Below are 144,179 nucleotides of genomic sequence, written 5' to 3' on the forward strand. Positions count from 1 at the left end.
CATACCTTGCATGGGCAGCGCCACCTAGGGAGCAGCTTTATCTTTACGCCAGCGTATCTCTAACGTAAACGGCATAACTAATTGCGACGGACGCACGTACGTTCGTGAATCTACGTATCTTGCTCATTTGCATATTCGACTCTGCAAACAACGGAAGCGCCACCTAGCGGCCAGCGTAAATATACAACCTAAGATACGACGGCGTAGGAGACTTACGCCGCTCGTATCTTAGCCTAATTTAAGCGTCTCTGGTTTCCAAAATAAGCTTAAATTTACGACGGCGTAGATTCAGAGTTACGACGGCGTATCTACTGATACGCCGCCGAAACTCTCTGTGAATCTAGCTATTTTTGATTATAGGTAAAATAGCTGAAGTCGGAAATTCTTCTATTCAGGTCTCTGCGCCATATCAGTTAATTTGGGATTAGATTTACATTATTATTGGAATTTCCTTTCAAATTTGGCTAAAGTAACTGTTAGTGAACGTAACGAATACAAATGCATCCAAAGTAACGAATGCCGCATCTAAACGAATGGAACTTAATGAATACGAATGCATCTGAAGTTATGAATGATCCGAAGTAACGAATGCCGATCATAATGAGTGATCCGATAAGCAAAAAACAAACAAAGAAAACGAAAACGAAACTACACATTTTTCTGTAGTGCATGTCTCTAGACGGCTCCCAGCCTTTGGTCGCTGCATCTCCCAAGTTCACACTTATGCGATGTGAGAAGCGCAGCGAATCCTGTGCATTTTCTCGCACCGCTTTGCAATCATACAGCGCCCATGCGATCTTCTGCGGGAGTCAATGTTATCTTAACAACACTCCTAAACAGCTCCCAAAATGCAGTGCGATGAACACCCATGCAATATGATTCAGGCACGGGGGGTAAAAAAAGGGTCTTGCACCATTTTGGTGAGGATGCGATTTCAACCAAACCAAATTGTATGGCTGAAATCACACCTCACAGACATCGCATGTGATGTGCAGAGGAATTCAGTGCAATTCCTGTGCGAATTGCGATTTTAACGTCGTTTGCGTAAGTTCTCGAATACGGATGGACGTCGTTTACGTAAGCGTCGAAACCACTGACGTCCTAGCGACGTCAGTGGGAGCAATGCACGCCGGGAAATTCCGCAGACGGCGCATTCTCATTTAAATCGGCGTGGGAACGCGCCTGATTTAAATAGTACACTCCCCCTAGCTGCGGAATTTGAATTCCGCTGGGGGATTTACGATCCGCCGCCGCAAGTTTGGAGGTAAGTGGTTTGTGAATTACCCACTTGCCTCTCAAACTTGCCGGAGCGGATCTTAAATCAGGTAGATCGAGCGGATCTACGTGAATCTGGCCCTTATATATATATATATTTTTTATGAATGTTGATTTTTTTATTTTTGTATATATAATATATTTAGAGGCCCGGAGATCCCCAGGGCCCCGGATGACAACCCCCCTTTTTGTTATAGAAAAAAAAACATTTATATATATATATATATATATATATATATATACACACACACACACACAAATATACATATATATATATATATATATATATATATATATATATATATATATATATATATATATATATTTTTTTTTATATATTATTAAATGGCCCAGAGGTCCCCAGATGGCAACCCCCCTTTTTTTTATAAAAACATTTTTTTTTATATTATTTGATTTCTTTTACTTTATATATATATATATTGATTTTTTTATTTTTCATATATATTTATTTATATATATATATATATATATCACTTTTTTTAAAGGGCCCAGAGGTCCCCAGATGGCACCCCCCCCCTTTTTTTCTTATAAATGTTTATTTCATTTTTTTTATATATTTTTTTTTATTTATTTTTTTATTAAAGGGACCAGAGGTTTATTTTTTTTTATTTTTATTAAAGGGCCCCAGAGGTCCCGGATGGCAACCCCCCCTTTTTTTGTAATTTCTTTATATATATATATATATATATATATACACACATACATACATACATACATACATACATATATATTTATTTATTTTTTTATTAAAGGGCCCAGAGATCCCCAGGGCCGCAGATGGCAACCCCCTTTTTAAAAAAATAAACATATATTTTTTATATATATTTTTTATTTCTTTTTTTTTATTAAAGGGCCCAGAGGTCCCCAGGGCCCCGGATGGCTACCCCCCATTTTTCATATATATTTTTCTTTCTTTCTTTTTTTCTTTGTAAAGGGCCCCCCCTCCGCTTCTCAATTCGCGGCAGCCCCCCCGGTTCTCAATTTCAGGCGGCAGCACCCCCTGGTTCTCTGCTCCAAGGGGCCCGTGCCTGAAGCTGTGTAAGGGGCCCCATAATTCCTGATGGAGGCCCTGACGGGGCCCGCACACACAGGGGCCCGGACAGGGAGGCAGATCGGTGCGGTATAACAAATACAGAAACGATCCATCTAGCAGCTGAAAGCCGATTTCTCTCCCTCCTGTCGGTTTTCAGCTGCTGGATGCATCTGAAAGCAGTGCTGCCTGTCTTCCTCTGGTGGAACATAGAGAGAGATGTGTTACTGTTAGGACACTGAGAGCGGGGGAAGTGCCGGTGGATATGTCATTTACTGGCCCCTTCCTAATGGCCTGTACACACGATCCGAATATCGGACGAAAACGATCGTCCGAGGAAGAATCGTACGATTTTCGGATCGAGTGTACACTACTTTCAAGAGCCGATCACGACAGTCCATCCGATATTATTCGATCGGACAAGCACGAAAATTTTCTTCGTAGGATGTCAGATCGTATGATTTTCGTTTAGTCAGTATAGTTGTCGTCCGAAAATACATTACAACACAACACATGACATCACTTCCGATTATTTTTTTCTGCCGTACGAGAATTTGACTTTAACCACTTCCATACCAGCCACCGTCATATGACGTCCACAAAGTGTCTCTACCATCCAGAGTGGACATCATATGACCTCCTGGACTTTGAAGGGGGATATCTGAATGATGCCTGCAGCAAGAGGCATCATCCAGATATCTATCTCTTGTGCCAGCGATTCTGCACAACGTAAGAACGATCATAGCGGCGGTTCCGCCGCTAGATCGTTCTTACAGGCGGCGAGAGGGGACATCCCCCCTCCCGCCGCCATCCGGTGCTTCTCCGGGCTCTCCCGTGCCATCGGGGGCCCGGAGAAAGAATCGTCCGGCGCTGGCAGGAAGTATAGAGATGACTGGTGACCAGATGGTCACCAGTCATCTCTATGACCGTCGGAGGACCCGGGCGCGATGTGATGACGTCACGCCCAAGTCCTGTAAGCAAACAAAGCCGCGATTGCGCCTGTAAGCCACATTATTCATGAGATCAGTGAATTTTTTTCACCGATCTCATGATTTCCAGCCTGGAGGAGAGATGTGGGCTCTTATTGTCCCCGCATCTCTCCATAAAGAGTACCTGTCACACACATTCCTATTACAAGGGATGTTTACATTCCTTGTAATAGGAATAAAAGTAATAAAAAAATAAAAAAGAAATAAAAAAAGTGTAAAAAAATAAATAAATATGTAAAATAAATAAATAATAATAATAAAAATAAATTAAAATGCCCCTGTCCCCGGTAGCTCGCGCGCAGAAGCGAACACACACGCCAGTCCCGCCGACATATGTAAACGCCGTTTAAACCACATATGTGAGGTATCGCCGCGTGCGTTAGAGTGCCAGCAACAATTCTAGCACTAGATCTCCTCTGTAAATCTAAACTGGTAACCTGTAAAAAAAATTCAAAGCCTTGCCTATGGAGATTTTTAAGTACCGAAGTTTGGCGCCATTCCATGAGTGTGCGCAATTTTAAAGCGTGACATGTTAGGTATCTATTTACTCGGTGTAACCTAATCTTTCATATTTTACAAAAAAATTGGGCTAACTTTACTGTTTTGTTATTTTTTTTAATTCATGAAACAATTTTTTTCCCCAAAAAAGGCGTTTGAAAAATTATTGCGCAAATACCGTACAAGATAAAACGTTGCAATGACCGTCGTTTTATTCCCTAGGGTGTCTGCTAAAAAAACATATGTAATGTTTGGGGGTATTGCATAATTTTCTAGCAAAAAAATTATGATTTGTACATGTAGGAGAGAAGTGCCAGAATAGGCCCGGTATGGAGGTGTGTATAAAAGCCCTGTATTGAAGTGGTTAATAACGTATTTCATTTTACTTGCGACTATTACGCGAAAAAAGTCATACGATCCGTCGTACGATATTCGGATCGTGTGTATGAGGCATTAGGCTGTCTTAATACACAGGCACCTCTGAGAACTGCCCAGGGGTCCTTGGTGTTTGGGGGGGCCTAGAAGTTTCCTCACATTGCTCTGGTAACAAGTTCCCCTCACTTTGGTCGGCTCTTTCGTACAGGTCAGTTCTGTCATGTATCTTGTGTCCAGATTCCTAATGTCTGTCTCTCTCCCTCCCTGGCATCTTCCTTCCCACCTCAGCCACTATCTTATCCTGCACTTTCCTTTCATCCTCACACAGGTCACCCATCCATCTCTGCCTGTCACACTGCTCTTCTCCCACATGTTAACCCTCCCTGCTCGCAGACTCTTCTCCAGCCATTCTTTTCCTGACACTTTACAAACTTTTAGGTAGATTCAGGTACGGGCGCGCAATTTTAAGACGGCGTAGCCTAGCGTGTTTACACTACGCCGCCTTAAAGCGGTAGTTCCCCCTCAAATTTTTTTTTTACCCTTAGATTGATGCTCATTTTGTCTAGGGGAATCGGCTAGTTGTTTTAAAATCGACGCTGTACTTACCGTTGTAAAGAGCGATCTTCTCCGCCGCTTCCGGGTATGGTCTTCGGGTATGGGCGTTCCTTCTTAATTGACAGGCTTCCGACGGTCGCATCCATCGCGTCACGATTTTACGAAAGTAGCCGAACGTCGGTGCGCAGGAGCCGTATAGAGCCGCGCCGACGTTCGGCTACTCGTGACGCGATGGATGCGACCGTCGGAAGCCTGTCGGAAGACTGTCAATCAAGAAGGAACGCCCAGTCCCGCAGCCCATACCCGGAAGCGGCGGAGAAGATCGCTCTCTAAAACGGTAAGTACTGCTTCGATTTTAAAACAACTAGCCGATTCCCCTAGACAAAATGAGCATCAATCTCAGGCCCCATACACACAAGAGGATTTATCCGCGGATACGGTCCACCGGACCGTTTCCACGGATAAATCCTCTCGAGGATTTTGATCCGATGGAGTGTACTCACCATCGGATCGAAATCCGCGCCGAAATCCCATCGCGATGACGTGTCGCGCCGTCGCCGCGATGATGACGCGGCGACGTGCGCGACGCTGTCATATAAGGAATTCCACGCATGCGTCGAATCATTACGACGCATGCGGGGGATTGATTCGGACGGATTGATCCGGTGAGTCTGTACAGACCAGCGTTGGGATGGATTCAAGCGGATAGATTTGAAAGCATGTCTTCAAATTTTTATCCGCTGGAAATCCATCCCAGGGGATAAAAATCCGCGGAAACAGATCCGCTGGATTGTACACACCAGGGGATCTATCCGCTGGAGCCGGTCCGCGGATCAATTCCAGCGGATGGATCCTCTTGTGTGTACGGGGCCTAAGGGTAACATTTTTTTTGAGGGGGGAACTACCGTTTTAAGTAAGAGAGGCAAGTACATGATTCACAAAGTACTTGCCTCCTTACTTAGGGCGGCGTAGTGTAAACGCGGCGGGCGTAAGGGCGCCTAATTCAAATGTGTTGGAGGGGGGCGTGTTTAATGGTAATGAGGCTTGACCTCACGTTTTTTACGTTTTTTTGTCACTGCGCATGCGCCGGGCGACTACATTTCCCAGTGTGCATTGTGGTTACATACGCCGCACGGGCGATTTCGACGTGGACGTAAAAGACGTAAATCCCGATTTGCGGACGACTTACGCAAACGACGTAAAAATTTCGAATTTCGCGGCGGGAACGGCGGCCATACTTGACATTACTATTCCACTAGAGCCTAGCTCTAACTTTACGCGGCCTATCTCTTACGTAAACGGCGTAAAAGTACTGCGTCGGCCTGGCGTACGTTCGTGAATTGGAGTATCCCCTCATTTACATATTCTACGCCGACCGCAATGGAAGCGCCACCTAGCGGCCATCCAAAATATTGCAATCTAAGATAGGACGGCGCAAGCCGTCCTATCTTAGATGTGTTTAATCGTATCTCTGTTTAAGCATACGCTTAAATATAGGTCGGCGTAGATTCTGAGTTAGGTCGGCTTATCTACTGATGAGCCGGCCTAACTCTTTCTGAATCTACCTAAATAGTCCCTCCCCCCCCCTCCCAGTCTTCTTCTCGGCAGACACTTCACCTTCACACAGGTGTGTGCCCCCCCCATACACAAACACCATAACTGGCTGGAATCCCCCAACACTGAGGCCCAGATTCACAAAGCACTTACGCCGACGTATAACAGGTTACGCCGACTTAAGTACAAATGTGCGCCGGCATATTTGTGTGGCAGACCCACGAACCAACATGCGCCTAAAAACAGGCTGCACCCGGCCGACGTAGCTTGCACACGCTGGCGTAGGGTGGGCGCACATATGGGCTGGGCGCATGGTGCTGCTCCCATTGATTAGCCATTCAAACATGCAAATGAGGGAAATACGCCGATTCACGAACGTACGTGTGCCCGGCGCATGCTACGCGAGATGGCGTCCGGTGTAAAGTTATTCCCCATAAATGAGGTGCAACCCGGCAACAGACATGCACAGGTCTGCACCAGGGAACACAAGCCGGCGTATTGTGCGTTGGACGTGTGTCTGGCTGGGCGTACGTTATGTTCACGGCGTACCCGGTGATCCTGCGTAGCTTAGGCAGTTGTGCCGGTGTGGTTGTTAGCAGGCGCAGGGGGGTGCTGTGCATGCGTCTACGTCACATGCGCAGTTCGTGATACGTACCTGTCTGGCGCTCAGGCCATCATTTGCATGGGGTTACGCCTCATTTGCATGGGGTCACGCCCACTTCCACCTACGCCGGCGTGCGCCTTCGAAACCCACGCCACGTTGGCGCAGCGTTGGGAGCACTGGCTTGCTGAATGCAATGCTTGCCTCTCCGCGCTACGTTGGCGTGGCGTACGGTGTGTGCTCTACAGCGGCGTAACGTGCGCCTTGCTCTCTGTGAATCTGGGCCTGAATCTTTACTAGTTATTGGAATCTCCCCCTCCCTGACAGAAAGCCTATTTGCTTTTATTATACTGTGGCTATTCCTCACCAGCCAACAGTATTCCTCATGCCCATCACTGACCATCCCTCTCCAGTCCCCTCCACCCCATCTATATCCCCCTTCTCTCATTCTATCACAAATCCTTCTTTTTTTTTTATCCCTATACAGAAGAGAATTCCCCCAGTCCCACTCCAGTTCTTCTCTACCCATCCCCCATCTCCTACCCACCTCCACCCCCTCCTCCCTTACCCCATGGTTCCCATCTCCATCCCACCCCCCCCCCCCCCCCTCCTATTTTTTAGTTAAGCCCCAATTCACATCGGCACAATTTGACTTGTTAAATCGCAGCCTATTGCCAGCAATGGCACTGTCCCAATCAGTGCGACGCCTCACCAATTTCCAAAAGCAGTTCCTGCACTACATTTGGCGACTTCGGGGGGGCGATTTCAATCGGCTTCTCTGCATGAAGCCACACAGATGTCAAATCGTTCCCGAACTTGCACTGAACCCATGTTCAGTATGAGCGAGGGCTAAAGCCTCGTTCACATTGGAGAGACTTGTCATGTGACTTGACAGGTCAAATCGCATGACTAGTCTCACAATTCTGCTGGCAAGTGCACTGTTCAAAACATTTGCAGGGAGGAAAAGAAAAAAGACGCTTACGTAAATGACGTCCATCCATATTCGCGAACGACTTACGCAAACGACGTAAAAAATTCAAATTTCGTCGCGGGAACGACGGCCATACTTAACATTGGCTGCGCCTCATAGAAGCAGGGGTAACTATGCGCCGGGAAAACCCTTACGTAAATGTCGTAAAAACACTGCGTCGGGCCCGCATACGTTCGTGAATTGGCGTATCTCTTAGGCATATCTATGCGTAACTGATTCTATGAATCAGTCGCATAGATACGACCGGCCTAACTCAGAGATACGACGGTGTATCAGGAGATACACCGTCGTATCTCTTTGAGAATCTGGCCCAAAATCTCACTTTTTCCAGCAATGGTGGCTGAACGAGTTCCTTTCAGGCTGGGTTCACACTACTACACTACTTTCATCCTACTTTGCTCTGCTACATTGGTCCTACATTTATCCTACATTGGTCCTACATTTATCCTACATTGGTCCTACATCCATCCTACTTTCATGAACAGGATACTACTTTGGTCCGACTTCAATGATATTCAATGGGCCTGAAGTAGGATCAATGTAGGACCAAAGTAGTACAGGGAGCATTTTCAAAGTCGGACCGACTTGTGTAGGACGCTACAAGACGCTCTCATAGGGAAACATTGAACACAGAGCAAAGTAGGATGAAAGTAATGTAGTAGTGTGAACCCAGCCTAAATGTGAATAGTCATAGTAAGGAGAAGGTTTCCACCTGGTAGCCAAACTGTGCAAGAAAAAAATACAATTGAAATAAAAAACCTGTGAAATCACTGCGGATTGTATTGTTTGGAGTGCATATTTGTGTTATTTGGAACTTAAAGTTGTAAACTTTCCAATATTTTGCACAGCTGAACTCTGTAGTATTGGTGCTGTGCGCAAACTTCACTGTGAGAGTTGTATACATGTCCACTGTTCTGCAAGTATATGTGCACACTCCTGCTGCTGCAATTCGATCCAATATTCAGTGCGATTATTAACCACTTAAGGCCAGGTCCTTTAGGCAGCTAAAGGACCCGGTCAGTTTTTGCGATTCGGCACTGCGTCGCTTTAACTGACAATTGCGCGGTCGTGCGACGTGGCTCCCAAACAAAATTGGCGTGCTTTTTTTCCCACAAATAGAGCTTTCTTTTGGTGGTATTTGATCACCTCTGCGGTTTTTAGTTTTTGCGCTATAAACAAAAATAGAGCGACAATTTTGAAAAAAATGCAATATTTTTTGCTCTAATAAATATCCCCCAAGAATATATATATATAAAAAAAAAAATCCTCAGTTTAGGCCAATACGTATTCTTCTACCTATTTTTGGTAATCAAAAAATCACAATAAGCGTTTATCGGTTGGTTTGCGCAAAATTTATTGCATTAACAAAATAGGGGATAGTTTTATTGCATTTTTATTCATTTTTTTTTTTTTACTACTAATGGCGGCGATCATCGATTTTTTTCGTGACTGCGGCATTATGGCGGACACTTCGGACAATTTTGACACATTTTTGGGACCATTGTCATTTTCACAGCAAAAAATGCATTAAAAATGCATTGTTTACTGTGAAAATGACAATGGCAGTTTGGGAGTTAACCACAAGTGGGCGCTGAAGGGGTTATGTGTGACCTCATGTCTGTTTCTAACTGTAGGGGGCTGTGGCTGTAGGTGTGACGTCATCGATTGTGTTTCCCTATAAAAGAGAACAGACGCTCGATCATGGCGCCACAGTGAAGAACGGGGAAGCTGTGTTTACACACAGCTCTCCCCGTTCTTCAGCTCCGGGGACCAATCGGGGGACTCCAGCGGCGATCGGGTCCCACCGTCACGGAACTTCGGATCGGGTCGCGGGCGCGCGCCCGGGACCCACGGCTGGGCACTTAAAGCGGAGTTCCACCCTATTTTACAACTTTGAACCATCCCTTTTAATACTGCCCCCTTAAATAGATTTGGCATGTTTTTTTTTTTTATTTTAAAAACTCACTGTGCTCTGCCGATAAGTTTATTTCTCCCGCCGCGGCGGATTCAGCGCTGCTATGCCTCCTGGGGAGATGCTTGTTATCGAGCCCAGGAGGCAGAAGTATCGCGGGACTTCAGCCGCAGTAAAAAAAAAACTCGAGCGTGCGGGCGGGCGGAGGCTGAGACATGGTTTACAGCCCCGCCCACCGCACTAATTATGTATTCGGCGGGCGGGACGAGTGTTGGTGTCGGCAGATAGAGCAGAGCGGGGCGGGCGGAGGCGGAGACATCGTTAACAACCCCGCCCACCGCAGCACTAATTATGTACTCGGCGGGGGGGGGGGGCGGGGGACAGTGTCGGCAGATAGAGCAGAGCGGGGCGGGCGGAGGCGGAGACATCGTTAACATCCCCGCCCACCGCAGCACTAATTATGTACTCGGAGGGGGGGGGGGGGGGCGGGGGACAGTGTTGGGAGATAGAGCAGAGCGGGCGGGCGGAGACATGGTTAACAGCCCCGCCCACCGCAATAGTTATGTACTCGGCGGAGGGGGGGGGGGGAGAACGACGACGAGGGGTGTAGTGTGTGTGAGAAAGCACCCAGCTAACACAGCCACTGTGCTATGAAACGGCTGCCTCACTGTGCCATGAAACTCTGTCTCACTTGGGCCATCAAATGCAACCACTGTGCCAAACGCTGCCTAACTGCCAATCAAACGCATCCACTGTGCCAAACGCTGCCTAACTGTGCCCATCAAACGCATCCACTGTGCCAAACGCTGCCTAACTGTGCCCATCAAACGCATCCACTGTGCCAAACGCTACCTAACTGTGCCCATCAAACGCATCTACACTGCCTAACTGTGCCCATCAAACGCATCCACTGTGCCAAACGCTACCGAACTGTGCCCATCAAACGCATCCACTGTGCCAAACGCTACCTAACTGTGCCCATCAAACGCATCCACTGCCTAACTGTGCCCATCAAACGCATCCACTGTGCCAAACGCTACCTAACTGTGCCCATCAAACGCATCCACTGCCTAACTGTGCCCATCAAACGCATCCACTGTGCCAAACGCTGCCTAACTGTGCCCATCAAACGCATCCACTGTGCCAAACGCTACCTAACTGTGCCCATCAAACGCATCTACACTGCCTAACTGTGCCCATCAAACGCATCCACTGTGCCAAACGCTACCGAACTGTGCCCATCAAACGCATCCACTGTGCCAAACGCTACCTAACTGTGCCCATCAAACGCATCCACTGCCTAACTGTGCCCATCAAACGCATCCACTGTGCCAAACGCTACCTAACTGTGCCCATCAAACGCATCCACTGCCTAACTGTGCCCATCAAACGCATCCACTGTGCCAAACGCTACCTAACTGTGCCCATCAAACGCATCCACTGCCTAACTGTGCCCATCAAACGCATCCACTGTGCCAAACGCTGCCTAACTGTGCCCATCAAACGCATCCACTGTGCCCAACGCTGCTTCACTGTGCCTGTAAAGCGCATCCATGTGCTGGGGGCTATGCGATTTGGCGGGGGGCAATGCCCTGTGTTGGGTTGATGCAATGTGCTGGAGCGATGTAACTTGGCGAGGGGCGATGCAATGTGCTGGGGTGATGCGATTTGGTGGGGGGGTGATGCAATGTGCTGGGGCGATGTGATGGCAGGCGATGCTATGTTCTGGTGCGATGTTATGCAATTTGGTGGGGGGCGCGGTGATTTGGTGGGGGGGTATTGCAATGTGCTGGTGCGATGGGGGCTATGCGATTTGGCGGGGGGCAATGCCCTGTGTTGGGTTGATGCAATGTGCTGGGGCGGTGCGACTTGGCGAGGGGCGATGCAATGTGCTGGGGTGATGTGATTTGGTGGGGGGGCATTGCAATGTGCTGGTGCGATGCGGGCTATGCGATTTGGCGGGGGGCAATGCCCTGTGTTGGGTTGATGCAATGTGCTGGGGCGGTGCGACTTGGCGAGGGGCGATGCAATGTGCTGGGGTGATGCGATTTGGTGGGGGCAATGTGATTTGGTGGGGGGGCATTGCAATGTGCTGGTGCGATGGGGGCTATGCGATTTGGCGGGGGGCAATGCCCTGTGTTGGGTTGATGCAATGTGCTGGGGCGATGCGACTTGGCGAGGGGCGATGCGATTTGGTGGTGGGCGATGCTGTGTGCTGGTGCGATGTTATGCAATTTGTTGGGGGGCGATGCGATTTGGCGGGGGGCAATGCAATGTGCTGGTGCGATGTGATGCAATTTGGCAGGGGGCAATGAGATGTGCTGGGGCCGATGCGGTGTGCTGTGCTGGGGCCGATGCAGGGTGCCGGGGCCGATGCGGGTTGCTGTGTCGGGGGCCGATGCGGGTTGCTGTGTCGGAGGCCGATGCGGGGTGCCGGAGCCGATGCGGGGGGCTGATGTGTGGTGCTGTGTCGGGGGCCGATGCGGGGTGCCGGAGCCGATGTGGGGTGCCTGAGCCGATGCGGGGTGCCTGAGCCGATGCGGGGGGCCGATGCGGGGTGACGGGGGTCGATGCGGGGTGCCTGAGCCGATGCGGGGTGCCGGGGGTCGATGTGGGGTGCCGGGGGGGCGATGCGGGGTGCTGTGTCAGGGGCCGATGTGGGGTGCCGGGGCTGATGCAGCACAGCACAGGGATGGTGGGAACCCCTCATAATGAGAACAGCGGGTGTACAGACCCGGGAACTCAGCACAGGGATGGTGGGAACCCCTCATAATGAGCACAGCTGGTGTACAGACCCGGGAACTCAGTGCAGGGATGGTGGGAACCCCTCATGAAGGGTTCCCACCATCCCTGTTCTGTGCTGACTTCCTGTGCCTGTACTCCTGCTGTGCTCATTATGAGCGTACGAATCTGAATTGAGTTTCAGGCACAAAATACGAAATAACGGCTAATGCGAAACGGAACTAAACAAAATGAATTTATTGACAGTGCACTTGTCTGGTATATGTATACACACCACATATATAACAAGAGATATATATCATCTTGTTATGTAGATATATCTGCACAGGAACAAATTATTTCGTATATTTACTGGTTCCTGGAAGGAGGAGGGGAGGAGAGGTTTGCATAGATAAGGGGCGGTAACTTCCTCTGACACTCCCGTTGCTATTGAAACCTGATCTGAAACCATTACATTGCTTGTGTGAGAACTGCAAGGCTGAAATCCAGGAAGTCATACAGTCTGGCTTCATGATGCCCACACTTAAGATGGCCCCAGTCAATTTCTGTTTTATAAAGTGTCTAAATGCTGTAACAACCTAACAAAACGGACCTTAGTTTACAGACTAACTGTAGTAGAATACATTAAGCTTGTGTATTACAGGGGTTTTCATATTTAAAAAGTTTTTATTTTTAAAATTGTGGCCGGAACTCCGCTTTAACCACTTAAGCCCCGGACCAATATGCTGCTAAATGCCCAAAGGGGTTTTTACAATTCGGCACTGCGTCACTTTAACAGACAATTGCGCGGTCGTGCGACGTGGCTCCCAAACAAAATTTGCGTCCTTTTCTTCCCACAAATAGAGCTTTCTTTTGATAGTATTTGATCACCTCTGCGATTTTTATTTTTTGCGCTATAAACAAAAATAGAGCGACATTTTTGAAAAAAAATCAATATTTATTACTTTTTGTTATAAGAAAAATCTAATAAACTGAATTTTAGTCAAAAATGTAGGCCAAAATGTATTCAGCCACATGTCTTTAGTAAAAAAAAAATGAGCTACCTAGCGGCAACAGTGACACTAATACAGCGATCAGAAAACCGATCGCTTAGTCACACTGGCAATAGGGGGTGAAAGGGTTATCTAGGGCAGTGATCAAGGGGTTAAACCTTTATTAGGGGGGGTACGGGGGCTACCCTGGACCTAACACTAACTGCCTGTCACACTGACACTAAATGCAGTGATCAGTAAATATATGATCACTGCAATCAGTGACACTGTGACAGGGGGCTGGGGGGGGGGGTGATCGGAAGGGGTTAAGTGTGCCTATGTGTGTGGTGCCACTTACTGTGATGTCTTCTCTCCTCTCGTCGGATTGAAAATACCGCCGAGAGGAGAGCTGACATCACTTCCTTTTCCAGTGTTTACATTACACAGGCAGAGGAAGTCACACGGCGGGGGGTTGCCGGATTGGCTGGGAGCGATCACGAGGGGGCCAACAAAAACGAACAGCCGCCCCCTCATCACGGATCGCTCCCGGAGGTAAGACGCCCGCCGCATGTAGCGGGGGGGGTCCCGATCGGACCCCTGACCCGCAAGAAGGCAGGGACGTACATGTACGCCCATATGCCTGTACGGGCCATTCTGTGGACGTACATATACATGCGGCGGGCGTTAAGCGGTTAAAGAGGACGTACCTGTACTTGCTTGTGCCCAGCCGTGCCATTCTGCCAACGTAAATGTGCAGGAGGCGGTCCTTAAGTGGTTAAGTGCAACTTGGTTGTGTGGTGGTGTGGGTGTGTTTGTTTGGGGTTCACCCAAGAATTTTTTTTTTAACATTACATTCAGGTGAGTTATGATAATGACATTAGGCTGTTTTTTTTTAATCTCCTTGCCGTACATACCGTTTTATATACATATGTTCACCGCGGCTTCCGGGTATAATCTACGGGACTGGGCGTTCCTAATTGATTGACATGCTTCTGACCGGCGCATACAGCGCGTCACGAGTTACCAAAAGAAGCCGAACGTCAGTGCGCAGGCGCCGTATAGAGCCGACTCGCAGTCCGGCTTCTTTCGGCAACTCGTGACGCGCTGTATGCGCCGGTCGGAAGCATGTCAATCAATTAGGAACGCCCAGTCCCGCAGATTATACCCGGAAGCCGCGGTGAACATATATATATATAAAACGGTATGTACGGCAAGGATTTAAAAAAAAAAACAGCGTAATGTCATTATCATAACTCGCCTGAATGTAATGTTAAAAAATTTTTTTGGGTGAACCCCCGCTTTAAGGACCCGAAGGTTTTATCCCCTTAATAACCAGGCAATTGTTTTGCGATCTGGCACTGCTTAGTTTTAACTGACAATTGTGCAGTCCTGCGATGCTGTACCCCAAACAAAATTGATGTTTTTTTTACCATAAATAGAGCTTTCTTTTGGTGGTATTTGGTATTTGATTATCTGTGCGGTTTAGATTTTTTGCGTTATAAACAAAAAAAAAGCGACAATTTTCAATTTTGGGGGGGGAGCAATATTTTTGTAGCACTACCCCCGGAGGAGCTGCTGGTTATTTTTGGGTGACAGGTTACCTCTTTGTTCTCACTGTCCAGGGTGAAAGGAGAGTCCGAAGAATTTCAATGTCCACACACAATGCACTTCTTTTTCTTGGCTTTATTTTGCAGAACTTTAGAAAAGAAGTAAAAGGGGTGGAAGGGTAGGTAGGTTCAGGTGCACAGTCACAAATAGGAAACACTCCTGCTTCCAGCAAACAGTTATCGTTGCCACTCTAGCCAGAGTGGGTATTGCTCACCCGGATAGGTCCCCCTCACTGGCCTAGCAGCCGGGATGGCGCACAAAGTAAAGTACAGTCTCTGCCACAGACCTTCCTTTATAGATGAGACACTTTGGTCTGGAATCCTCTGTCACAGGATTCAGCACCCAGATCTCTTTAGCTTGGCTTTGGTAGAACTTTTAGACCCGACAGGTGACACTGTCCAGCATCTCGGTGTATGGTGCATCCTTCAATGAAGTTTCCAGGCCTTCTCCCAAGGCCAGCCTCTTGCATGGTCCTCTCCAGGATAGGCCCTCCCCTGGCTTCCTTCATCAAGTGGCTTCCTCCCGCAGGACAAACAGCATAGGATCACCTTTGGGCCCAGTAGTCGGGCTGGGGCCTGCCTTGCACAAACAAAGTCACAGCCCCGGGCCAACGTGGTCCTGGAACCAGGGTACGCACCGCAGGCCACGAGGCGCGTGGGACGACAGACCCCGCTCCAATCGTGTCTGTCCCTTAAGTGACCCTCCCCAGCATGCACAGAGAGCAACCACTGCCACGTTATATTACATGATTTTACGCAGCCAAGCCAACCTGCCGCCGTAAAAATACGGACTCTTCGGACTCTCCTTTCACCCTGGACAGTGAGAACCTGCCACCCAAAAATAACCAGCAGCTCCTCCGGGGGTAGTGCTACAAAAATATTGCTCCCCCCCCCAAAATTGAAAATTGTCGCTTTTTTTTTGTTTATAACGCAAAAAATCTAAACCGCACAGATAATCAAATACCAAATACCACCAAAAGAAAGCTCTATTTGTGATAAAAAAAACATCAATTTTGTTTGGGGTACAGCATCGCAGGACTGCACAATTGTCAGTTAAAACTAAGCAGTGCCAGATCGCAAAACAATTGCCTGGTTATTAAGGGGATAAAACCTTCGGGTCCTTAAAGCGGGGGTTCACCCAAAAAAATGTTTTAACATTACATTCAGGCGAGTTATGATAATGACATTACGCTGTTTTTTTTTTAAATCCTTGCCGTACATACCGTTTTATATATATATATGTTCACCGCGGCTTCCGGGTATAATCTGCGGGACTGGGCGTTCCTAATTGATTGACATGCTTCCGACCGGCGCATACAGCGCGTCACGAGTTGCCGAAAGAAGCCGGACTGCGAGTCGGCTCTATACGGCGCCTGCGCACTGACGTTCGGCTTCTTTTGGTAACTCGTGACGCGCTGTATGCGCCGGTCGGAAGCATGTCAATCAATTAGGAACGCCCAGTCCCGTAGATTATACCCGGAAGCCGCGGTGAACATATGTATATAAAACGGTATGTACGGCAAGGAGATAAAAAAAAAACAGCCTAATGTCATTATCATAACTCACCTGAATGTAATGTTAAAAAAAAAATTCTTGGGTGAACCCCAAACAAACACACCCACACCACCACACAACCAAGTTGCACTTAACCACTTAAGGACCGCCTCCTGCACATTTACGTTGGCAGAATGGCACGGCTGGGCACAAGCACGTACAGGTACGTCCTCTTTAACCGCTTAACGCCCGCCGCATGAAAAGCGGCGGGAGGGGGGGGGGGGCCCTCTCCCGCCACCGATAACGGCGATCTCGCGGCGAATCCGCCACGGAGACCGCCGTTATCGTTTAGATGGCAGCCGACTGTAAAGGTAGATATCCCGGTTCTGGCAGCAGCTGCTGCCGTTACCGAGATATTCAGCTTTAAAAATAGGACGTATATATACAGTGGGCTGCCGTTAAGTGGTTAAGCCTCATACACACGATCGGACTTCCAGCTGATTAAGGGCCCTTTCACATGTACGGACAAACGGTCCGTTTACGGACTTGTAATGTATCCCTATGGGATTGCAGACGTTAGCGGATGATGCGTCCGCTAACGTCCGCAACCATCCGCGTCCGCAAAGATCCGCTTTTGCGGACGGAAGAAAACCCTATTTTTCTTCCGTCCGGCGGAACGGATCGGATGAATATGGACACACGGTCCGTATTCATCCGATTCCCCATAGTGAAGAGCGGAGGAGAGACAGGGCGGTCACTGCACTGTGTGCGGGGACCGCCCTGTCTGCCGACAGCTCAGCGGGGATTTACGGAGGAATCCCCGCTGGGGCTAACGGAGCGGATCAATACGGATCCGCTCCGTGTGAAAGAGCCCTTATCCGTGGATTTGCTCCGAAGGGCGTTGTCCGTGAACTTGGTATGCATACACACCGTGGGACTTTTTCGGCCAACACACAAACGTAGTGACGTAATAGACGCACTACTTGGTTTTTCTGCTCTTTACCGCCACCCTTTGGGCTGAGCTTTAGCACTGGTTCTGAGCATGCGTGTTTGTACTTTGGACTTTAGTCCGATGGACTTGTGTACACACGATCTGATTAGCTGACGTAGGACCTTTGTTGCCAGGAAGTTTGTCTGTTCACACAGCGAACATTTGTCCGATTAAATATTTTGTCTGATGGAGCGTACACACGGTCGGATTGTCTGCAAAGAAACTGGTCTGTCGGAGGTTTGTTGTCTAAAAGTCTGATGGTGTGTACAGACCTTAAGGCTTGGTTCACACACATGCAAGAACCCGTGTGATTCCAGTACGGGTTCCCGCATCGCATGTCACCCTCCGGAGGTTCACACTGCCATATGCGAACCAAGGGCCAGATTCACAGTTGTAATACGCCGGCGTATCTACTGATACTCCGGCGTATTTTAAAATTTGCCGCGTCGTATCGTTGTTTTGAATCCTCAAAACAAGTTACGGCGGCATTTGGCTAAGATCCGACAGGCTTACGGCTTCGTACGCCTTCGGATCTTAGGATGCAATACTTCGGCCGCCGCTGGGTGGAGTTTGCGTCGTTTTCCAGCGTCGGGTATGCAAATTAGCTTTTACGGCGATCCACGAAGGTGGTTAAGTACCGAAGTTTGGCGCCATTCCACGAACGTGTGCAATTTTGAAGCGTGCAATTACAGCGATCCACGAAGGTACGCGCGTTCGTTACGTCGTCGCTAGTCGTTTTTTCCCGTCGCAAAGTTAGGCCTGCTTTTTCATGGCTTCATTTTAGACAGCCCGTGTTAAAGTATGGCCGTCGTTCCCGCGTCGAATTTCAATTATTATTTTTTTTGCGTAAGACGTCCGGGAATACGAAAGTACGTTACGCACGTCGCCATTCCAAAAAATTACGTCGGGGCGACGTCATTTCGCGCAATGCACGTCGGGAAATTTTCACACGGAGCATGCGCAGAACGTTCGGTGCGGGAACGCGCCTAATTTAAATGGTACACGCCCCATTTGAATTAGGCGGGCTTGCGCCGGACGGCTTTACGTTACACCGCCGTAAGTTTACACGCAAGTACTTGGTGAATCAGGCACTTGCGCTGAAAACTTGCGGCGGTGTAACGTAAAGACGATACGTTACGCCGCCGCATTTGTACCTGAATCTGGCCCCAGGTATCAATATAAAGTTATTGACACCCCCAGATCGGTTTGCATACCGCAGTGCGAACTTCAAATGGTGCAGGAATCGGATCGCACGGGGGTAAACACCCATGCGATTCAGTGCGGACCAAAAAAATCCTGCACCACTTTGGTGCGAATGCAATGCGAATTCAGCCGTACGTATATATGTATGGCTGAATTGGCATGGCACAGAAATTGCATGTGATCTGCACAGCAGTGCGGTCCAAGTCACATGTGATTTCTAATATCGCACAAGTGTGAACCCAGACTCAATAGCTGTGTGCTTCATTTAAAGTCCCAAATGTCCCTTCTCTTTTATCTGTACCAGGGATGGAGGCATATGACAGGAGCACTGTGCGTCTTTTTTGGTTCGTTTTAAGGTCCGAATTCAACCCCAAAATTTCGCTGAAATTGGTCCTGAAAATGTTTTCCCCCTGTGGGTGCTTCTTCTCACGATGCGATCGGTGAGTCGGAGAACGGATCCACCGGCCCCGGAAGATTTCCAGCGGGCCAAATGGTCGCCGGAGTCCCTATGATTGTCGGAGGCCGGGCGCTATGTTATGATGTCACGCCCGGCCTTTGCATTTAAACAGCGCCGCCTCAGCTGGGATGTGGGGTCTTATCTCACTGTAACGAGGACCGATCATGCCATATTCCTATTACAAGGAATGTTTACATTCCTTGTAATAGGAATAAAAGTGACTAAAAATTTGTATTTATTTTTTTAACCACTAGAGTACCGGGCCATCGTCAAATGACGGCTCCACGGTGACTCTGAATATTCAACAGGACGTCAATTGACGTCCTGTATTCCTGCGGCCACTGGGGGGCGCACGAGCGCGCCGGCGGAGGCGCGCGCCCGGCGCGTCCCCGAGATGCCGATGCGCGTGCCTGGCGGTCGCGATGTCCGCCAGGTACCCGCGATCGGTAACGACAGAGCAGGGACGTGGAGCTCTGTGTGTAAACACAGAGCTCCACGTCCTGTCAGGGGACAGAGGAGACCGATCTGTGTCCCTTGTACATAGGGACATAGATCGGTCACCTCCCCCAGTCACCCCCCTTCCCCCACAGTTAGAACACAATACAGGTATACATATTAACCCCTCCCTCACCCCCTAGTGTTAACCCCTTGAATGCCAGTCACATTTATACAGTAATTAGTGCATATTTATCGCATTAATCGCTGTATAAATGTGAATGGCGCCAAAAACGTGTCAAAAGTGTCCGATGTGTTCGCCGCAATGTCACGGTGACAGTAAAAAAATCGCAAATCGCCGCCAATACTAGTAAAAAAGTTAATAAAATAAAAATGCCATAAATCTATCAGCTATTTTGTAAACGCTATAACTTTTGCGCAAACCAATCAATATATGATCATTGCGATTTTTTTTACCAAAAATATGTAGAAGAATACGTATCGGCCTAAACTGAGGGAAAAATCAGTTTTTAAAAAAAAAAATTGTGATATTTATTAAATAAAAAAGTAAAAAATAGTGTTTTTTTTTTAAATTGTCACTCTTCTTTTGTTTATAGCGCAAAAAATAAAAACCGCAGAGGTGATCAAATACCACCAAAAGAAAGCTCTATTTGTGGGAACAAAATGATAAAAAAATTGTTTGGGTACAGTGTAGCACGACCGCGCAATTGTCATTCAAAGTGCGACAGTGCTGAAAGCTGAAAATTGGCTTGGGCAGGAAGGGGCGTAAGTGCCCGGTATGGAAGTGGTTAAGTGTCAAAATAAAAATGTTAAACATTTATTTATTTTAACAATATTTTTTTTTAAAGTGCCCCTGTCCTGTGTGCTCGCGTGCAGAAGCGAATGCACACGTAAGTCTCGCCCACATATGAAAATGGTGTTCAAACCACACATGTGAGGTGTCGCCACGAACTTTAGAGCAAGAGCAATAGTTCTAGCCCTGGACCTCCTCTGTAACTCAAAACATGTAACCAGTTAAAAAAATTAAGCGTCGCCTATGGGGCAATTTAAATGACAATTGCGTGGTCATGCACCACTGTACCAAAATGAAATCTTTTGGGTGGATTCAGTAAGATCGCCGTAACTTTCCGGCGGCGTAGCTTAAGGAATTTAAGCTACGCCGCCGTAAGTTAGCGAGGCAAGTACATGATTCACAATGTACTTGCCTGCTAAGTTACGTCGGCGTAGCCTGAATCGGCGGGCGTAAGGGCGCCTAATTCAAATGTGTGTTAGGGGGGCGTGTTGTATGCTAATTGTGTTTGACCTTACGTTTTTGAAGTTTTTTTTTTTTACTGCGCATGCGCCGGGCGACTACATTTCCCAGTGTGCATTGCGGCTTAGTACGCCGCACGGGCCTATTGATTTAGACGTGGACGTAAATCCCGATTCGCGGACGACTTACGCAAACGACGTAAAAAATTTGAATCTCGCGGCGGGAACGGCGGCCATACTTTAACATTGTTATTCCACCTAATAGATGGAATAACTTTAGGCCTGTAATGCGTTACGGAAACGGCGTAAAACTACTGCGGCGACCGGGCGTACGTTCGTGAATCGGCGTATAAACTCATTTACATATTCTACGCCGGCCGCAATGGAAGCGCCACCTAGCGGCCATCCAAAATATTGCAACCTAAGATAGGACGGCGCAAGCTCTGTTTGAGCATACACTTAAACATAGGTCGGCGTAGATTCTGAGTTAGGTCGGCTTATCTACTGATAAGCCGGCCTAACTCTTACTGAATCTACCTATTTGTTTTTTTCCCCACAAATGGAGCTTTCTTTTGGTGGTATTTGATCACTTCTGCGTTTTTATTTATTTATATATTTTTTTGCGCTATAAACAAAAGAAGAGCGACAAATTTTACTTTTTGATTTAATTTTCCTCAGTTTAGGCCAATATGTATTCTTCTTCTACATGTTTTTGGGAGAAAAAAAAATCGCAATAAGCGTATATTGATTGGTTTGAGCAAAAGTTGTAGCGTCAACAAAATAGGGGATAGATTTATTGCTTTTTTTTTTTCTAGTTTTTTTTATTGTGACATTGCGATGGACATATCGGACACTTTTGACACCTTTTTGGGACCATTCACATTTATACAGCGATTAGTGCTATAATACTGCACTTTTTACTGTGTAAATGTGACTGGCAGGGAAGGGGTTAACACTAGGGGGCGATCAAGGGGTTAAATGCTCCCTAGGGAGTGATTACAACTGTAGGGGGGGTGGGACTCGCATGGGAAGGAGACCGATCAGCGTTCCTCTGTACTGGGAACACACATTGGTCTCCTCACCTCAAACAGGACGTGGATCTGTGTGTTTTACACACACAGATCCATGGTACTGCCAGGATCACGCGCAATCGTGGGTGCCCGGCGGACATTGCGGCCGCCAGGCACGCACACCGGGTCCGGAGCAATGCCGCGGGCTCTGCCGGCAGCACATGTGCGCCCCCTAGACGGTTGGGAAGCCCAGGACGTCATATGACGTCCACCCAGGATGGGAGATGGGCGTGTATTGAAGTGGTTAAGTACCGAAGTTTGGCGCCATTCCACGAGCGTGTGCAATTTTGAAGCGTGACATGTTAGGTATCTATTTACCCGATGTAACTTCATCTTTCACATTCTGCAAAAAAAATGGACTAACTTTAACCACTTAGGACCCTTTCACGCCGATATACGTCGGCAGAATGGCATGGCTGGGCACATCAACGTATAGGTACGTTGTCCTTTAAGCTCAGCCGTGGGGTCGCGGGCGCCCTCCCGCGACCCGGTCCTCCGCGACCGTGGGACCCGCGGACCCGATCGCCGCTGGAGTCCCGCGATCGGTCCCCGGAGCTGAAGAACGGGGAGAGCCGTGTGTAAACACGGCTTCCCTGTGCCTCACTTTGGCGGCTGCATCGATCGTGTCATCCCTTTTATAGGGGGACACAATCGATGATGTCACACCTACAGCCACACCCCCTACAGTTGTAAACACACTTCAGGTCACACATAAACGTAACAGCGCCCCCTGTGGTTAACTCCAAAACTGCAACTGTCATTTTCACAATAAACAATGCATTTTAAATGCATTTTTTGCTGTGAAAATGACAATGGTCCCAAAAATGTGTCAAAATTGTCCAATGTGTCCGCCATAATGTCGCAGTCACGAAAAAAATCGCTGATCGCCGCCATTAGTAGTAAAAATTTTATTTTTTATAAAAATGCAATAAAACTATCTCCTATTTTGTAAACGCTATACATTTTGCATAAACCAACCGATAAACGCTTATTGCGTTTATCGGTTGAAAAATAGGTAGAAGAATACGTATCGGCCTAAACTGAGGAAAACATTTTTTTTTTATATATTTTTGGGGGATATTTATTTATACGCTCTATTTTTGTTTATAGCGCAAAAAATAAAAACCGCAGAGGTGATCAAATACCACCAAAAGAAAGCTCTATTTGTGGGAAAAAAAGGACGCCAATTTTGTTTGGGAGCCACGTCGCACGACCGCACAATTGTCAGTTAAAGCAACGCAGTGCCGAATTGCAAAAAGGGGCAAGGTCCTTTAGCTGCATTTTGGTCTGGGTCTTAAGTGGTTAATGTTTTTTTTGCATGAAAAAATACTGTGCGGGGGGGGGGGGGTGGGGGGGGGGGGGGGGTTGCAATGACCGCCATTGTATTCTGTAGGGCAGGGGTCTCAAACTGGCGGCCCTCCAGCTGTTGCAAAACGACTGTTGCAAAAAAGTCCCATGAGGCATTCCAAGGCATACAGTTACAAGCATGACAGGGAGAAGCATGGTGGAACTTGTAGTTTTACAACAGCTGGAGGGTCGCCAGTTTTGAGACCCCTGCTCTAGTGCAGTGGTCATCACTAACTGCATTCACACCTAGGCGTAGGCGATTTGTAGCGTTTTTAACCGCGATTTGCCGCGACAAATTGCGGCGTTTTTACCGAGATTTTCGCTGGAGGGGTGATTACACATTGTGTAATATGGCCGAACGCTGAAGACGCCTAAAAAAAAGGGTCAGGGACTTGTTTTGAGCTTCAGGCGTTTCGGCGTTCGACGTGGAGATGTGAACCATCTCCATAGCCGACAATGTTAAATCACCCCTCCAGCGTATTGCAGGCTGCAATAGCGGCGGGCGTCGGGCGTGAAAACGCCTAGGTGTGAATGGAGCCTAAGGCCCCATACACACGATAGAATCCATCCGCTGAAAAATCCCAGCGAATGGGTTTCAGCGGATAGATCCTATGGTGTGTACACTCCAGCGGATCTGTTTCCGCGGATATTTATCCCCTGGGATGGATTTCCAGCGGATAAATATTTGATGACATGCTAAACAAATCTATCCGCTGGAATCCATCCCAACGGATGGATCCGCTGGTCTGTACAGACTCACCGGATCCATCCGTCCGAAGGGATCCCCCGCATGCGTCGTAATGATTCGACGCATGCGTGGAATTCCTTATATGACAGCGTCGCGCACGTCACCGCGTGCGACGGCGCGACACGTCATCGCCAGAGGATTTCGGCGCGGATTTTGATTCGATGGTGAGTACACTCCATCGGATGGAAATCCGCGGAAATCCTCGAGAGGATTTATCCGTGGAAACGGTCCGCTGGACCGTATCCGCGGATAAATCCTCCCTTGTGTATGGGGCCTAGCAGGCCAGGTTTGCAAGATAACTGAAATACATCACAGGTGATATCATTTGCTGCTCAGTGATTGCAGAATTCTAGACGGCATCTCCTCATGGTAAGGCTAGGTTCACACCACGATTTTACCATCCGATAAACGGACCGTTAAATCGTATGTAATCGTATGTGACAAAATCGTATGTAATCGTATGTCAAAATTTTCACAAAAAAATCGGATCCTGATTTTAAATAATGTCTGGGAAAAAGAAGATTTTTGAAGTTATGGATATTCAGGGGAACCCCGCCGGCAATTTAAAACAAAAATGACGTGCGGTTCCCGGTAAATATCCATAACCAGACCCTTCAGGTCTGGTATGGATATTCAGGGGAACCCCGCCGTCAATTTAAAACAAAAATGACGTGCGGTTCCCCCTAAATATCCATAACCAGACCCATTATCCGAGCACGTTGACCTGGCCGGCCGCAGAAAAGAGGGGGGGACAGAGTGCGGCCCCCCCTCTCTCCTGAACCGCACCAGGCCACATGCCCTCAACATGGGGAGGATGTCCCCATGTTGATGGGGACAAGGGTCTCATCCCCACAACCCTTGCCCGGTGGTTGTGGGGGTATGCGGGCGGGAGGTTTATCAGAATCTGGAAGACCCCTTTAACAAAGGGGACCCCCAGATCCTGACCCCCCCCCTGTGTGAAATGGTAATGGGGTACACTGTACCTCTACCATTTCACGAAGGAAGTAAAAAGTATTGTAAAAAAACACACTGACACAAAAGAATAAAGTCCTTTATTAAAAAAAAAAAAAAAAAAAAATCCAGCGCTGAAAAATCCACTCGTTCCCGGCTTCCAGCGTTGTCCTGATCCTGCGACGGGTGCGGGTGATCTCCCGCGATGAGAAGATCCAGCGTCGGGTGATCTCCGCTCCGGCGATGTGAAGATCCATTCATCCGGCGCAGCAGCATCCCGGACCTCCTCTCACCGCTGGGCACAGCCCAGCGAATGAGCGGCTGAAGCGGTGACATTTCTTATATAGAGGAGGCAGAGCCACCCGTCACGTGACCCCGCCCCCTCTGACGTACCTCTGCTACATCACTGGGGAAGACCAAGAAGAGGAAAGACCTTTCCTCTTCTTGGTCTTCCCCAGTGATGTAGCAGAGGTACGTCAGAGGGGGCGGGGTCACGTGACGGGTGGCTCTGCCTCCTCTATATAAGAAATGTCACCGCTTCAGCCGCTCATTCGCTGGGCTGTGCCCAGCGGTGAGAGGAGGTCCGGGATGCTGCTGCGCCGGATGAATGGATCTTCACATCGCCGGAGCGGAGATCACCCGACGCTGGATCTTCTCATCGCGGGAGATCACCCGCACCCGTCGCAGGATCAGGACAACGCTGGAAGCCGGGAACGAGTGGATTTTTCAGCGCTGGATTTTTTTTTTTTTTTTTTTTTAATAAAGGACTTTATTCTTTTGTGTCAGTGTGTTTTTTTACAATACTTTTTACTTCCTGTGTGAAATGGTAATGGGGTACACTGTACCTCTACCATTTCACCCAGGGGGGGGGTCAGGATCTGGGGGTCCCCTTTGTTAAAGGGGTCTTCCAGATTCTGATAAACCTCCCGCCCGCATACCCCCACAACCACCGGGCAAGGGTTGTGGGGATGAGACCCTTGTCCCCATCAACATGGGGACATCCTCCCCATGTTGAGGGCATGTGGCCTGGTGCGGTTCAGGAGAGAGGGGGGGCCGCACTCTGTCCCCCCCTCTTTTCTGCGGCCGGCCAGGTCAACATGCTCGGATAATGGGTCTGGTTATGGATATTTACCGGGAACCGCACGTCATTTTTGTTTTAAATTGACGGCGGGGTTCCCCTGAATATCCATACCAGACCTAAAGGGTCTGGTTATTGAATTTGCGGGGACCTCCGTTCGGGTTCCCTCAACCCTAGTAATAAAAAATCGGGTACATTTATCGCACAGTCATCCGATTCAGTACGATTTACATTGACCACAATATAAAAAAAAAACGGACACGATTGTAATACGATTTCAAATCAGGACCAAAAATCGTGGGCAGACACGTTTTTTGATACGATTTTAAATCGTATTAAATCGTATGCGGATCAAATCGGATGCACTTGGGGACCTAAATTAATGAATGGCAGTGAATGGATCCGTTTTGCCATACAGATTTGTACGATTTTAAAGCTAAAATCGTGAGTAAAAAACGGATGACAAAATCGTGGTGTGAATGCACCCTAATACATAAAACCTGGCCTGTTAGTGGGCCCCAGGCCCGGACTGGCCATAGGGCACATGCCCGGTCGGCCGCAGCTGTCAGGGCCACATGTCAATTTCGGGCCTGACTGACTTCATGTGCAGCTGCTAGAGCCGGCCCTGATCACCCGCTGCCGGAGTCTCTGCGGCCGGCTCCGCGGGGAGAGCCACATCTATGTTCTTCTGGCCGGGGTCCCCAGTCCCCCCCGCCAGAAGCCAAAGCATCTAGGCTGCTCCGTGGGTGCCGCTCAGCCGGCATCAACACGGCCAGCTCCGCGGCCGTCCGACTGACTATTCAGCTCAGGGGGGCGGAAATGAAGGGGTCAGGTGACCATGAAGGGGGAAGAGCTGCCTGGAGGAATCCCCTTCTGCCTGTCGCAAAGGTGTATCTGCAGCCACAGACACCGGGGCCTAGAGAAGACTGCTAAAAAGTAAGTAACGCCAGCCTGTTTTTACACAGCATGATAAGAGCATGCTTTGGTCTGGTCAGTGGTCTCTTTTACACAGTAAAAAAGAGTGATGCTGAACTCAGGTAGTTTAGCATCACTCTTTACTGTGTAAAAGAGACCACTGACCAGACCAAAGCATGCTCTTATCATGCTGTGTAAATGCAGGTGTAAAACATTGTGTGAGAGGGACATTTCTTGGGCCCAAAAGGTGCATTTAAAGTGTATATATGATATTATTATTATTATTATTATTATTATTATTATTATTATTTTTTTTGTGTGTGTTTGTAATTGTGGTATGTTTAGTACTGGTTGACTGGGTAAGTGCAGTGTTAACAAAAAATCATATATACACTTTAAATGCATGACACTAAGGATGAGCTCCGGCGTGTTCGCATAGAACACGTGCGGAGCCCGCCAGGAAGTCGGCACCCGCGCTGCGCTAATCACAGCCAGGCAGATATTTCCCGATGCTCGGCTGCAGAGATCGGGAAATGTCTGCCTGGCTGTGATTAGCGCAGCGCGGGTGCCGACTTCCTGGCGGGCTCCGCACGTGTTCTATGCGAACAGGCCGGAGCTCATCCTTACATGACACCTTTTGGATTGTTTTAGACCCCTTTCACACTGAGGCGCTATAACTAGGGTTGCCACCTCATCCCTTTAAAACAGAACACATATGAATTACACAGGTTCTGTGGCTGATTAAGGTGGTAATTGAACTCAAGTGGAGCCTTATCTAAATTAAATTAGCCTCAGAACCTGTGTAATTCATATGTGTTCTGTTTTAAAGGGATGAGGTGGTAACCATAGCTATAACACTAAAAATAGTGCCTGTAAAGCGCCCTGATAGAGCCGCTTTATTTACTCCAGTGTGAAAGCCCCGAGGGCTTTCACACTGGAGTGGTACACTGGCAGGACGTTAAAAAATGTCCTGCAAGCAGCATCTTTGGAGCGAAATGAATGGACAGTGGGGCCATACCGCGGCACTTTGCAGATGGTTTTAACCCTTTTACGGCTGCTAGCGGGGGGTTAAAAGCGCCCCACTATCGGCCGAATACCTCCGCAAAAATGACGGTAAAGCGCCGCTAAAAATAGCGGCGCTTTACCGTCTCCGCCCCTATGTGAAAGGGGCCTTCTATATAATTTTGGGTAATATATTTTGAATGTGCCCTAAAATGAACTATTAACAGTTAACGACACTCCACAATCGGTTTACAAAACGCAGCACAGTTTGCCGAATCGGATCGCATGGGTGTGAACACCCATGCAATCTGATTCTGGTGTGGACAATAAAGGGTCCTGCACCAGTGTGGTTTGAATGCAGTATGATTTGAGCCATACAAATCCATGGCTCAAATCGCAACCCAGAGACACAACTTGTAATTCGCACAGGAATGTTGAGCGATTCCTGTGCGAATTACATGTGGTGTCTCACACCACAGTAGTGTGAACCCGGGCTGAGGCCTTAACCACTTCCTTACTGGGCACTTAAACCCCTTTCTGACCAGAGGACTTTTTGCGATTCGGCACTGCGTCGCTTTAACTGACAATTGCGCGGTCGTGCGACGTGGCTCCCAAACAAAATTAACGTCCTTTTTTCCCCACAAATAGAGCTTTCTTTTGGTGGTATTTGATCACCTCTGCGGTTTTTTATTTTTTGCGCTATAAACAAAAATAGAGCGACAATTTTGAAAAAAAAAAAACATTTTTTTACTTGTTGCTATAATAGCTCAATTTTTTTTTGACGTTTTTTTTTATCCTCAGTCTAGGCCGATACGTATTCTACATATTTTTAGTAAAAAAAAAAAAAAAATCGCAATAAGCGACTGGTTTGCGCAAAAGTTATAGCGCCTACAAAATAAGGGACAGAATTATTATTATTTTTTTTTTTTTTTTACTAGTAATGGCGGCGATCTGCGATTTTTATTGGGACTGCGACGTTATGGCAGACACATCGGACACTTTTGACACATTTTTGGCGCCATTCACATTTATCCTGCGATCAGTGCTATAAATATGCACTAATTACTGTATAAATGTGACTGGCAGGGAAGGGGTTAACACTAGGGGGTGAGGAAGGGGTTAAATGTGTACCCTAATTAGTGTTCTAACAGTGGGGGAAGGGGGGTGACTGGGGGAGGTGACCGATCTGTGTCTCTATGTACAAGAGACACAGATCGGTCTCCTCTCTCCCCTGACAGCACCGCTGTCTGCGAGAGCCGGGAATGAGAGATGATCTCATATGTAAACATATGAGATCATCTCTCATTGGCCGCACAGATCGCCTAGGAAACGGCCGCTCCGATTGGCCGTTCACGGCGATCTGTGACTGGCTGTGTCCAAGGGACACGGCCAGCACAGCAGTTCCCCGCTGCGCGGTCGGGAGCGCGCGTGGGGAACATGCAAAGGGGCGGCCGTAAAAAGACGGCCTGTTAGAGATTGGGAGCCGCGCTGAGGCCGTACAAAGTCGTACGGCCGTCAGCAAGTGGCTAGAGCCAGCTGCAGCATTCCTCTTGGCAGGAGTGAGCTCAGGTGTGTTTGGATCCTAGTCTGAACTATCCTGAGCTTTTCAGCCAGGATAGTCCAGCAGCCGCACATATACACTCCTCTTGTATATGTACAACTGCAGACCATGAAATGTCCTCGCTGCTTACAATTGGAAGCACACTGTAATGGGAGGGGGCCGGGGGGGGGGGTTGATTTAATAACAAACATGTCATGCTTCCCTGATCTGTATATATAAAAAAAAAATGGGCTGCTCAGCCTAAAATGCCCGGGCCTATTATTTGTCCCAGTCCGGGCCTGGTGGGCCCTGTAGGGCAGGGTTGATGACCACTGCTCTAGTGTCTCTGCTAAAAAAACATATATTATAATACACGTTCTGTGTAATTTTCTAGCAAGAAAATGATGGTTTTTAGATGTAGGAGAGAAATGTCAGCATTGGCCTGGGAAGCAAGTGGTTAAGGTCCCACCTGCCCCCCCTCAGTCATAATATACTGGTGCCAGTAGAAGCTGGAGATGGGGAGCAGGTGTGGCCAGTTTGTAATTAGAAGTCCAAGACACACCCAAGAGTTTTGGAGGGATTAGAGAAGCATCACCATTACTCTGCAGCAACTCCATACTTTGCCTCACAAGGAGAGCTATAGTAAGTACTGTATGAATGTATTTGATGTGGGGATGGAATTATTTTATAGGCCTTTAGAGCCCTAGTTTAGGGGGGTGTATTTTTTTCCATTATCTGTGCCCCTTTCTGATGATCATGTGCTGGTCAGAGCGGAGGGAATATTTCTTCAGTTTCCGGGGCGTGCCCATTCATCTCCGCTCGCATGTTCTTCTACTTTGGCTCAAGTCCCGGCCAGCCACCTGCCTATCTCCTTGCCTTCCCTGGCAAAGTAATCTTCCTCCGCTCCCCACCCAGTAGTAGCTGAGGCCCGGAGAGTAAAGCCCCTTTCACACTGGGTGCGGGAGGTGTGCTGGCGGTATAGTGGCGCTATTTTTAGCGCCGCTATACCGTCGTTTTTGCTGTGATATTCGGCTGCTAGCGGTGCGGTTTTAGCCCCGGAGAAAGGCTATAGCCGTGCTGTCCCATTGATTTCAGTGGGCAGCAGTGGTAAACGCACCGCTCCAAAGATGCGGCTAGCAGAACTTTTGGAGCGGTCCTGCTAGCGCAAGCTTCAGTGTGCAAGACTTCAGGCTTTCACACTGGAGACTGCAGGCCAGAATTTTTTCAGGTGTTATTTAGCCGCTATTTTTAGCGCTAAAACGCCTGAAAAACTCCTTGGTGTGAAAGGGGCCTAAGACTGTGAGGCGGGCAGAGAGTCACTGTTTGCCACCATTACTAGTATAAAAAAAAATGTCCCTGGATTTCATTTAAAAAATCTGGTCACTAGCGGTGTGTCCTTTAAATCCCCCCCCCCCCCCCCGCTAGGACTTTTTCTGATGCCCCTCCAGCGCACTGCACCAGTGTGAAAGCCCTTGGGCTTTCACACTGGAGTGTGAGGAGCAGCTGTTTAAGGGTGGATTGCAGGCGCTTTTTTTTTTTTTAACGCTATAGCGCCTGTAAAACGCCCTCTTTGTGAAAGGGGTCTTAACAAAGGAATGTCCAAAGTATTTAAAATGATTTGCAAAAGCTTGTTGCACCCTTCTGTAGCCTGAAGCACATGTGAACAAGGCCTCAGCATTTCAGGCAGTATATTGAGCTGATCAGTGGGATCCAAAATTGTATTATTGCAGGAGGTTGTATTATAGATCACTCTGGGTGAAATGCGCTTTATTTTGTCGCTCTTCACATGCTGAGGCAAGAAGTGCCATTGAAACCTCAGTTGCATTGATCACTTTGGCACGATGCAGATCCTGCAATTGTCAGTGATGAGTGCTGATATTTGCCAGGTTGTGAGGTGATCTGTCGCCTCCTCATTGTATGTTCTAACCCTGTAGTTGCCATACTGATGTTTGCATTGTAACGGATCACAGCCGAACATGGCGGTGGTGATTGTTTTTGCTGTGCCTGCGACTGGTTAGTGTTGCTCACGAATATTCGTATTGCGAATATTCGGCTCGAATATGGCATATTCGAGTATTCGCGAATATCTCGAATTTCGCGGTCAATATTCGCTATTCCGAATATTCTGATTTTTTCAATTTTATTTTTAGAACAGATCACATCCTAGTGATCTCCATCGACGTCTAAAAGCATTGCTGGTATGATTAGAGACCTTGGGCCGAGTAGCTGAAGCGATCATTTTATATTGCCGAATATTCGCAATGCGAATATTCGGCAATAGGAATATTGCGCGATTATTTTCTCCGCCCTTCTTTTGCATCAGAGCCAATCAGAGTGCTCCTACCGCAGTTGTCGAAATTCCGCAATAAATATCGCATTCGCATTTTGCGAAATTTCGATAAAATATCAGGAATATTCGATTTCATAATGAGCCAAACAGAGTGCTCCTACCACAGTTGTCGAAATTCCGCAATCAATTTCGCATTCGCATTTTGCGAAATTTCGATAAAATATCTCGAATATTCTGAGCTAATCAGAGGGCTCCTTCCGCAGTTGTCGAAATTCCGCAATAAATTTTGCATTTTGCGAAATTTTGATAAAATATCACGAATATTCTGAGCCAATCGGAGTGCTCCTACCGCAGTTGTCGAAATTTCGCAATTATTTTCGCATTCGCAATAGCGAAATTTTGCATAAAATATCACGAATATTCGAATTTAGCGAATATTTCTTGAATATTCGGCTATATATTCGTGATATATCGCGAAATCGAATATGGCGTATTCTGCTCAACACTACGACTGGTGTACACTCCCCATCTAAATGGCTTTTGAAGTGCAATGCGATTATTAAACCCAAAAGCAAACCTCTATTATACTTCAGCTTATTCATTCTTGGGGCCCTTTAACATGGGGGGGGGGTCTGTTTTGATGGAATCTGCATGCTCGGCGGGGATTGATCCGCTGAGCAGGTGGATGATGGGTCACTCTGCTCACTGTACAGAGACAGACATGTCAGAGTCCCGTTGTCCTCTGAGGTGATCGGATGATAACGGACCACCTGTTCGTGTGGGTTTTTTTTTTGTTTTTTTTTATTTGATCCGCCAGACGGATGGAAAATAGGACCCCCATCCGCCTGGATTTGGCGGACATGATCAGATAGCAGTGGGTGTCGTGGACATACTGTATCACTGTTGACATCTGACGCTCCATAAGGGAGACTGGAGGGTCTGATCTGGTCCACCTGAAACGGACAGGCAGACTTGATCGGACAGCCGTGTGAAAGCATTCATTTTAGTGCTAGTTCACACAGATGCAGTTATGTGCGCTCTTCCCTTTTTATTAATTAATGCACAAAATGCATGCATAGTGTTTTCCATGTATTCCAATGGCTCTAGTTGACACTGTGCAGAAACTGACTGCATAGTGTGAACTAGAGCCATTGGAATACATGGAAAACACTGTGCATGCATTTTGTGCAGAAAAAAAAAGCGCACGTAACTGAAAGGAACTGCGTCTAGCGTGAACTAGCACTAGGGCCTAATTCGCACCTATGCAGGTTGCAGTTTACATATGGGATAGCAGTCGGTAGATATGACACAATTAAAACACGAACACACACACACACACACACAAATTACATTTGCGGTTTCCAAGTATAAATAACCTCTTTTTATAGTAGTGATCATCTGCTGTTTTTGTACTATTAAAGGTTTGTGTGTGTGTGTGTGTGTGTGTGTGTGTGTGTGTGTGTGTGTGTGTGTGTGTGTGTGTGTGTGTGTGTGTGTGTTTTATAAATAACAAATATATCATACTTGCCTCCACTGTGCAGTTCGCTTTGCACAGAGTGGACGCCGAGGGTATGACTCGGCCCGGCGGCCGCATCATTGGATTTGATTGACAGCAGCGAGAGCCAATGGCTGTGCTGCTATCAATCTATGCAATGTAGACCAGAGAAGCCATAGGGAAAGCGATGCGGGATCGTGCCCACGAAAATTCGGGGCTCAGATAAGTAAAAAGGGGGGGGGGGGCCGAGTGCTTTCACACTGGAGCGATGCACTGGCAGGACGTTAAAACATTTCCTGTAAGCAGTATCTTTGGAGCGATATGTATATTCCGCTCTTTCCCATTGAAATGATTGGGCAGCGCTGCCATACCGCCGGTAAAGCGCTGCTTCGGCTGTCGGCGGGTGTTAAAAGCTCCCCGCTATCGGCCAAATGCCTCGACAAAAAATTACGGTAGAGTGCCGGTAAAAATAGCGGCGATTGACGCCGTGTGAAAGGGGCCTTAAAGGGAGTGCTCCTAGTCTCATATTGTTGCCTGTATAAAAGACACCTGTCCACAGAAGCAATGAATCAGATTCCAATCTCTCCACCATGGCCAAGACCAAAGAAATGTCCAAGGATGTCGGGGACAAGATTGTAGACCTACACAAGGCTGGAATGGGCTACAAGACCAATCAACAAGAAGCTTGGTGAGAGGGTGACAACATTTGGTGTGATTATACGCAAATGGAAGAAACACAAAATAACTGTCATTCTCCCTCAGTCTGGGACTCCATGTAAGATCTCACCTCATGGAGTTTCAATGATCATGAGAACGGTGAGGAATCAGCTCGAGAACTACACAGGAGGATCTTGTCAATGATTTCAAGGCAGCTGGGACCATCGTCACCAAGAAAACAATTGGTAACACACTACTAAAATCCTGCAGAGCCCACAAGGTTCCCCTGCTGATGAAAGCACATGTACAGGTCCGTCTGAAGTTTGCTAATGAACATCTGAATGATTCAGAGGAGAACTGGGTGGAAGTGTTGCGGTCAGAGGAGACCAAAATCCAGCTCTTTGGGATCAGGAGGAGGAGGCGGAATGCTGCTTATGACCCCAAGAACACCATCCCGTTTTTCTGCTAAGGGGACAGGACAACTTCACCACATCAAAGGGATGATGGATGGGGCCATGTACCATCAAATCTTGGTTGAGAACCTCCTTCCATCAGCCAGGGCATTGGAAATGGGTCATGGATGGGTATTCCAGCCTAATGACCCAAAACACATGGCCAAGACAACAAAGGCGTGGCTCAAGAAGCACATTAATTTCCCGTAGGGGCCTAGCCAGTCTCCAGACTTTAATCCCATAGAAAAAAATGTGTGGCGGTAGCTAAAGGTTCGAGTTGCCAAACGTCAGCCTCGAAACCTTAAAGTAATTGTAAAGCTTCGACCCCCCCCCCCCCCCCCCTGTTTAATTTTTTTTTTATGTGTGTATATGTATTGTATGTATGTGGCACTACCCCTGTAGGAGCTGCTGGTTTAGATTTGGGCCTTGCACATTACCTCGCTCTTCGTTGTCTAGGGTAGTGGTCATCAACCCTGCCCTACAGGGCCCACTAACAGGCCAGGTTTTATGTATTACCATGAGGAGATGCTGTCTAGAATACTGCAATCACTGAGGAGCAAATGATATCGCCTGTGATGTATTTCAGTTATCTTGCAAACCTGGCCTGTTAGTGGGCCCTGTAGGGCAGGGTTGATGACCTAGGGCAGGGATATGCAATTAGCGGACCTCCAGCTGTTGCAAAACTACAAGTCCCATCATGCCTCTGACTCTGGTGTCATGCTTGTGGCTGTAAGAGTCTTGCTATGCCTCATGGGAATTGTAGTTCTGCAACAGCTGGAGGTCCGCTAATTGCATATCCCCGACCTAGGGGATGAGATGAGAGTTCAGTGTCCACACAAATTGGAAATCTTTTTTTTTTTTTTTTTTTTCTGGCTTTTATTTCTAGACAAACCTGTAGAGGCAGGGCTCGACAAATCCCGGTCGCCATGGCGACTAGAAATAGTGTCCTGGCGACTTGGCTTGGAAGGTGGGCAAAAAAAACTTTTTTTGTGAGCTGGCGCCATCTGGTGGTGAGCCGTTTGTATTACAAGTTAAGCATTACAAGTTAAACAGCAATTCTAATTTTATTTTTCGCTGCCATCTTCTTCCCTCTAATTTGAACCCCCCCCCCCCCCAAACATTATATATATTTTTTTATCCTAACACCCTAGAGAATAAAATGGCGATCGTTGCAATACTTTCTGTCACGCCGTATTTGCGCAGCGGTCTTACAAGTGCACTTTTTTTTTGTAAAAAAATTACACTTTTTTTAATTAAAAAAGACCACAGTAAAGTTATCCCCATTATTTTTTTTAATATTATGAAAGATAATGTTACGCCGATTAAACCAACATACCCAACATGTCACGCTTCAAAATTGCGTCCGCTCGTGGAATGCCGACAAACTTTTACCCTTTAAAATCTTCATAGGCGACGTTTAAAAAAATCTACTGGTTGCATGTTTTGAGTTAGAGGAGGTCTAGGGCTAGAATTATTGCTCTCGCTCTACCAATCGCGGCGATATCTCACATGTGTGGTTTGAACACTGTTTACATTTGCGGGCGCTGCTCACGTATGTGTTCGCTTCTGCGCGCAAGCTCATCAGGACGGGTTGCGTTTTCTGGCTCCTAACTTTTTTTTTTAGCTGGCTCCTAGATTCCAAGCAAATTTGTCAAACCCTGTGTAGAGGGCCAGAAGGTTCAGGCACACGATGCAGATCACTGGGGAACTTCTATGGTTTCAAAAGTCAACTCACCGCATTCCTCAGAAGTGGGTATTGCTCACCTGGATAGGCCTAGCAGCCGGGATGATGCACGGACACAAAAGAATACAGTCTCTGCCACAGACCTTTCTTTGAAAATAGAAATAAAGTGTTCCTGAATCCAATGCCACAGGATTGAGTAACCGGATCTCCTCCAGCCGTACAGTTTAGAGCCTTTAAGTGACCCAGGAACACTGTAAGGCATCATAGAATACGGTGCATCCTCCAAGTTACCAGGCCTCCCCTGAGATACCAGCCTTCCGCTCGGTCCTCCCCTGGTCTCCTCCATTGAATGGCTTCCTCCCGCAGGACAGACGGCACAGGATCACCTTCAAAGTGCAGGCCCCAGTCAAGACGACTGGGCCTACCTGGTGGAATTGCAGCCTCGGGCCAATGTGGTCCCAGGCTGAAACTGGACCATCACATACCTCGAGCCAGGAGGGCCACGAGGCAAAAGAACCCCAGAAAATGGCGTCTGCCCCTTAAAGGAAAAAAATGTTTTGCCTAAAATTAATGTCTGCAAGGTAGACTGACAGAATATTGTAATGATTCTGTTAAACGACTAAATACCTATTAAATTCCTTCATATCACCTCTGGCGTTCTAGTTTCTGTTCTCATTCACTTCCTGGTTTGCGGCGCTCGTTTATGTAAGAACTACATTTCCCAGTATGAACTGCAGCACGCCCAGTAATTCACACCTCCTTGAAGTCTCTAACACGTAGAGAGCGTCCTGACGCACAGATGTAGTTCCCAGGAGGGGGCGCGCACGTTACTGACCACCGTAGTAAAGCCTCCCATCACGGTGGTCAGAAACAATCAGACAAGCAGGAAGTGAACAGAACCGAGAAGAAATAGAGCAACTTCTGAGCAAAAACGAAAAATGAGGAAGTGAAAAGAGGAATGTCTGCAGGTAAAGGATGCTTATTATGAAAAAAATCTTTTTCCTTTACAACCCCTTTAGTTTCCTTGCCCAGCGGGGAGACCACTCCCACTGGGCTGTTCCCGGGGAAAGACGCCCAATACACTCTGGCTTGCCTGTGTTCCAACATTGTCCTGTGGTGGTAACGCCACCTACAGGCAAACAATGGGAAAACCCTCCAAGCACAGTCATAGCCAGAACAGAGGCTGATTTAGCCTTAATTAACTACCAGCTCAGACACCCACTAAATTTATACATGGCGCCTGGTCATCGGGAGCAAGGTGCTACATATACTTGCCTCCTCTGTGCATTTTGCATAGAGTAGCCCTGATCCTCTTCTTCTGGGGTCCCCCCACGGCGCACCTGGCTCCTCTTCTCGCGTCCCCTTCACAGGGAGACACTTTCCATGGGGGCACTTGTGCGGGCATGCTTCCGACAGCAGGACTCACCCCCACCCTCTGGCTCCCATGTCACTGGATTTGATTGACAGCAATGGGAGCCAATGGCTCCTGCTGCAATTAATCTATCCAATGAGGACCTGAGGCGGCATTGGAGTGAGAGCAATGATTCTAGCACTAGACCTCCTCTGTAACTCTAAACATGTAACTTGTTAAAAATCTCCATAGGTGGCGCTTTAATATTTTAAGTACTGAAGTTTGGTGCTATTCCACAAGTGTGCACAATTTTAAAGCGTGACATGTTGGGTATCTATTTACTCGGCGTAACATCATCTTTCACATTATGACCCCATAAATCGGGCTGACTTTGGTGTGGATTTTTTTATTTATTTTTTTGTCCATTCAGGATTGCGTTCACACTGTAATAAGATGGTCTTTTTGAATGGGCTGCCTTATGCATCCAGATGGTACTATGCACTATATCTTTGGTGATGCAGCTCCCCACAACACATGGGGGGGGTTACTTACGAAAGGCAAATCCACATTACACTACAAGTGCACTTATAAGTGCAGTCGCTGTAGATCTGAGGGGGACATGAAAGGAAAAAAAACAGCATTTTTGCTTGCACTTGATTGGATGATAAAATCAGCAGAGCTTTCCCTAACTTCAGAGCTTCCCCTCAGATCTACAGCGACTGCACTTTTAGTGCAAAGTGGATTTCCCTTTTAGTAAATCAACCCCCCCAGGTGTTACATTGTGGTGTGTTGTAGTGCAGGTGCGTTGGGTGCACTTTAGGAATGACTTGCACACCAACATGCGATTTCGCACTTTTGCAACAGCGTGAACCCAGCCTAAAGAAATGTTAACTCCTAAAAATAACCAAACTGACCCACCTCCCAAGTTTTTTTTACTTTTGGTCTTTTTCTCCACAGGGGTGAAAGATGACTGGTAGAGCCAGAGCCAGAGCACGGGGGAGAGCTCGCGTTACAGAGCAGCCCGTTCCTGGACAGGTTTGTACAACGTTTTAAGTCTTTGTCATAGAATGTGCTTTGCTATGTTTATATAAATCCTGAAATTTTCAGTTTTCCCGAGTAGAAAAAAAAAATGACCCTTCAGCTTTCTGTCCACTAGGAGGCAGCACACAGCAACAGCTTGAGAGTTCATTCATTTGATTTATTGCATGGAGAATGCTTTTTTTTTTTGCAGACTGCCGTTTTCAGATATTTTTTAATTTTTATTTTTTTTACAGGTACAGTGAAACCTTAGTTTACGCGTAACACGGTTAACGAGCATTTTGAATCACGAGCAACGCGTTTTATTTAAATCCTGACTCGGTTTGCAAGTGTTTTCTCGCAAAACTAGCAGAATTCAAGCTAATGGGGTGTGCAGTACCGCATTTGGCCAGAAGTGCGGGGGCGTCGGTGACACTCGGAGGGGTTCGGAAATACTCCGTTTCTGAGATCAGCCGAGGCTCTACGGTGCCCCCCACCTCTGGCCACATGCGGTATTGCATGTCAATGCGGAACAAATTATCTTGGTTTCCATTGACTTCTATGGGGAAACTCCTTTTTGATATGTGAGTGCTTTGGATTACAAGCATTTTCCTGGAACGCATTCTGCTCGTAATCCAAGGTTCCGCTGTACTTGTATAGCACCAACAAGTTTCACAGCGACTTGCATCAGTCCTGCTCTTAAGAAGTTTACAGTCTAAGGCAGGGGTTCCCAATCTTTTGAAGAGTGAGGGCCACTTAAGCGACTTGGTAAACAGTCACGGGCCACAATGAGCAGATGACAGGTCTGCGTTTGCAAAGCGGACACAGACACAGCCCACTCTACTCTATGGGCCCTCTCATCTGATCAAATAGAAGGGGAAGGATCCCCCCCCCCCCCCCCCCCCTTTTTTATTTTATTTATTTATTTTTTGGAGATCGGATTGGAAATAGGCAGTTGTAAACTGACAAAAGATTGTGTAAATCTGTCGCTCCATAGAGGTGAACGGAGGGTCCGATTGGTACAGACAGATCATGTTAAAGGGGCCTAAGGCTACTTTTACACTGATGGTCTGTGGTCTACCCACACCATGGATGCAACGCAGTACACTGTGGCTTTCCTGCAGGTTAGCTGTACTTTGACATATAATTCTGTTATATCCTGCAGGTGTGGTGCACCTTCTGGTTTAACTTGTGGGTTTGATGCATTTTCTATGGCTCAGTGCAGGTAAGCCACAGGTGCACTCAACTACACCTGCGGATCAGTTTGAAAGCAGCCCAGTAAAAACTGCACAACAGATATGTCCATATATACAATGTGATTTTAGTAATAAACTTGCTGTCCCAGGCAGAGTGCATTTGGTATTACTCCATCTATGACAGGAGGCGGTGCTATACAGGAAGCATTTGCTTATGCGGGTCTGCTCCGCAGCTGCTTGCTTTCTCTACCGCTGGCTTCATTCACAACACTGATGCTCTGGCATGGTAGTTAGGCAACCTGTAATCTGGGCTTGCCAACCTGCCATCCCAGAGCAGGAGGTCGCGGGCCACATCGGAGAGCTCCGCGGGCCACTGGTTGGGCACCCCTGGTCTAAGGTCTCAAACTCGCATTCATACCCATGTCTTTGGATTGTGGGAGGAAACCCACAGGGTTAACATGCAAACTGGTTGGGGTTCTGCTTATCCATCTTCATTAGTTGCACATATGATGATGGGCAAAATCTATTGTAAAATCTAAAATGTGTTCTCAACCATCTTTGCATTGTAGGGGGGGGAAACACCATTGTTTGTCCTGTATATGGACATGTAGCATAGGAGCCCGCAAAGCCATTTTTTTTAGCACATGGCGGAATAGAGTTCCGCCAAATCTGACAGCAGCCCTGTGTCTATCACCATTTACTCGTAACACAGCGCTCTTCTTCTAGCAGCTCTAAACAAAATACTCCCAGCCCGGTGCTCAGAGCGGGGACATGGGAGGGACGGCTGTCTGCTCACAGTGTGATACGGACTGCAGGGGAGGTGTATCCCATGCTGAGCTTCGGCCATCTGTCCGGATACTGGCCCCCCCTGCTGGTCGAACTTGCTGCCGTTTAAAACATGTGCTGGCCACTGGGGAAGAGGCGCAGCCGAAAGACCGCGCAGGGGCCAAGCTGCTACTGAGAGGTGAACAGATGAGGGGAGGATCATGTGTGCAAAGGTGATAGCTGAGCTGGTGCCGAGATCGGAGCTGAAAGAAGGCTTCGGAGTTAACTGTTAATGAGAGTGGGGGGGGGGGGATATTGCAGAGGTAAACTGTGAAAAAAGGGTGCAGAGGTGAGCCTCGGAGGGAGGTTCATAAGCGCACTTTCTGCAAAACTAATTTTTGAACCCTGCACTCTGAGTGCAGCATGCTCCCACAGAGGCGGTGCATCCATAGTGGGCGCAGGAGCGCCGCCCCCTCTTTCCTGCGCCGTCACTCAAGTCTACAATACATAGAGATTCATGCGATGCATGAATCTCTATGTATTGGCGCCGCTGCCACCCACTATTCAGGTGGCCGGCCCCATGGTGAGCGCCGTGTCCTGCCGAGAATTGTCCCCCGGCGGGTATTGCCCGCTCTGTACTGCGCAGTACAGAGCACAACGGACCTCCGAAGATAAACACAGCTGTCAATCGCCTGTACACGGCACGCTCCTGATGCTCGTTCCACTCTGCAAGGGGCGGCTGTAATTCTATTGTATTGTGGCTATGGCAAGGGCCGGGTGAATTGGGGTGGTTTTATGAAGAAACTACCTTACACGATATTATGCTAATACACATCCACCCCTTGCTGTAGCCATCCTTACAGACTGGAGCGAGCATTGAGAACTTGGGGCAACGTCTGTCACAATGTTCTGTTCATTGCGCAGGCGCAGTCTACAGCTGCTTCACATTCGGCAATTTTCGGCGGCTCAATTGCTACTGCGCTGCACCAACGCAGTGGTGACATTATCCACCAGGGGGACACATCTCGGCAGAACACCGGACATCTGAATAACATTAGTTTGGAAGTGCCGATCGGAGCCAGCGGCTCTGATAGGCTTCCCGATTACAGCCTGAGGGCTGTAATCAGCTTCCAAATAGTTAACCAGGGGACGCACGGGGTGTGCGTTCCCTGGTTAACACTGACAATCTATTTCACCGGATCTGGTTACCGGTAACCTGATTGGCTGAAGCGACATCGAAGGTGTGACTCGGGAGAAGACATCGAGGGAGGGTGGCTGACCCCAGAAAGATAAGTGACGGGGGGGAAGCAATCTGGCACAGTGGTGGCAATTGATGGGCACAGTGAGGCTGCCATTGATGGGGTGTGTGGGTTTTTTTTTTCCCTATCCGTCTTTCAGCACAGCCACAACTTAAAGAAATAGGCTCCTCCTCTTCCTTTAGGAAACACTGCACAGCCTTCAAAATCTCTCCTACCCCTGCTAGACCTCAGTTCTTAGTGTTTCCTCCGGTGGGGAGACACTGCTGAGGAACCAGGGCAGTGCAGTCAGGGGACTGTGGCCATAGTTTTCTGTATGGGAGGCAAGGGCTTCCTAGAGAAAAAGATTGGGCGAAGACTTACCGCCAAAACGCCACCCCAATCCGCGTCGAGCGCGGCAACCGGCTTGTGGGGGGTCCCTATCGTGTCCACAGGACCGCGGCGGGGGAATTTAGCTCCGGGCGCCCTGTTTACAGGCCGCATTTGTTTTTTGAAAATCGCGGGCCGAGTGGCGGGCGACGTCATTTCCGGTGCGCCTCGGAAAGGATTCCCTTTGATCCGCGACTTCTGGTTCCGGGTCGCGGCGCTGATAGGGACCCACGCGTCCTGCTGGAGGAGTCGGATACTCGTTGGGACGAGTTAGACACAGCGCAACCACCTCACAATGTCGGTGACTTCTCCGGAACGGGACCTGACCAGGGACGCTACCTCCAGCCAGTCTAAGGTAAGGGTTTCCTGGGGAGGGTTTCCCAAAACCTTAGACTATGTCTTTTTTTCTCCTCTGCTTCCCCTTGGTGGTTGGGGGGGAGGAGGGAAAGGCAGCGGGCACCTAGCAGTAGTGTCTGTCTAGTGCTTCCCAGAGGGTTGTAACCGTGTGTGTGTGTGTTTTTTATGTGTGGGGTCCTTTTGTCTTCTATTTTCAGAAGAGCCTAGAAAAAAGCCAAGAAAAAACAGGAAGGACACATAGTTCTAAGAAAAAATGTGCCTCCTGTAGGGACTCTCTTCCTGATTCTTGGACGAAAGTTTTATGCATAAATTCTCTAGTCAGGGAAAGGGATGCAGAACAGGGGGATAGTTTAGCTGCTTCTGTTAAAGAATTGACCTCTACCTTTTCCTCAAGTCCTTGTTTGAAAGGGTGCAGCCCCCCCTGGTACCCACACAGGTTACAGCCCACTCTGATGTTCAGGGTCTTGCACCTGCCTCTCCTGATCCTTCAGCGGAGGCAGTTGATTTTGCAGGCCCTTCTCAGGGGCAACACTCCTTGTCGGAGAATGTTGCATCCGACTCGCAGGCAGAGTCAGGTGAAGAAGACCAGGACAGCGAGTCTAAAAAGTCTTCTAGGTATAAGCTATCTCTTGATGAGGTTGAGGAATTACTAGGTGCCATTTACACGACCCTGGGCATTCACACAGATAGTAAACCTCTTAGGCTGGGTTCACACTACTACACTACTTTCATCCTACTTTGCTCTGCTACATTGGTCCTACATTTATCCTACATTGGTCCTACATCCATCCTACTTTCATGAACAGGATACTACTTTGGTCCGACTTCAATGATATTCAATGGGCCTGAAGTAGGATCAATGTAGGACCAAAAGTAGTACAGGGAGCATTTTCAAAGTCGGACCGACTTGTGTAGGACGCTACAAGACGCTCTCATAGGGAAACCTTGAACACAGAGCAAAGTAGGATGAAAGTAGTGTAGTAGTGTGAACCCAGCCTTAGTCTCCATGACCAGATGTACAGGGGTCTGGGGGAACACAGGGGCAGGGTCTTCCCAGTGCACAAACTTCTAGTAGATACTGTTAAGAAGGAGTGGCAAGACCCTGAAAGAAAGCCTTTCTTTTCTCAGTCCCTTAAGAGAAGGTTTCCCTTTTCGGAAGATTCCACTTCTGTTTGGAATAAGATGCCTAAATTAGATGCAGCCTTTTCCCAGGTCTCTAGGAAAACTGATTTGGCATTTGAAGATATGGGCAACCTGACGGATGCCATGGATAAGAGGATGGACTCTCTTTTGAAAAAAGCTTGGGAGTCCATAAAAAGCGCCCAGAGGCGATTCAGTTTGCATGTGTAGCGCTATACAAGTCATTCATTCATTCATAATTGGAAATTTAAAACCAGAATTAGCAGTTACGGTAGTGGCCCGTAATTTAGATCATTGGCTCTCAAAGATCCAAGAACATATCGAAGCTGATACGGACAAAGTCACTATTTTGGCTTCCTTCCCCACAATTTTAAAGGGGGTAGCCTACATTGCGGATGCTTCGGCGGAATCCGTCCGCATGTCAGGTCAGCAGCCCTGGCTAATTCTGCCAGAAGAGCTCTCTGGCTCAAAACTTGGTCAGGAGACATTGCTTCCAAGTTATGTGGGATTCCCTTTACAGGAGACCTTCTGTTTGGTCCCGACCTGGAGTCAGTCTTAGACCGCACGGCGGATAAGAAAAAACCTTTTCCGTTTAAACGTAAAGCTCCACTACAAGGAAGGGGGTTTCGTCCCCAGAGACCAACAGGGGTCCCTAAACCAGAGACTCAGAAAAGGATCTGGACACCCAGGGGTAGGGGAAGAGGAGCGATTTTTCGCCCTCCTGACCAGCCCCCCAAAAAACAATGACTCCCAGATCAGAGTGGGGGGAAGGTTGGGGGGCCTTCCTCCCACAATGGGAGTCCTTTTCCCCAAACAGGTACGTCTTGGTGATAGTAAGAAGGGGGTACTCCCTGGAGTTCTCATCCCCTCCGCCGCAGAGGTACCTGGTCACTCAACTTCCCAGAGTCAAGGAAAAAGCAGAGGCTCTAGTGGGGGTCTTGAGGGATCTGGAGGTCCAAAATGTTTTTCGCAGAGTCCCAAAAGTGGAAGAGGAAAAAAGGGTTTTACTCCCATATTTTCGTGGTAAGGAAACCCTCCGGCAAGTACAGGTTAATCTTAAACCTAAAACCACTGAACAAGTCAGTAGCGTACAAAAGATTCCGTATGGAGTAAATTTTTACGGTGCTACCACAGAATTGCTTTATGGTCTCCCTGGACCTCAGGGACGCGTACCTGCACTTACCAATTGCAGAGGGGGTCTCAGGAGTTTCTACGGCCAGCGATAGACTTGGGAACATCGGAACATCGGTGGTGCACCTGCAGTTCCAGGCCTTGCCATTCGGTCTATCCTCCTCACCCCGCGTGTTCATAAAGGTCCTGGCGGAACCTATAGCTTTTCTGCGTCTTCAGGGAGTCGGTATAATAGCATACTTGGAGGACCTGCTTCTTTTTGCAGCATCTCCGGAACAATTATCCAGGGACCTGGAACTAAACAAAAAGACCCTTATGGACCTAGGTTGGCTGTTAAACCTGGAAAAATCCAGCCTAATACCATCGCAGCGCATTCCTTATTTAGGGTACATCCTGGACTCCACCCTTCTAAGGGTCTTTCTCCCATTAGAGAGAGCTCTAAAGCTAGACAAGTCGGTAGCTGCCCTCCAGGGCAGCCATCAGGTTTCAATCAGATTCCTGATGTCAACACTAGGGTTGTTAACCTCCACTCTGCCGGCAGTCCAGTGGGCAGGAGTTCACTTTCGGGCCCTGCAGGCCTTCGTACTCTGAGTCTGGGACCACAGCTCAGAATGCCTAGACGTCCTGGTACAAGTCCCAAGTCAAGTAAAGAGATCCCTCTGGTGGTGGAGGAAGATCACCAATTTGTCGCAGGGTCGTCTGTGGCATATCCGGTCTCCACTGGTTGTTACCACAGACGCAAGCGGCAGAGGTTGGGGGGGCTCACCTGGGTGTACTTCCAGCACAAGGCGTTTGGAAAGCGGCAGAGCTGAAACATTCCTCCAACTGGAAGGAGCTGAGGGCGATCGGTTTAGCTCTCATCTTCCTTCAGGAGAGACTTCGAGGACACCACGTCCAGGTGAGGTCAGACAATGCGTCGGCCGTGGCCTATGTGAACAAACAGGGTGGCACCAGGTGTGTAGCCCTGTCGGCCATAACAGGAATTTTTTGCTGGGCCGAAACAAACACCATGTCCTTATCAGCAGTTTTTCTAAGGGGAATAGAAAACGGTACAGCGGATTTCCTCAGTCGAAGCCAACTGAGGGAAGACGAGTGGTCCCTCAATCAGGAGGTCTTCCATCTCTTGGTCAAGAGATGGGGGTCTCCGGAGATGGACCTCTTTGCGTCCAGGGAGAACGCAAAAACACATTGGTTTTTCTCTCGGGGCAGGGGAGAGGGAGCAAGAGGGATAGATGCCTTGTCCCAGAGCTGGCGATTCGGGATTTGTTGCGCCTTCCCACCCCCAGTTCTTCTACCACTGGTTCTGAGGAAATTTCAGTTGGAGAACACCTCACTTATCCTTGTGGCGCCCCACTGGCCCAAGAGGGCTTGGTTTTCGGTTCTCAAGCAACTGACTGTAGAACCTCCCTTTTTCCTTCCACTTCGAGAGGATCTCCTCTCGCAGGGACCAGTTCTACGCCCACAGGTGGAACCTTGCGGCGTGGCTACTGAAGAGTCCTTGCTGAGGTCCAGAGGTTTTTCGGACAAACTGACTGCCACCCTTCTTAACAGTAGGAAGAAGGAGACACGTTCCATTTATAGAAAAGTTTGGCTTCGTTTTAATACATGGTGCTGAGAGTTTTCCTTTCCAACACAAAGCCACAAGTCCGTTCTAGAGTTCCTTCAGTGCGGAGCGGATAAAGGCTTGTCAGTGAGTACCCTTAAAAGTCAGGTCTCAGCCCTTCGTGTATTTCTAGAGAGCCCTCTAGCCTCCAATCCTTGGGTCATCAGGTTCTTTAGGGCTTTGTCCAGACAGAAACCTTCTCAGGGACCTCCCTTCCCCAAGTGGGATCGATCGTTGGTTTTACAGGTGCTAACAGGGTTGCCCTTTGAACCCTTAGACAAGTGTTTGTTAAGGGATTTAACGTTAAAAACGGTCTTTTTAGTTGCAGTGACTACTGCCAGGAGGGTCAGTGAGTTGGAAGCCCTGTCCATTCGTCCTCCTTTTTGTGTAATTTTCCCGGATCGCGTTGTTTTTAAAACCGATCCGGCTTTCCTGCCTAAAGTGGCTTCTAAGTTTCATAGAAGCCAGGAGGTTGTGTTACCTTCGTTTTGTTCCAATCCCTCAGGTGAAAGGGAGTTTAAGTTTAGTACACTAGATGTTAGGAGGTGCATCCTACAATACTTGGAGCTGAGTCAGAGTTTTAGGAAGTCGGACTCTTTGTTTTGTTTTCCGGGGCCAGAAAGGGACAGAAAGCGTCTCATCGCACAATTGCTAGATGGCTTGGATTAGTTATTGGGCAGGCTTACTCCTTGACTGGTAGGGAAGTCCCTACAGGAATAAAGGCACACTCTACTCGAGCGGTGGCTACTTCTCAGGCTGAAAAGGCTGGAGCGACGCCAGATCAAATATGCAGAGCCGCAACTTGGTCCAGCTACGCCACCTTCGTCAAGCATTATAGAGTAGACTTGGTGTCAGCAGGTGAACAAGCCTTTGGGAGAAAAGTCTTGCAAGCCGTGGTCCCGCCCTAAATTGTAAGTACTCGATTATCCTCTCAAGTTGTGGCTGTCCTGAAAGACGGATAGGGAAAAATGGAGTTACACTTACCGGTAACGTCCTTTCCAGTAGTCTTTCAGGACAGCCCTGGTTACCCTCCCGAAAAGTTGGAAGAATGGTTTTTAGTCCAGGAACATAGTATGATATTGATGTTTAAACTATGGATTACTAACATGTTCTTGTGTCTCCCCAGCGGACCGGAGGTGCTCGTATAAAAACTGAGGTCTAGCAGGGGGAGGAGAGATTTTGAAGGCTGTGCAGTGTTTCCTAAAGGAAGAGGAGGAGCCTATCTCAAGTTGTGGCTGTCCTGAAAGAATACTGGAAAGGACGTTACCGGTAAGTGTAACTCCATTTTTTTTTTTTTCGTTTGCACCCCCCCAAAAACTGAGCACCAGCCGCCACTGCTCCTGAACCCTGTTCACATGTTAAAAAAAATAAAAAAGCCTTTGGCGTACAGAGTAACATTTTAAATATCAATAAACTGTTTTAAATTGTCGTACAAATATATATTTGAAATCAAATCTTAATTTTTCTGGCAATAACATGGTGTGGGCAGATTTCTGCCGGGCCTGTGTCATGGAATAAGAGGAAGCCTCGATTAATCTACATGTAATATCACGTCTTTATTGTGTTGAGCTGGTTAGCGGGCATGGACTTTTACCACTGTGTATATGACCACATGTGTAACTGTATTGTCACATGGGCTGCTCGGATGTGATGGGGAGCAAATGCTCAGCATAGAAACTCACTGAAAACTGAGCATGTGCAAGGCTGCCAACACTGCTCTGCAGTTGGGTACATGAACTGGAACTAACGAGCAGCAGGATCAACTCGTTTTTTTTGCAGAAAACGAATCTCCTAGTGACTGGGTGAGTATGAACAGAATGTAATTCACCATTTATTGATTGTGTGTGGGGGGGGGTTGTTTTTTAAATGTCTCTTTAGTTACACTTTAACTTCTGTCTATGGAAGTTGAGGATTTGGGCTGTAGACAGGGCCTGGACTATTTAATGCTAAGCTCTGCAACCTAGTAGGCTTAGGAACCACTGCAGCTATTCGGTAGTCCAACACCACAACCTGTACTGCCTACTGAAGGCCAATAAATGGTGATGGGGTGAGCTTAATCCAAGCTTGTGCGAAGGTGGATGGCTGTGTATAACGTGCATGCGGAAATTATTCACAGCTCTTCATTTTTTTCCCACATTTTTGTTATGTGGCAGCCATATTCCAAAATCGATTTAAATTCATTATTTATTTTCCTCAAAATTCCCATATTGACAACGTAAAAAAATGAAAAGATCACTTGTATATAAGTATTCACAGCCTTTGCCATGACACTCAAAATTGAGCTTTGAGTTTTCCACTGATCATCATCCTTGTGCCGTTTCTACAACTTGGAGTCCACCTGTGGTAAATTCGGTTGATTGGACATGATTTGGAAAGGTGCACACACGTCTCTATAAGGTCCCACAGTTAACAGTGCATGTCGGAGCACAAACCAAGCCATGAAGCCCAAGGAATTGTCTGTAGACCTCTGACAAGATTGTATAGAGGTACAGAAAATTTGCTGTGGCATTGAAGGTCCCAATGGGCACAGTGGCCTCCATCAGTAAATGGAAGAAGTTTGAAACCATCAGGACTCTATCTAGAGAGGGCTGCCCAGCCAAACTGGGCAATCAAGGGTGTTAGCCAGGGAGGTGACCAAGAACCCGATGGGTCACTTTTGACAGAGCTCCAGCATTTCTCTGTGGAGAGAGGAGCCCCTTCTAGGGTTGCCACCTGTCCAGGATTCACCCGGACAGTTCGGGTTTGGAATTATTGTATTCGGGTTTATGACTGACTGGACTATGGCTTCCCAGCAGGGTTACTGGCTGCAGCTGTCTAAGCTGAGAGTGTCCGTTACTCTTTCACCCTGCCCAAAGCCAGCACTAACACCCCCCCCCCCCCCCCCAAACACACACAGACAGGAGAGAGGGCTCAATCTGCACCTCCCTGGAGAGATCTGAAAATGACTGTGCAATACGACAATCGTATTGCTCAATTGCTAGGCAGTATATATATATATATATATATATATATATATATATATATATATATATATATATATATATATATATATATATATATATATATATATATATATATATATATATATTAAATTTTTTTTTTTTTTTTTTATTTTTTTTTTATATATATAAATTTGCAACGTTTTTATACAAACTTATTTCACGTTGTCATTATGGGGTATTGTTTGTAGAATTTTGAGGAAAAGAATGAATTTAATTCATTTTGGAAAAAGGCTGTAACGTAAAAAAAAATGGAAGATATATATAATATTTCTTAATCAAAGATGTCTGTGTCTGCACTTTAGCTGTATTGATATATACATTTTAGAAGTAAACTGGTTCCCTTTACACAGGACTCTTGCAGGCCCCTGTTTGTGTGCTATAAAAGGGGTTTGCCTTCTGTCGTACTTTCACCCCTGATAGGATAATTCTTCCCCTGTGATCAGTCAAACTTCAAGTGTTCCAGAAGCAAGATTACTTTATTTCAGTTACACCGGTATAACTGGATGGAAGTCTACATGCTAATTGAAAAAGCAAAAGTCCCATACAGACACGAGGTGTATGACCTTCTTATATGGTCAACAGAAAGTGTACTATTGGCTTAAAGACCACCGGTGGCTCATGACGCAAACAGCTTTATTGCCAATCACAGTGTCTCTTTACAACGTTTGATTTAAGGAAGTAAAACAAACAATAGAACAAGAAGAGCTAAAGCAACGTGTCCTTAGAAGCCATTACAGAAACTGGACTCCATTTTACATTTTTATAAATAGTCACACAATGCACATAGAAAACTTTTCCAACAACCCCATATAAAAAATAAAAATAAAAAAAGACTATCCAAACTACGGTAAATTTTTAATATTGACGGATAAATTTGCCATTGTGTGTAACCAATGAAAATTGTAACTAATAACACTTGCATGTATTGTGGCCCTTTTGTGGGTAATACTTGATGCTTGTTAAAATTAGTACAGTAAAACCTTAGATTGTGAGTATACTTTGTTCTAGAAACATGCTTGTAATCCAAAGCACTTGTAAATCAAAGCAAATTTCCCCATAAGAAATAATGGAAACTCCAAGTGATTCGTTCCACAACCATTTATTCATAGGTCCTAGTCCCTATGAAAAGATTATAGCAATGTGATAGGTTGTGTAACCATAAAATGTCCATCCACACATGGAAGCCTCCACAAGGGGATGAGAAGCAAAATCCAGCAGGAGCTACAGGGTATAAAAGAGAAGAGGTGCCTCTAAGTGTAGCAATGTGTTAAAGGGATTGTAAAGGAATCCCCCCCCCCCTGAATAGCTTACTTAACCTTAGTGCAGTCCTCCTTCACTTACCTCATCCCATTTTGCTTTTAAATGTCCTTATTTCCCCTGAGAAATCCTCACTTCCTGTTTTTCTGTCTAACTCCACACAGTAATGCAAGGCTTTCTCCCTGGTGTGGAGACAGCCTCTTGAGGTTGGAGGGGGTGAGCAGGAGGATCAGGACGCTCTCTACTTAGCAGATAAAGGAGCTGTGTGTTAGTGGGCGTCCTGATCCTCCTGCTTGCCCCCTCCCCCCTCAAGGCTTTCTCCACACCAGGAAGAAAGCCTCGCATTACTGTGTGGAGTTACAGACAGAAGAACAGGAAGTGAGGATTTCTCAGAAGAAATAAGGACATTTAAAAGCAAAATGGAAGGATGAGGTAAGTGGAGGACTGCACTAAGGTAAATAGGGAAAACATTTTTTTTTTTCCTTTACAACCCCTTTAAATGTTGTACCTTCATTAAATGTAACCATATTGCTACACCTGGAGGCGCCTCTCTTCTCTTATAATTAGGGTTGTCCCGATACCGAGCATTTGTGCGAGTACTTGTACGCGCACAAATGCTCCCGATGCCTGAGCTGATACCCGTAAGTCGGCGGACGGAGAGGGGGTGGGGTAGCGTGGGGAGCGCCGTTGCAGCGGGTGCAACATTCAGGGGGACGCCAGGCAGTGTGTGTGTCACTGCTGTATTTGTTCCCCCGTTTACTTCCTGTGTCCCAGGCTGGTGCCCTGTGAATGGGTGTATACGGCGGCAGGGCGGGGCTATTACAGTGTTGCTGACCTAGCCAAGATCACGGCAGGGCTGGCCAATCCGTGATCATGGCGGGGCAAGGCTGGCCTATCCGCGATCACGGCGGGGCTGGTCCCGCCTTCGCCTAGCCTCCGGACGGATGTGCTGAGTGCTCTCTTCCCTTAAATTTTTGGCACCGGAAAATCGCACACAGTGCACTTTATATATTTTAGCTTTATTTACCAGCTCAGCACTACCTCACATTATTTTTTTTCTATCTATCTTGACACCCTCTCTTCACCACCTCCTCCAGGCTGATGGAAGACACAAGCTGCAGGTGAGACTAAGTCAGCCAGAGAAAGAGAGTTCAGACAAGTCGGTATATAGTGCAGTGGTCAGTTGTGCCATCCATCTGTCAGTGGCCCCCCTGTCCGTGCCATCCATCTGTCAGTGGCCCCCCTGTCCGTGCCATCCATCTGTCAGTGGCCCCCTGTCCGTGCCATCCATCTGTCAGTGGCCCCCCTGTCCGTGCCATCCATCTGTCAGTGGCCCCCCTGTCCGTGCCATCCATCTGTCAGTGGCCCCCCTGTCCGTGCCATCCATCTGTCAGTGGCCCCCCTGTCCGTGCCATGCCATCCATCTGTCAGTGGCCCCCCTGTCCGTGCCATCCATCTGTCAGTGGCCCCCCCTGTCCGTGCCATCCATCTGTCAGTGGCCCCCCCTGTCCGTGCCATCCATCTGTCAGTGGCCCCCCTGTCCGTGCCATCCATCTGTCAGTGGGCCCCCCTGTCCGTGCCATCCATCTGTCAGTGGCCCCCTGTCCGTGCCATCCATCTGTCAGTGGCCCCCCTGTCCGTGCCATCCATCTGTCAGTGGCCCCCCTGTCCGTGCCATCCATCTGTCAGTGGCCCCCTGTCCGTGCCATCCATCTGTCAGTGGCCCCCCCTGTCCGTGCCATCCATCTGTCAGTGGCCCCCCTGTCCGTGCCATCCATCTGTCAGTGGCCCCCCTGTCCGTGCCATCCATCTGTCAGTGGCCCCCCTGTCCGTGCCATCCATCTGTCAGTGGCCCCCTGTCGTGCCATCCATCTGTCAGTGGCCCCCCTGTCCGTGCCATCCATCTGTCAGTGGCCCCCCTGTCCGTGCCATCCATCTGTCAGTGGCCCCCCTGTCCGTGCCATCCATCTGTCAGTGGCCCCCCTGTCCGTGCCATCCATCTGTCAGTGGCCCCCCTGTCCGTGCCATCCATCTGTCAGTGGCCCCCCTGTCCGTGCCATCCATCTGTCAGTGGTTGGCCCCCCTGTCCCGTGCCATCCATCTGTCAGTGGCCCCCCTGTCCGTGCCCATCCATCTGTCAGTGGCCCCCCTGTCCGTGCCATCCACTGTCAGTGGCCCCCCTGTCCGTGCCATCCATCTGTCAGTGGCCCCCCTGTCCGTGCCATCCATCTGTCAGTGGCCCCCCTGTCCGTGCCATCCATCTGTCAGTGGCCCCCCTGTCCGTGCCATCCATCTGTCAGTGGCCCCCCTGTCCGTGCCATCCATCTGTCAGTGGCCCCCCTGTCCGTGCCATCCATCTGTCAGTGGCCCCCTGTCCCGTGCCATCCATCTGTCAGTGGCCCCCCTGTCCCGTGCCATCCATCTGTCAGTGGCCCCCCTGTCCGTGCCATCCATCTGTCAGTGCCATCATCTGTCAGTGGCCCCCCTGTCCCGTGCCATCCATCTGTCATGGCCCCCCTGTCCCGTGCCATCCATCTGTCAGTGGCCCACCTGTCCGTGCCATCCATCTGTCAGTGGCCCCCCTGTCCGTGTCCATCCATCTGTCAGTGCCCCCCCTGTCCGTGCCATCCATCGGTCAGTGGCCCCCCTGTCCGTGCCATCCATCTGTCATGGCCCCCCTGTCCGTGCCATCCATCTGTCAGTGGCCCCCTGTCCGTGCCATCCATCTGTCAGTGGCCCCCCTTGTCCGTGCCATCCATCTGTCAGTGGCCCCCCTGTCCGTGCCATCCATCTGTCAGTGGCCCCCCCTGTCCGTGCCATCCATCTGTCAGTGGCCCCCTGTCCGTGCCATCCATCTGTCAAGTGGCCCCCCTGTCCGTGCCATCCATCTGTCAGTGGCCCCCCTGTCCGTGCCATCCATCTGTCAGTGGCCCCCCCTGTCCGTGCCATCCATCTGTCAGTGGCCCCCCTGTCCGTGCCATCCATCTGTCAGTGGCATCCATCTGTCAGTGGCATCCATCTGTCCGTGGCATCCATCTGTCCGTGGCATCCATCTGTCCGTGGCATCCATCTGTCCGTGGCATCCATCTGTCAGTGGCATCCATCTGTCAGTGGCATCCATCTGTCAGTGGCATCCATCTGTCAGTGGCATCCATCTGTCAGTGGCATCCATCTGTCAGTGGCATCCATCTGTCAGTGGCATCCATCTGTCAGTGGCATCCATCTGTCAGTGGCATCCATCTGTCAGTGGCATCCATCTGTCAGTGGCATCCATCTGTCAGTGGCATCCATCTGTCAGTGGCATCCATCTGTCAGTGGCATCCATCTGTCAGTGGCATCCATCTGTCAGTGGCATCCATCTGTCAGTGGCATCCATCTGTCAGTGGCATCCATCTGTCAGTGGCATCCATCTGTCCGTGCCATCCATCTGTCAGTGGCCCCCCTGTCCGTGGCATCCATCTGTCAGTGGCCCCCCTGTCCGTGGCATCCATCTGTCAGTGGCCCCCCTGTCCGTGGCATCCATCTGTCAGTGGCCCCCCTGTCCGTGCCATCCATCTGTCAGTGGCCCCCCTGTCCGTGCCATCCATCTGTCAGTGGCCCCCCTGTCCGTGCCATCCATCTGTCCGTGGCATCCATCTGTCCGTGGCATCCATCTGTCTCATACCAAAGTTTTACTGTATTCAAACTGGCTACTACTTTGTTACCATAAGTGTTAGAAATTCTGTTGCTCTTCACAGCAGGACTTTAATGCTGAATTGTTTTTTTTTTTTTTTTAGCCACAGCCGCAACCCCCACAGACTGCAGCGAGGGCAGCAGTGAGACCTGCAGCTCCTCTGGCACCATTAGAGCCTGAGCCTCAGCTTGTTGGCAGGGGGCGCCAGAGGGGGCCTCCGATAGGTGAACGGCCTCCAGCTGATGGTAAGCTTCTCCACTTGTTTAGAACAAATATCTGCATTTGCGGACGACATGATGCTTTATGTATCTAATCCTAGGGTGACACTGCCTAAGATAATGGCGGAATATGAACAATACGGGGTGATCTCGAATCTTAAAATCAATAAAGAGAAAACGGAGATACTAAGTATATCATTAAGCCCACAAGATCGCAGGGAACTTGAGGTCCTCTACCCATTTAAATGGAAGCAGAGGAGGATGAAATATCTAGGTGTTTTTCTGTCTAGTACAGAGAGACACTTACATGAAGATAATTACATGCTACTATTGAATAAAGTAAATTCAGAACTAAAAGGATATAATGTAGATAGAGTATCATGGTGGGGAAGGATTAATACTATAAAGATGATGATTCTGCCTAAAGTTCTATATATCTTCCAAACACTTCCGATAAAAATCCCAGAAATGTACTTCAAAGTCCTGGAAAGGATAATAAGGGGTTTTATATGGAGGGGGAAAAAGCCCTGTATAGCAGCAGAGACCATGATTAGACCTAAAGAGGAAGGAGGAGTACAGTTACCGGACTTTAAAGGGTACTATGAGGCGGCGGTATTAAGGAGGATCATAGACTGGGCCCAGGGTAAGGATGGAAGTAAAAAAAAAAAGTGGGTGGAAGTTGAAGAAAGTCTAAGTAAAACAGAGCTGGGAGATGCAATATGGGTACCAAGGCAATATAGAGGATTGCCTCGGGATATTCCTGTAATAACACAAGAAACTTTTAGAATATGGGATAAGGTTTGTAGGATTAAAAAATGGCTGTATAATAGTCCGCTGTTGCCACTCACGGGGACAGACGTCTTCCCCCCGGGGAAGGGAGGGGGGATGTACCTGAGGTGGGCAACCTCGGACACTATGAAATTGAAGGATGTAATGAAGGGTAGTGAACTGTGTTCGGTGGTAGAACTCCAGGAAAAATATGGGCTGTATCCGGGGGATAGGTGGAGGCACAGACAAGTCCAACATTTTGTAAGCACTTTGCAAAAACCCCTGCGAGCTGTGAATGAACTAAATCAATGGGAAAAGCTTATGACCCAAGGAGGAATAGGAAGACAGGGAATATCAAGTATTTACAAAATGTTGACAACTAAGATGGAATTAGGAAGAGTGAAAATAATAGAAAGTTGGGAAGCAGAACTTAATCAAACTATACCTAATGAAAAGAAGAGACAGGTATTAGACTATGTTCAAGCCACATCGATGGATGCAAAAGTAAAAGAAACCAACTATAAGCTACTCACTAAATGGTATTATGTCCCAATGAAATTACATAGAATGAATAGTGAGGCCTCCCCCCCCCCCCCCTATGCTGGAGAGAGTGTGGGATGAAAGGTACCCATGCCCACATATGGTGGCAGTGCCCCCTCATACAGGTATATTGGAGGAAGATATTGGCCGTAGTAAATAAAATAAGTGGATATGAGATAAAATACGATCCATGGGAATGTATGTTCCATACAACGAGTTTGTCGAGGAAAAAGTATAGAGGCTCCCCGGTCCCGTTCTTATTGAATGGGGCCAAGGCACTAATACCTAGGAATTGGGGGGAAAAAAGAGGCACCCTCGATGGGGGAATGGCTCCAAGAAATTGATAAAATGAAAAGGATGGAGGAACTGTGGTCCTTCCATACGGACTCCGGGCCAAGATTTGAAATGATCTGGAGGGGATGGAGGGAGTATAGGGCTGGGGGGGGGGGGATGAGGGAGGAGAGAATGGAGGGGAATAGAGGAGATGGGTAGTTCCTGTGTGCCCTCCCCTCCCCTGTATTTTTATATATTTTTCTTTTTCTTTCTTCTTCCTTTTTTCTTTATCTTCACACTGAAATGTATACACAATAAGCGGCAGTAAGCCCCCCTTGGATTAACCCTATCCATTTTTCTTTTTTTTTTCTTTTTTTCCCTCATATCTCTCTTCTCACACTTAAGTAAATACACAACATGGGTAATTAACCCCCCCCCCCCTGAATAATTTTTTTTTTTTTGGTCCTCTCGCTTTTCACGATCCCTTTTTTTTTTTTTTTTTCATACTTAGATACCCAACTAGGGAAATTTGTTCCCCCTAGTATAATCTCTGTTTCCTCACTTGTCTTTTTATAATATTGTTTAATTTTTTTTTTTCTCTTTTCACCTCATATCTCTCCTTTCACACTTAAGTAAATACTCAATATGGGGAATTAATCCCCCCTGAATAATTTTTTTTTGGTCCTCTCACTTTTCACAATCTTTTTATTTTTTATTTTTTTTTTCCCCCTTCTTATACTTAATTAGATACACAACTAGGGAAATTTGTTCCCCCTAGTATAATCTCTGTTTCCTCACTTGTCTTTTTATAATATTGTTTTTTTTTTTTTTTTTTTTTCCTTGTTTACATTTAAGTATATACACAACAAGGGGTAGTAAGCCCCCCTAGATTAACCTTATTCACTTTTTTATGGGTTTAGGGGCTGTCTTGTTTCCGCTCATCTTCCATCACCCCCCCCCCCCCCCCCGCCGTTTTCCTCCTCTCCAGCATAGGTATTATGGCTTTGCTCCCAGATGCCCCCCATAGAAAACATGAAGGGGAAATTAGACCTGGAGGTATAATAGAAGGGAGAAACCCTAGGAGTCGTAGTGATAGAAGATGTCGCCCCTTCTTTTTCTATTTTGAGACCATATATGTTGTTAGTCTGTATGTGGTTGGTATGTTATATTTATTGTATGGTTTTGAAAAAAAGTAATAAAAGGATTCATAAAAAAAAAGAACAAATGGTGAATTTTGTATTTTAAAGATGCTTGCCCATTCACAACCTATTTAGCCCCTCAAAGTTATGTAGAAGGTAACTAAAGTGTTCTAAGGCCCCATGCACATGAGACGCCGGTGCAAACTCTGCTGAACACATGTTTTTAAAGGCTGAAACTGGCGGGTCATAAGACCCTCCCTAAGCTCAAAAAAAAAAGTATTATTTAGTCATTTCAGCCATTTTGTGAGACCAGAGTGAGCAGCAGTGTACTTGTATTTAGCGTGTCACTTGCCATAAGCTGTGGATTCTCCGCTGGCCACATCACCTGCCACAAGTTGTGGATTAACAATTGCCACAAGTTGTGGATTGTCCACTTGCCACGTCACCTGCCACAAGTTTTGGCTTGTTCACAATGCGATGCAAGCAATTCTTTTTTTTTTTTTTTTTCTCTTTGTGTGTGTGTGTGTGTGTGTGTGTATAGTATATACACAACTGTCTAAAAAACGCCAAAAAACGAGACTGTGTGCATGGACACAGGATAACATTGAATGCGTAAAAAAAAAAAAACTTGTAATATTATACCGCAGCAGCAAATGTGGACTAATAAACATGCATTAAAACTCAGTTCTGCAGCTCTCAGCTGGATTTCAAGAGATATCAATCGGTGAACGAGGCGGTCGGAGACGGGATTTTCAGGACCTTGGAGTGAACACTCGCCAGACAATCGAGCATGTCCAAGCATCCAAAACCGGTACCTGCAGTTGTAGATTGTTATAGGCCCACTGTACTCTGAAATCGTATACTGTTGTGTGTTTTTTTTTTTTTTTCTTCTTTCTCCTCTCTGCTCGTGTATGCTGGGACTTGGGTTCCACAACAGTGATGGGTGTTCTAAACTGTGTACTTTATGTGGAAATCAAAGTGCATTTGCTGTGAGAGAGGGGAGGAGGGGGGGGGGGGGCCGGGGCCACACTCTTGTGTGTAATGACAATCTCCATTCACAGGAGTGTGGCTCAAATGCCCCTGTAGGAAGACGCTTGATTTTGGGGCACTCGTCGGGGGTGGGAAGGGAACCAAAAAGAGGATCACAGCTGCTCTGTATGTTAGGTGTGTGGGTTTTTTTTTTTGCTGTGACTTTTGTACTGGTCACAAGGTCACCAATGTAAAAATCAAACTCCTGTAATCTGCCTAAAAAAAAAAAAAACTCATGTACTTTTTTTTTTTGAGCTTCAGGCATTTTTGCTTCAGGTGACAGAATGCTCAGATGTGAACAGGGGCCATTTAAATGAATGGGATTTTGCTTGTTGAGCATTTTTTCTGAAAATGCTCTAATGGCTGTGCTGCTATCAATATATCCAATCAAGCGCCAGGACCCCGTGGAGAGAAGGGCAGCGCGTCCCAGCCAAGGAGATGACGGGGCTTAGGTAAGTAAAATGTGGGGCGGGGGGGGGGGGGGCGGTGACTGCCAGGTGTTTTTTCACCTTAACCACTTACGGACCTCCCGCCGCAGGAATACGTTGGCTGTTTGGAGAGGAATACCGTTGTATGGTAGCAGCCAGTGTGAGTGAGGGGAAGCTGGCCTTCACCTGTCTCCATATCACTGCAGGGCAGAAAACGTCACTTCCGCCCATAGATCTTAATTGCATTTTAGTGTAAATATGAGATCTGAGGTCTTTTTGACACCACATGTCATATTTAAAGAGTTTGTAAAGGTAAAATAAAATTCCCATAAATAGCTTCCTCTAGTGCAGTCCTTCTTCACTTACCTCATCCTTCCATTTTGCTTTTAAATGTCCTTATTTCTTCTGAGAAATCCTCACTTCCTGTTCTGTCAGTAATGCAAGGTTTTCTCCCTGGTGTGGAGTGTCATGTTCGCCCCCCCCCCCTCCTTTGGACTACAGGAGAATCAGGACGCCCACTAACACACAGCTCCTTTCTCTATCTGCAACGTAGAGGGCGTCCTGACTCTCCTGTAGTCCAAGGGAGGGGGGGGGGGGCGAGCATTAAGGTAAAGGAAGCTATTTAGGGGGAACATTTTTTCACCTTTACAATCCCTTTAAGAGGACCGGTCATGCGTGTTTTTTTTTTTTTTTTTTTTACTTCCTATTACAAGGGATGTTTACATTCAAATAAATACATTTTTTTATATATATATATATATATATATATATATATATATATTGACGGGTTACTGGTGGTGTATCAAGCTTGGCTCCAAAGTTTAGGAGGCATAGACTTTCTTGCAGAATAAATCTAGTATCGGAGAGGCGCACAGAAAATGTTTTCCTGCATTCTGAAGATGGTAGCTACACCATGTAGTTACTGCTTTATGTGACCAGCATTGGGCAGAACTTTGTTTCCAATAAAATCCCTTCCTGGTTTGTTTAACCACTTCAGCCCGGAAAGGTTTACACCACAAATCCCCCCCCCCCCCCCCCCCATGACAAGGCCATTTTTTTTTTTGCGATGCGTTACTATAACTGACAATTGCGTGGTCCTGCAACCCTGTACGCAAATAACATATGTCCTATTTTCACCACAAATGGAGCTTTCTTTTGGTGGTGGCAGTGATCAGCGACTACAGCCGGATTGTGGCGGACAGATCGGACACAAAGTGACACTTCTTTGGGGACCAGTGATGCCAATACAGTGATTGGTGATAAATAATATGCACTGTCACTGTACTAATGACACTGGCTGGGAGGGGTTAACATCGGGGGCGATCAAAGGGTTAAATGTGTCATTGGGGAGTGCTTTCTAACTCAGGGTGGGGGGTGATTGTACTGCAAGAAGCCAGATCTGTTTTCCTGCTTAGCAGAAACACAAGATCAATCTTCTCCTGTCACAACGGCAATCTGCCTTGTTTACATTGTGTCTGCCTCGAACGATCTGTGGTTACGCTGTCAGATCACAGCAGGAGCTGGTCGCCGTTGGCGCACCTGGACGCCCCAGACGTGGAAGGGCGAAATCGCGTACGCCTATATAATTTCTCTGAGAGGCCGCCCTGCTGCATAGATGTACCTGGGGTAGTCTAGAACTGGTTAATTTGAACATTTCTAGAATGTGGATTGTTTTAACATTCCAAAACATTGTATGAGTGGGGTTATGAGGAATGACCTAATATTTGCTCACAGGATGGTTGTAGACTTTTCTCCCCTGAATGTTGTGATTAATGCTTTTGCCTGTAGGTGAGACTGGCAGCGCAATTCAGTTGGTCACCAACCACATCAAACTGGTCTCCCGGCCACAGTGGGTCTTGTATCAATACCACATTGACTACAATCCTCCTATGGAGTCATGCCGCTTGAGAACCGCTTTGCTATTCCAGCATGAAGAAACCATCGGGAAAGCGCGTGCCTTCGATGGTACCATCTTATTTTTGCCGAAAAGACTCAATAAGGTATAGAATGAGAAACTTTGAATTTTTAATAAAAAAAAAAATATATGTGTTTTTTTTTTTTTTTTTTTTTCTTGGAGTTGCATTAACATTTAGACCTTTTACTTTTGATGTTTGTGTACTTTTTGATTGAAGGTTACTGAAGTGTTCAGCCAAACCCGAAATGGAGAGAACGTGAGAGTGACAATTACTCTGACAAATGAGTTGCCGCCAACTTCACCCACCTGCTTTCAGTTTTACAACATCATCTTCAGGAGGTCTGATCATTTTAAATAAACCATGAGCACAGATTCTGAGCTTTTCTTTTTCTTGCTGTCATGAACTTGTAAAAGTGCTTAATAATGTGTAAAGTTGTAAAGATTGGACCCACGTGTGTGTGTAATATATATATATATATATATATATATATATATATATATATATATATATATATATATATATATATATATATATATATATATATTTTTTTTTACGCCAATGTGAAATTCATGTTTGCAGGCTGCTCAAGATTATGAACATGAAGCAGATTGGACGCAACTACTACAACCCCAGTGATGCTACAGAAGTCAGAGCACACCGGTAAAAAAAATACAGTCTAGATTCTCTTCTATAGAGTTGTATATCTAAGTAAGGTAAAGCTGTCTTACACAAAATACACTCAAGTGTTATCAATGGTAAAAAAAAATTATAACCTACCTTCTACGGGCTTCTGTTAATACAGCTGTAGGTTTGCTGGCCACCCCACCAATTGACAATGCTTGTTTGCTGGGAATTTAGTATTTGCAACCCCAGTTGTTGAGACGAGGAAAATGGCAGGCCGGGTGTTTCTTTTTATTGGTTTAATGTGCCCGTGCAGAGAATGTCACAGAACTCAGCCCTTGCTACTTCTGCACAGTTTGCTTTAATTAAATCTTCTGCCTTTACAACAACCAGTGACAATGGATCCCCTGGAAAAAAAGCCCTGGTTGTGATGCACTGAAGTGCATGTGCATTATGTGCTGGAAAGGTGCATTGAAGTACCATTCAAAAAGAATGTCACTGGAGCTGCGGTGGCTCGACGCGATTGGCACTACGCTGACAAGCCATTCACCTCTGCAGCTAGAGGTTCGGATCCCGGTCTCAGCTACATGTGAATTGAGTTTGGTGGTCTCAGCCCGGCTCCCGGTGGGTGTGCTATGCGAGGTAAGCTTGCGCTTAGTACGCCCCCCCCCCCCCCTCCCACAAAAACCACCACACTTACACGCACTTTGAAATTGGGTTAACATGCACGCACTTTGACCACGCGGTCTCTAAAAAGAGAGGCGAAGGACTAACGGGGCTGGTTGAGCGGGCTAGATCCTCTCACTCCCTTATAGGGAGTCCCTCTGCCCCGTTGGGCTTCAAAGCGGAGCAGGTAGGGCGGGCTGTGTGGGAGGACCCCCTCACGCACCCGCCATTGCCACCCGGGGCATGGAGAAAGGTGGCAAATTGCCTCTGGGGGAGGCCTGCCTACTCCCAACTCCTGCAGTCCGGCTCCTCTCTCGAGTACACGCACAAAATACACATAAAAAATAAAAAAAGAATGTCACTGTATTGTGCCTTGTGGTAACTTGCAGTACTCCTGTTACCACTTATCGCAAGGCACATTTAAATCCGGGCCTAAGAGGAAGACACAGGCGATTTCTGCTTCTGAAAATGCTAGCTGCCTGACTGTCATTTTGATCTTCTATTATTAAAGCTTAAACTCTGGGCAAAAATATAACTGAACTGAGCCCCCAGGCAGGATAAAAAAAAAAGAGGTATCCTCAGCAGTACTTCTGTTGTGCCACAAGATTCCCCTAACCTTCTGGGTTAAATGAGACAGAGGACCTATGATGAATAAATGGGTGCAGTGTTCCCCACCCCCTTGGGGGAGCATCACTAAAGCACCCTTCCCCCTTTTTTTTTTTTTTTTATATTTCTTTTTTGTGTGTGTGTGTGTGTGTGTGTGTGTGTGTACACAAAATGCAGCAGTCATCTGGCGACTAGAGATAATCTGGAAAGGGGGACATACAAGTCATGTGACTGTACCCCACTTATTGCAGAAAAATGTGTGTGTGTGGTGTGTGTTTTTTTTTTTTTGCGTTCTGCTTTAACCCTATTGCTGCTAGAGCCGTTTTGGCATCTTTTGCACACCTGCTTTAAAAATAAAAAAAATTGGGCATAAATCCCTGAAAACATTCTATATTTTCTGAAAGCAGACACACTAGAGAATAAAATAGTTCCAGTTTTTTTATGTCACAGGATCTTGCTGCAAAAATCAAACAGTTCTGTAAAAAATACACTGTCGCGTACACAGGATCAGAATTCCACTCAAGCATGGCTTGCATACACACGGTCACACAAGTTCTCTGAACTTTCGACCATGAATGAATGAAAAACTTGTATAGCGCGGCACATGCGAACTAAATCGCCTCTGGCCATCAAGAACACAGTGACGTACCAACACTACGACGAGCCAAGAAAATTAAGTTCAATGCTTCCGAGCATGCGTCGGAATTTTGCACGTCGCAATTGCTACAGATGATCGGATTTTCCAACAGAAATTTTTCCGTCTGAAAAATTGAGAACAGCTCTCAATCTTTTGTTGGCGGAAATTGCAACAGCAAAATTCCGATGGAGCATACACACGGTCGGAATTTCCCTCCAAAAGCTCAGACTTTTTATGTTGGAATTTACAATCGTGTCTACGGGGCATTCAGGGGATTTTAAGGTCACACAAATGTAATGACCCCTTTTATTTAAAAAAAATAATAAGTCTAGGTTGGATGCCCAATGTGTCCATCCTTAAATTTTGCGTGCACCTGTGAAATGGTGATGAATTTTAGTACCCTATATTTTCCATTGGCGATGCCTTAACCAATTGACCTCCAGACCCTTTTCTGGAACTTTTTTATTTTTTTTTTTATTTGCGTGGAAAAATTGGTAGAACATGGAAATCGTAAATTCTTTCCGCTTTCCTCAAAATACCATGACCTCAGCATGTATGTCATACAGTGGAAGGTGGAAGATGTCATTCACAGAGCACGTAGTCCCCAATGACAAATGTTTTTTCTTCTTCCTTGCAATGCCTTACCACCTCTCCATAGTCAGCCACATATGCCAAAGAGAATTCTCAATAGTGTAGTAGTTGATAAATCCATTAAAACCACATAGGAATACGAATGCCCACTCGCATGTACAAGTGCTCCAGATCTGCACTAGTATATACTGCCTGCTTGGATGGTTTACGTTTGAATGCATGCCATACCAAAGGGAACAGTGCTTTTTATTATCGCTGCCCACCTTTAAGATGGCTGCCAGGTCAGACAGGGGCACAGCATCCAATCAGACAGCTGCCTCCCTGAAGAGACCTATGGTGGTGCCTTGGAGGGACCTGCTTTCCCCTTGTTCTCAACCTTCTGTGTACCACATGCGCTGGATTGCATCACCTATCCAGGTAGGCTGCACTACACTGATCTATTAGTGTCCTCTGACAGAAGATGGGGATGGAAGGGATTCCTCTATCCTAATTTACGTGAATGGAGAAATGTATGTGTAGGTGTGTGTGTGTGTGTGTGTGTGTGTGTGTGTGCCTGAATTCACACCTGATTGTGACTCAAACACACAGGACCCTTTTCAAAACTGCACCGTGGCCACCCTGGACGTGTGTGACCTGGCTCCTTTTTGAGAGCCGGTCACATTCACAATTTAATGCGAATTGAATAAAAATCCACCCAGTTCCCATGTATGTGGACCCTGCCTTACTAAGTTCCAGATATAGGCTGGAAAAACACCCTTCCGTGTCTGAAATCAGTGAAAATGCATTAAAAATGAATGTCCTTGTGCAATTCTTTACGACAAAGCTTGGCCATGTTTTGATGCATTTATTTTCTTTTTGATTTCAATAAAAAAAAAAGTGATGATGAAATTGTATCAGATTAGTGGTGTGTGTTTTTTTTTTTTTTTTTTTTTTGGGAGAAAAATCTTGTCTGTGTAAACCATGAAAGCCGGTGCATAGAGGTGCCTGTACATTCCTTTTTATTTATGTACCTTATCACAACCTGGGATGTACTCCGTATCTGCTACTACATATTGCTCCTCCGATGTTGGATCCCTCAGGAGGGTTGGTTAATGACCCCTTTCACTCACAGTATATCCTCAGTTTTATGCCTCGTACACACGCCGTGTGTATGCTCCATCGCAGTTTTCCCGACGAGAAAACTGCCGGGGAAAAAAAAAAAAAAGAACCTGCTTTCTTTTTTCCCGTCAGGGAAAACCGGTTGTGTGTATGCTTTTCCGAGGGGGGTGCGCATGCTCAGAATCGAGTATGAGATGGGAGCGCTCGTTTTTGGTAAAACTAGTGTTTGGAATGGAGATGGCACATTCGTCACGCTGTAACGGACTGAAAAGCGCGAATAGTCTCTCGCCAAACTTTTTACTAACATGAGGATCAGCAAAAGCAGCCCAAAGGGCTGTACGTGGTGTTTGGCCTGAACGTGTGTATGCAAGGCAGGCTTGAGAGGAATCTTGTCAGGAAAAACGTGTGTGTGTGTGTGTGTGTGTGTGTGTGTGTTGTGTTTTTTTTTTTTTTTTTTTTAATATTCCTGCCGAGAAAACGGTGGTGTGTACGAAGCATTACAGGTTGATTGACGCTAGACTGTGAGGACATCTTGTGGTGATAAGGAACCACTGTGTGAAGGATGGGGTAGGAGCATATTGCTGCCAAAGTTTCCTCCCCCCTTTTTTTTAAAGCTGCCCGAGTGATCTTTTTTTAATAGTAAAAAAGCTAAATGTTTAGGCTTTAAATGGCTTCAAATGAAAAGTTAAAAATCACAAACTATATAAATTTTTTATTTCTTGTTTTTGCTAGTCTGACTATCTGGCCTGGCTTTTCAACCTCCATCCTGCAGTATGAAACCAGCATTATGTTGAATATCGACGTCAGCCATAAAGTACTGAGAAACGAGACCGTCCTCGACATTATGCACAATCTATATCAGTCGTGTGGGGCGCAGAGCTTTCAGGATTTCTGCATTAAGGAGCTGGTTGGGCAGATCGTGCTTACCAAGTAAGAGGAACTCATTCATTTGTGAAAAATTTGAGCGTGAAAGGAAGGAATTATTTGATATATTGGGGTTTTGCAACTTTCTGGCAACAAGCTGTGTAACGTTACCTAATTAAAGTGTTTCAGTAAAATCAGTCTTTAACCACTTCCATAACGGGCACTTACGCCCCTTCCTGCCCAAGCCAATTTTCAGCTTTCAGCACTGTCTCACTTTGAATGACAATTGCGCGGTCGTGCTACACTGTACCCAAACAATTTTTTTATCATTTTGTTCCCACAAATAGAGCTTTCTTTTGGTGGTATTTGATCACCTCTGCGGTTTTTATTTTTTGCGCTATAAACAAAAGAAGAGTGTCAATTTGAAAAAAAAAACACTATTTTTTACTTTTTTATTTAATAAATATCACAATTTTAAAAGAAAAAAACTTTTTTTTCCTCAGTTTAGGCCGATATGTATTCTTCTACATATTTTTGGTAAAAAAAATCGCAATGATCATATATTGATTGGTTTGCGCAAAAGTTATAGCGTTTACAAAATAGCTGATTTATGGCATTTTTATTTTATTAATTTTTTTACTAGTATTGGCGGCGATTTGCGATTTTTTTTACTGTCACCGTGACATTGCGGCGAACACATCGGACACTTTTGACACGTTTTTGGCGCCATTCACATTTATACAGCGATTAATGCGATAAATATGCACTAATTACTGTGTAAATGTGACTGGCATTCAAGGGGTTAACACTAGGGGGTGAGGGAGGGGTTAATATGTATACCTAAATTGTGTTCTAACTGTGGGGGAAGGGGGGTGACTGGGGGAGGTGACCGATCTGTGTCCCTATGTACAAGGGACACAGATCGGTCTCCTCTCTCCCCTGACAGGACGTGGAGCTCTGTGTTTACACACAGAGCTCCACGTCTTGTCCCTGTAGCCGCCGATTCCGAGTGCCTGGCGGACATCGCGACCGCCAGGCACGCGCATCGGCATCTCGGGGACGCGCCGGGCGCGCCGCCGCGCTCGCGCGCCCCCCAGTGGCCGCAAGAATACAGGACGTCAATTGACGTCCTGTTGAATTTTCAGAGTCACCGTGGAGCCGTCATTTGACGATGGCCCGGTACTCTAGTGGTTAAATGCAGTGAAGCATGCTCGTTATACTCGCTGTGGAACTGGAAGGTGTTAATCCTCAATGTTGTGTAAGAAAGCTGTTTTTGAACTGGATTTCTCTGATCCTCCCCTTCCACTGTCCCCAATCCACCTGCTGATCGTACAGAGCCTTGGAGGCACTCTCTCAGGGATATGCAATTAGCGGACCTCCAGATGTTGCAAAACTACAAATCCCATCATGCCTCTGCCTCTGGGTGTCATGCTCGTGGCTGTCAGAGCTTTGCTTTGCCTCATGGGATTTGTAGTTCTGAAACAGCTGGAGGTCCGCTAATTGCATATCCCCACTATACATGCTCAGTTTTGTATGTATTGCTAGATAGGTGTGTGTTTTTTGCAGGGTGCATGCGATCGGCTGAGGGCCAATCAACACCCCAGACAGAGGGTCAGGGATCATGCAGCCTCATATGTCAGAGGAGACTGAAAACGCCTCCTACAAGCTTTAACCAGTGCTTGGCCGGACACTGATGGAAGTCACAAGACTGCTATATACCATGTTTCCCCGAAAATAAGACCTAGCATGATTTTTGGGGAGGACTGCAGTAAAAGCCCTTCCCCCAAAAATAAAATGACTTGCATTTTAATGAAGATAACAAAACTGCTGTCCAGAACAGACTAAACTAGGAGATGTCAAAGCTAACAGTTAAGAAAAGCCCCCCTACTACAGCTACTAATACTGGTCCTGCAAAGAAGGCTCGAAAGAGCTTGGGTTGTGTAAGGTTGGTGATTCAACTGGACCCGGGTTTTATAGGTCTTCTGGATGTATGGAGGCTCTCTGATGCATCGGTGAGTCAAGCATACACACGGGGGTATGGTGAATTCAAGACTAGACTTTCTCGTGCGTACTTGCACCTAATCAAATCGTACAATAAAGGAACACCCTTGTCTCGGTATTTAAGTAATTAGGTTATACAAGTAATACTCGTCACAATTGTATACAGCTTGTGTAAAATATAGCAATCTATTTTCTGTGTGACCAACTACAACCTTGTTCCCTCTGCACGCCTTTATCTATGTTATCGTTCTCTGCTCAGTACATATTAACATTTGACAAGGTTGTTTTTAGCTTCTGTGTAACTAATCCTAGAAGCTCTGGGTTAAAGAATACATCTTCATACAAGCATTCATTACTATGGGGGAACTCTAGCAAGCCTTACAATGCATTGATATTATGGGGGAACTCTAGCCTTTCAGGTAGCTTTTTCAAATCGGCACAAAGTGGAAGGGGCACCAGATCAAGCCTCAGACACACGGCAACAACAACAGTCCGAAAGCTTGTCCTTGGAGCTACACTCTTATCTGTTCTTGGGCAACACTGACAGTGAAGATGATCCGTTAGTCTGGTGGAAGGTTCACAAGGAGCAGTATCCGAGATTGTCTGCACTGGCCAGAAAATATCTTTGCATTCCTGCATTGTCACTTTTCGCCGTTCTGCACTGAAGCCACAAAATGTGGATAGGCTTGTGTTTCTAGCTAAAAATCTTTAAATCTGTTTATCTTAATCTGACAAGATGGTTACTACCTGAATGTTCTTTCATTACATTGTGATTTCTTTAAAAGTTGTTTGAAGCCAGAGTTCAGTATTATGGGCCTGGCTTATTTTAGAACAATGGACTGTTCCCCAATCCCCATTGGATGGGACTTTTAAGGCCACAAACACTGAAGTGTGTTAAACTGATTCATTTTTACATAAAAATAGAGATCACCCAACGATGATCAATGGTTCAAGGTATAAACCACTATATGGTATAATACATGTGACAAACGAAGCAAAACAAATTATGCTTTTTAAAAATCGATCATTGTATGTGATCTATCTTTATGTAAAAAAAAAAAAACAATTTGCTAACGCACTTTAGTGTTTGTGGCCTTAAAAGTCCCATCCAAGGGGGGAACAGTCCTTTGTTTGTTCTATACAATGAATCCAGGGATGTGGCCACACTACATTAACATTCATGTGTTATACAGTGTCAGTAATCTCCCTTTCTTATATGGCTTATTTTATTGCCATTTGGTTTGATAACCTAATGTTCAGAAATTGTACATTTTTTAAAATAAAGTTTTTGAGAATCGTGAGGGAATCGTGATCTTCATTCTAAGCAAAATAATCGTGATTCTCATTTTTCCAAGAATCGTGCAGCTCTACAACTAGGTAGATCAGACCTCAAAATGAGGGACAAATGCGGAGGAAAGAGGGACTTTGTTCCAAATCAAGGACAGTCCCTCAAAATTGGGCTCAGTTGGGAGCGCTATGCTTGAGCCTACGGTCTCTAAAGGATAACGCTCCTTGATTTCAATTTACTTGATCTTCATAGGCTTTTCAGCATCAGGCACCTGTTTTCTAGATTTACATGGCTGACACATGTACCTACTAGCAACAGGTTTAAAGAGATGAGTTCACTTTTTACAAACAATTATTTTGTTGTAGGACCCTAAAAAGCATTCCACTGGCCATCAGCAGATCGCTGATGCCATGTAGGACTACTGCAGACCTGTTGGTGTATCTGCTTGCAGGTACTACAGACGGGCAAGCCGCTAAGGCTGTTGGGACTTGTAGTTTTCCATTAACCGAAAACTGAACGAGTGATGCGGGTGGGCTGGGGTGTGTGGGTTTTATTTAATTTTTTTCTTGCAAACCTCTTTGCAATTACACTTCTTTTTTTTTTTTTTTTTGCAGGTACAACAATAAGACATACCGCATAGATGAGATTAACTGGACTGCGACTCCATTGGATACGTTTAAGAAATCTGATAAGGACATCACCTTTCTGGATTACTACAAAACTGTAAGTTCTGCATGCCAAGCCCACTTTTAACCGGAGTGTTGCCTGGCTCTGCTTACAGCCAGGGCTTTTTTTAAAATGGTAAATTTAGGCTCCACAATGAAAATGGGTGGACACAAGGAGGATTTTTTTTATTTTCTTTTTCCTTTTTTAAGCACTTTTTATTTTCAATTTTACAACAGAGGAAACAACAAAACCACAGTGCCCCATGGGCAACACACACACACACACACACACACACACACACACACACACACACACACACACACACACACACACTACCTAGAACCAAAAACAGTGTATGACATATCTTACAAATTAGAACCTTTCCCAACATTTGCTCCTTTTCAAATACTTAACCTTAAAATGTATCTTGTATATAATAAATTATTCTGCGCTGCTAAAGTGAACATGTATTGTACAAAATTAAAGAGCAATCAAATGGTGTGCAACTCTGCAAATAAATACTTAAAAGTGGATGTATATCCGATTCATGACATTTGAGCTGGGCACATATATCTGCAGTATTTTGTTATCTCTTTTCAATGAGCTACGTCTTATAAGCCCTCTCCTGAAAGGTTCCTCTGTTATCAGCCTGAGAACTAACATATATTATTTGACTTTTTAGACAAAAGCAGCCAGAATTGTCAAGAGGTTGCTAAAATAGTGTAGAAGAGAGCAGCTCCTATTACAAAACGGCTCTGAGACTCTCTGCCTATGTTGGAGAGGGGGTGTGTGCCTTTCCTCCAATCAGCAATTTTAGCTATCTTGGCTGTATACCCAGACATCACACTCTGTTAAACAGGAAGAGAAAATGTCCTAACACGATCTGAACTTTCTAAACAGTGTATAAATGTGAAGACAGCAGATATACATATAAAACCAAAGTAAAGAGCTTTGTTTCATCCCTGTGTATCATCTGAGGCTGTTCACTTCACTGCGTGTATGGAGGGTTTACATCCACTTTAAAAACTATAAATTCATATAATCAATGCTCAGTGACTGGTGTATAGAGAGCAGATATGGACTAGTTATGTTTTTTTTTTTTTTTTGTATACCGAAGTACAATGTGGATAATTCAACCGTACAGTGAGCTAGAGCCCTTTTGAGGCAATGGTGTGTCCCTTCACCATTAACCACCGGACCATATTGCTGGTCAAAGACCAGAGCACTTTTTGCAATTCGGCACTGCGTCGCTTTAACTGACAATTGCGCGGTCGTGCGACGTGGCTCCCAAACAAAATTGGCGTCCTTTTTTCCCCCACAAATAGAGCTTTCTTTTGGTGGTATTTGCTCACCTCTGTGGTTTTTCGTTTTTGCGCTATAAACAAAAATAGAGCGACAATTTGGAAAAAAATTAATATTTTTTACTTTTTACCATAATAAATATATAAAAATAAACAATTGTTTTCTTCAGTTTAGGCCAATACGTATTCTTCTACATATTTTTGGCAAAAAAAAATCGCAATAAGTGTTTATCGATTGGTTTGCGCAAAATTTATAGTGTTTACAAAATGGATAGTTTTTATTGCATTTTTATTAAAAAAAAAATTGTATTTTTTTTTTACTACTTTTGGCAGTGATTTTTTTTTTTTTTTTCGTGACTGCGACATTATGGACACATTAAACAATTTTGACACATTTTTGGGACTATTGTCATTTTCACAGCAAAAAGTGCTATAAAAATGCACTGTTTACTGTGAAAATTACAATTGCAGTTTAGGAGTTAACCACTAGGGGGCGCTGAAGGGGTTAAGTGTGACCTCCATATGTGTTTCTAACTGTAGGGGGGGCGCGGCTGGACGTGTGATGTCGGTGATCGTCTTTCCCTATATCGGGGAACAGACGATCAATGACACTACACACACCTCTCCCCTTTCTTCAGCTCCGGTGACAGATCGCAGGACACCGACGGCGATCGGGTCCCAAGGTCACGGAGCTCCGGACCGCGAGCAACCCCACGGCTGGGCTTAAAGAGACACGTACAGGTACGTGATTGTGCCCAGCCGTGCCATTCTGCCAACGTTTATCGGCGTGAAGGGGTCCTTAAGTGGTTAAATGTGTATATCAATAATTTGTGTCTTTCCACCACTATGATGACTCCTGTGCTCTCTAGCCTCTCGTATTGATACGGATTGGTTAAAGCATATAGTTAGTAACTCAATTTGGTGGTCTGGTCTGTCTCCGGTCCCCTAGTAATCCTCCCTGGTTAAACAAATTTTTATATTAAAGGGGTTGTAAAGGAAATTTTTTTTTTTTTCTTTTTCCTAAATAGCTTCCTTTACCTTAGTGCAGTCCTCCTTCACTTACCTCATCCTTCCATTTTGCCTTTAAATGTCCTTATTTCTTGTGAGAAATCCTCACTTCCTGTTCTTCTGTCTGTAACTCCACACAGTAATGCAAGGCTTTCTCCCTGGTGTGGAGAAAGCCTCTTGAGGGGGGCGAGCAGGCAAGCCAGGACACCCTCTACTTTGCAGATAGAGAAAGGAGCTGTGTGTTAGTGGGCGTCCTGTCACACCTTGCTCGCCCCCTCCCCCCTCAAGAGGCTTTCTCCACACCAGCAAAGCCTTGCATTACTGTGTGGAGTTACAGACCAAAGAACAGGAAGTGAGGATTTCTCAGAAGAAATAAGGACATTTTAAAGGCAAGACTTCCCATGGTGTATTGATGTTTTTTTAAATATTTATTTAAATGTAAAAAGCGCTTTTTACGTTTTTGGAACGATCCCCTGAAGAAGTCACATGGGCATGACGTAATGCGTAGGACGTGAGCAGAGGCATACCAGAAGTGATGTCAGCGTTGGTACGAGTTTGGCCGGCACTCATGGATTACATATACTTCTTCTCCTTAACCTAAATAAATCCATTTAAAATGGTAATGCACTATGGAAAGGGTTTTTTTTTTTTTTAACTACGGATGATACTGAGTAGACACCCAGGATTACCATAGAGGAGACCACACTTGCTATAGGGATCTATTAATGTATCCTTCCATAAAGCATTGAGCACACTATATTGCATCCATCTTGGGTAAGTAACTTACGTTTTTTTTACCCCCTAATAAATTGGTAAGATTTTAGATACAAAATCATTGTTGCATGAGGAATGTATTGAACTGTGTATAATTATACTCTGATAAATGTGATAACCTGATTTGTACAAATTTTATGAATAGGCTGTTTTTTGTTTTTGTTTTTGTCTTTATTGTAGATATGTTTTTAACTGTGTGATTTTTTCTTGGTTTCAATAAACCCTATACTGTTGGTCCTAAGGAAGCGGTTGATTTGTGAAACGCGTTGACCTTCTCAGAAGGTTTGATGCGCTTTTTCTTTGTAGTATATTTCAGACAACAATGTGTGTGTTTATTTTTTTTTGCCAGGTAAGTATAATGTGTTTATTTTTATGACATACAAAAAGATTTTTATACAAACTGTATGATCTAGGATGATTTACTTTTACATGCTAAGTTTGCACACTGGAGTATATTTAAAGTTCCAAAATACTCTTTGTCCTTTTTGCTACTATATCGTGATGATAACCCCATGCTCATTCATTTTCGATTTACTGCACTTTTTTAAGCATTTGAGTAGTTGCACACCATTTGAGTGCCTCCTTTTTTTATTATTTTAATTTTTTTTAACACTTTTACTTACCAGCACTACACAGTGTTCTTTCATTCTTTAATTTTGTTTTGCACAATACTTGGTGCATTATATGTTCACTTTAGTAGCACAGCACCATTTTATTATATACAAGTTGCTTGAAGCAGTTGGCCATTTAGTGCAGCAGAGGACATAGCAAATCGACAATCTGTGTTGGTTTCAATAGACTTCAGCAGCAAGAGAGGTAGGTAAACTGAGTGAGTATTGTATCCAAAAATTGATTAGATTGTTAAAAATCATATTTTGATCTAATTGGCTATTCATATTTATTTTCTGTCTTTGATTATTTACATTTCACTTGTTTAATGGTGTATGTGTGTAACTTTTTTTTTTTTTTTTTTCCCCCCTCAATTCAGCAATACAATATAAATATCCAGGATGCAAAGCAGCCCATGCTTGTCAGCATATGCAAAAGACCCAGGCCAGGTGTCACCAATGGTGTTATTATGTTGGTGCCAGAACTTTGTAACTTGACAGGTGAGGACAGGCCTTTATCTCTTACACACTGTATTTGTAACTGCAGTTTTTATTTCCTCAAGAGATTACCGTATTTATTGCGGTATAGCGCGCTCCCACGTATACCGCGCACCCCTAAAGTTGCCCCGAATCCTGTGTAAAAAAGTTTTTTTTGTACTTGGTTTTGGTGTCTGCGGCTTCGGGTGTCCTCTTCGTCGGGTCCGGCTTCGGGTGTCCTCTTCGTCGCGTCCGTCTGCGGCTTCGGGTGTCCTCTTCGTCGGGTCCGGCGTCCTTCTGCGGCGTCCTCCCCGCTCGTTTCCCGCGCCGAGTTTGAATACTGCGCCGACATATACAGAGCGCAGTACACTTGTGTATTGTCGGCAACTCTCGCGCTGACGTCCTGTACGTCCAGGATGTGAGCGTGGAAGGAGCCAAGACTGCCCGAGTGTACTGCGCTCGGTATATGTCGGCGCAGTATTCAAACTCGGCGCGGGTATCGGCGTATACCGCGCACCCACGATTTTGCCCTGATTTTCAGGGCAAAAAAGTGCTCGGTATACGCCGATAAATACGATAGTTCACCACTTCAATACCGGGCATTTTTACCCCCTTCCTGCCCAGGGCAATTTTCAGCTTTCAGCGCTTTTAGATATAAATGACAATTGCACGGTCGTGCGACACTTTACCAAAACCTACATTTTTATCATTTTGTTTGCACAAATAGCGCTTTCTCTTGGTATTTATTAACCGCTGGGGTTTTTACTTTTGCTACATGGAAGACTGAAAATTAAAAAAAAAATGTATACAATTTTACAAATAACTGTTCTTCGTATATTTATCCCTAAAATGTATTCTGCTACATTCCTTTGGTGAAAATGATCCAAATTGGCGTATAATATTTAGTCTGTAGGAAAGTTAAAGTTCACAAACTATGGTATACATCTGAAAATTGATCAATCCTTATGTACTGACGGCCTAATTTCTCGAGGCTCTAAAATGTCAGGACAGTACAAATATATCCCAAATAAGCCCTTTTTGGAAACTAGACAGTCCAAGGTATTTAAAGCGTAGTTCCACCCAAAAGTGGAACTTCCGCTTTAAGCACGCATCGCCCCCTGACATGCCACTTTTGTAATTCATTTAAAAAAAAAAATTGTTGGACTTCCTGTCCCGCTTATTTTCGGCCACGTTGGCTCGGGGTCCCAGAAGATCGGCTGGCCAATAGGAGCGCGACTCGTGCGTGCTGGGCTGTGAAGCCGTAGGCTGTCGCAGCCAGGCGCCCACAGTTACCATGACGGCACTGAGGAGAGGATGGGGAGAGGAGCGAGCCTCCGGGTGGCCGCATCGCTGGACCTTGGGGCAGGTAAGTGTCGGTTTATTAAACGTCAGCAGCTATGCTTTTTGTAGCTGCTGACTTTTATTAAACTTAAAAAAACGGATGGAACTCCACTTTATGATGCATGAAGGGGTGTGTGTTATTAAAAAAAATCCTGATCACTTCCCCGGAGTAGTACAATGTACCTATGGTAACATTATATTGCTCTGGTCACAGTGTATTGTGAAAACTTGACTTTCTCTTACAGCTCCTTAAATCTTGACAAGTGGGTTATGTTCCCTGTTTACAGGAGAGGACTAGGCAGAAACATGTTAGATAATGAAATACATGTTGCATTAACAGCGTTGAACTGCCCCGCCCAGGGGGCGGTCCCTCCAGACATAACCCTCCTCACTGCACCATGCAGCCTCAGTTTCGTTCTGCCTAGCAAGGAGAAGGATGCATGGCTCTTTGGGTCCAGCGCCCTGAGGAGAATTTTTTTTTTAAATTATACTCTTTCTTGAATCTTCTTTCAACTGTCGGCTGAGAGACAGGCTGGATAATATAGATTCTTGTAGTCTACTCGGTCTGACCAGCAAGCGTGGGCACACCTTTGCAAAGAGGCTGGGTCTGCCATGCCATACCCCATGACTCCTGGGGTGGCCGGTGAGCTTTGCTCCGAGGTCCACATATGACTGGGCTGTGGTGTTGTCTCACTCAGTGGACGGGCCGACAGCTACCTCCATTGCGGTTGTAGTTCTGTCAGGAATGCGTCAGCGAGTCCTCGCTCGGATGGGTAAGTACAGTCCCTCCCGCTTCGGTGGGTTGGTACGGCTGGGCATTCCTGGGGTTTCTCTTCTCTTCCCTGCTCCTTTTCCCTTGCTGCATTGCTAACATTGCCGCTGTCAGGGGGGAGGGGGCCCTCCTGAGGGGACTGTATTATCTGGCCTGTTGGTTTTTTTTTTTTTGTATGGGGCTTTCCTGTGAAAGTTTTTTTTTCACTGTTAAAAAGCCCTAGGAGGCTTTTCCTGTTTAAACGCTGCATTTTGCCGCCATTTGGCACACAGGTCCCTGCAGATGCCGCACAGTTACCTCACAGTTTTCTCTTTTTCCTTTTTTTTTTTTCTTTTTTCTTTTTCTTCTTTTTCTTCCTTGTAATAGGAATCACTGTGACAGGTCCTCTTTATGGAGAGATGTGGGGTCAATAAGACCCCACATCTTTCCTCCAGGCTTACAAGCACTAGATCGTGAAAAAAATTCACAGATCTAATGGCGATTGCGGCTTTGTTTACTTCCGGGTACCGGGCGTGAGGTCATAGAGATGACTGATGACCATCTGGTCACCAGTCATCTCTATGCTTTCTCAGCTAGCGCCGGCCGATTTTCTCTCCGGGCCCCCGATGGCAGGGGAGAGCCCGGAGAAGCACCGCTGCCTATAAGAACGATCAATCGGCAGAACTGCCGCTTTAAACATTCTTATCGTGCAGAGAATCGGCGGCTGAAGACGGTGATATCTGAATGATGCCTGTAGCTGCACCCATCATTCAGATATCACCGCACAAAGCCATGGACGTCCTCGGTTGTCAAGTGGATAATGAGTTTCACATTTTGAATGAAAATTTGTGAAATTAACTTTTGATATGCACCTGTATATCCACCAGTGTGCAACCCCAAAAGAACTTGGATGCATTGTTTTTCTCTCCTTTTTTTTATTTTTTTTGTTTTTTTTTATGGCTTTTCTAAAGTGCCATTTTAGTCTTTTCTTTCTTTCTTTTTCTTTTCTTTCTTTCTTTTTCTTTTCTTCTTTCTTTCTTTCTTTCTTTCTTTCTTTCTTTCTTTCTTTCTTTCTTTCTTTCTTCCTTCCTTCCTTCCTTCCTTCCTTCCTTCCTTCCTTCCTTCCTTCCTTCCTTCCTTCCTTCCTTCCTTCCTTCCTTGGATGGCTGATGGCATGTAGTGCAGCTTTTATTTAACATGTCTACATTCTCCTCAATGAATGCCACAGGTTTAACTGACAAGATGAGAAGCGACTTTACCGTCATGAAAGATCTTGCTGTTCACACCCGACTGCCTCCAGACCAAAGGGAGCGTCAAGTTGGACGATTCCTCAACTACATTCACAAGTAAGTATTTGCTTTTTGCTCTTCAGTACATTTTAACCACTTGCCGACCGCCTAACTGTAAATGTATGTAATTATTATTTATTTTAACCTCTTATCCACCGCCCGCCGTCAAATGACGGCGGGAGGAAGACGCTATTGTTCTGGGTCTACGTCATATGACGTTGCGCTCTTATAATCCACTTATGGGTGCGCTGCGTCACTGGGGAAGGGGTGCACAGCGACCGCAATGGCCGCCGGGCACCCGCGATTGCCCAGTAACTGAGCAGGACTGTGGATCTGTGTGTGTGTGTGTGTGTGTGTGTGTGTGTGTGTCTGTAAACATACAGATCAACGTCCTGTCAGGGTGGGGGACCGATGGTGTGTCCCTTGTACATAGGGACAACCATCGGTCACTCCCCTCCCCACAGTAAGAATCCCGCCCTAGGGAATACATTAACCCCTTGATCGCCCCCTAGTGTTAACCCCTTCCCTGCCAATCGCATTTATACTGTAATTAATGCATTTTTATAGCAGTGTGACAGCGCTGAAAAATGGCCTGGGCAGGAAGGGGGTGAAAATGCCCAGTAGGCAAGTGGTTAAATAGCACCCGTCAATTTACGCAGCGCTTTTCTATATACATTGTACATTCACATTAGTGCCTACCCTCAAGGGGATTACAATCTAAGGTCCCTAACTCACATTCAGACATACACATACATACTAGGGCCAATTTAGACAGGATCCAATTAACTGACCAGCATGTCTTTGGAGTGTGGGAGGAAACCAGTGTACCTGGAGGAAATCCATGCAGACACAGGGAGAACATGCATACTCCAGGTAGTGTTGTGGTTTGGATTGGAACCAGCGACCCTTTGGCTGCTAGGCAAAACTACTAACCACTGTGCCACCCATATCATAACTTTGCTGTTAAATTTCAGGGTAGCTGTCATAACCATGATATCATTTACTGCAGGCAGCCAGTTTTCAGATAAGTGGTCTCATCGGCGAGGGCCGCAGGAGAGGTTAATGAAGAAGACCTGTCATGCTTTTTTCTATTACAAGGCATGTTTACATTCCTAGGAATAAAAGTTATCACATTTATTTATTTTTCTTAAAGGGACAGTAAAAATTAAAATAAATGGGAAAAAATAAATATTTTAAAGCGCCCGTCCCTCCTGAGCTCGCGCGCACATATGTAAATACGTGAGTAGCGCCCACATATGTAAATGGTGTTCAAACCACATGTGAGGTTGTGGCAGGCGCAGCACTATGAAGTCCCTTTATGCGCTGTGGCATTAGAAGAATTTTGATTTCTCTGATCTTTTAGTCCAAACAAGACTATTTGTTACTCTATAATTCCTCTAGTGCCGTTCTATGGAAGCAGTAGGTTTAACTACTTTCCGACCAGCTGCCTCAGTTATACGGCGGCAGGTCGGCTCGCCTGGGCAAGATCACGTAGCTTTACATCTCGCCGTTCAGCCAATAGGGGAGCCCCCTGCTCGCCCCTAAAGCCGACGCCCGTGCCTGGCAGCCGCGTTCGCTCGTTACAGAGCGAGAACCGGGAGCTGTGTGTGTAAAAACCTTGCCTGCCAGTGGCATTTTTATAGCACTTTTGGGAGCCACATCGCTCGACTGCGCAATTGTCAGTTAAAGCGACGCAGTGCCGAATCGCAAAAAGGGGCCAGGTCCTTTACCTGCATAATGGTCCGGATCTTAAGTGGTTAAACAACAAATGTCAGAAAAAGGGTCACTAAAAAAAATATTTAAAAAAAATAAAACAAAAAAACAAAACATGTTATACTTGCCTCCACTGTGCAGTTCGTTTTGCACACAGTGCCCCCGATCCTAGTATTCTGGGGTCCTTTGGCGGCTGTCTCGGCTCCTCCCCGCAACAACTCCACACACTGGATTGAATGGACAGCGACGCCAGGCAATGGCTACGCTGCTTTCAATCCATCCACTGCAACCAATCAACAGCCAGGCTTCGACTCGAGGATGATGATGTGGGCGAGCGCGGGACTTTTCGAAGGGTCAGGTAAGTAAAACGGGGGCTCGGCATCATCTGGTGTTTTCTCTTCCGTTCATGGACGGACACAGCAGCCTTTGACCTTAGGGTTATATCCGCTTTCTTCAGGAGAGTTTAGGCAGAAAAAAAGCACTTTAAGTGTTAACAACACTTTCCTCAGTGCAGCTCCTCCCAGGGGCCGTGGCCCCCCGGGTATAACCCACACCCTGCTCTAGCAGCCTCGGTTTTTCTCTGCCTAACGACAGGCACTCTGGAGTCCTGATTTTTTTTTTTCCCCGCTTTTTATTGTTTTTGTTCCTGCATTTTTGGATCCTGAGATTCTTCTATCAACTGCCGACTGGGTGACAGGCTGGGTCTTAGACTCTTGTAGTCCCCCCAGGTTCAGCCTACGAGCGTGTGCCAGCCCTCGGCTCAGCTCTGGGTTGTCCACGACAGGCCCCTTTGCTCCAGGGGCGGCCGGAGAACATTTTGTTCTAGGGCACACATATGACCAGCCTTTATGGCTTTGTCACAGTGTGTCTGGCCAACAGCCATGCCGTTTTATGTGGACGTTGGTTCTCTCTGGGATACCTCCAGCCGGTAGTCGCAGGACGGGTAAGTAGTGGCCCCTTGCTCAGGTAAGGTGGTATGGCTGGAATTTTCCCCTGGGACAACGACTGAGGGTTTGCCCTGCTTTCCTGTCTCCCTTAATTCCTCTCCCTCTCCCATTTGGGTAGCGGCTGTGAGGGGGGCTTTTAGGGGTCTCTTTATTACACCGGGGCCTGTGTGCTAGCGGGGGCTGTGTGTGTTCACTGCAGGGGGCTGTGTGTGTTCACTACAGGGTCTTTTGTGTGCTGTGGTGTGTTATGTGCTGCGCTGTAATGCTGTGTCACTTTGGGCTGTTTTTTTTTTTTTTTTTTTTACAGCGGGGAGTGGATCAGGCTCTCGTCTTGAGTGCGGTTATGGGTCAGATTTCAGCTCTGGCTGTTTACTTTCAGCAACCATTGCCAGCGCACCCTTTGGTGAGCTCGTTTGTGCAGGAGGTCCGGCATGTGGCCCCTCCTGTGCGCCCTCCACTGCTCCCATGGGACTTGGATTTGGTCCTCTCGGTGCTTCAAGATGCTCCCTTTTGAGGACGTTCGAAAGATCCCTTCGTTGACTGTCACAAAATGTGGTTTTTTTCGGGTTGCTATTACATAGATCAGACGGGTGTCTGAACTGGCGGCCTTGTCCCGCAAGGCTCCCTACTTGGTCATCCATAAGGATGAGGTGGTGCTGCGACCGCAGCCTTCTTTTCTCCCAAAGGTCTTTTCCGCCTTTCACATTAATGTGGACATTGTTCTTTCATCCTTCTGTCCTCAGCCGAAGAACCTGAAGCAGACCTGGATGTGGTTCGGGCTCTTCGTGTGTATTTTTCTGCTACGGCTCCGTTCCGAAAGTCGGACTCACTGTTTGTGTCAGTGTCGGGTCCTGAAAAGGGTCTGGCGGTCTCGTCGGCCACCATTTCTAGGTGGATCCATCAGGTTGTGCTTCAGGCCTATGCCCTGAAGGGGCGGGCGCCTCCCTTTCAGGTTACGGCGCATTTGACCAGGGCAATCGGTGCCTCTTGGGCTTTCCGACATCAAGCCTCTGTGTTACTGGTGTGTAGGGCAGCGACCTGGTCGTCGATCCACGCTTTTCAAAGTTTTACAAGGTGGACGTGTTTGCATCTTCTGATGCCTCCTTTGGCCGCAAGGTGTTACAGGCGGCAGTTTAAGGTTGGAGTTCCTCCGTTGAGTAACTCCGGTTTTTGTTTGGGGTGTAAGCTTGGTTGCTGTGGTGTTTTTCCCACCCCTCGAAATTTTTGACACTGTTTTGGGACGTCCCTAAGGTCAAAGGCTGCTGTGTCCTTCCATGAATGGAAGAGAAAATAGGATTTTTGTGCTCACCGTAAAATCCATTTCTCGGAGTTCATGGACGGACACAGCACCCACCCCTCCTTTGTACTGCTTGTTACGAACTGAGGCTGCTAGAGCAGGGTGTGGGTTATACCCGGGGGGCCACGCCCCCTGGGAGGAGTTGCACTGAAAGTGTTGGTTACACTTAAAGTGCTTTTTTTTTTTTCTGCCTAAACTCTCCTGAAGGAAGCGGATATAACCCTAAGGTCAAAGGCTGCTGTGTCCGTCCATGAACTCAGTGTCCCTGTCTCCGTGTGCTCGCACGCAGGAGCAAACTCATGTGTATGTCGCACCCACGTATGTAAACGGCGTTCAATCCACACATGTGAGGTATCGCTGCAAACATTCGCGCAAGAGCAACATTTGTTTTTTCAAGACCTCTTCTAACTCTAAACTGGTAAACTGTAAAAAAAAAAAAAAAAAAAAAATCTCTTCCGTTCATGGAAGAACACGGCAGCAATTGACCTTGGGGTATTATATCCTTCCTTCCAGGAGAGACTAAACAGAAAAAAACAGCACTTCAAGTGTTAAAACACTTTTCAGTACAGCTCCTCCCAGGGGACGTGGTTCCCCGGGTATAACCCACTCTGATTTTTTTTTCTGCCTAGTCTCAGGAGTAGACATGGCCTTCTGGAGTCCATGTACTGTGGAATTTTTTTGCTTTTTTTTTTGTTTGTTTTTGTTTTCCGCTTTTATTTTGTTTTGTTCCTGCATTTTTGTTCCTGATATCTACTATCAACTGCTGACTGGGTGACAGGCTGGATCTGATCCTTGTAGTCCCCCCATGCTCGGCCATCGAGCGTGTGCCGGCCCTCAGCTCAGCTCTGGGTCGTCCACGACATGCCCCGTTGCTCCAGGGGTGGCCGGGGAACTACATGTTCCAGGGCACACATATGACCGGTCTTTATAGCTTTGTCACGGTGTGTCTGGCCGACAGCCATGCCGTTTAGCAAATGTTGGTACTGTCCGGAATGCCTCCAGCCAGCCGGTGGTCGCAGGACGGGTAAGTAGTGGCCCCTTGCCCTGGCAAGGTGGTATGGCTGGTGCTTCCTTGGGGAGGTCGAATAAGGGTCCGCCCTGCTTTCCTCTCCCTTCCCCATTCTGGGTGGCGGGTGTAAGGGGGGGGGGGGCCCTCCTGGGGTTCTGTCACTACCGTGTACTGTAAGGTGCTGTTGTTTTTGTTGGGGGAGTTGTTGTATGTGCTGGGCTGTATCTTTCTGCTGTGTCACTGTTTTAAACACGTGTATGGCCGCCATTTTGCCGCGGACACGGTGTGTATAGGTCGGCGGCCATTTTCTTGTGGCCTGCATGCTGTTTTTCCTGCATACGGCGGCCATCTTGGAAAAGTCTTGGCCTCTAGTGCCTGTAATAGCGCAGCAAAAGCCTGTGAATAGCTTCCTGAGGGGCAGCGCAGCCAGCACTTCTCAGCGCTATAGCTAACGCTACAACCGGGTCGGGTGGTGAGTTCCCTGGGGGTCCCCTGATCTGTTTTGCAACCGGGAGGGTGACCGGTGGGTGTCTGCCTTGCAGTACTAAGGAGGCATAAGTGGTGGGTCCACATGGAGTCTGAACAGAGGCTTCTACCCCAACCATGCCTGAGTTAACCCTTAGTGCCCCTGCGGTCTCTGTAGAGCCCATACGGCAGTTCCTTAGGCGTTTTGTTGGAGCTTTTATCACTACGGTGCGGGATACTCAAAAACTTGAGGACGGCGGAGTCGTCAGATGCCGGTCCCTTTTGGGTTCCGCAAGCCGCCCCGCACAGCAAAAAGTGTTTCCTTGTGTTCCATACCTGGACAAAATAATGTACAAGGAATGGGATTGGCCGCAGAAAGTTTTTGCTGTACCTGGTTGACATCATTATAGATGCTACAGGGGGTAAGAGCACTCTGCTCCCGCAATCTGGGAAGGGTAAGGAGCCTCGTCATAAGCAGGGTCCTTCCTTTACCTCCCCCAAGCGATTTTTTTTTTTATTTTTTTTTTTTTCGTCCCCAGGTGCGATGGGAAAACGTTTTCCAGGGTGCTAAGGCGCCCGCTGTAGATAAAAAAGCGCACCTGGTACCGCAAGCCCAACAAGCCTGCTTCTGCATGTAGGTCTGCCCCCGCCAGACACTCGGGTGGGGGGACGACTTTGCGGATGCGCGGCTCGGTAGAGATCCCTCTTTCCGACCGCTGGGTTTGCGAGGTAGTTTCCTCGGGGTACAAGATAGAGTTTCTCTCTTGTCCACCAAACAGATTTTTTCCTTCAAGCTTCCTCCAGTACACCGGGTGGCCCTGTCAGGGGCTGGTCAGGATCTGCTGGTCAGGGAAGTGATTATACCGGTTCCTTCAAGGGAACGGTTTCAGGGGTTTTTAATCCAATCTGTTTGTAGTCCCCAAAAAAGGAGGGGGTCCGTCCAATCCTGGACCTCAAGGCCCTTAACTCTTTAGTCAAAGTGCAAAGATTCAGGATGGAATTGTTTGCTTGGTAGTGGCGGCTCTCCATCAGGGGGACTTTATGGCGTCCTTGGGTACTCGGGATGCGTACCTGCATATTCCCATACGCGCAAAACACCAGAGGGTTCTGCGTTTTGCGGTCGAAGAGGACCATTTTCAGTTTGTGGCCCTCCCCTTCGGTCTGGCTTCGGCACCACGAGTTTTCACAATGGTGCTCGCTCCGATTCTGGCCCTGCTAAGGCAGCGCGGAATCACTATTGTGGGATACCTGGACGACTTTCTCCTGAGAGCTTCTTTAAGCTCAGACCTAGGAGAGGATGGGTTCATCACCTGCCAGCCCCTCCAAAAGATTCAGGTGGCTACTGAATGTCCAGGAGTCAATGTTGGTTCCGTCCTAGCGACTGGAATACTTGGGGTTGGTCCTGGATTCCTCAGAAGCAAGTTTTTTCTCCTGGTGGAAGAACTCCAGACACTGCAATCTGTGGTGCAGCGGTTTGCGACCCAGCAGTGGTCGTCGCTTCGCCTTTGCAAGAGAATTCTGGGTCCCATGGTAGCCTCTTTCGAAGCAGTTCCGTATGCCCAATTCCACACAGTGTTACAGAAAGCGATTCTGTCACGTTGGGACAGGCTCCCTTCGTCTCTGGATTACCAGATTTGGGTGAAGTCGCCTGGTCAGGTCCTCCCTAGTGTGGTGGCTGACATCTCCGGTACTTCGGACCGGGAAATTATTTTTGCCGTGCTGTCGTACAGTGGTCACGACAGATGCCAGCCTCTCCGGCTGGGGGCGTTCTGGAGTGTCCAGTTAGCCCAGGGTGCTGGACTCGGGTGGAGTCCCGCCTGCCAATCAATGTCCTGGAGCTCCAGGCTGCGTCTCCCCAAGTGGTTTCTGGGTCTGCAGGACCGTTCAGTCAGGATCCAGTCCGGCAACACCATGGCCGTGGCGTATGTCTACCATCAAGGGGGCACGCGGAGCTCGGCCACGGTGGTTGAGGTTGCACTCATCCTCCGGTGAGGCACAAGGTATGCTCCGGCTCTGTCGGCCTTGTACATTCTGGGGGTGCAGAGTTGGCAAGCCGACTACCTTGGTCGCCAAACACTGGACCAGGGAGCATGATCGTTGCACCCGGAAGTGTTTTCAGAGTTGTGCTAAAAATGGGGCACGCCAGGCGTGGACCTTCGGGCATCCCGTCTCAATCAGAAGGTGTCACGTTTCTTGGTCAGGTCTAGAGACCCTTGGGCAGACGCGTTGGTGGCACCGTGGGGTCACTATCGCCTAAATCTACGCTTTCCCTCCTCTGAAGCTTCTCCCTCACCTGTTGCGCAGAGTGGAAGCGGAGGGGATGCCAACAATCCTGGTCGCTCTGGATTGGCCGCGCCCAGGGCCGGCGCTAGCAATAGGCGAGTCAGGCGGCTGCCTAGAGCGCCATGGTAGGGGGAGCGGCAAAATCCGGATCCCAAACCACTTGCTCGATTCAGACCTGCAGGACCGACATTTTTTTTAAATATGTGCCTTATGGCGCCAGCCGCCAGGCTAGGGGGGGGGGGGTCGCAGCTTGTGCCTGTGAATACATGCCGTGATGCTGGACGGGTCTCTCTATCCCCAGACTCAGAAAGTGCCGCCGTAGTAGCGCCGGCAGTGAACAGCTAAGGGGAGAGAGCCGGGACGAGGAACAGCCGGCCGGAAGTGCCGTACGATCGGTGGAGGCAAATGATGCAATGGAAGCCCTGGCCCCTGCATGCACTCCCCTCCTCCTGGGCGCTCGGGGATCTGGTGTGCTGCTGTGCAAGGACAGGCAGGCACAGCGCCACTCCTGAAGTAATCACCTCACCTGCCGCTGGCTCAGGTATAGTGGAAACAAAGGCATCACTCGGTCACAAAAAATAAAACATTGCTTTTAAGGTAATAGTGCAGAACTGATATGTGTGTGGGGGGGTACAGACGTACAGGGGGGTACTGATATGTGTGGGGGGGGGGGGGCAGACGTACAGGGGGGTACTGATATGTGTGGGGGGGGGGGGGGGAACAGACGTACAGGGGGGTACTGATATGTGTGGGGGGGGGGGACAGACGTGCAGGGGGGTACTGATATGTGTGGGGGGGGGGACAGACGTGCAGGGGGGTACTGATATGTGTGGGGGGGGGGACAGACGTGCAGGGGGGTACTGATATGTGTGGGGGGGGGGACAGACGTGCAGGGGGGTACTGATATGTGTGGGGGGGGGACAGACGTGCAGGGGGTACTGATATGTGTGGGGGGGGGGCAGACGTGCAGGGGGTACTGATGTGTGTGGGGGGGACACAGATGTGCAGGGGGGTACTGATGTGTGTGGGGGGGACACAGATGTGCATGGGGGTACTGATATGAGTGGGGGGGTGACAGACGTGCAGGGGGGTACTGATGTGTGTGTGTGTGGGGGGGGACAGACGTGCAGGGGGGTACTGATATGAGTGGGGGGGGTGACAGACGTGCAGGGGGGTACTGATGTGTGTGGGGGGGGACAGACGTGCAGGGGGGTACTGATGTGTGTGGGGGGGGACACAGACGTGCAGGGGGGGTACTGATGTGTGTAGGGGGGAACACAGACGTGCAGGGGGGTACTGATGTGTGTGGGGGGGGGACAGACGTGCAGGGGAGTACTGATACTGTGTGAACACGCCAGAGCTCATCCTTAGTGCAGGGGGGTACTGATATATATATGTGTGTGTGTGGGGGATAGACAGACGTGCAGGGGGGTACTGGTATGTGTGGGGGGGGGGGGGGGACAGATGTGCAGGGGAGTACTGATAGGGGTGTGTGTGTGTGTGTGTGTGTGTGGGACAGACGGGTAGATATGTGTGTGTGGGGGGACAGATGTGCAGGGGGGTACAGAGGGGAACAGATATGTGTGGGGGGGCAGGTGTGCAGGGGGTACAGAGGGGGAACAGATTGTGTGTGTGTGTGTGTGTGTGTGTGGGGGGGGGGGGCAGATGTGCAGGGGAGTACTGATATGTGTGTGGGGGACAGACGGATAGATATGTGTGTGGGGGGGGGACAGATGTACAGAGGGGTAGAGAGGGGGAACAGATGTGTGTGTGTGTGTGTGTGTGTAGGGGGGACAGGTGTGCAGGGGGAGCAGATATGTGTGTGGGGAACAGATGTGCAGGGGTGTACAGAGAGGAACTGATATGTGGGGGGGGGGGGGGTTGAGGGGAACAGAGGTGCAGGGGGGGGTGCAGAGTGGAACAGGCATTCGGGGTGATACAGTGATGGGGTGTTCTGAAGTGTGAAGGTGGAAGAATTGGGGTGATCTGAGGCCAGAAAATAAAGGAATTGGGGCCATTTGAGGTGTGAAAGTTCAAGTCCACCTTTGTAAAAAAAATTGAAAAAAAATTCAGATCTTTTTGCAGGTACAAAAATGTGCATTTATTAATGTTTCTAGTAAGAACCTTAAAGCATTGTCAGCGTATCTGTCTGCTTGTACAGACAGGCAGTTACACAGTGGACTGTGGACCACAGCTGGCGTGAGTAAGCGAGCCAGTGCCATCCACTATTTGTCTTCGGGCCGGGTCCAGAGGCACATGTGCAAGCCTGTGGACCACGGCTGAAGAAATAGGTGCCGCAAAATTTTTAGTGAGGGGCAGAGCCAACGTGTGTGGGGGGCGGCAAAATTAGGTTTCGCCTAGGGTGTCAAAAATCCTTGCACCAGCCCTGGCCGCGCCTTTCCTGGTACGCGGACCTGGTGCATCTGGTGGCAGACGTTCCTTGGATTCTACCCCTGAGAGTAGATCTTCTGTCGCAGGGTCCGATTTTTTTTTTTTTTTTTTTTTTTTTTCGCCTTGCTTTACAGTCGCTGGCTTAACGGCATGGCTGTTGGGAGCCAGGAGCTGGAGGTCCGAGGTCCGTCGGACTCGGTGATCTCTACCATGCTACTTGCACGGAAGTCTACTTCACGTAGAATTTGCCATCGTAGGTGGAAGGCCTACATCTTTGTGTGCAGAGATGAAAGGACACCCCCGCACATACGTGCTGTCCCAGATGCTGCTGTTCCTACAGCGGGGAGTGGGTCAAGCTCTCGCCTTAAGTACGGTTATGGGTCAGATATCGGCCTTGGCTGTTAATTTTCAGCGACCGTTGGCGACGCATTCCCTGGTGCATACGTAGGTACAGGGAGTCAGGCTCGTGACCTTCCTGTGTGTCCTCCACTGCCTCCGTGGGACTTGAATTCGGTCCTCTCGGTGCTTCAAAAGGGCTCTGTTTGAGGACATTCGGGAGATCTCTCTCTTTCTCTCTCTCTCTCTCTCTCTCTCCCTCTCTTTCTCTCTCTCTTTCTCTCTCTCTCTCCCTCCCCTTCTCCCTCTCTCCCCCTCTCTTCCCCCCCCCCCCCCTCTCTCTCTCTCTCTCCTCTCTTCTTCTCTCTCTCTTCTCTCTTCTCTCTCTCTCTTCTCTCTCTCCCCCCTCTCTCTCTTCTCTCTCTCTCTCTTCTCTCTCTCTTCTCTCTCTCTTCTCTCTCTCTTCTCTCTCTCTCTCTCTCTCTCTCTCTCTCTCTCTCTCTCTCTCTCTCTCTCTCTCTCTCTCTCTCTCTCTCTCTCTCTCTCTCTCTCTCTCTCTCTCTCTCTCTCTCTCCCTCCCTCCCTCCCTCAGAGGGTAGTCTTTCTTAGTAGCTATTCCTTCAGTCAGATGAGTTTTTGATCTGGCGGCCTTGTCTTGCAGGGCTCTTTTTATAATGAGGACATTGTTTTACTATACTTATGTTCTCAGTCGAAGGAGGCCACGTTGCTTCCCTTGGACATAGTGCGAGCCCTTCGGGCGTACTTGTCTGCTATGGCTCCGTTCCGGAGATCGGACTCACTGTTCATGTCAGTGAATGGTCCTGAGAAAGGTCTGGCGGTCTCGTCGGCCTCCATTTTCAGGTGGATCAGACAGGTCGTGCTCTAGGCCTATGCCCAAAAGGGGCGGGCGCCTCCCTTTCTGGTTACGGAGCATTCGACCAGGGCGGTTGGTGCCTCTTGGGTTTTCCGCCATCAGGCGTCTGTTTTACAGGTATGTGTGTAAGACCACGATCTGGTCGTCAATCCACACCTTTTCAAGTTTTACAAGGTGGATGTGAGTGCATCTGCGGATGCCTCCTTTGGCCGCAAGGTTTTGCAGGCGGCTGTTTCAGGTTGAAGTTCCTCCGTTGAACTCTGGTTTGTTTGGGGTGAAGCTTAAGTGATTTTTATTTTTATTTTATTTTTCCCACCCCTCAAATTTTTTGACATCGCTTGGCGACGTCCCTAAGGTAAATTGCTGCTGTGTCCGTCCATGAACGGAAGAGAAAATGGATTTTACGGTGAGTACAAAAATTCTATTTCTCTGAGTTCATGGACGGACACAGCACCCACCCCTCCTTTGTTTGTACTGCTTGTTTACGAACTGGAGCTGCTGAGTCAGAGAGTGGGTTATACCCGGGGGACCACGCCCCCTGGGAGGAGCTGTACTGAAAAGTGTTTTAACACTTGAAGTGCTGTTTTTTCTGCCTAGTCTTTTCTAGAAGGATATAATACCCCAAGGTCAATTGCTGTGTCCGTCAATGAACTCCGAGAAATGGATTTTACGGTGAGTACAAAAATCCTATTTTTTAACGCTTTGCCTATGGATTTTAAGTACTAAGTTTTGGTGCCATTTTAAAGCGTGACATATTGGGTATCTGTTTTACTTGGTGTAACCTTTCACTTTTTTTTTTCATGACAGTTTTTTTTCTAAAAAAACGCATTTGAAAAATTGCTGCGCAAATACTGTGTGACATAAGTTGCAACACCCACCATTTTATTCTATACGGTCTCTGCTAAAAAAAAAATGTATATGTGTGTGTATATAATATATATATATATATATATATATATATATATATATATATATAATATATATAATTTGGGGGCTCTGGGTAATTAAAAAAAAAATATATATATTTTTGCATGTAGGAGCAGAGTGCCAGAATTGGCCTGGTATGGAAGTGGTTACTCGCAGCATGGCCAGGTCGCTAGCGGCGCATGCGCCCTGCCCCTACCCAGAAGTGTCCTAGGTACATGATCTGGTGCAGACAAGCCGCCTTGCCACTGTATATCTAGGTTATACGGCAAGAGATGGAAATGGTGAAATTCAGCGCCAAACAATAAATCAAATAATTAAAATTAAGCTGCTCCTCATATACATTACTGATTGCAATAGTTGAAAGGATAGGTAGAGGGCGCTAGACCACAAGTGATAAAACAAATCTCCTATAATCGTGATCATGAATGTATAATATTCAATAAAGTGAACCAATTAAAAAAAATATATATATTGAATAATGTCTGTGTCATAGGTAACCTCTATGATATAAAGTCCTAATATGAAAATAAATAAGTAGGTCATTCAATCTTCTTATTTGCTGAAATCTTGATTTAAGTGAAAGTAAAGTGCCACCCACCACACTTGAATCTTCTTTACACCCAAAATGTGCTGAAGAAAATGGATGCGCTTACCAGAACGAGTTGACTACTTGAGCTTGAGCAGGATTGTGCCTGCACACATGTTGACAGGAAAATAGATGTGTAACCTCGTCCCCAGGCGTTCCAAATAGGATATGTGGAAAAAACAGGGAAAAGCCAATAGCGTAATATTGCTTTTATTAAAACACTTAAACATAGGAAAAGCCAAATGGCCTCTTACTGTAAAAGTGCCTACCCGGCTCTGGGGCTGCAGACACTTCACCGCCAATATGCGGTAGGAATTGGGTCGTCGGGGATCGCCGCCACCTCCGTAGCGCACACACACGAGTTCCCGGCTGCTAGCTCCACAGGTCGGAGAGCGCGTCACGTCATGTGTGCAGGCACAATCCTGCTCAAGCTCATTTGACTAACTTTTTCATTAAAGTAGTCAACTCGTTCTGGTAAGCGCATCCATTTTCTTCAGCACATTTTGGGTGTGAAGAAGATTCAAGTGTGGTGGTGGCACTTTACTTTCACTTAAATCAAGATTTCAGCAAATAAGAAGATTGAATTACCTACTTATCATTTATTTTCATATTGGGACTTTATACGGCAAGAGGTTTGTTTTGTCGATGAAATTGACACTTTCAGTTGACTAACATACGACTAAAACTAATATTAGTAAGGACTATGACTATAACTGAAATTAAGTCAAAATTAACTGTTCTGATGCCAATAAACTAAGCTTTTCTGACTTGCATTATGTTACACCATTGTTTGTCTTTGGTGTTTTAGGGATGAGAGCGTTCAAAAGGAGCTGCGTGACTGGGGCCTTAACTTTGACACCAAGCTTCTGAACTTTAAAGGGAGAGTTGCCGTTCCAGAGAAAATTTTGCTGAGCGGCCGAGCTGTAAGTAGCGTTAAGGCAGGAACGATCTATATTTCTGGTGAAGGTTCTCTGTGATGATTGACAAGGGGCATCTCTTTCTGTGATGACTGACAAGGGGCTTCTTTCTCTGTGATGACTGACCAGGGTCTTCTGTCTGTTTTGCAGGTAGACTACAATCCCCAGTTTGCAGACTGGTCCAGGGATATGAGGGGCCCGGTTCTGCTCAGTGCTCCAGTTCTGAACAGTTGGCTGCTGGTTTACCCCCGGAGAAATTATGAAGCAGCCAACGCTCTTTTACAGAATTTGTATAAAGTCACCCAGCAGATGGGGATCCGCATGAATAAAGCTGTAATGTAAGTAAATCAAATTTTCTCTGCTGCCTAAACAGCAACCATTTTTTTTTTTTTTTTTTGGGCATCTACCCCATAAAGGTGTTGTGCTCTCCCAACCTCTTGCGCTAGTGATAACTCAAAATTTGGGCAATTTTTAATTCACTTTTATCTCATTGACAGCTGTCCCCACGTCAAATAGCGTAGTGAAGGTCTGTGCTTATCCTGCTCCTTCCAAAGCCTAAATAATTTACCTTTTTACTGTACATACAGTTGTGCTCATAAGTTTATATACCCAAGTTCTTAAAGCAGAGGTTCACCCTAAAAAACAACTATGTACCATCCCATCCAGCATACTAGCGTCGGCTACAGTATGCCCTTCTTTTTTTTTTTTTTTTTTGCGCTGTACTTACCGTTTTAATCTTTCAGTTTTGTTTCAGACTCCCACGGGAGTAGGCGTTCCTATGAAGAGGGGAACATGATTGACGTCCGGCTATGGCGCGTCACGCGTTCCGAAAATAGCCGGAGTAGGACTCGGCTCTTCGCGGCGCTATACGGTGCCTGCGCACAGACTAGGAGCTGACTGCGCAGGCGCCGTATATATTCGAGTCCTATTTCGGCTATTTTCGGAACGCGTGACGCGCCATAGCCGGACGTCAATCATGTTTCCCTCTTCATAGGAACGCCTATTTCCCCCGCCGGAGTCTGAAACGCAACTGGACGATTAAACGGTAAGTACCGCGCAAAAAAAAGGCATACTGTAGCTGACGCTAGTAGATAAAGAAAAACATTTTTTTAGGGTGAACCCCCGCTTTAATACCGTGTATTGCCCTCTTTAACTTCAAGACAGCTTGAAGTATTTTGTGGATGAGGCTCTTTTATCTTGGATGGTAAAGCTGCCCATTCCTCCTGGCAAAAAGCCAGTTACTGTAAATTCTTGGGCTGTCTTGCATAAACTGAAAGTTTGGAGATTTGAGTTGAGTGGCTCAATGATATTGAGGTCAGGAGACTGAGATGTCCACTCCAGAACCTTCACTTTATTCTGCTGTAGACAATGACAGGTCGACTTGGTCTTCTGTTTTGGATCGTTGTCAATGTTGGAGTGTCCCAAGTACATCCCATGTGCAGCTTTCTGGCTGATGAATGCAAATGTTCCTCCAGTATTTTTTGATAACATACTTCATTCATCTTGTCATCAATTTTGACCAAATCTCCTGTGCCTTTGTAGCTCACACACATCCTCAAAACATCAGCGATCCACCTCCGTGTTTCACAGTAGGAATTTTGTACCTTTTCATCATGGGCCTCATTGACTCCTCTCCAAATGAAGCATTTATGGTTGTGGCCAAAAAGCTAAATTTTGGTCTCCTCACTCCAAACCTTCTGGCACAAAGTCATTTGAGGCTTGTCTCTGGGCTGTTTGGCGTATTGTAAGTGGGATACTTTGGCATTTGTGTAGTAATGACTTTCTTCTGGCGACTCGACCATGCAGCCCATCTTTCTTCAAGTGCTTCCTTGGTGTGCGTCTTGAAACTGCCACACCACATTTTCAGAGAGTCCTATATTTCACCTGAAGTTATTTGTGGGTTTTTCTTTGCATCACAAACAATTTTCTTGGCAGTTGTGGCTGAAATTTAGTTGGTCTAACTGACCGTGGCTTGGTTTCAAACCCCTCATTTTCCACTTCTTGATTAGAGTTTGAACACTGCTGATTGGCATTCTCAATTCCTTGGATATCTTTTTATATCCCTTTCCTGTTTTATACAGTTCATCTAACTTTTCCTGCAGATCCTTTGACAATTCTTTTGCTTTCCCCAGGACTCAGAATCCAGAAACGTCAGTGCAGCACTGGATGAAAGATGCAAGGGTCTGTCAGGAGTCCAGAAACTCTCATTGACCTTTTATACACACACACACTAATTGCAAGAAAACCGATCACAGGTGACGATGGTTGCCTTTTAAAAGCCATTCAACCCCCTTTGTGTCAACTTAATTGTATGTCATCAGGCCACAATCTTCAGGGTATTTAAACTTTTGATCTGGGTCATTTGAGTAGTTTCTGTTGTGATTATGCTTTAAAAAAGAGTAACCAAAATTGATTGATAATAAATGGCTTCAGCTAAACTAACCAGGAGTGAAAAATGTTTTTGTGTTATTTATATTCTCTGAAAAACGGCCAAGAAATCATAAATTCTACCAGGGTATGTAAACTTATGAGCAAAACTGTACATGCTGATTTTTCTATCATAATAGATTTATGTTCATTTTTTTTTTTTTTTTTTTTTTTTTTTTTTTAGGGTGGAAATAGAGGACAATGTGGGTGCTTATCTACAGGCGTTTCAGCGGGAAATTTCAGACCAAACAGAGATGGTAAGAACAGCCGGTGTGGCGATCTTCCCAGATTTGAAAAGTCGGTATCAAAAAAAAAATTTGGAGCCATGTAACGCCAGTCAAGTTCCTCCACCCCAAACTCTCAAATCCTGTCTTTATGGACCTTGCTTTGTGCACTGGTCCAAATCATTTGGTGGAGGGGGGATTGTGTTTTGAGGTTGTTTTTCAGGGATTGGGCTTGGCATGCCAAGACATTTTGGACAATTGTCATGCTCCCAACTTTGTGGGATTGTTTGGGGACGGCCCCTTCCTGTTCCAACATGACTGCGTACCAGTGTACAAACAAGGTCCATAAAGACATGGATGAGAGAGTCTGGGGTGGAGGAACTTGACAGGCCTGCACAGAGTCCTGACCTCAACCTGATAAAACACCTTTGGGATGAAATGGAGCGGAGACTGTGAGCCAGGCCTTCTCGTCCAACATCAGTGCCTGGCCTCACAAATCTGCTTCTGGAAGAATGGTCAAACATTCCCATAGACACCCTCCTAAACCTTATGGACGGCCTTCCCAGAAGAGTTGAAGCTGTTATAGCTGCAAATGGTGGGCCATCTCTAACGGACTAAGCCTGGGATGCTATTAACCACTTGCTTACTTGGCACATATACCCCCTTCCTGCCCAGGCGAAAGTTCAGCTCTCTGCACTGTCACGTTTTGAATGACAATTACGCGGTTGTGCGACGTGGCTCCCAAACAAAATTGACGTTTTTTTTGTGTTTTTTTTTACCCACAAATAAAGATTTCTTTTGGTGGTATTTGATCACCTCTGCGTTTTTTTGTTTTTTTTTTGTTTGTTTTTTGTGCTATAAACAAAAATAGAGCGACAATGTTGAAAATGACAATATTTTTTTACTTTTTGCTATAATAAATATCCCAATTAAAAAAAGTCTATGTATTCTACATATTTTTGGTACATTTTTGCAATAAGCGTATATTGATTGGTTTGCGCAAACGTTATAACACCTACAAAATAGGGGATAGATTTATTATAATTTTTTTTTTCTAGAAATGGCGGCGATCTGCCATTTTTCTCACGACTGCGATATTACGGTGGGCGCTTTTGACGTATTTTTGGGACCATTCACATTTTACACAGCGAACAGTGCTATAAAAATGCACTGATTACTGTATAAATGTGACCGGCAGGGAAGGGGTTAACACTAGGGGCGATCAAGGGGTTAAATATGTTCCTTGCTAGGTGATTCTTACTGTGGGGGGAGGGGACTGACTGGGGGAGGTGACCAATGGTGTGTCCCTTGTACATAGGGACAATCATCGGTCTCCTCTCCCTAACAGGACGTGGATCTCTGCGTTTACATATAGAGATCCATGTCCCTGGCTCTGTGACTGCCGATCGCGGGAGCCTGGTGGACAGCGCGGCCGCTAGGCACGTGCATCGGCACCTGTGTGACGTAGCCAGAGGCCGTATATTGACGGCCTCCCGGCATATTGGAGCCACCTTGTGGCCGTGAATAGTCGGCGGCCGGATGGCAAGCGGTTAAAGTTCATGTGCGTGTAAAGGCAGGTGTCCCAATACTTTTAGTAATGTAGTGTATGTGTGTCCCAAATGTAAACACCGCTGATCACGATGAAATGCCAATCAGTGGCTTCAAACAAATAAACTTGACAGGCAAATGCATTCCTTTCCTTGCGCACTGTCACAGCGTGAGGAGGGTCGGTAACAAGCATGTTTATCGGGACATTTACACAGATCAGGGCACTGATCATCCGTGCCCTGATTATCAGTGTGGCCCCTCGGTGCAGCCTCATAAGAGGCCATCAGTGAAGGAGAAAAATTACTTATTTGCAAAATTTTATAACCAAAACTAAAGAAACCTTTTATTTTGTATTTGGTAAAAAATAAAAAACCCAGTGGTGGTTAAATGGCACAAAAAAACCTCAAGCAATCTTAAAAAAAAAAATCAAAAAATATCATATGGGTACAGTGTTGCATGACTATGCAATTGTCATTCAAAGTGCAATGGCACTGAAAAGGGACCTGGGCAGGAAGGGGGGTAAGTGCCCAGTACTGAAGTGGTTAATCTTGCCCCTGAAACTAATGTGTCACAGGCCCATAAATCTGACTCCATTCTCTTCTCTGATCCACATGGCCTGAACTTGCACTCCTGTCTGTAGCCGCATGCACATGAGTGTAATTATGCCCCAAATATGCTGGATTTCTTCTTTTTTTTTTTTTTTTTTTTTAACCAATCTTGGCAAAAAAACGCCTCTAATGCTGTGCATGTTTGTGGGATTGAGTTTAAATGCCTTCTACTAGCCGGAATATTAATTTATTGTTATTAGTGGAATAAATTTAATCTCATACGTGTGTGCAAACGATGCTCATAAGTTGCTCTCTGCATGTAGCTTTTTTCATGCCTATAAGCCAGGGGTTCCCAACCCTTTGAAGCATGAGGGCCACTTGAGCAACTTGGTAACTGGTTGCGGGCCACAATCAGCGGAGGGGGCGGATAGCAGGTTCATGTCCGCTCTGCATATGCAGAGCGGGAACGGACACAGCCGGATCGGATTGGAGGAAGGCCACAAGTCGGTTTACATCTGCCACTCCTTGTAGGTGAATGGAGGGTCCAATTGGGTCATACGGACCGTGTGAAAGGGGCCCGTGGCTGCTTTCACACTGATGAGCTACAGTTTAGCTGCACCGCAGGTGCATTGCAGTGTACCTTTTGGCTTTTCTGCACTTTGCAATAGACTTCTATTATATTCGGCAGGTTTGGTGCACTTTCAGAAAGTTCACCAAACTTGCAGATAATAGAAGTCTATGGCTTGGTGCAGGTAACCTGGTTGGGCACCCCTGCTATAAGCGCTGCTCTTAAAATGCTGATCTAAATGCCTGATGTGCATGGCCACATAACATTGGCGTTTTTTTTTTTTTTCTGCCCATGTGTATGAGCTGTATCATGCTGCTTGTGGTGGATATAGGAATAACCCCACATATACAATGACGGTGCAGGAGGAGCAGGCAATGCAGGTGGATGAAATAATGCAGACAAGCGTGCTCTGGAGAAGAGCAAAAAGACGGTGCCATCTGGTGTTCCAAAGAATGGCAATGCCATTTAAGAGTTCTGAAGTTTACCATTGTATGTATAGCTGTAGTGGCTGGATGAGGATTTGGGCACTTTGAATATCAATGAGAATGCAAGGCATGATGTGGGTCTGGCAAGATGTCGTCCTGGTTGCCCTGGGACCTTTTTAAAACTGTTTTACCACTGATAGTGATCATTTACATTTTTGGGGTTGTATTCGATATATGCAAAGATCACAGAAATTTTTATAAGCATAACCTTTAAAAAAAGGGGTTGTAAACCTTCCCATTTTTTTTCCCCACCTTAAAGTAGATGTAAACCCACGCTCATCCTAACTACTGCCATAGTGCTGATCTATAAGGATATAGATGCCTCCTGCATGTATCCTTACCTGTCAAATGTTTCCCCTCTGTCTGTTATAAGAACTGAAAAACTGCAGATTCTGTGGGTGGATCTGTTGTCTGGAGATCGGTGGGTGGAGTTGTGATGTCGGACTCTCCGGCCACCTCTTGTCAACATGCATTTTTTCCTATGTATTTCTTGCACTGAATTCTGCTATGATCACTAACCTCCAGTCAAAATCCAGAAAAGTAACCACATGACTCCAGAAAAGGAGTGGGGGTGGGAATTAAAAAAATGCCTGTCTGAAGCTAGTGCATGAGATATGTAAATAACCTGTCATTCACAGCAAGGGGGTGTAACGGACTAAGGTTTTTCTCTGCAAGTCAGTTTTATCTCACTGAACAATAGAAGAGGATTGCTCAGAGCTGGATTAACTCTGTGGCAATACTTGGCACCGATGATGGGAAATCTTATACTGTACATTGTGACAAAAAAAAAAATCGGGTTTACATCCACTTTAATGCATCCTATGCATTAAGGTGAAAAAACATCTGATAATTGCCGGCCCGTCAGCCCCCCCATTTACTTACCTGTGCCCTCGAAAGTCCAGCGTCGAGAATGAGCTTGATCTCGGCCCGGTCTTCTTCGCTTTTCATTGGATAGATTGATCGCAGCGTAGCCATTGGCTCCCGCTGCTGTCAATCAAAACCAATGGCACGGGGGGCGGGGCCAAGTCCGGCATTCGTGTCTATGGACCCAAATGCTGGACTCGGGTGCGTGCCCGCAACGTCACTCCCTTGGGAAAGTGCTTCCCAGAGGGGGTTATCTGATGCGGGGAGGAGCCGAGACAGCTGCCGAGGCACCCGAAAAGATGAGGTTCGGCGCCACTCTGTGCAAAACGAGCTGCACAGCGGAAGCAAGTATACCATGTTTGTAAAGGTTACATGTATTGAAAGATACATAAAATATAACAAGAATACTTGTATGTAAACCCTCATATATACCCAGTGAAGTGAACAGCCTCACATACACAGCTCCCTATTCACACCTGAGACCTTGTAACCTTAATGACTCGCATGGCACCAGGCCCAATTCTGACATTTTTGCTTAGGGGTGCACTCTCCTTTTGTTGCCAGCGGTTTAGACATTAATGGCTGTGTGTGAGTTATTTTGAGGGGACAGCAAATGTACACTGTTATACAAGCTGTACACTCACTACTTCTACATTGTAGCAAAGTGTCATTTCTTCAGTGTTGGCACCTGAAAAGTTATACAAAGGATACTACATATCACTAGGTTTTTATGGATGACTGGAGTTCAGCTGTTAAGGTACGAAGGTGACCTGACTGATTTTTATTTAATTTTTATTTTTTTTCAGCCTTTAACATACAATGTGCTCTGTTCTAGATTTCTGAAGCATCTCTCATTTATCTCCCTCTAGGTAGTGTGTGTCCTGTCCAGTATAAACAAGATGAAGTATGATGCAATAAAGAAGTACCTGTGTTTGGACGTGCCCATACCAAGCCAGTGTGTGGTGGCCAGGACTCTGAGCAAACCACAGACTCTCATGTCTGTGTGTACCAAGATTGCCCTTCAGATGAATTGTAAACTTGGAGGGGAGCTTTGGAGCGTGGAGATACCGGCAAGTTATTCCTACTGTACTCTACATACATACATACATACATACATGCATTTTTTTTTTTTTTTTTCATGAGCTCATTTACTGGGCCTCATGCTTATAATGTCACTAGACATTTTACACCCCACCACTACCTCAGTAAGTGCTATGAACGCTGTGTTTAAATGTAGGGGCATGCCATGTCAACAGAGGTCCGCTTTGAAATGTCATATGCCCCCTCTAAGCATTATAGGCCTCATATTTACCATTCACCATGAGAACTTGTCTTTCCACATGAGCGATTTGACCAGGTCCACCTGTCCACCTGTCCATGTATCCCTATGGACCACCGGGGGTAAACAGTCGTCTGTCAATTTACACCTGCCTACTTCCAATCCGGTCAGTTTAAAAAAAAATAAGGGGATCTGTTCCCCCTTCAGCTAGGCAGACTGGATCAGAGGGCATTCGGGTGTAAACTGACAGCAGAGTCTGTTTACACCCAACCATCCATAGAGCAGAGCAGTCTGTGTCCATGTCTGCTGTGCATAAGCTGACGCCGACCTGTCATCTGCCTGCTGTGCTTAGCGGGAAGACCCCCTTGTAGTTCATTTAGTAACTCTCAACTTGTCGGCTTGAAAAATAAGACTTCTGTATGCCTGTCTAGTTCAGCGTCTTGGGAATGCTGGTGTTTTTTGGCCAAGATGAATAAAAGTCTCCTGGGTAGCTTTAGGAAAGGGGTATTCTACCTGAAGATCGCAGGCAGGGAGGGGGGCCGCTCAGGGCGAGAGGAGGAGTCACCTAGGCGGCTGAAGAAAGGAACTAGGAAGTGGGACAGGAAATCCCACTAAAGAGTGTATACACTCCCCCCCCCCCCCCCCAAAAAAAAATTGCATGTCAGGGGGCAAGGAGTGCTTAAAACAGGAGTTCCACTTTTGGGTGGAACTCTGCTTTAAGATAAAACCCTTCTCTGCATGTATAAAAAAAGTTGCATACTTGTTTATCCTTTTGCAATTAAATGCTTGTTTTATGGATCTGAACACTCTGTAGTTTTTCATTGTGTTATCCTCTATCTTGGTTGCCCACCTTTATATGGCAATGGCCAAAACGATCCATATTCAAAATGTAGCCGTTCAAGTGACTGTACAGGAAAATAACTATTCTTGCTTCACAATATTTTAAGATCCCCTTTTTAAGCAGCCTATACTTTCTTTTAAAGCTGCTAGTGAGCCAATAAAACTGTATTCCCAGTTGAAGGTTTTTTTTTTGTTTTTTTTATATGGACACTATATTACCAAAAGTCTTGGGGCGCTTGCCTTTATACGCACATGAAATTTAAACCCTCCTAAACCTTGTGGACATCCTTCCCAGAAGAGTTGAAGCTGTTATAACTATAAAGGGTGGGCCAACTCAATATTGAACCCTGCAGACTAAGATTGGGATGCCATTTAAGTTCATGTGCCTGTAAAGGCAGGTGTCCTAATACTTTTGGTAATATAGTGCATATCTCCCTTATATGACTGTGCAATGTTAATGTGCCCATATCTCAGATAGCTGAACGATGGTATACACATGGAAGACCAAGGATCATCAACTGATGATGGGCTCAAATTGTACCACACAGAATCGCATGTGATTTGCACAAGAATGCGGTGCGAATCGCATGCAATGGGACACATCACATAAGTGTTAGCCCAGCCTTATATGGGCTGATGATGCACTGCATTTTGTGGTCCTGAATTCTAGGAAATGGGATCAGCCCTGCCCAGTTGTCCTTTTTACTAAGATACAGAATTCCTTCCTGTCTCTTAACCATCTAATGTAGAGATTTTGGGTTTTTTGTTCTACATTCCTAATGGGAACTGGGTGGACTAATTAGACTCCTTGCGATCACGCTGATTAGCAATTCTTTATTTGCACCTATTAAACAGATATTATAAAATGCTTTCAATGGCGTATTTACCAGACAAGAAAGGAGTAAATAAGAATAGGGTTTACATACAATCTGTGGAGAATGACTAATGGCTGGAATTCTTCAATACTCTCTTGCAGGTGGAGCGTATGATGGTCATTGGGATTGATATCTACCATGACACTGTGGCAGGAAAACGATCAATTGCTGGTTTTGTCGCCAGCATGAATAAAGGAATGACTCGGTAAGATGATGGCAGTGTCATGGAGCTTTCCAGCTCAAAGGGAGTAGAAATTCAAAGTTCATATTTTATGTAAGATGGTACTGCGTAAAAAGAGGGTAGGGCAATGTCATGTGAAGTGTATACATTCACACTTTATCGTTTATACAAGTTATCATGGCTGTATTAAAGGGGTTGTAAAGGTACAATTTATTTTTTTATAAATGGCTTCCTTTACCTTAGTGAAGTCCTCCCTCACTTACCTCATACCTTCGATTTTTGCTTTTAAATGCCCTTATTTCTCCTGAGAAATCCTCACTTCCTGTTCTTGTGTCTGTAACTCCACACAGTAATGCAAGGCTTTCTCCCTGGTGTGGAGTGTTGACTCTTCCAATAGGGAGTTTACAGAAACCTTCAATAGGGAGTTAACAAACAAGCAGTTCTGAGAGTCTGTGTGTGAAGGGGGGGGGGGGTGAAAAAGCCCACGCTGCTGCAGCAGACAGCTGTCCCCTAATAGATTAGATCAGTCTGGAGAATTTCCTACAGCGCTAAAACTGGCAGTCGTTGAGGGACAATATTATTTATGTATGTGTCTTGTCATAAATGTGAAAAAATTACCGGACCCTAGTGCAGTTGCCAACTTCTGGAGAAAAGTAAACAAAAATGAGCAACAAAAGCAGCACTCGATGGGACCAGTAACAAAATCACTCTTTATCGTACACCACGGGACACAGAGCCTTTATTTTTACATGATGGGTTAAAGCGGGGGTTCACCCAAAAAAAATAAAAATGTTAACATTACATTCAGCCGAGTTGTCAGAATGACAATCGGCTTTTTTTTTTTTTTTTTTTTTTTTCGTACATACCGTATTTTCACCGCCGCTTCTGAGTATGTAATCTGTGGGACTGGGTGTTCCTAATTGATTGACATCCTTCCGACCGGCGCATACAGCATGTCACAAATTGCCGAAAGAAGCCGAACGTCGGTGCGCCGTATAGAGCCGACTCGCAGTCCGGCTTCTTTCGGCAACTTGTGACGCGCTGTATGCGCCCGTCAGAAGGATGTCAATCAATTAGGAATGCCCTGTCCCGCAGATTACATACCCGGAAGCGGCGGTGAAAATACGGTATGTACGGCAATAAAAAAAAAACAGCCGATTGTCATTCTGACAACTCGGCTGAATGGAATGTAAACTTTTTTTTGGGGGTGAACCCCCGCTTTAAGGGTCACCAGCGGTGATTGGACACTGGCACAACCAATTGGACAGTTCCCCCTCCATATAACCCCTCCCATCAGGGAAGCACCTCAGTTTTTTTCGCCAGTGTCTAGAGGGTGTTGGAAGAGCGAGGATGTGCGAACGATAGCTCCGCTAAGAAGACCCTCTGGGGGTGAAGGAGCTATGCTTTGGGGATCCATCCAAGATGCTAAGAATTACGCTGAATCTGGATGGGATCTGGGTCTCATGGACGAGGCGTCGCCTGTAATGTCTCTCTTCGGAGGACTGGGGTCCAGCACTTTCGCTACAGCAGCTAAAAGTCCTGGTTAGAGTCTTTTAAAAGGCCCAGGGGAGAGGTATCCTTTAAATAGGAGCCCATATCCCTGAAGGTTGGCACACAAAACCCGCCGAGATGGGTGAAGATTGGTGCGGTCTGAATTTTTTTTCAGCATACAAAACGATAAGGTAAGAGAAAATGAATCCTAAAAACAAGTTTAAGGATCCTTTTCAAAACTATGAGTCGGGTGTCTTCTCTTTGGCCACTAGAGGGAGTAAAGAGCGGAGTTTACTCGCCTCACTCTGCAAGAATGTCAGAGCCACAGACAAGGCACATTCCTTCCGCTGCAGAGCTCTGCATCCGCACTGCCAAAAGCCTCTCTCCTAGAGACCGCTGAGATCCCAAGAAGGGACAAAGAAAGCAGGATGGTATAAGCAGGGATAGGCTCTCCCTGATCCCTCACTGCCGCCATAATGCCCTAGGCACGCTTTATCGACTGGAGGGGGCGGAGGAGGAGGATCTGAGCGGGGACGTGGATTCGAAAGATGGAGCTCAAACAGAAGCCCTTAAAGCGGTTCTCCACCCTGAAGTGGAGTCCCGCTGATTGGAACCCTCCCCCCTCCGGTGTCACATTTGACACCTTTCAGGGGGGAGGGGGGTGCAGATACCTGTCTAAAGACAGGTATTTGCACCCACTTCCGGCATTCACGGGCAAAAGACGGGCATTCCGTCACATCCCGTCAGGCCCCCCCGTTGTGTGCTGGAAACACTCGGCTCCCAGCACACAGCGGGAGCGACTCGCGCATGCGCCGTAGGGAACCGGGCAGTGAAGCCGCAGCGCTTCACTTCCTGGTTCCCTCAGCGTGGATGGCGGGGGGAGCAGCAGAGAGACGAGCGATCGCTCGTCCTCTGCTGCGATCGGCGCTGGACTCCAGGACAGGTAAGTGTCCTAATATTAAAAGTCAGCAGCTGCAGTATTTGTAGCTGCTGGCTTTTAATATTTTTTTCCCATGGCACATCCGCTTTAAGAGATCATGGAGGCCAGCAGCTCTTCCCTTGGGGACACAGCAGCAACAGAAGGGGCACGTAAGCTCTATATGGTTGGTAGAGCACTACCGAGAGACACCCACTCTATAGCATGAAACTGTGTGTTTAAGTTGCATACTTTATGTAAATTGCTAAACTGAGCACAGTAGTATATGCTTACTGGTACCTCGGCTTGTTGCTTGTTAATATGTCTTCCCTTAGGAGTTCAGGGACTAAAAAGGACAAGAAAACACCGCCGCCTGAGACAGGAGGCTCTACTCGTGCCTGCTCGGTACCTTCCTTCCCTGTAAATCTTGATTTACCAATACAGGAGGAACCATTGCCTCTATTTCTCTAGTGGCGCCTGGGCCTGCATATGTCACTGAGGACACCTTTATCGCCACCATGGAAAAACTGGAGGAAAAGATCGCTACGCTAATCGCAAAGTCCTCGCAAAAGGACAAAAAGCGAAGCCGATCTCCTTCAATGGTGTTAGAAAGATCTGAAGAGGAGAAGGATGAGGATACCTACAGAGGACAAGGATGAGGAGTCGGACGGATCAGGGATTTCAGAGGAACCCTTTTCTGCTTCCCAAATGCTAAGGTCCCAGGTGCAATGTTATGCTGAAACTACAGTCAAGTTGCCCTCTTCGGAGTTAACTGAATCACCTGTCTCCTCCCTGGCCTCATTAAAATCCCTGCAGGGTGCATGCTCTTTTCCAGTCCATCCTTTTGTTAACCACTTGCCGCCCACCAATGACATATTGACGGCGGCAAAGTGGTTCTAGAATCCTGACGGGACGTCATATGACGTCCTCAGGATTCTGAGCCGGGGCGCGCATCGCGGCGATCGTTGTTGCAGGGTGTCAGTCTGACACCCCGCAACACCGATCTCGGTAAAGAGTCTCTCACGGAGACTCTTTACCACGTGATCAGCCGTGTCCAATCACAGCTGATCACGATGTAAACAGGAAGAGCCGTTGATGTACCTCTCCCTCAGTAGAGGAGAGCCGATCGGCGTCCTGTTTATCAGCGCAGCCCCCCCTCGGATCGCCACATGGACCACCAGAGAAGCCCACCCTGGACCACCAAGGGGGCAAAAAAAGTCTGTAAAAAAAAAAAAAAAAGTCTGGGGGGAAAAAAAAGATGCAAATCAGTGCCCACTAATGGGCACTGACTGGCAACATAAGTAAATGAGTGCCCCCCATCTGTGCCGCCCATGAGTGCCCATGAGTGCCCATCTGTGCCGCCCACCAGCGCCGCCAATCAGTGCCACCTCATCGATGTCCATCAGTGCCGCCATATCGGTGCCCGTAATTGAAAGAGAAAACTTACTTATTTACAAAAAAAAAATTACAGAAAAAAATAAACGTAATTTTTTTTCAAAATTTTCAGTTTTTTTAGTTGCGCAAAAAAAAAATCGCAGATGTGATCAAATACCACCAAAAGAAAGCTCTATTTGTGGGGAAAAAAGGACGCAAATTTTGTTTGGGTACAGTGTAGCATGACCGCGCAATTGCCATTCAAAGTGCGACAGTGCTGAAAGCTGAAAATTGGCTTGAGCGGGAAGGTGCGTAAGTGCCCTGTATGAAAGTGGTTAAAGAAGCTTATCTGCGCAGACTGGTTACACCCAGACAAGCCTTTCTCACCTCCTAAGAAGTTTGATGTTCTTTATCCTATGGAGATAGAGTTTTCCAAGAAGTGGAGCCTGCCTTCGGTAGATGCAGCCATTTCTTGTTTAAGGACCTGACTTGTCCAGTGGCTAACATACAGGTGTTTATGTGTTTTTTTGGGGTTTACTTTGCCAGTGTGCATTTCTCCATAACGTGACAGAGTATGAGAATGCAAATCATTTGTGTCTCTTAATGGACTCAAGTATGTGGTGTGTGCGGGTTTTTTTTTTTTTTTTTTTTTTATAAGGTAACGGGTTGGTCGCTTTTTATACAATTTTTGTATTGATTCAGTCCCCATTATGGTAATTTCCTTTCAATTCCTGTGTAGTCAACAGGACAGTAAGTAATAGGAACATAACCGGCAGTACAAAAAAGTTATCCAAAATAAAAATCTCTAAAATACACCAAACCTTTATCCCTGTAAGAATACCATCTTCTACCCCTAAAAGGGGTTTTCCACCCATTGTTTAAGTTTATTAAAAGTCAGCAGCTACAAAAAGTGTAGCTGCTGGCTTTTAATAAACTGACACCTGTTCCAGCGACGCGCCGTCCGGGGGTCCGCTCCTCTCCCCCCCCCCCCCCCCCCCCCCCCCCCCCCCCCCCCTCGGCCAGCGTCTTCATTGTCACTGTGGGCACCCGGCCGTGACAGCTTTCGGCTTCACGGCCGGGCACCCACTGCGCGAGCGGCACTGCGCTGTTTGATTGGACAGGCGATCGCCTGGGACCTGTCACGTGTCCCAGGCGATCACCTACAGGGAGGGGCTGCCAAAAGGTGATATGACGTATCACCTTAGCAGCCCCTCGGCGGAAGGAGGAAGTGGGACAGGAAGTCCCCTTCTCCTGAAGCCCCCCCCCCCCCCCCCCCCAAAAAAAAAAATTGCATGCCAAATGTGGCATGTAAGGGGCAGAGGAGTGGGTTAAGAGCAAGTTCCATTTTTGGGTGGAACTCCTCTTTAACCACCCCCTCTTTACAGTTGCTGATGCCATGCCTGCCAAATGTCTGCCTCCTCACCAAAATACTCCTATCAGTCAGCATTTACCATCACATGTCCACATTTAACCAAGCTTTATTGTACTGAACAGCTCATACTCCCCAACAGACTCTGCTCCTTGCCTGATACAATTTACCCAACTTTAGGACTCCATTGTAGAGGACCAGGACCCTTCCCAACTGTATACAATGTTTTTATAAAAAAATTTGACCCTTCCAAAATACATTAAATCTTCATCACAGCAGCTCCCTCCTGCTATACAGCATTATTTACTACAAATACAGTTGAATGATAACCACTTGACCACTGGGCACGAAAACCCCCTTAATCACCAGACCAATTTTCAGCTTTCGGTGCTCTCACAATTTGAATGACAATTACTCGTCATACAACATTGTACCCATCTGAAATTTTTGTCCTTTTTTTCACACAAATAGAGCTTTCTTTTGGTGGTATTTGATCACCTCTGCGGTTTTTATTTTTTGCGCTATAAAAGAAAAAAGACTGAAAATTCTGTAAAAATAAAAAATAAATTCTAGTTTCTGTCATATTAGCAGGTTATTTCTCACACACATCATATGCATACTACAAATTACACCCCAAAACACATTCTGCTATTCCTCCCGAGTATGGCGATACCACATGTGTGAGACTTTTACACAGCGTGGCCACATACGGAGGCCCAACGTGCAGGGAGCACCATCAGGCGTTCTGGAGCACCCAGGCCAATTTTGACATTTCTCTCCTACATGTAAAAATCATCATTTATTTGCTAAAAAATTACATAGAACCCCAAAACATTATATATGTTTTTTTTTCAAATACCCTAGAGAATACAATGGCGGTCGTTGCAACTTTTTATCTTGCACGGTATTTTCGCAGCAATTTTTTGAACGCGTGTTTTTAAAAAAAAAACTGTTTTGTGCTTAAAAAAAACAAAACAGTAAAGTTAGCCCAATGTTTTTGCATAATATGAAAGATGAAGTTACGCCGAGTAAATAGATACCCAACATGTCACCCTTCAAAATTGCACACGCTCGTGAAATTGCGCCAAACGTTGCTACTTAAAAATCCCCATAGGCGACGTATTGCAAGGTATTGGAGTATTGGGGGGTATTGCAGAGTATTGGGGGGTATTGCAGAGTATGGGGTGGGGGTATTGCAGAGTATGGGGTGGGGGTATTGCAGAGTATGGGGTGGGGGTATTGCAGAGTATTGCACTTTACTTTACTTTAGCGCTTATCATTTTTTTTTTATTGCAGAGTATTGCGCAGGGATGGCTGGATCTGTGACTGCAATTGTCACAGATCCAGCCCACAGTGCGGCAGCTGCTGCTGCCGCCCGATCCCCCCCCCCTCCCTCTCCTCTCACACTGTACCGAACGGTACAGAGAGGAGAGGGAGGAACCGGCGTCATTACATGACGCCGGTTTGTTTACAAGTGATCGCGCCGTCATTGGACGGCGCGATCACGTGGTAAGGAGCCGCTTCCATTGGCTCCTTACCGCGATCCGTGTTGCTGCGGGTCCCGTGGACCCAGCGAGCGCCAGTGATCGCGTGTGCGCGCCCGCTCGGGCGCGCAATTCTGACTCTCTGGGAGGACGTATATTGACGCCCTCCTAGAGTTAGGGAACCGCCTTGTAGCCGTATTTCGGCTATAGGGTGGTTACCAAGTAGTTAAGCCTACCACTTCATCTACACATTGTGGAATGTGAACAGTGTTTATCTTGCTTGTAACATCCAATATTTCTAATCAAGGTTTTTATTTTATTCGGTTTTTAATACAAGTTTAATGCTCTGTTCCATCCTAGTTGGTTTTCTCGATGTGTGGTCCAGGATAAAAAGCAAGAGATTGTTGATGGTCTTAAGGTCTGCATGCAAGGTAAGATAATTGGATAGATTGACTGAAAACCATAACTCGGGGGTTGGCAATACCCAGCACTCATACTAAGGCAGGCACACAATATCTTTTTCCGTGGCATGCTGTTGTACCTCCTGCACCAAGGATACTTCTCCTGTTTTCTGGTGGCAAATCTGGCTGGCCCTCACAATGGCAACCTGGATGGCCAGCTGAGAAAAAGCAGAAACCACAGAGTGTTTTCAGTGTAGGGGGAGTCCAGTAATGATCCAGAGGAGACAGGCATGTGTTGGTGGTTTACTATATTTATCCAGCCTGAGGTAGACAGGGTTTTGGGATGATCTGACCTCTAAAGGTTCAGGAATCGGTTCTGATGTCTCATAAGTCTGTCTGAAGTTCATAAGTTTGAGGCCTAAATATAAACCTGATCTGAGTGTGTACCAGGTAATATAATCATGAGTTTAACTTGCCAATATAAGTTTGTGTGTGTGTGTGGTGTGTGTCCCCTTTTTAAGCAGCCTTTACTTGTTTTTAAAGCTACTAGTGAGCCAATTTGTTATAAAGTATTATTCTCAGTTGAAGGATTTATTTTTTAATGTACACTATGTTGCCAAAAGTATTGGGTCGCCTGCCTTTACACGCACATGACCTTTAATGGCATCCTAGTCTGACCATGGGGTTCAATATTGAGTTGGCCCACCCTTTGCAGCTACAACAGCGCCCACTCTTCTGGGAAGGCTGTCCACAAGGATTAGGAGTGTGTCTATGGGAATGTTTGACCTTTTTATGATATCGGGCACTGATGTTGGCCTGGCTCAGTCTCCGCTCTAATTAAATAGTCTCACAGGTGTTCCATCAGGTTGAGGTCAGGGCTCTGTGCAGGCCAGTCAAGTTCCTCTACCCTAAACTCGCTCATCCATGTCTTTATGGACCTTGCTCCGATCAGCGGGCTTGGGAGAGAACACTCACAAGTGCCCCTATGGGAACTGGCTTCCCATAGGGACAGAGGAGGAGCCAGGAGCATCGGCGGGCCACCTACGAGGAGGTTCAGAGCTGCTCTGTGCAATTCCAGAGCAGGTAAGTATAGCGATGTTTGTAGACAAAGATTATCTCTATATCACTTCAAAGCTGAACTTTTTTTTCTTCCTTATTTCGTTGGGGCTGTGCCCACAGTGCATGGGTTAACTGCTTATTTTTTTTCAAGGGGTATCTAGAAAGCTGCATACTCACCCGATCTGACCCAGCAGCAAACTGCGCTCCCCACGATCCAGTAGGGACTGTTCTGACGTCTTCACATCGGAACAGGTCTATGGACGTGATGACTTCAGGAACTGTGCACCGCACAAGATCGCTAGACCACAGGGGGCAGAGGCAGCAAGGACCTGTTTTGTATGGGAGGTTTAGAGGATTAGATAAGTACATCTCCGCTCTCCAATCCCCTAGAGAAAAACAAGCAGGTAGTTTTTCTCTTCCGTTCATGGACGGACACAGCAGCATCTTGACCTTGGGGTATTATCCTCCTTCTAGGAGATTGACTAGGCAGAAAAACAGCATGTTAAGTGTTCAACACATCACACAATACAGTACCTCTCTGCAGCCTCTGTTTTTTCTGCCTAGCACAGGAGAATGACATGGCTCCTATGGGCCCATGTGGCCTGGGGATTTTTTTTTTCAATTTTCTTGCTTTTTTCTTTTTTGTTTTTTTGCGTTATTGGATCCTGAAATCTACAATTAACTGCCGACTGGGTGACAGGCTGGATCCTCGATCCTTGTAGTCCCCCCCAGTTCGGCCATCGAGCGTGTGCTGTCCTTTTAGCTACGAGCTTGGCCGTCCAAGACATGCCCCGTTGCTCCAGGGGTGGCCGGTGAGCTATATGCTCCAGGGCACACATGACTGGGCTCTATGTCCGTGTCAGTGTGTCGGGCCGACAGCCATGCCGTAACCCCGCGGACGTTGGTTTTGTCTGGGATGCCTTCAGCTGGTCGTCGCAGGATGGGCAAGTTGCAGTCCCCTTGCTTTGGCAGGGTGATGCGGCTGGGCAATCCTGGGGAGGTCGATAGAGGGTCCGCCCTGCTTTCCTCTCTCCCTTCCTTCCCCTCCTTCCCCTCCTTCCCTGCGTTCTGGGTGACTGGGTCGGCCGTGAGGTGGGGGGGTCCATCTGGGGGGGGGCTCCATCCTGAGGCTGGGGGCTGTGTCTGTTCTCCGGGGGGGGGGTGCTGTTGTGCCGTGTGTGCGGGGGGGGGGGGCCCTGCCTGGGGGTCCCAGGTGTTTGCTGCTGTGTGGGTTTTTTTTTGGTGTGTTCACTCGCGGACGCCATTTTGGCGGCGCCGGGCGCTTATATTTTATATCGTGGCCATTTTCTTGTAGCCCGCATGCTCCGCTTACAGAGCGGCGTGTCGGCGGCCATTTTGGAAAGTGTGTTTTGCCTCTAGTGGCTAAAAAAGCATTGCAAATGGCTCCAGCACCCTTTCTGAGGGACGGAATGGCACGGGGCAGCACTCTAGGAGGCGGACGGCAGCAGTAAAGGCCTGGTCGGGTGGTGAGTCCTCTGGGGAGTGCCCTGTTCTCTGCTGCGGCAAATTTAGTGCACATTTCTATAACCAAGTATTTTCCAGCTGACTTAAAATGTGGCAATATCGCACATGGCAAAGTGTCCTTGGCTAAACTCTGATTTTAATTTTGGTTGTGCTAGAAGAACAAGATTTACAAGGACTGTGAATAATATCAGTATGTTTCTTCAGGTGCTCTCCATGCTTGGTATAAATGCAATGGCTTTCTACCCAACCGTATCATCATTTATCGTGACGGTGTGGGCGATGGTCAGCTAAAGACCCTTGTCAGCTATGAAGTGCCGCAGATTATGGACTGTATCAAGACGGCAGGCAAGGATTACACGTAAGGCTTTTTTATTTGCCCGCATAGTGTGTAATAATAATCTAAATGGCATATATTTCCTATTTACCTTGTGTGATCTCCTTTTTTTTTTACCACTCTCTTAGCCCTAAACTGTCAGTTGTGGTGGTTAAGAAACGGATCAATGCCAGATTCTTTGCCATTTTGGGTGGCCGGCTCCAGAATCCTCCTCCTGGAACAATAGTTGATACTGAAGTCACCAGACCTGAATGGTAACTGACGGTTTAAAAAAAAACACTTTGTATGCATCGATCCTTGTTCTGCTGCGTGACATTTTTCCTAGTAAATTACAGACTGGTTTGTTAAAACTTCTATAGTCAGCAAGATACGAGAGTTTAATTTAACCACTTAATGACCGCGCTATAGCCGAATAACGGCTACGGCGCAGCTCTGACTCTGGGAGGGGGCATACATTGACATCCTCCCAGAACCGCAAACAGAGTATCCGTGACCGCTGGGTCCAGAGGGCCTCTGTGGCCAGGCTGTAGAAAAGTCTCCCACATGTGGTATCGCCATACTCGGAGAATCTATTTTGGGGTGTCATTTTTGGTATGTACATGCTATGTGTTAGAAATATTGTATAAATGGACAACTTTGTATAAAAAAAAAGTGTTTTCATTTTCTTTCCACATTTAACAAAAACGTGTAGAAAAAATTGAGAGGTTCAAAAGACTCATTATGCCTCATTGAATGTACGTTGGGGTGTTTTTTCTTTCCAAACTGGGGTCATTTTTGTTGGTGTGGTGCTTTGTATATGTGGATAGAACAGTGCCCTAAGGCGCCAGATAAAGGCAAGCAAAGGGATGCAGTTTAAAGACCACTGGTCTACGCTTATTGTGTACCCAAAGGTTCAGGTTTTGGTGTACCCAAAGGTTTAGTGTTGGGACCCTTAATTAAAAGCGGATGTCCGCCGAAAAAAAAAATATTAAAAGCCAGCAGCTACAAATACTGCAGCTGCTGACTTTAAATATTAGCACACTTACCTGTCCCGGATTCCAGCGCCGTCCGCGGCAGAGGACGAGCGATCGCTCGTCACTCTGCTGCCCCCACCCACCTCCATCCTCGGTGAGGGAACCAGGAAGTGAAGCGCTCCGGCTTCACTGCCCGGTTCCCAACGGTGCATGCGCGAGTTGCGCCGTGCTGACTGGTTCCCGCTGTGCTCTGGGAGCTGTGCGTTTCCCAGACGTGCTGCCCGCAGACTGTGGGTGAAGATACCTGTCTTTAGACAGGTATCTGCACCCCCCTCCCCCTGAAAGGTTTCAAATGTCACACCGGAGGGTGGGAGGGTTCCGATGAGCGGAAGTTCCACTTAACTTAACATATTTATAAATTATATAATTTGATTAAAAGTGCAATTTCTGTGTTCGCAGATGACACCCATGAGTAGTGGAATAACGTCCTTGCAGGGTGTCTCCAACTCTCATGCTCAGATTAGACCTCCAATAAATGGATTTTGTTTCCAATTAGGCTGTAAGGCCTTACCCCATTATAATTGAAAAAACAAATGCAGCCCTTTCCCCTTTCTAAGGCTTACTGATCACACTTGGGTGAATGATGTGGAAATGTTTTCCTATGATTTCCATGCATGCTTCTATATTGCATGGCTCATCTCCATTTACAACTAAAAACATGTTGCCACCTTCCTTAACTGTAATTCTTAAAAAAAAAAAAATCCCTAATATACATACTGAAAGAAGAAAAAAAGGCAGCCCTTCCCGCAAAAATAAATCTACTTATATTCTGTGCTATGCCTTTGCTTTAGGCATCAACACTGCAGATTTGAATTTGCGTTCCTGTGTGTGGCCAAATGCCAGCAACACCAGTCCCCTGAGCAGAAAGACAAAATTCCTGGCCAGCACTATGTTTAATGTTTTAAATGCGCAACTCCTGGCAAGCGGCTAAATGTGCATTTAAAATGCACTTTTATTTTACCTGCCAAAGGGTTTGTAATTCTGTGATATAAGCACACATACATTTTCCACGTTCAGAAATCCTTTTTTTTTTTTTTGTTCTGTATCCCAGCTTCCTCAATGAATAAAGAATCTGCACCACTGACCCGAGGAAACCACAGATCTTGCTAATTGTCAGACATTTTTTCAATCTTTTGGCAACAAATCAGTAAAAATACATTTGTTTAGCTGTTTGCCTAGAATATATAGTTTTAGGTAGAGTAGCTCAGCTGTTTTCTTTTTTTGTTTTCAACTGGCTTTGTAGAATGGCTATATTGATGTGTACACTGTGTTTTTTGTTTTTTTAATGGTCTTTCAAAACTCTTCTGTGGCTTCTTCCCTTCAGGTATGACTTCTTCATCATCAGCCAGTCTGTGCGACAAGGCACTGTGTCCCCAACACACTACAATGTTGTGTATGACAGCGGAGGCCTGAAGCCAGATCATATGCAGCGACTGACTTACAAGCTGTGCCACCAGTACTTCAACTGGCCTGTATGTATGATGGAAGCTATTTTGTTACTAAACTCACAACAGTAAAATCAGTATGTATGTGCAGTAAAGCATGCTTGTTATACTCACTGTGGAACCTAAGCGGGTAATCCTCTGCATTGTATAAAAAAAGCTGTTTGATCCTGTCTTATGACCCTGGAGGTCCACTAATTGCATATCCCGGCTTGAATGTATAATTTCTCTTATGTTCACTGGAGGATACAGCTATGCTTCGGGTTTAGACCAACACCTACGGGGTATAATGCTACCTAGGATGCTGGGGACAACCTAAAAATAATAAAACCGGTGATCAAGCTTAGTAGTCAGCCGATTATCTTGGAGTTAGGACTTCCTGCTGGAAATTTTTATTCTTTTGGTTTTACTTTAACCACTTAAGCCCCGGACCAATATGCTGGCTAAAGACCCAAGGGGTTTTTACAGTTCGGGACTGCGTCGCTTTAACAGACAATTGCGTGGTCGTGCGACGTGGTTCCCAAACAAAATTGGCGTCCTTTTTTCCCCACAAATAGAGCTTTCTTTTGGTGGTATTTGATCACCTCGGCGGTTTTTATTTTTTGCGCTATAAACAAAAATAGAGGGACAATTTTGAAAAAAATGCAATATTTTTTACTTTTTGCTATAATAAATATCCCCCAAAAACATATATAATTTTTTTTTTTCCTCAGTTTAGGCCGATACGTATTCTACCTATTTTTGGTAAAAAAAATCGCAATAATCGTTTATCGGTTGGTTTGCGCAAAATTTATAGCGTTTACAAAATAGGGGATAGTTTTATTTCTCTCCCTTCCATGTATTCTCTATTTTTATTCCTTCTCTTACTTCTTGGTGGGGGGAATGGGATGAGTGGCAATGCTGGGGGGAATTTTGAAAAGCCAACTTGGGTGCTCTTGATCAAGGTCATCTGCTGACCTGAGAAATGTAGTGGACTTTTAATGGAACTATAATCGCAGGTAGTGTTACCCACTGTGTCTCCGACTTTGTGGTGTCTCATAGCAGTGACACCAATGCTGAAATCAGGAGATGGGGTCTCCTCCAGCCCCTCCCACCTCACAATCCTCACCAGTCAGCGGATCTCTAGTCTCTGCCCCCAGCCATGCCGTGAACTGAATGGGCCGCTGCGAAGAGGCTGAGTGGGTGGCCGTGGGCTCCAGGGACAGCCCTACTGGGCAGCCGCATAAAAGCTGGAAGCGGTGCGGGCTTCAGGAACAGCCCAGGATTTGGTGACCCCTGGAAAATCATCATTTGACCCCCAGGTTGAGGACCACTGCTCTAAAGGGAGAGCTTGTATTAATTTCCCACTCTAGCTCTATGTGACCTGAATCTGGTACGTTCAGTTCTTCAAAAACATTCCTTTGAGCCGATTCAGGATATCCCATTGCGGGATCCCACGTGAAAGGTTGCCTTTCTGGTGGCCATTGCATCCATCGGGTACCTCTGAGTTGGTGGACCTTTCTTGAATGGAGCCTTTTTTTGTCTTGTATAGGAAAAAGATGGTCCCGGTACTCGTAGGAGGAGAGCATAGTCAAACTAGCCCATAGACTCCTATGCAGATAGTGGTAATTTATGGGAAATGTAGTTTGAGATGGCAGACATGCATTGGGCTAGTGACCTTTTTACACTACAGTTCCCAAAATTCACCAAGGAGCAGGAGGAGAGGTGAAATGATTTTTACTAGACTGACCAGGTAAATTCACGCTCTTGGCGCAAGGGACTTTGGGAGCACACATCTGCATCCAGGGTTGGTTGCTGCCTGGTTGGGTTGGAAAAGATTGGTTGGGAAGCCCAGGAGGAAAGGGAAGGAGATGCCTTTGCTGCACGATACAGACTGCTGTGCCTTTGCTGCAGAGGGACCGGAGAGACCTCTCACCCACAGTTTCCCACTGTGATTCTTTAGGGGCATCAGAGAAAGAGAAGCGGGTGCCCCATCTATAAATACATGCAAATTTTTGTACCTGCAAAAATATTTTTTGTTTAAAAGCCTAGAATGCATTGCACCAGCGTTCAGCAGATTGCAGGAGACCTGCATGAAACCAGCGGACTGTTGGTGTAAGATGACTGCCCGTACATTGTACAGACAGGCCGTTTTACACCAATAGGAAGAATCCATGAACTACCACAGCGCTGTGGTAGTTAATTGAGAACTACATGCCGACAGCCGCAAATGCCTTGAAAATGTACATTGTTCACATTTTTAATGTTGCAACCAAAAACGTAAATGTATTTTATAAAGGAAAATGATAAATGGTTTTCAATTTTTTCTTTTACAAATATCTGAAAAGTGTGGCGTGCATTTGTATTCCGCTCCCTTTACACTGATACCCCTAACTAAAATCTATTGGAACCAACTACACACCAGATAGGTCAGGAATAAAGTTGTGGAGAAGTTTAAAGCAGGGTTAGGTTATAAAAAAATATATATATATCCCAAGCTTTGAAAATCTCACAGAGCGCTGTTCAATCCATCATCCGAAAATGGAAAGAGTAGGGCACAAACTGCAAACCTACCAAGACATTGCCGTCCACCTAAACTGAAAGGCCAGGCAAGGAGCGCATTATTCAGAGAAGCAGCCAAGAGGTGCGTGGTAGCTCAGGTGAGAAAATATGTCTACAGGACAACTATTAGTCCTGCACTCCACAAATCTGGCCTTTATGGAAGAGTGGCTAGAAGAAAGCCGTTGAAAGAAAGCCATAAGAAGTATAGTTTGAAGTTTGTGAGAAGCCATGTGGGGGAAACGGCAAACATGTGGAAGAAGGTGCTCTGGTCAGATGAGACCAAAATTGAAAGTTTTGGCCTAAAAGCAAAACGCTGTGTGGTGGAAAACTAACACTGCATATCTCCCTGAACACACCATCCCCACTGTGATGCATGGTGGTGGCAGCATCATGTTGTGGGGATGCTTTTCTTCAGCGGGGACAGGGAAGCTGGTCAGAGTTGATGGGAAGCTGGATGGAGCCAAATACAGGGCAATCTTAGAAGAAACCATGTTAGTCTGCAAAAGACTTGAGACTGGGGTGGAGGTTCACCTTCCAGCAGGACAACGACCCTAAACATACAGCCAGAGTTACAATGAAATGGTTCAGGTTAAAGCATATTCATGTGTTAGAATGGCCCAGTCAAAGTCCAGACCTAAATCCTGTTAAAAATCTGTGGCAAGACTTAAATTGCTCTTCAGACACTTTCCATCTGATCTGACAGAGCTTGAGCTATTTTGCAAAGAAGAATGGGCAAAAATTTCCCTCTAGATTTGCAAAGCTGGTAGAGAATCCCCAAAAAGACTTGCAGCTGTAATTGCAGTGAAGGGAGGTTCTACAAAGTATTGGGGGGGGGGGCTGAATACAAATGTACCCCACACTTCACATATTTATTTGTAAAAAATTGAAAAGGTTTAGAATTTTCCTTCCCCCTTCACAATTATGTGCCACTTTGTGTTGGTCTATCACAGGGGTCTCCAAACTTTCGAAACAAAGGGCCAGTTTATTGACCTTCAGACTTTAGGGGGGCCGGACTATGGCCAGTGGTAGTGGAAATGTTCTTGGCATCAGTGGGAGTAAACATCGCCATAATTGGTATTGGGGGAGAAGCAGTACCCTATCGTTGGCAGGAATAGTACCCCATCATTGGTTTATTTGGAACAGTACCCCTTTATTGGTATCATTGGGAGGGGAGGAATAATCCCCCATCATCGGTATCATTTGAAAGCAATAATGCCCCATCATTAGTATCAGTGGGAGAAATGGTGTCCCATTATTGGTGTCAGTGGGAGATATTGTGCTTCATTGCTGGTATTGGTTGGCAGAATCGTGTCTTGTATCTTTGGAAGTAGTGACCCAAGGGCCGGATAAAGGCAGGCAAAGGGCTGCATCTGGCCCCAGGGTCGCAGTTTGGAGACCATTGGTCTATCACATAAAATCTCAATAAAATAAATGTTTAGTTGTAACATGACAATGTGGAAAATTTCAAAGGTTATGAATACTACAGTGCCTTAAAGTTTTCATAACCTTTGAAATTTTCCACATTTTGTAGTTTATCACTTTTGGGTAACCTTTTAACACAAAATTATTAAGACTATATTAAAACATGACCTGTGTCTTTTTTTTTTTCTGTTTCCAGGGAGTGATTAGAGTGCCAGCCCCTTGCCAGTATGCCCACAAACTGGCCTTCCTGGTTGGCCAGAGCATTCACAAGGAGCCGCACAATTCCCTGGCTAACCTACTCTACTACCTGTAGCTACGGGATGAAAACAAGACCACCATTTTGTCTGAGACGTCTTTCAGGAATTGGAGTTTGGAGCCATTTTTCTGCTGATGTTAGAATGTGTCATTTGGGAAGCATTTAGAAAACAGGAAGTTACTTCATTTTTCTAAAGTTTGTGTTACTGTTAAAGCTGCTGCTTTCCCAGGGGGCAGCCAGTATATGGACTGAACTTTTGGTCTGCCTATGGAAGAGTTTCTTCCCAGGCTTTAAGGAAACCTGCACTGAGAAACTATGGAGCCTGTCATTGAACTCTACAGGTAGTTTTTAAAATGCTCATTGGATCAGCTTAACAGCCTGGATAGACCTTGTTACCAACCTGGTGCCAATTTGCAGATCAGGTGGTCTGACTGTGAAATTGCTGAGGCCAAAGAGAGACTGCCATCTTCAGAAGGAGGGCAATGTGAGCATTGCCATCTAGTGCTAGTTGCCTGGCCATCTCTGGTCTCGGTACTATAGGGTTACTTAAACATTACCTAGGGAAATCTTACAACTGGGAAATAGTACAAAGATCGTAACATGGCATGCTGTAAGAAAGTTTAGCATCACTTAATAGAAAAGAAAAATTGCAGTTGCATTAATGAAGCATGCATAGAGGAATCAAGTCTGTTGTGTCCATCCGTGGCCAGGAGCTGGTAATATGTTCAGTAGTTTGTGAAAACCGCAGTAGTCGGGGCAGGCCATGCAGACAACACAACGCAGACTTTATTACCAGCTTCTTCAATACCCTTAATCAAGTCTGTAGGTGATTTTGAAGTTGGTTTGTGTGCTGTTGTTGAAATAGTCCTGACTGCTGCTTTTTCCACTCACCATGGACTATATTTGCTGCTGGCCACCGGAGGGCAATTTATATCAGACTTGCATTCTTTATTATAATGGAATTTTTATTTTATTTTTTTCTATTTTATACTATACCTTCAAAAAATAAAGTCAAGTAGACCCGGGCAGCGCTATACACAACTCTTCACATAACATGAGGAATCAAATCAATATATGCACATTCAGTATAGTCCATCAAAAACATCTGGGTTGATTGTCATAAATGTTGAAGAGCAAAATCATCCTTAGCGATCACATATCCTTAGCGATCACATATGTTGATACGGATGACACCTCCCACACGTGAAGGTTGAAAAGAGGAGGGTGTGCAAGGAAAAAACCCTGTGTTTTGAAAAACTCTTACCGGAAAGAGCCTAATTACTGCGCATAAATAATAGAATGTTAGACCGTCTCCGGGAGTCTGCTTTCCCAGGTCACTCTGTGCCAGCCGCTATAATCTCTCAGTTTGATCAAATGAAAGAAGGAAGATCGGACATGGTGTAATCTCGTTTTTGACAACTTTTAATACCACTTTTAATAGAACAAACCCCCCCCCCTTTTTAAGATGTACACTTACAAAAACAGCACATATCCAGATATGTATCACATATAGCCAGCCACTAGAATTGGGTACCATACGGCGTCTCCTACCACACTCGGCTCGTCTGACCAGCGGAGGTATCCTGCCGTGTCCACGAACTTGCTGACGTCGGTACAGTTGACGTATGGCTCCACCCTGATGTGTGTCGTCATTCACGACGGAGCCGAGTGTGGTAGGAGATGCCGTATGGTGCCCAATTCTAGTGGCTGGCTATATGTGATATATGTCTGGATTTATGCTTTTTTTTACAAGTGTACATCTTAAAGGGGGGTTTGTTCTAAGTGGTATTAAGTTGTCAAAAACGAGATTGCACTATGTCCGATCTCACTTCTTTAATTTGATTAAACTGAGCAATTATATCGGCTGGCACAGAGTTTCCTGGGAAAAGAGACGGTCTAACATTTATGCGCAGTGATTAAGCTCTTTCTGGTAAGAGTTTTTCCAAGATGGGGGTTTTTCCTTGCACACACCCCTCTTTTATACCTGGAGGTGTGATTTCTGGCGGTATCGGTATCAACATATGTGATCGCTAAGGATGATTTTTGCTCTTCAACATTTGAAAACCAACCCAGATGTTTTTGATGGACTATACTGAATGTGCATATATTCTTTTACTTTTTTTCTTTTTTTGCCATTCATTTAATTACTCCAAGAGCGCTTGTTATTTGGAAGTGGGCCGCTTTTTCTCTCTGAAGTATACATACTTTATATTATACCTGTGCTTTCTGTTTTTTTTTTTTTTTTTTTGAGAGACTCCTAATGTGAATACCTTTTTTAGTTTAAATTCTGTTCCTTGTAATATTAAATCCATCAACTCCACATGACAACCAGGCAGCTAGCATTTTCACATGGAGAAGTTGGGCTCCATATTTCCTGCAGTGCAGGTTTTCTTTAAATTGTGGCCAGGATTTTGGCAAAGAAAGTGCAAAGGTATGTACTGTGTGTGTTTTTTTTTTTTATGTTTTGCTCTCCAAGTTGCATAAGCTGTTTTATATGGAGCAAGAGCCAATCAAATTCTAAAGAGGGAGATGTACATGAAATGTACTATGCAACGTCGTAGGCTTTGGCTTAATTATTGCATTGCTTATTTTTCTGCCAAAAAATTGGAAATTTACAGTTTTCTTTTAGTAATAAGTTATACTTTGTCATTAAAGACTGTTTAAATGCACATGAATGCTTTGTTCACCGCGTTTGTTTGGCGTGTGTGTGGTTATGGCAAGTCTGAACTAAGGGAAGCGAGAAAGCTTGGCTCATATAATATTTGAGCGACTGCAATGTATCCTTACAGGGGTTCTAACCTCCATTTTTTTTTTCTTTCCATATGAATTTTAATACCAATTTAGGCAATATTCCAAAAAGTGGCAGCTTTTTGAAAACCAAAAAAGTAGCTCTGGCCACTCGCCAATCCAGTGCTGCATGTCTGTCCGGTCACCTGTGGCCAGGTGACAAGTGCACCCCGTTTGGGGTCAGGTATGCACCACAGGGTAGTGAACCCTATGGCCGACTGCTGCAATCAGAGAGGAAGCGTGAACCCAAGATTCCCCAGGGCGCGGAGTCTAAGACCCAGCTTTGTGTTCACCAGAGCCTCTAGTGGTGAGGATGGCCTTCGCTGCAGCTGGATCCAGGTCGCGACCCCTGTGATCCCCTAGGTCACGCTCCGCAGGGAGAGAGGGGAAGCAGCAACCAGAACAAGCGATCGTGATGGGTAAGCCGAGGTCAGAGCAACAGGCAGACAAGGGTAACCGAGGGACAGGCAAAAGGTCAGGGTCACAGGCAAACAGGAGAAGTCAGGGACGAGACAAAAACGGTACACAGGAAGGTAAACGTAGCACACTGCAGACAGGAACTTAAGCTAACAACACCGTTGAACAGCCAAGCAGACTAGCAGTGCAGTGGTTAATATAGGCTTCCTGTGATGGCCTGGGGTGGAGTCATACAGGGAGGAAGGTGATAAAAGACAGCCAGGAAGAGAGTCAGCCCTCTAATGAACACATGGAGACGGGTAAGCTGCCAGACTTTATTGCATATCCATGACAATGTCATTAGTCTTTCTGTGTATCCAGGTTGTCAAGGCTCCACCCTCTGCTCTGAATGCACCTGAAAATGCATCAGAGCATGGCATCACATTATGTAGTGCTGTGGTCGGCAGCATTTAGGATCTGTCCATCTCTGGAGAAAGAGGGCAAAGAGACCCCATGACATCACTAGACAAGAAGATACCTGGAAGTGTGTGTGTGTGTGTGTTTTTTTTGTTTTTTGGTGCAGGGTACTTTTAAGCTGAGCCTTGAGTTGGGCTTTAAAAAATGTTTTTTTTTGCTTTAGACCTAATTTAGTTTACCCAACATTGGAGAAGACCGTTGTAAGCACCTCTGTCAGTGTAAGGTTTGTTCCAACCTCCAATTGCCAATCTCAAGTCTCTTCTCTGTTCAGGGTCGTAAAATAATTTGACTGGGGTGGGTGTGTCAGCCTTCTGTACCCAGAGGAAAATAAATAGGTGACAAATTGTGGGTGTAGCCAAATCTCACCAGTAGGAGGGGCTTATATTTTGAGCCAACTTATGGCAAATTGGCCAAACTGCTAAATACATATGACATGTATCTATGGGAGCTGTTTTACCTGAGAGGGAGGTGTTGTTTCTGTCCATTCATTTTTGAGAGTTTTGTGTCGGGGAAAGAAAGGACATGAGCTCAGACCGGTATTCAGAAAACTGTTCTTCTGCTGTGTGTTCCTTTCCTCCAATCGGCTTTCACACGCTTTAACTGCAGCCTCTCTGCCCCCCCCTCTGTGCTGATAGATGAAGAAAGATTTTAGTTTAATGCGTTCTGCCCTTTTTTAAGGTATGTGGAGAGGAGAAGACTGCAGATAAACAAGTAAAACCTATGTAGGAGGATTTGTTTTATCTTTGTGTCATCTGAGGCTGTTCACTTTACTAAGTAAATGTGAGGGTTTACAACTACTTTAGCCACTTCAGCCTGGAAAGATTTGCCTCCTTAATTGCCAGGCCATTTTTTGCGATACGACACTGCGCCGCTTTAACTGAAAATTGTGCGATTGTGTGACGCTGTACACAAACAAAATTTACATTTCTCCCCCCCCCCCACAAATGGAGCTTCCTTTTGGTGGTAGTTGATCACCAACCTGTGTTTTTTTTTTTTTTTGCTCTATAAACAGAGTGACCGTTTTGAAGAAAACTATTTTTATTTTAAATAAAATATATTTTTTCATATAATACCGTATTTATCGGCATTGGATCAGTGTTCTATCAATCACAGGAGCTGGTCCAATGCCGATGGCGGGACTGTGTATGTGACTGCCGCCGAATGAACAGGATGACGGCTCTGTGACTCCACGAGAGAAGGTGAGGCTGCAAATGGGCACATAGGCTGCATCTATTCAAATAAAACTTAGGGGCACATAGGCTGCATCTATTCAAATAAAACTTAGGGGCACATAGGCTGCATTTAGGCTGGAGCTGGGCACATAGGCTGCATTTAGGCTGGAGCTGGGCACATAGGCTGCATTTAGGCTGCGGCTGGGCACATAGGCTGCATTTAGGCTGCGGCTGGGCACATAGGCTGCATTTAGGCTGCGGCTGGGCACATAGGCTGCATTTAGGCTGCGGCTGGGCACATAGGCTGCATTTAGGCTGCGGCTGGGCACATAGGCTGCATTTAGGCTGGAGATGGGGCACATAGGCTGCATTTAGCCTGGGGCTGGGGCACATAGGCTGCATTTAGGCTGGGGCTGGGCACATAGGCTGCATTTAGGCTGGAGATGGGGCACATAGGCTGCATTTAGGCTGGGGCACATAGGCTGCATTTAGGCTGGAGATGGGGCACATAGGCTGCATTTAGGCTGGAGATGGGGCACATAGGCTGCATTTAGGCTGGAGCTGGGGCACATAGGCTGCATTTAGGCTGGAGCTGGGGCACATAGGCTGCATTTAGGCTGGAGATGGGGCACATAGGCTGCATTTAGGCTGGGGCTGGGCACATAGGCTGCATTTAGGCTGGAGATGGGGCACATAGGCTGCATTTAGGCTGGAGATGGGGCACATAGGCTGCATTTAGGCTGGAGATGGGGCACATAGGCTGCATTTAGGCTGGAGCTGGGGCACATAGGCTGCATTTAGGCACACATTGGGCTGCAGATGGACACTGACCACAACATTTAAAAAAGTTTTTTTTTTCCTGAAACTTCCCTCTGAAATTGGGGTGTCCGTTATATGCCGGCGCGCATTATACGCCGATAAATACGGTACATATCCAAAAAAAAAAATGTATTCATCAGTTTAGGCAGATTTATATATTCTACATATTGTTTTTAAAAAAAAAAAATCGCAATTGGCGTATATTGATTTTGCGCAAAAGTTATCACATCTGCAAACTATAGGACAGATTTAGGGACTTTTTTAAAAAAAATAAAAAATTCTGTTTGTACTACTAGTTATGGTGGCAATCTGTGATTGTGTGTGTTTGTTTGTTTTTTTTTAATGCGGGACAGCGACATTGCGCCAGACAAATCTGGGGGCCAGTGACATTTTTACATTAATCGATGCTATAAAAATGCACTGATCGATTTAAAAATTACACTGGCAGGGAAGGGGTTAACACTAGGGGGCGATCAAGGGGTTAACTGTTCCCTAGGTGTGCTCTAACTGTAGGGGGATGGGCTAGCAGGGACATGACGGAGATCACTGTTCCCGATCGATGGGAACAGAAGATCTGACATGTCCCCTGTCAGAACAGGGAATCGCCTTGTTTTGCAAATCTGTAAAAGGCAAAAAATAAAAAGCCCAGTGGTGATTAAATGCCACCAAAAGAAAGCTCTATTTGTGTGAAAAAAATAAAAATGTCATATACCTGTAGGTGCCGTGTTGCATGACTGTGCAATTATCATTCAATGTGTGACAGGGCAGCAAGCTGAAAACTGGCCTGGGCAGTAAAAGGGTAAAAGTGTCCGGTATTGAAGTGGTTAAGGGAACAGAGGTCCTGTTATATACAGTATGCGCTCATGACAGTTTGTCTGCATTGAGTGTTTGGACTCTAATGAAGTTCCAGTCACCTCACATGACCCTGAATGGCCTTTAAATAGAATGGCTGTTTGACCCTTTTGTTAACTATTGTGATTAAGTCATTGATGTCCTTTTTTATTTTTATTTACCATAAACTAGAACAGTACATTACATTTACAGGATGTGAGGATTAGTTTCAATTGCCTGGTTCTAGAAATTTAACTGGACGATTCTATTTTTTTTTTTTTCCCTTTTGAAATTGTACATAATGACCCACCTCTGGACAATGTATAAGCTCCTTGTTTTGTAAATTCAGCTTTCTCTAATACTTGTATCCATTAATGCAGACCTATACTGAGTTAGCATTCTCCCCCCCCCCTCCACCAAAAACATCCTGCAACTCATGGACTCTATGCAGAGCCAGTCATGTAACCACCGGCCAGCACATTAGTCACATGATCTCTTCTGAAGGGCTGGCCAATCGGTGACTATCTGAAAGTGTTAGGAGAGATCACATGACCAATACTATTTTGGTACCCAAACCAAAATTCCAAAAAGGGGGGGCAGTAGGACTATCGTGGTACAGATAAGAGGGTAAAGTCAAAAGTAAATACACATGTATAAAAAAAAATAGCTACATTTTATTAATATGAAATCGATAAAGGACAATAACATTGATGTACAATTAAAAACATATTGTGGCAAACCATACAAATCGGCAGTATAAGAATCCCCGGGAGGCAGGGCTGGGACAAAAATTTGGCCCTGGACTTCATCCAGACTGGCCCACTTTGACAGGTCTCTCCCATGGCAGCCGGACAACTCCCGGCCACCCAAGCCGCCTCTCCCTCTTCACTTGCCACTAGCCGTTCTACTTTATTAGAGTAGAACGGCTGGTACTGGTACTCTTATAGGCAGTACCAGTGGGGAGGCTAGACATTATTTCACCCGGGCAAAGAATCAGTTCGGTGCTCCCCCTTATGGGACAAGATTAGGCAGAAGTGAGAATCTCCCAGGCCATAGCTGTTGAGTCAGCTGTCTGTCCCCTCCCCCATGCTCTTCTGTCATCCCTCTGTTCCCCCCAGGTGAGCGCTGCGGGGAGGGAGAGGAGGTGAGCACTGCGGGAAGGGAGAGAGAGAGAGGAGCAGAGGGGGGCGGCAGTCCCCTGTCACTGAAGCCGGCCCACTGAGCCATCAGCCCACCGGGAAACTCCCTGTAGTCCCAATGGCCAGTCCATCCCTGCCAGGAGAGGAGAATCACAGTGGGACATGGGTCACAAAGGGCATCTCTACTAGTTTTTTACTAACATTGTAACTCGTTGTACTTGGATCAAAGGGATACAACTTCTGTGTGTAAATACTGTAAGTTTAACCACTTGGGGCCCTTTCACACGGGACGGATCTGTGATGATCCGCTCCGTGAACCTCCGCTTGCTCAGTGGGGATCGCTCCGCTGAGCCGGCAGATGACAGGGCGGTCCCCTGCGCACTGTGCAGGGACCGCTCCATGTCAAATATCTGCTCTCCCCTATGGGGGGCATCGGATGAACACGGACCGTCTGTCCGTGTTCACCCGATCCGCTCTGCAGATGGGTGGAAAAATAGGATTTTCCTCCGTCTGCGGAATCGAAGGATTGTGGACGCTGATGAGATCGGGTATCAACGGATGTTCAACCGCTGACACCCGCTATCTCATATGGATCAATGTATGTCCCCTTTTCATCCGTAAACGGATGGATGAAAATGCGGACATACGGTCCCCATGTATGAAAGGGGCCTTAAAGTCCAAACCTTTTTCTGACACTTGTTTCTTAGGCCCGGTTCACACTGATGCACTGTGAATTTGGTCCATTTTTTTTGTCCATTCTGAGGTGCGAATTTTACTGCGAATTTCAGGAGTGGGACATAGCTGTGATTAATGTTCTGGGCAATGAAATCGTAGTGTAAAAAAAAAAAAAAGGTGTTATCTTCCTGTGTACTTCATGTTTTTTGTGGAGAATCGCGTGGTGGAATTTGAAGAGAAATCGCAATGCATGTATGTGAGCGACCGTCATTGAAAACGATGACTTTAGGGATGACATACGAATTTAAAGTGTTTTTGACTCATCGCATTCGTTATGGACTCGCACAAGTGTGAACCGGGCCATACAAAGTTAAAATCAGAATTTTTTGCTGGATAATTACTTTGAACCGCAAAAAAGTACGTGTGTGTGTGTATATATATATTTTAGTAGAGACCATAGGGAATAAAATGGCAATTGTTACAATATTTTATGTCGCATTGTATTCGCACAGTGGCCTTTCAAATGCAATTTTTTGGGAAAAAATACACTTAAATGAATAATAAAAAAAAACAAACAGTAAAGTTAGCCCAATTTTTTGGTTTAATGTGAAAGATGATGTTACGCCGCGAGAATCGTGATCTATCTTCTAAACAAAAAAATTGCGATTCTCATTTTACCCAGAATCGCGCAGCTCTATTATGCAGCCAAACATATTTAAAGTGTTCAATAAGCGATCAAAGGCACTGCCTTGGTTCTTGTGATCATAGCGTTAAAACCTGTCCGATGTTTCGCCCATAATAAAAGGGTGAACCGCTCCAAGTGGTGTACTGAAGAAAACACCCTCCTCAAAGTGTAAGCCAGGTGCAGGCTCCGCACAAGCAATATTGAAGAAATGGATTCTGGACAGTCGCACGCCGATAAAAACCTTTATTGTAATGAATAATCAACCTTCATGTGACAACAGAAGTGGGACAAACAGCTAACGCGTTTCACAACATCATTGTTGCTTAGTCGTAGTCCATAATTTCACTCTCACATTGCAGTGTGTGTGTGTGTGTATATATATATATATATATATATATATATACATATATATATATATACAAACACTCACCAAGGTACACCTGGCTAGTACCAGGTTGGACCTCCTTTTGCTTTCAGAACTGCCCTAATTCTTCGTGACATTGTTTAAACAAGGTGTTGGAAACATTCCTCCATTACACCACATCCCAAAGGTTCTCTATTGGATGAGATCTGGTGACTGTGGAGGCCATTGGAGTACAGGAACCTCATTGTCCAGTGATGAGATGATTGAAGCTTTGTGACATGGTGACATTATGCTGCTGGAAGGAGCCATCAGAAGATGGATACACTGTATACATAAAGGGATGGACATGGTCAGCAACAATACTCAGGTAGGCCGTGGTGTTTAAACATTGCTTAAGGGGCCAAAATCGTGTGCCAAGAAAATATTCCCCACACCCATAGGTGTGCGCAGCCTATTGCATTAGGGTGTGCACCCCAAAGATCAAACATATTTGCATGTGTATATACAGTATACTGATGGTGTCAGCAGAGCGGTGGACGGTGTCAATACTGCAGTGAACAGTGTCAGTAGTTAGGGAGCTTTGGTGAAATATCAGGGGTCTATTTCTGTGCGTTACTACATGTTTAACGCAATATATTTCAGTGCATTACTGCACGTTTAATGCAGCATATTTCTGTGCATTAGTGCACATTTAATGCAGTATATTTCTGTGCATTAATGCAGCATATTTCTGTGCATTACTGCATGTTTAACGCAGTATATTTCTGTGCATTACTGCATGTTTAACACAGTATATTCCTGTGCATTAGTGTACATTTAACGCAGTATATTTCAGTGTATTACTGCACATTTAACGCAGTATATTTCTGTGCATTAGTGCAAGTTTAACACAGTATATTTCAGTGCATTACTGCATGTTTAACACAGTATATTTTGGTTTGTTATGTGCCATTTAATACTGTATTATTCTGTGCGTTAGTGCACATTTAACGCAGTATATTTCGGTGCAATCTGTGATTAGGGTGTGCCCAGGCACACCCTGTGCGCACGCCTATGCCCACACCATTACACCACCACCAGCTGGTACCGTTGATACAAGGCAGGATGGATCCATGCTTTCATGTTGTTCATGCCAAATTCTTACCCTCCCATCTGAATGTCGCAGCTGAAATCGAGACTCCTCAGACCAGGCAACGTTTTTCCAATGTTCTATTGTCCAACTTTGGTGATCCTGTGCGGATAGCACCCTCTGTTTCCTATTCCTTTTTTTTTTTTTTTGTTTACAGTAAACTGTTTCCTATTCTTAGCTGACAGGAATAGCACCCGGTGTGGTCTTCTGCTGCTTCAAGGTTCGATGTGTTGTGGGTTCAGAGATGGTATTCTGCATACCTTGGGTGTAATGAGTGGTTATCTGTGGTACTGTACTGTTGCCTTTCTATCATCTCAAATCAGTATGTGTGTGAAAATCCAAGTAGATCAGCAGTTTTTGAAATACTCAGCCCCAACAACCATGCCACATTCAAAGTCACTTAAATCCCCTTTCTTCCCCATTCTGATGCCCGGTTTTTAACTTCAGCAAGTCATCTTCACCACGTCTAGATGCCTAAATGCATTGAGTTGCTGCCGTGTGATTGGCTAATTAGCAATTTGTGTTACCAGGCACTTGAACAGGTGTACCTATTAAAGTGTCCGGTAGGTGTGTGTGTGTATGTATATATGTATATATATATATATGTGTGTGTGTGTGTGTGTATGTATATATGTATGTGTATATATATATATATATATATATATATATGTATGTATGTATGTGTGTGTGTGTGTGTGTGTGTGTGTGTGTGTGTGTGTATATATATATATATCACATAGGATATACAAATCATGCATCTGCTTAAAAAAAAATGTGCATCTCTTAGGCAGGGTCGTGTAGTATGTGACAGCTGACACATTCATTGATGCCACTGCCCCGGGTCATACAAGGCCAGGTCATCTGAGGACACCTCCATTCCTATGCCTGGGCTAAACCATTGCAGGGATAGGGCAGATATAAAGGAACATTTTGAGTTTATGTTTAAAAAGCATCTTTTTTAAGAAGCTTTGTGGTTTGATACAAAATTGCTATGCTTCCGAATTTTACGAAAGATGAAATTTCATTGACGAATTTCTGATACGAATTTCTTACAGAACGGGTCGAATGTTCGTTACTTTTTGTAACAATTACGAACATTCGTTATGATGAATAAGCAAACCCGGGAAGTCAGCACAGCACAGGGATGGTGGGAGCCCCTCATAATGAAGTTAAGGAACATTCAACGAAAATTCGTTTTCAAGCCAATGGCAGTCGTCGAGTCATTGTGCTGTGCTGACTTCCTCCTGGGGCTGTGCTCATTATGAGGGGCTCCCACCATCCCTGTGCTGTGCTCATTATGAGGGGCACCCACCATCCCTGTTCTGTGCCGAGTTCCTGACGGGTTTGTTTGTAGCCTGTTCGTAATTCGTGTCCGAAATGTATATTGGATTGAATACGAATTTTCGTTAAGGTTCGTTAACTTTTCGTAACAATTACGAACATTCGTTTGCTTTTTTAAATTCATCATAACGAATGTTAGTCATTTTACGAATCTAACGAAAATTCGTATTTCGTACAAATCCAAATAGAATTTCGGATACGAAATACGAATAAGCGGCTAATACGGAAAGAAACAAACCAAATTTATTGACGACGCCCATGTCTAATCCCCCCTTTCTATCTCATCCTCCCTCCCTTACCTCTCTCTTTCTCGCTCTCTCTCTCTTTTAATTTGTTATAACAGAAAATTGTTTGCATTTTTGTTTATTATTTATAAAAGGCCCCACCAAAATCCTCAGCACCAGGTCCATGATGTTCTTAATCTGGCCCTGCCTGAACCCTATAGAAGTTGCACAGGCAGTCCAACTCCTCCAGGATGTCTCATCAATACGTGTCATTGCCAGAAGGTTTGCTGTGTCTCCTAGCACAGTCTGAAGAGCATGGAGGAGATTCCAGGAGACAGGCAGTTACTTTAGGAGAGCTGACATGGCCTGGTATCTGCTCCTTTGTGCAAGGAGGAACAGGATGAGCACTGCCAGAGCCCTACAAAATGACCTCCAGCAGGCCACTGCTGTGAATGTCTCTGACCAAACAATCAGAAACAGACTTCATGGGGGTGGCCTGAGGGCCCGACGTCCTCTAGTGGGCCCAGTGCTCATTGTCCAGCACTGTGGAGCTCGATTGGCATTTGCCATTGAACACCAGAATTGGCAGGTCCACCACTGTCACCCTGTGCTTTTCACAGATGAGAGCAGGTTTACCCTGAGCATATGTGACAGGGTCTGGAATGATTATTATTCTATGGTACTTGACTGTCCATTATATTAACATGGATAACCTTTATCAGGAATATGCTGTCATGTCATGTTACTGTTATATACTGCATATCCATAAATAAAGAATACAAAAAAAAGATCTGGAGAAGCCATGGAGAACAATATGTTGCCTGTAACATCGTTCAGCATGACCGGTTTGGTGGTGGGTCAGTGATGGTCTGGGGAGGCATATCCATGGAGGGACGCACAGGCTACACAATGGCACCCTGACTGCCAATGGGTATTGGAATGAAATCCTTGGACCCATTGCTACTGCACTGGGTCCTGAGTTCCTCCTGGTGCCTGACAATGCTCGGCCTCATGTGGTGAGAGCATGCAGCCAGTTCCTGGAGGATGAAGAAATTGATACCATTGAATGGCCCCCACGCTCACCTGACCTAAATCCAAAAGAACACCTCTGGAACATTATGTTTCGGTCCATCCGGTGCCGCCAGGTTGCACCTCAGTCTGTTCTGGAGCTCAGTGATGCTTTGGTCCAGATCTGGGAGGAAATACCCCAGGACACTATCCGTCGTCTCATTAGGAGCATGCCCTGATGTTGTCAGGCATGCATACAAGCACTTGGGGCCATACAAACTACTGAGGACCATTTTAAGTTGTTGCAATGAAATTTCAGCAAAATGCTGCTGCTGCATAGTTTTTTCACTTTGATATTCACTTTGATATTCGGGGTGTCTTTGAATTCAGCTCTCTGTAGGTATATCATTTTCATTTCCATCCTTTCATTCTTAACACATTACCCAGTCCATATCAATATAGATATCTAGCATATTTTTTCCCATTGATATCTGATGTGTATTCAAACTGTTGCTTTAACAGCTACACTCGCTTGGGATCTTCAAAAGTGGGAACCCAGTCGACCACTGGGTCCCGTCCTGCTTAAATGCTCCGGACCCACTTAGGCCCGAAACCAGGAACACTGCATAGCACGCACACTCCGGCCAGGTAGGCCATAGCGCCGGAGCGCCGTGATGTGGCCACCCTGAAGGTGGGTGCCACACCAGAAGAAGACCCTGCCTCAATTGCGTCTGTTCCAGAAGTACCCTCTACCAGCATGCCCAGCGAGAACACTCCCTCCTGATTGGCTGCTGGAAAAAGGCACCCAAGCCTCAACTCCACTGGTGCCAGCTGTCGTCCTGGGGTGTGATAACACCCCAGCAACAACAGAATGAGCCCACAGTACAGCCAAGCTGAAACAGAGACCCTAACCAAACATTGCAAATTGAAATCAGAGTCCATACACTCTGATTATCCCTTAAATTTCGACCAGCACCGGTACTTGGAAGTAACCCGGCACTACACACTCCCCCCACTTAAATAGACACTGTCCTCAGTGTCCAACAAACTGGTGTTCAAGCCTGAACACCTGACCTGAATCTGCTCTGACAGTAAAAGGAAAGAAATAGAATAAAAAAAGACAAATATAAAAACTTAAAACACTATTTTGTACATTATCCACAGTGATACATTACGACATTAAAAATTCCTGACTATCTATCCTGCCCCATTCTCCAACAGTTTTGATAGATGATCAACAACCTGCAAAACAAAATGGAAGAACACACACAAAATATACACATACAGTCACTGAGGGTGAAATGAGACTGCACCTTCCCAGCAAAGGTGAAGCCTCCTTTCCTCCCAGAGAGACACATTCAAATAAGTTCTGAGATTTTCTCAAACTGCAAGGGCCTAGGAGAAATATATATACAAATTGTCTTTCTGCGGTAGTAGAAGTTGCAGAACACTGCCCCTAGTGGTCAGTGCGCTGGTACTACCAGTATAAGGCAGTCCATGCTCAAATGGAGCAATCAGCAGAAAAAGGGAGATATGAAAAACTGTATCTTCTCCTTCTCTTCTTTTTTTTTTCTAGTGCTGTGAAGAAGCCGGCAAGATCCTATCCTTACTAACTTATCAAATCCCCCCCGAAGTTCTGCACAAATAATAAAGTGTGAATCCGGTGGGATGAAAACACAAAAAAACTGGAAAGGGGCAACAGTTCTTGTCCGTAGCTTCTTTAACCACTTGAGACCCGCGCTATAGACAAAAGACGTCAACAGCGCGGCTCTCAAGTGCCAAGTGGACGTCATTTAAAGTGCATTACCCACGCGCGCCTCTGGGGGGCGCGCAGCGGGTAAACACTGTCCCGGCGCATCGCTGAAGAGCCGATGCGTGTACCTGGCGGCCACGATGTCCACGCGATCGTCGGTAACACAGCAGGGACGTGGAGCTCTGTGTGTAAACACAGAGCTCCACGTGCTGTCAGAGGAGAGGAGACCAATCTGTGTCCTTTGTACATAGGGACACAGCATCGGTCACCTCCCCCAGTCACCCCCCACACAGTTAGAACACACCCAGGATACACATTTAACCCCTTCCTCACCCCCTAGTGTTAACCCCTTCCCTGCCAGTCACATTTATACAGTAATTAGTGCATTTTTATAGCACTGATCGTTGTATAAATGTGAATGGTCCCAAATTTGTGTCAAAAGTGTCCGATATGTCTGCCGCAATATCGCAGTCCCAATAAAAATCGCAGATTGCCGCCATTACTAGTAAAAAAAAAATCATAATTCTGTTCCCCATTTTGTAGGCGCTATAACTTTTGCTCAAACCAGTCGCTTATTGCGATTTTTTATTTTTTTTTACAAAAATATGTTGAAAAATACGTATTGGCCTTAACTGAGAAACATTTTTTTTTTTTTTAAATTGGGATATTTATAAGAGCAACAAGTAAAAAATATATATATTTTTTTTAAATTGTCGCTCTTTTTTTGTTTATAGCGCAAAAAATAAAAACCGCAGAGGTGATCAAATACCACCAAAATAAAGCTCTATTTATGGGGAAAAAAGGACGTCAATTTTGTTTGGGAGCCACGTCGCACGACCGCGCAAATGTCAGTTAAAGCGACGCAGTGCCGGAAGCTGAAATTTCGCCTGGGCACGAAGGGGGTTTATGTGCCCAGTAAGCAAGTGGTTAAAGCAAAACAGCAAAGGTGACAACGCAGGCATGAGGCCTACTTATAGAACCGTGGATCCGGCAAAATGACAAAGTCCCCTCGAGAATTGGTAGTGGTGACAGAGAAGACTTGATCCACTTTTCCGGGGCATTTGAGGACCACTCTATCGTTGAAGATGTACCGTCCAGGGCTCCAGTTCTTCAAGCAATCTTCAAACTTACACTTCAATTGAATGAAAGTATAATCCGTGTCACAGGCACACCTGGGCACATTCAAGCGCTCCCAGATTGCATCCTGGTACCAGCTCTCCCTCGCTTGCTCGATCACAGGCAGAAGGGCTGGAGGCACATAATTATTCCCACCCGTAATCAGTGGCCACCCTTCTCATAACAATACGTTGAAGACAGGCCAACTTTGGCAGCGTACATTTTGGTGCTCCAGTGGTGGGCCTCCAGCTTGAAATTCTGGAGTGGTAGAACTTGATAGGCATTGTGTTGGGATTCTCGGTCACTGCTGAATGAATCTCTGGCCAAAAAAACAGATTAAAGGGGATTTATCAATTCATACACAAGCTTGCAACACAAAAACTGAATTACAAACATCAATACAGGCGAACGGGTCACATGTTGTTGATATAATGCCAAGTGTCTCCAAATGGTCTCATAGACATGAGAGGGCAGCAAAGAGACTCTCCATTTAAAAAAAAAAAAAAAAGCATAAATGTTTGCCTCCAGGTAGTCCATACCTCTCAATTTTCTGAGATGAGTAAGAAGCACAAAGTATTTAGGTGAAGGACACACCCTGTGTCATGACCCGAGTTCCAGCAATCACGTAAGTGAACTACAGTGGCGGCTGGTGCTCAAAATTTTTAGGGGGGCGCAAGCAAACTGAAAAAGAAAAAACATAAAACGCAGCCACTGTGCCATCAAACGCAGCTACTGTAACCATCAATTATTGCCAGTGTGCACCATCAATTGCCTCCAGTGTGCTGCCAGTTTGCCCCATCAATTGCCGCCAGTGTGCTGCCATTTTGTCCCATCAATTGCCACCAGTGTGCTGCCAGTTTGCCTGATCAATTGCCGCCAGTGTGCTGCCAGTTTGTTCCATCAATTGCCGCTAGTGTGCTGCCAGTTTGCCCCATCAATTGCCACCAGTGTGCTGCCAGTTTGCCCCATCAATTGCCACCAGTGTGCTGCCAGTTTGCCCCATCAATTGCCGCCAGTGTGCTGCCAGTTTGCCCCATCAATTGCCGCCAGTGTGCTGCCAGTTTGCGCCATCAATTGCCGCCAGTGTGCTGCCAGTTTGCCCCATCAATTGCCGCCAGTGTGCTGCCAGTTTGCCCCATCAATTGCCGCCAGTGTGCTGCCAGTTTGTCCCATCAATTGCCGCCAGTGTGCTGCCAGTTTGCCCCATCAATTGCCGCCAGTGTGCTGCCAGTTTGTCCCATCAATTGCCACCAGTGTGCCCCATCAATTGCCACCAGTGTGCTGCCAGATTTGCCCCATCAAATGCCGCCAGTGTGGCCCCCCCCACCACCCAGCACTTACCTGTCTCGGGTCAACGCTGTCTTCCGAGTCCTTGATGTCTTCCCCCTTCTCCTGTCCTCTTCAGTCTTCTGCTATGACACAGTGACGCTGTAATTGGACGTTAGGCCTCCAATCACAGCGCCTGTCGCTTCAGCCAATCAGGTGACAAGTAACCAGACCCGGTGCACCCGATTGGCTGATAGGCAGGTCTGTGTTAGGCCCCGTCTGTGTTAGGCCCCGTACACACGAGGGGATCTCCGCTCTCCGCATGCGAGGGAGGGGAGCGGACGGATTGATCCGGTGAGTCTGTACAGACCACCGGATCAATCCGCTGGACGCGATTCAAGCGGATAAATTTCTTAGCATGCTAAGAAATTTATATCCGCTTGAAATCGATCGGGCCAAGAAATCTCCGCGGATAAATATCCACTAGGCCGTACAGACGACCGGATTTGTCCGCTGGAACTGATCCGCGGATCAATCCCAGCGGATAGATCCGGTCGTCTGTACGAGGCCGTAGGGAATTTGCTTCCTTAACACAGCACTGTGCGCCCCTCTGTTTACCATTTTGGAAGCCTATTAGAGCACACAGGCAAACCTCTGGCTCTAATCAGGCGCTTCCAAAACACATCCGCCACTGTAATTCATATGCTCGGCGCCCGACAAGGAATAGGGGGCGGCAGTGGCAACAATAGATTCATGTGATGCATGAATCTATCTATTGGTAATTAGAGCGGTGCAGGAGAGAAGGGGCGGCGCTCCTGCGCCCTCTATGGATGCACCGCCACCGGTGAGTTAATAAGCAAAAAAACGATGGGTTAAATCCTCAATGGCGTTTTTTTTTTTACTAATATTTCCTTCATAACAAATACAATATATTACAGAAGTGGTCTCCAAACTGCAGCCCATGGCCTAGATGTGCCCCTTTACTTGTCTTTAACTGGCTTGTGGGGCATTGTTCCTCCTACTGACATCAGTCATAGAGTATTTCCTCCCACTGACACTTGATGGGGCACTATTCTTTCTACTGAAATTGATGATAGGACATTATTTATCCCACTGACACAAATGATGGGGCACTATTCCTGCAACTGACCGCAGCAATGGGGCACTATTCTTCCACTGATATCAATTCTGAGGCACCAGTAATCCCAATGATGGGGCACAGTTCCTTACACTGAAACCCAATGATCTGGCACTATTCCTTCCAATCGCATAAATGATGGTTTACTAATCCTTCCACTGACAGCAAGGACAGGCCATAATTCCTTCCACTGACAACAATGATGGGGACTTGTTCTTTACTTGAACAACAATGATGGGGTGCTATTCCTTCCATAGACATTAATAATGGGGCACTGTACCTTCTAACTAACACAAACGATGGGACAACATTCCTCCTACTAACAGCAACAGGAACTATTCCCCCTATTCACATAAACAGTGGTTTATTAATCCTTCCACTGACACCAATGATGGGGCACTATTCCTTCCACTGACACCAAAGTGAGGGAACAATTCCTTCCACTCACGCTAACAATGGGGCACAAATCCCTTTTGCTGACACCAATGATAGGGAACTGTTATTCACACTGACGCCAGTGATGGGCACTATTCCTTCCACTGACCTCAACAACGGGCCACTATTCTTTTCACTGACACCAACCTTGGGGCACCATTTCTTCCATCGGCACCAATGACGTAGCACTGTTTGTTTTGCTGACATCAATGAGGGGGAACTATTTCCTCCTGCTGTCACCATCGATGGGGCCTGGTTTCTTCCATTGACACCAATGATTGGGCATTATTAATCCTACTGACACCAACTATGGGGCAATATTCTTTCCACTGACACCAATAATGGTTTGATAAACCTTACACTGGCACTAGTGACCCCAAGGATAGGGCAGAATTCCTTCCACTGACACCAATGATAGGGCTCTTTACACTGACACCAATGATGGAGCACTATTCCTTCCATTGACACCAATAATGGGACACTATTCCTTTCACTGACACCCAACAACGGGGCACTATTCCTCCCACTGACACCAATGATGGGGCAATATTCTTTCCACTGACACCAATGATGAAGCCCTATTCCTTCTACTGATATAAATGATGGTTGGATAAACCTTACACTGGCACAAGGCAGGGCCGTCTTAATAGCATCATGGGCCCCTGGACAATGTAACGCTCTGGGGCCCCTACAGTGATGACAGTGCAGGTAAACAGACATCAAGTAGGTAGGAGGCAGACTGCCTCCCCTTTGCATCTATCACTCTCAGTGCCATCATGGGGCAACCAATTTCGGGGCAGCATGGGCTCAAGGACCAGCTGCTTTGGGGAAAGTGCAGGGGCCTCCCATGCAGCTAGTGCCCAGGTGTGCCCTCTCATTAAGACAGCCCTGGCACAAGGATAGGGCAGAATTCCTTCCACTGACACCAATGATAGGGCTCTGCTCTTAACACTGACACCAATGATGGAGCACTATTCCTTCCATAGACACCAATAATGGGGCACTATTCCATCCACTGACACAAATGATTGGGCAATACTTACAGCCATAACAAGGCAGTATTCTGTCTAATGACACCAATGATGGGGCACAATTCTTTACACTGACACTATTGATTGTTCACTGTCCATTTTATTACCCCAACAATGAGGCACTGTTCCTTCTAGTGACACCAATGATAAAGCACTATTTATAACAATGACCATCAATGAAAGGGCACTATTTTTTCCCATTGACACCAATGATGAAGCACTATTGCTTCTTCTGACACCAATGATGTATCGCTATTCTACTATTCTATTTACTTCAAAGATGAGCCACTATTCCTGCCATTAACACCAGCGATGGGACATTAATGCTCCTCCTCCTAACTACAGACTCCAGGAATTATTTTTGCCACTGCTTAAAGAGGAAGTAAACCCTCACTGGTTTTACTTCCTCTTTTGCTCCCTGCAAAGCCTGCCAATTAAAAGCATAATGGGCTAGTATACATCGCATACTAGCCCATTATGTGACACTTACCTGCAAACTCTGTCCCCTGTGCAGGCTGCGTCCATCTTCTCGCCCCTCTTCCTTGCGGGGCCGGGGACGCCGGCTCTGTGATTTGCCGGGGGCCACGTGACGTCACTCCTGTGCATGACGCTGGCACATGCAGATACAGGGGGATATCTCTTAAACCGTGCAGGTTTAGGAGATATCCAGGGTAGCTACAGGTAAGCCTTATTTTAGGCTTACCTGTAGCAAAAAGTGGTATATAAGGCGCCTTTCACACGGGGCAGTGGAGGTGCGGTGGCAGTATAGCTCTGCTAAAAATAGTGGCGCTATACCGTCGGAATTGCCCCGGGATTTGGCCGCTAGCAGTGCGGTATTAACCCTCGCTAGCAGACGAAAAAGGGTTAATACCGCCCGCAATGCGCTTCTGCAGAAGGAGTGGTGAAGGAGCGGTATACACACCGCTCCAAAGATGCTGCTTGCAGGAGATTTTTTTCTCTCCTGCCAGCGCATCGCCTCAGTGTGAAAGCCCACATTGGGAATACTGGGGCAGGAGTTTTTCAGGCGGTATTTAGGCGCTATACCGCCTGAAAAACTCCTCAGTGTGAAATGGGCCTAAGGGTTTAAAGGGTCACTAAAGGAAAACATTTTTTTAGCTAAATAGCTTCCTTTACCTTACTGCAGTACTGGTTTCATGTCCTCATTGTTCGTTTTTGCTTTGAAGTTGCTGTAATTCTGCTGTGATCTCCACACTTCCTGCTTGTCTGGCTCCTTATAACCATGGTACTGGGAGATTTTGACGGTGGTCTAAGCTGTCATTACTGTGTGTCTAAAACTCCTTAGAACCAATCAGATTAATTTTAAAAACAAAACACTGCCCTGAATTTGTTTGTTTTTGTTCTGTGAGTCTTCCCGAATCAACCTCTCACCCGGAACTTCATGTATGCATCTTTTAAACCGAAAGTGAAACTAGAGGCACATTATATGATAGATTAAATTCAATTTTTAATCATTTTTAAAAGGAATCAGTTAACTTTTATGTCTCTATACCCAATAAACAGTCATTTCAGCAAAAAAAAAAAATTCCTTTAGTGACCCTTTAATAACCCTGGAGCATGTTATACTCCCTCTGACCCAGGGGAGGGCTGGCAGGGGGGGCAGGGTGGAAATCTCCCCCCGGTCTGCTGACACTATGCACAGCCACCGGTCGCAACTACCAAATGCTGTTTTTGCAGAGCAGGAATATGCCTGCTGGAGCTCTGTTAACACAGGTCATGGCCGCTGCTCACCTCCCACTGTGCAGCCGTGCCTGTGTCAGCTCCAAGGTAGATGGCTGCAGAGCTGAGCTATGTCTCCTCTCACACCAGCGCTGGCATCCCCTTCTCTCTCTGAACAGACACAAGAAGAGATAGAGCTCATCTGCTCCTCCTCCTTCTGAGTCTGCCCTGCCCACACTCCCCGGGCATGTGTGGGCACTGGACAGTAAGTTTAAACCCAAAAAAGCATCAGACAGCCTGCCTGCGCCTCAGCCTCCATCCTGGTAAGCTCACCCTCTCTAGTCTCTCCTGCCTCCCAGTGTATAAAAAGAGGTGCTCTGTGGACTTTGTTAAAGGGGAGGGGGGCAGAATTTTTGTGGAGCAGAGACCCTCTTTAACACAATAGTCCACAGCATGCACCCTTAAATTAAGTTTCCCAGAACACCCCTTGCATCAGATCTGATGTATATGGGGTCTGTGCGGACTCTGATGTAAGGGGAGGCTCTGTGCGGACTCTGGTGTAAGGGGAGGCTCTGTGCGGTCTCTGATGTAAGGGGAGGATCTGTGCAGACTATGATGTAAGGGGAGGCTCTGTGCGGACTCTGATGTAAGGGGGGCCTCTGTGTGGACTCTGATGTAAGGGGGGCCTCTGCGCGGACTCTGATGTAAGGGGGGCCTCTGTTTAGACTCTGATGTAAGGGGGCTCTGTGCGGACTCTGATGTAAGGGGAGCCTCTGTGCGGACTCTTGTGATTATGAAAAATCTTAGACTGTTTTCCTCGATCCATCACTTTTCCACGCTCTATGGGCCACTTGACTGGACTTGCCCCCCAGGCCTAAGGCTGCCAGCCCTCCCCTGCTCTGACCTCTAAGTTTTTTTGTTTTTTTTTACGCCTGTGTACCAATTACATCAGGTGAATGTTCTCTTCCCATTGGCCACAGACTGACCCTTCTCTGGTCCAAAGGCCAGTGAATTGGCCCTTTGATTAGAACGTCTGAGGACCCCTGATTTAGAGGTTGGATGAAAGCTGAACTTTAAGCATCCATTAAATATAATAAGTTTGTGGCTCCCTCCCCATGGATAGCAACGATTAAATGTTTGTTTAGGAGGTGTAAAGTAGAGAAATACTTGCCTTATTCCTCATTTCTATGACAGGTGGCGCTCTTCTCCATTTAGTCCACTCTCCCGTGCTCTCCTCTGGTCTCGGAATGCGAGAAGGGCCTCAACTGGTCCTACTGGTCTGGCTTGTACATGATGACCCTGGTATTTAGGAAGACTGTGGGAGTGGGCAATAAGGTCATTCTGACCATGCATGGCTCAAATTTATTTCAATTCCTCCTGAATCAGCTCTATCTTCTGATATGCCTGAACTCTTCCTGAACTTACTGTGCTTTTAGAACATCCAACATAATTGTATGTAATATTTTGCCATCAGAGCAGCAGGAAAAAGAGGTGGTAAATAATTTGAGTTGAAGGAGAACTATTTTTTAACATATCTGAACAAGGTGTGTCACATATTTAAAGTTGAACTCCAGGCACAAAACTTCTATTTGAATACATTCCTTTACAGCCACAAAGGATATACAATCACTGACCACTTTTTTTAGTTACGACTGTTAAATTGCTTGCTAACAAATTGCTAATCAGTCAATCACATGGCAGCAACTCAATGCATTTAGGCATCTAGACGTGGTGAAGACGACTCGCTCAAGCTAAAAACGAGCATTAGAATGGGGGAAGAAAGGGGATTTAAGTGACTTTGAACGTGGCATGGTTTGTTGGTGCCAGACGGGCTGGTCTGAGTATTTCAAAAACTGCCGATCTACTGGGAGTGTTCCTTGTATAAAGTTGTCATTTTCGGTAAAAGAAAAAAAAAGGTAAAAGAAATTTGGCATTTCCAGCAGGTGTAGCCAGCCTGAGTTTTGTTTGTGATATCTGCATCATTATCTTTTTCCTAAGCCTAATGCCGGCCATAGATGGTTCAAATCTCGGCTGGTTCAGTACAGTAGTACAGGGGGCATTTTCAAAGTCAGACCGATTTGTATCGGACCAGTTAAGACGGCTCTCATAGGGAAACATTGATTTTCACACGTCATACAAAATGAGCTCCCAATGTCAGAGCGTTTGTCATACCAGTGTGAACCCGGCCTTAAAGTTGTTGTAAACCCACATTTTTTACTTTTACCTACAGGTAAGCCTATAATAAGGCTTACCTGTAGGTATAAAGAATATCTCCTAAACCTGTACGGTTTAGGAGATATTCCCCCCCGCAATGCACCGCTGATTGCTCGGCTAAAGGACCGGCAGCCGCCGGACCTTGCCGAATTGAAGTCTCCCGCGCGCATGCGCGGGAGCGACGTCAACGCCGCTCCAGCCAATCACAGCGCTGGAGCGGCGATAACCGGAAGACACGCCGAGTCAAGATGACATCTCGCTTGGCATGGACCAGCTAAGTTCCTCTCACCTCGTTCCGAGGTAAGTATTTCATAATGAGCTAATATGCGGTGCATATTAGCTCATTATGGCTTTTGCCTTTCAGGTGAAAAAAATAAATAAAAATTAATCGCGGGTTTACAACCTCTTTAAGGGATTAGTTAATTAGCTCATGTTAATTCATGTTTCTGGTTACAGGTGTATTGTTAGATTAACATGAGCACGAGGGGGGAACCTCCTCTAACTGTATATAAGACTTATTCTTGTTCTAATAAAGAGTCCATGTTCAGCAATCAAACGAGTATTGTCTTGTTTGTTGTTGATAGCGGTTGGAATATCTGATATCTATATTCAGACTGGGAGGAAGTGGTATATGACGAAAGCACTCAAGCGGATTGTGGGACGTTTCGTTACAGGTTCTTGATGCGTTTCTGAATGCGTGTTTTTATGTATTCCGGTGCATTTTTGTTGCGTTTCCGGATGCATTCCAGATGCTTTTTTCCAGTGCACTAGGTGCTGGTGCATTTTTCGACTTATGATGCTGTTTACTGCTTCCAGTACAGCTCTGTGCAGAAAAAACCCCCAGCAAGTTGTACTTTTTTTGGCATTGAAAAGCACTGAAACGCACTGCACTGATGTGAACTATGGCATTGGAATCCATAAAACGTACTCTACATGCATTTTTGATGCAGAAAAAAAAGTGAATAGGCATGGGCGTCCGCTCCATAGGGCAAAGGGGGGCAATTGACCCCCCCTGGAAAATCGAGAAGGTGTTGAAGAGTCTCGCGGCTGTGGGCTGTCTGAGCAGTCCCGGGCCGGATGTCACACAGACACAGCGAGCAGAGTGAAGCCGCCTCCCCTCCAGTGTTTATGTGTACACAGGGGGAGGGAACCTGCTGTGCCCATGCCGTGCTGATGGCTGATCTGAGGTACTGAATGGGATGAGGGAGGGGGGGTCCGTCTGTGCTGAAGGGGGGGTTTGTGCTGAATGGGGGTCCATCTGTGCTGAAGAGGGGTCTATGCTGAATGGGGTTCTGTGCTGAAGGGGGGTCCATCTGTGCTGAATGGAGGGGTTTGTGCAGAATGGGGGGTCTGTGCTGAAGGGGGGGTCTGTACATTCTCTAGGCTATATTTATATGGGCATGGAGTGAAGCTGAATTATCTCAAGAGCAATTTCACACTGCCAGCTGGCCGCGTTATAGGTAAAGCGCCGCTTTACCATTGATTTAGCTGCGCTATTTGGCCGCTAGCAGGGTGCTTTTAACCACTGCTAGCTTTTGAAAAAAGGGTTAAATGCGATTGTGTATCGCCACTGCGGAAGCGCCCCCCCCCCCCCCCCTGAAAACATTTCAGCCCATGTGAATAGGTCCTAACTCTTTGTTAGGATGGACTGTGTTCAAATCAAGTTTACAACTGCTAAAGCACAGTACAGTCAGGGTTAATTATGGCAAGCACTGCTCCCCTGTACTGTAGGGTCATAAACAAAGAATACTAAGCAGGGTTTTCAGTGCTAGAGTTATCAGAAAAGAGCATCTAAAATGGTAATCAGCAATCTTTTTATATATGTTTTCTATGTTATGCTATGTGAATGAAAATGTTTAAAAAATGTAAACTACAATTATTAAATAAATGTCAATTGTTTAAAAGTGTTGTTAAAGCAGTGCACACTGGCAGCCCCACTGCTAGTATAACCTGCAGTATATACTGTATGCCGTTTTTTTTAAATTCATCTTCTAAATACATTATACTTTCTTCATGATCAGCGGTCACGTGACCGCCCGTCACTCTCTCACTCTGATGTATGTAGGGAGGGAGGGGTCGAGATCTCCCTCTAAAGTTTGCCAGGCGGTCATGTGACCTCCCTCTGTAGTGTATACATCGGAGGGGGAGAGTGACGGGCAGTCACGTGACCGCTAATCAGTGAGAAAGAAGAAGGTATTTAGAAGACACATTTTTAAAAACGGCATACAGCATACACTACAGGTTATCCGAGCATGAAACTGTTCCAAATGTCTTGGTATGCTGACGCCTTAAGAGTTCCCTTCACTGGAACTAACTCCAGAAAAACAACCCTACACCATAATCCCCCCTCCACCAAATGATTTGGACCAGTGCACCAAGCAAGGTCCATAAAGACATGAATTAATGAGTTTGGGGTGGAGGAACTTGACTGGCCTGCATAGAGTCCTGACTTCTAAACCTTGTGGACAGACTTCCCGTGAATTTTTTTTTAATACTTTCTATTTTAATAAATATATCCAAGGATAATGCACAAGGCTGGTGTGTCCTCTTTTTTCTATTCTCTCTTTGACTGCTAGGATACTCCTATCCTGGAGGACAGCAAGGCCTGAGATAATATCCATTCTGAACTTCGGATCGCCTGGTGAACGCATTTGTCCGCAAGAGTATTTGTTTTGCTGCTATTCCCAAAAGAGTTGAAGCTGTTATAGCTGCAAAGAGTGGACCAACCCAAAACTGAACCCTACGGACTAATAGCTAGATTCAGGTAGAGTTAGGTCGGCGTACTCTGAATCTGCGCCGACCTAGGTTTAAGTGTATTCTCAAACAGAGATACACTTAAACATATCTAAGATACGACGGCTTGCGCCGTCCTATCTTAGGGTGCAATATTTTGGCTGGCCGCTAGGTGGCGCTTCCATTGCAGTCGGCGTAGAATATGTAAATCACTAGATACGCCTATTCACGAACGTACGCCCGGCCCACGCAGTACAGATACGCTGTTTATGTAACGCATTAGCAGGCCTAAAGTTATCCTATCAAATAGATGGAATAGTAATGTTAAGTATGGCCGCCGTTCCCGCGTCGAAATTCGAAAATTTTACGTTGTTTGCGTAA

General features: G+C 46.3%; 1 protein-coding gene across 4 annotated transcripts; it reads left to right on the forward strand.

Moving 5' to 3' along the window:
* The first annotated feature begins 4,377 nt into the window (after positions 1–4,377).
* On the forward strand, positions 4,378–118,539 carry LOC120928948 (piwi-like protein 1). Of its 4 annotated transcripts, none has more exons than XM_040340061.1 (22): positions 4,378–4,396; positions 38,511–38,588; positions 51,744–51,767; positions 54,423–54,564; positions 57,943–58,068; positions 60,503–60,714; positions 60,847–60,968; positions 61,210–61,290; positions 65,582–65,779; positions 69,617–69,725; positions 73,740–73,860; positions 77,157–77,274; positions 90,854–90,968; positions 91,113–91,300; positions 93,574–93,646; positions 98,496–98,696; positions 100,722–100,825; positions 107,796–107,866; positions 110,585–110,738; positions 110,843–110,968; positions 113,052–113,199; positions 117,329–118,539. In XM_040340061.1, the coding sequence occupies exons 2-22, from the start codon at positions 38,520–38,522 to the stop codon at positions 117,443–117,445; spliced, it is 2,619 nt and encodes an 872-aa protein (XP_040195995.1). In that variant the 5' UTR covers positions 4,378–4,396; positions 38,511–38,519; the 3' UTR covers positions 117,446–118,539. The 4 variants fall into 4 exon arrangements, with proteins under 4 accessions (XP_040195995.1, XP_040195994.1, XP_040195993.1 ...); XM_040340060.1 differs by lacking the exon at positions 4,378–4,396 and adding an exon at positions 26,963–27,103; XM_040340059.1 differs by lacking the exon at positions 4,378–4,396 and adding an exon at positions 30,192–30,266.
* Positions 118,540–144,179: the final 25,640 nt, after the last annotated feature.

Source organism: Rana temporaria, chromosome 2 (assembly GCF_905171775.1).
Source record: "Rana temporaria chromosome 2, aRanTem1.1, whole genome shotgun sequence".
Lineage (NCBI taxonomy): Eukaryota > Metazoa > Chordata > Amphibia > Anura > Ranidae > Rana > Rana temporaria.

Coding starts and splice junctions, on each gene's coding strand:
- LOC120928948 (XM_040340061.1), top strand. CDS start 38,520: ATGACTGGTAGAGCCAGAGCCAGAGCACGGGGGAGAGCTCGCGTTACA. Junction 65,780..69,616: donor GGGCAGATCGTGCTTACCAA/GTAAGAGGAACT, acceptor TTTTTTTTGCAG/GTACAACAATAAGACATACC. Junction 93,647..98,495: donor TTTCAGACCAAACAGAGATG/GTAAGAACAGCC, acceptor ATCTCCCTCTAG/GTAGTGTGTGTCCTGTCCAG.